Source organism: Brienomyrus brachyistius, chromosome 8 (genome assembly GCF_023856365.1).
Source record: "Brienomyrus brachyistius isolate T26 chromosome 8, BBRACH_0.4, whole genome shotgun sequence".
NCBI lineage: Eukaryota > Metazoa > Chordata > Actinopteri > Osteoglossiformes > Mormyridae > Brienomyrus > Brienomyrus brachyistius.
The window spans coordinates 2,190,300-2,309,247 of NC_064540.1; the positions used below are offsets into that span (position 1 = coordinate 2,190,300).

At 46.1% G+C, this 118,948-nt stretch overlaps 6 protein-coding genes across 11 annotated transcripts; 3 read left to right on the plus strand and 3 right to left on the minus strand.

Annotated features, from left to right (window-relative positions):
• Positions 1–2,039: 2,039 nt before the first annotated feature.
• arhgap9 (Rho GTPase activating protein 9) lies at positions 2,040–36,068 on the minus strand. 3 transcript variants are annotated; one of them, XM_049022240.1, is made up of 19 exons: positions 35,923–36,068; positions 22,899–23,385; positions 21,924–22,267; positions 19,022–19,243; positions 18,827–18,898; positions 13,376–13,522; positions 13,177–13,281; positions 12,975–13,036; positions 12,051–12,138; positions 11,212–11,307; positions 10,420–10,518; positions 10,217–10,334; positions 8,927–9,046; positions 8,673–8,771; positions 7,484–7,561; positions 7,302–7,355; positions 5,992–6,126; positions 5,227–5,332; positions 2,040–3,198 (listed from the first exon to the last, which is right to left on the minus strand). In XM_049022240.1, exons 2-19 carry the CDS (start codon positions 23,272–23,274, stop codon positions 3,006–3,008), a joined length of 2,514 nt encoding a protein of 837 aa, XP_048878197.1. In that variant the 5' UTR covers positions 23,275–23,385; positions 35,923–36,068; the 3' UTR covers positions 2,040–3,005. The 3 variants fall into 3 exon arrangements, with proteins under 3 accessions (XP_048878197.1, XP_048878198.1, XP_048878199.1); XM_049022241.1 differs by lacking the exon at positions 7,302–7,355; XM_049022242.1 differs by lacking the exons at positions 21,924–22,267; positions 22,899–23,385; positions 35,923–36,068 and adding an exon at positions 19,332–21,825.
• Positions 36,069–36,340: 272 nt separating this feature from the next.
• mars1 (methionyl-tRNA synthetase 1) lies at positions 36,341–52,370 on the plus strand. Of its 2 annotated transcripts, XM_049022760.1 has the most exons (22): positions 36,341–36,578; positions 37,400–37,490; positions 38,346–38,424; positions 38,670–38,801; positions 39,022–39,097; positions 39,181–39,359; positions 39,440–39,549; positions 39,650–39,766; positions 40,657–40,860; positions 42,924–43,125; positions 46,171–46,245; positions 46,394–46,564; positions 47,069–47,164; positions 48,108–48,225; positions 48,665–48,878; positions 49,097–49,228; positions 50,499–50,603; positions 50,687–50,882; positions 51,261–51,332; positions 51,496–51,522; positions 51,750–51,860; positions 51,941–52,370. In XM_049022760.1, the coding sequence occupies exons 1-22, from the start codon at positions 36,476–36,478 to the stop codon at positions 52,088–52,090; spliced, it is 2,760 nt and encodes a 919-aa protein (XP_048878717.1). In that variant the 5' UTR covers positions 36,341–36,475; the 3' UTR covers positions 52,091–52,370. The 2 variants fall into 2 exon arrangements, with proteins under 2 accessions (XP_048878717.1, XP_048878718.1); XM_049022761.1 differs by lacking the exon at positions 51,496–51,522.
• Positions 52,371–52,552: 182 nt separating this feature from the next.
• Positions 52,553–56,948, minus strand: ddit3 (DNA-damage-inducible transcript 3). The gene is made up of 4 exons (XM_049022775.1): positions 56,793–56,948; positions 54,989–55,057; positions 54,473–54,682; positions 52,553–54,363 (listed from the first exon to the last, which is right to left on the minus strand). The coding sequence occupies exons 3-4, from the start codon at positions 54,626–54,628 to the stop codon at positions 53,650–53,652; spliced, it is 870 nt and encodes a 289-aa protein (XP_048878732.1). The 5' UTR covers positions 54,629–54,682; positions 54,989–55,057; positions 56,793–56,948; the 3' UTR covers positions 52,553–53,649.
• Positions 56,949–61,884: 4,936 nt separating this feature from the next.
• Positions 61,885–78,154, plus strand: mbd6 (methyl-CpG binding domain protein 6). 2 transcript variants are annotated; one of them, XM_049022757.1, is made up of 13 exons: positions 61,885–62,332; positions 64,036–64,228; positions 64,577–64,710; positions 65,307–65,409; positions 65,912–66,137; positions 66,620–68,590; positions 70,425–71,278; positions 72,357–72,525; positions 73,044–73,195; positions 73,979–74,680; positions 74,798–74,850; positions 75,072–75,138; positions 77,164–78,154. In XM_049022757.1, the coding sequence occupies exons 3-13, from the start codon at positions 64,601–64,603 to the stop codon at positions 77,221–77,223; spliced, it is 4,467 nt and encodes a 1,488-aa protein (XP_048878714.1). In that variant the 5' UTR covers positions 61,885–62,332; positions 64,036–64,228; positions 64,577–64,600; the 3' UTR covers positions 77,224–78,154. The 2 variants fall into 2 exon arrangements, with proteins under 2 accessions (XP_048878714.1, XP_048878715.1); XM_049022758.1 differs by having other exon boundaries at positions 65,912–66,080.
• A 63-nt stretch (positions 78,155–78,217) lies between these two features.
• On the minus strand, positions 78,218–94,749 carry dctn2 (dynactin 2 (p50)). 2 transcript variants are annotated; one of them, XM_049022773.1, is made up of 14 exons: positions 94,632–94,749; positions 88,949–89,017; positions 83,605–83,701; positions 83,411–83,472; positions 81,661–81,759; positions 81,261–81,421; positions 81,026–81,176; positions 80,847–80,912; positions 80,699–80,737; positions 80,516–80,593; positions 79,971–80,042; positions 79,348–79,450; positions 79,132–79,223; positions 78,218–78,997 (listed from the first exon to the last, which is right to left on the minus strand). In XM_049022773.1, the coding sequence occupies exons 1-14, from the start codon at positions 94,632–94,634 to the stop codon at positions 78,911–78,913; spliced, it is 1,179 nt and encodes a 392-aa protein (XP_048878730.1). In that variant the 5' UTR covers positions 94,635–94,749; the 3' UTR covers positions 78,218–78,910. The 2 variants fall into 2 exon arrangements, with proteins under 2 accessions (XP_048878730.1, XP_048878729.1); XM_049022772.1 differs by lacking the exon at positions 94,632–94,749 and adding an exon at positions 90,397–90,683.
• On the plus strand, positions 92,681–118,162 carry kif5ab (kinesin family member 5A, b). The gene is made up of 30 exons (XM_049022759.1): positions 92,681–92,973; positions 93,271–93,427; positions 103,537–103,624; positions 103,895–103,968; positions 104,116–104,220; positions 104,636–104,684; positions 104,955–105,010; positions 105,242–105,329; positions 105,434–105,558; positions 105,967–106,071; positions 106,500–106,648; positions 106,803–106,951; positions 107,226–107,398; positions 107,744–107,812; positions 107,950–108,156; positions 108,372–108,518; positions 108,605–108,793; positions 109,527–109,644; positions 110,161–110,225; positions 110,311–110,402; positions 110,805–110,906; positions 111,632–111,692; positions 111,984–112,055; positions 112,253–112,357; positions 113,563–113,776; positions 114,124–114,283; positions 114,495–114,601; positions 115,615–115,642; positions 115,856–115,947; positions 116,118–118,162. Exons 2-29 carry the CDS (start codon positions 93,299–93,301, stop codon positions 115,932–115,934), a joined length of 3,105 nt encoding a protein of 1,034 aa, XP_048878716.1. The 5' UTR covers positions 92,681–92,973; positions 93,271–93,298; the 3' UTR covers positions 115,935–115,947; positions 116,118–118,162.
• Positions 118,163–118,948: the final 786 nt, after the last annotated feature.

Consider the following 118,948-nt stretch of genomic DNA (forward strand, 5'->3'; position numbering starts at 1 on the left):
ACTGGTAGTTTGATGCGCGCCTTCCTTGAAGCACTGCGTGTGGAACGACGGACAAGTCACAGAGAGTAACGAGCTAAAGGAGAACATTAGTACAATGATTTGCACCACAGAAGCATGTGTTGGCCAAAATCCCCATACGGCCAAAACACTGCTGATGGTGACAATAAATGACAAAAACATACTGAGAGTAATTAAAGTCTGTTGCCTTTCACTGTCCTCGAGAGTGACATAAAGCATTTGGCCTTTCAGCAAACGAAGTTAAGCATATATTTAAATCACTTTAAACGTGCAAAGCCTCTGTTATAAAGGTGAATATATAATTTATTTATTAATCGGAATCTCTCTCTCTCTCTCACACACACACACAAGCACGGAGCTACATATACACACATACATATGTACACACGCAGGCCTACATATATAATGTGACCTTTGGTTTTCACTACCCCGCTTATTTTAAACCAGTGTAACATGAGCATGTAGTGTGGAAATTTAAGACGAAACTAAAATGAATCAGATCGAATGCCGTAGAAATCAATTTTCAGAGAAAAGCAATTTTCAGTAGATACATGACAACACTAGGAAGGCGATCTAATATCACCTATTGTTTTGTAGGTCTGTCATTTTTAAATGTATCAAAGCTGTCCATAATATGTAAAGATAAACATTAAATGACGGTGCCAAATAAAATAAGCAGAACGTTAATTCAGATCGTTAACACAGGACCAGTTTGAGGAACCAGATGATCAGTACCATGACGGTGGTGCAAAACGGGTAAAACTAAAAAAAAAGTCATTATTTTAGGAAGAAAGGAGCATTACCGTATTTTTTCCCCAATAAAAAAACAATGTGTTTTATTTTTGCTCAGATTAAGTTTTTATAAAATAATAACATTTTAACCTTTAACCACGCCGATAAAACGTCACATCCTTCATGATTAAATTATGGTGTTTTTAGTTTCAGTGCATCGATGCACATTCATCTAATCAAAGGAAAAAATAAGTGTCAGCGGGTAGGTTTTTTTTTTTTTTTTTACACTGAACGCAATCATAATATATGCGCAACATATTTACGGTACAGCTCAAAACACACAGGCCTATCGCTGATTACTTCTGAAAAATCAGCAGTGAGATTCTGGGCGATTGCGCGATGGCTCCAAACCAGAATCGTTCTGGCGTTTGCAAACAACACTGCAATAATACGAAAGTAAAAATAAATAAATATATATCTAAAAGCATTCAGATCCTTGTACATTTTTCTTCTTTCTTGCGCTTTCTTGTCTCCTGCCAAAACCACAGTCAATGTAAAATGACCGAAGCCACAGAATAAGTGGGGGGGGGGGGGGGGGGATTCCGCATTTTTTAAAAACATATGTATTTCTATTTTGCCTTTTGTTCTGTTATTAAAAGCAGAAATGACGCCAATCATATGGGTGCGCGCTCTCTCTCTGCACATACCTTCGCACTGCACGTGGCCCTCACGCAAAAAAGACATCAAAGCAAAACAACAAAACACTGAAATCGGCCCCCGTTCAGGAGATTTCGAAAGTAAAATCGCTCTATGATGTGTTATTAGACACGATTTATATGCACGATGTTGTGCATTATAGCACGATGATAGTAATTAATATGAGCTTGTGGTTTCGTTGAGTAAAACTTTAACTTCAAAAGCGTTTCTTTTCGACATGTTGTCGTGCATTCTGACATTCGTAGACGGCTTCCAGCTGCGAGGGTTACAACACAACTCCTTTTAAAATTCAGACTATCGTACCGACAAAAAAAAATGTCACTTGGAAATTAATAAAGTTACCCATGCTTGGGGTGGGGGGTGGTAGAGCCCCAGCATTTTGGATGAGACCACGAGGGTCTAGAGGAAGGGGGTATGTATTAGGTATGTATCAAATGTCCCCACAGTGTTATGAAAACCTGTTAGACGTTGTGTGTGTGTGTGTGTGTGGGGGGGGGGGGGGGGGGGGGCATACAAGCAGAAACTCAAATTTTGCAAAAAACTGTTACTGTAATAAAAAAAAACTACAAATGTTATAAGTCTCGTATTTTATTTGGTTATTTGTGGTTAAGGTTAGGACTGGGTAGGGGGTAAGGTTGTCATAGTTGGGATTAGGATTTTGCCCATAGAAATGAATGGCTGGTCCAGACAATGTTATGAATACAATTGTGTGTGTGTGTGTGTGTGTCCATAGGAGGCCATTTTGTCCATAAAACATTTTCATTCAAAGGCTCATAACTGAGGTCATTTTCGTGTAAACAAAATGAAGCTCATTAGAATGGATCAGCTCGCTTCCAACATGCTGTAACTGAACATTAGTGCTTCCTACAGAGTACAAACATAAACACAGATGGGCGACTTGCAATGACAAAAAAAGCAAAAGTTTGACTGCGAGTTTATATGTTGCCTCAGAGACGTTTTTAACACCTGTCGGTAAGAGCTGGTAGCCTGGAAGACTGCATCATGTCACCCCGCCCCACCCTACCCCACCGATACCAACATCACCAGCACAATCACAAGAAAAAGAGAAAAACAGCAGGACACACCCTCTCCTCTTCATGGTCCCAGGCACCCCTGCAAGTCCCTGAGTGAATGAATGGTGCCATCAGTTCACAGAGTGTTCAGTGACACTTAAGCTATCCGTCTGTCAGACTCCCCGTGAGCCGAGAGCTAAAACGCACTGGCTGTTTCATTTATTTATATTGCATGTTAATTCTATTGCTTAGTCTTTTGTCATCATTCTTGACTTGGCACGCTGAAAATCCGCTGTAGGTGCATACCGGCGATAAGCCCCGCACCTCTCAGCATGGGTCCCTGGCTCGCTTCCTCGTATGTTATTACCGATTCAGATCTTCAGGTCCTTCCCTTGAATTCAGTCCTATCTTCTCCTTTACTTCACCACATTTCCTTCATATTCTTCTTCCTTCGGTTTCGGCAGGACTGGACAGTTTGGAAGAAATGCAGGGGACAATTCTTCTGGCTAAAGGCGAGGGGCCCCTTCACTGGGCTCCATTGTCTTCGGGTCCGAACACCTGACTGAACTCGCTGAGAATGAGCTCCACAGCCTGGTTCTGGTAGACCATGTTGACGGCCATGTTGACGGTGTCTCGTTCCGGCCGCATCAGCGTGGGCCCAAAGACGATGCCGATGTTCTGGGTCGTCATGCGGTTCGTGTCTGAATGCTTCATCACTCTGAGCAACAGAGAGGATGAACGAGAAAGACAAGCAAAGCACAGAAAGGTTAAAAGAGACACTGTTACCACCAGCTTCTCAATAAGCAAGATGTCCACGGATCTGTAGTTATTTGTTGCTTTTGACCAAACTGACTTGTAATAACAGGCTCTGTGTTTCACGCAAGTATTCTGGGAACAACAGCAGGTCACCACATTCAATATGAACTGGTCACACATTGTTAACCAGTACGCCCCCTTCTGGCCATTCTTAGATAGTGAGGAAATTGTAATGTTTGTAAAGAGCGTAGCAGTCAGGGGTCTTCAGTGGTGTCAGGACCTTAACGTACTAGGATTCTAGTTGCTGTATTCATAGGCGAAGGAATATGTGAACCAGGGATCGCACACAGTTTCAGCCTAAAAGCTCGCGTGCATCGTGAAGTCACACCCTCTGTGACCGTCCCGTTCCCTACAGGTCCGCAAACGGCCGTGCTGGCCAGGCCCGTTTCTCATTCCGCATTTTTTTTCCCTCTCTTTTTTTTCGTGGGACCAGCGATGGCTCAAAGTGAGGGGATGAGGCACTCGGCTAAAAATGCCATTCCCACAGAGCCGCAGAGGCAGCCAGCCGCGGTTCAAAACTTCCACATTAAAAAAAAAAAAAAGAGGAGAGCGGGGGAAAAAATGAAGAGGAAAAGGAAGAAAGGAGAGCGGGAGAGAAGGTTCCAGCAGTGGCGGCGGCGGGGTGCTGCAGCTTCCAGCAGACGAGCCGCAGCCGTCCCATGGGGCGGGAGAGAGGGAGAGGGAGAGAGAGAGAGAGAGGGAGAGAGAGAGAGAGAGAGGAGGGGTGCTCCGGCATGGGGAGACCCAGGGGTAGAGATGGGAAAATGAGAAACAGAGAGGCAGAGGCACCAACGCAGAGGAGAACAAGGCAGACATGCTCTCTACCGCAAACCGCGTAAAGGCGCAACTCGTTGCCGCTCTGCTTGTTTTTTGTTTCCTGAAGTCACTGTGGCAGGTTTAATCTTGTGATCTGTTTCTTCCTCTCTTTCTTAAGTCCTGTATTCATTCACCTGCGCGACTCCGCGCCCTGTCGTCCCGCTCTTGGCTAATCCAGCACATGTAGAATTTCTCATCCCGCGCAGCACCGGTGGTTTGACGAAACACTTCCCTCTTGTGGACACTCCGGGTATTGCAATTTAGAATAACCTAGTAGTTGATCATGTTTCCAAAGCGCAGCGACGCTTCACCCATTTTGGCGGCATCTACTACCCCGCCCCCACCCGTCTTAAGTTTATGTACGATACACAAGTGACTTCAAATAAGGGTTTCAGAATAACAGCTGGTGATTAAGATTTATTCATATAATGCATAGTTACGAGTGTAAACTCCTTAATATTCTCCCACAGCCTGCATTTCTTCAGTGATTTATGACCGATGCAAAAATGCTTAAGTTTCTCATCCAACCCAATAGCTGCTCAGACTGCAAATGCAAAAACTGGCTGTAACCGCAAAACAGGGGCAGCATATGATGCTATGCATCGTTTCAACCACGGATGATAGAGTCGGCCTACGATTGAAATATTGGGTCTAAGGTTAAAATGCACAATTTGAAATAATTCTCTATATAATATGCCAAAACCAAAACCATAACCCAATTTACAAAACAAAGGTGAGCTGCCCTTCCCTACATGTTCTCCATAGATGACGCACTTCGGAGCCTGCAACTCATACGTTATTTCATTATGCAAACAGCAATCCCTCCAGCAGCGCTCGGCGACTTCCAACTCTACAGTTCCAAGATCACTCAAAACAAAAGGCAAAATCACATGGATTTTCTTCTCCTCCAGGCCAAGTTTTTGTTTTATGACGTGCTGCTTTCTCATACAGATTTATGGCCTGGAAACGAAATAACCTTTATCTCTGTCCGCGGTTAAATGGAAACGCCTGCCTTCAAATTCAAACCTTAAGAAAATCCTTTGCAGGCAGCTTTCTTGCTCTACATTATACAGTAACCCCCCCCCCCCTGCACAGCCCACCCCCTTGGTCCTACCGTCTCAGGTGCTGGAACATGAAGTGCATAGTGTTGTGGTTGACAGTCGGCATGCTGTAAACCAGGCATTTCAAACGATCCACTTTCTCCTGGTAGTCTGGTATCTCTAAAGCACAGGGAGGAGATTAAAGTCAGCTTTCCCTCAACACCCAAGGTCTTTCAAGAACAGGGGTGTCAAACTCCAGTCCTGGGGGGCCGGAGCCCGTCACATTTTTGGGTTTCCCATCATTTGACACACCTGATTCAACTTCTTGCAACTCCTTGTGCTAATTACCACACAGCTCTTGAGCTGAATCATTTGTGATGGAACAGGGAAAGAACTAAGCTACACAGGGCTCCGGCCCCCCAGCACTGGAGTTTGACACTCATGTTCTAGAATGTTCTTCCTAACACAAGGGATGTTTGACGCCGGACCTCTAGCCTGCTGACTAGCTGTGTTTTTTGTCCTCTAGCAAAGCACTTGGCTAATTATTCTTCTTGTTCTCTGGCTGTCACATTTGCAACTGTAACTCCATTCAGTACTTCACTGTCATCCCCAGTACACCACCTCAGCAGCGGAGGTGGAAATTTCAGGTCCAGAAAGTATAAATCCAGACCGTGATTTAGTTTCGACCAACCAGTTGAGTATAAAGAGTCACAGTCACAGAATACAAAACTGGTTGGTCGAAACAAAATCCTGGTCTGGATTTGTACTTTCTGGACCTGAAATCTCCACCTCTGCTCAGCACTGTCCCCGATCCACTGCATCATGGCCCTCTCACTCACTGACTGCCTCAACGAAGTCCGTAAAGAGGCTGTAGGGGACCAAAGGTTCCGGAAGCTCCCGAAAGAAGAGCTTAAGGGCACCAGTGATGACATGAATGTCCTCCCACTGGATGTGGTCCAGGTTCAGCTTCTCCTCTGCAGCGGAGGGGTAGTGTGGCACAGGAGGGGATAAGGGGGCATGGAGAGGGGGTGATGAAAGGCGAGAGAATAAATCAGAGCGATAAAGAATTTTAGGGTCTCTCATACCAAGGTGGTGTGGAGAAGAGAACAGAGTCAACATGGTGACGGATAAAACAATGCAGACAGCAGGACACACAGAACGGCCACAAACACACAAAGCAGCAATGCAGGCAGACACAAAGGGAGCATGCAGGCCTTCTTGGTGATTCTCCGTCTCCGTCTGGCTAAAGCACATCAGCTCTACAGTTCTAGAATACACAAAGCCCCCCCCCCCCCCCCCCCATCATATAGAGGGGATACCCCCACCCTCCGACATTACAAGAATTTACGCAGACAGCAAAAAGTACCAGTCTGTGCACATGCCCCTTGAAGAGTTTTAAACCTTGAGCCACATCAGCCATCATGTTGCTGGATAAATTAGCTTGATAGTTCAGTCCAGTGCTCAGTTACATTTACGATGCTGCATAGCTGCTCCTGTCGTAACCATTTGCTATTTCTTTGCTCCCCCTGGCAAATCCTGAGGAGTACTTCTGTTAAGCGCGTGCAGTACTACTCATGGCCACAAGATGCCCCCAGAGTAACGTACAAAACGATTTCGCAAACGGTGTGGAACAAGTCATGTGGTCGCCATAGTATTACGACCTCGGATTCAATTCACGCTTGAATAAATGTACATAAAATACAATTACGTGCAGAAATTGCTTTAACTGTTTGCTTATCATTTCAATTATGTTGTAAAATTACTTAATTGCTATTAAGAATCTACGGTTTATATGTCACTTATGTTTGATAAGAGACAGACCTATTTCATCATTTACGATCCCACAAGTTAACTGAGCAATTCCGTTGCAATTCTTCCGATGTATGAATGGCTCCTTCGAAAATGTTTTAACAAATCTGAGCATTAACAAGCGCACACTGAACAACCGTAAGGCATAAAACGTTTTCCAACACAATTAGCTAAATAATATTATTTTTGCGAAACAAGTAAATGCCGGGCGGATTGAGCGGGTAGCGTTAGCGAGCGCTAAGCGGCATGCGCGGGACAGCGTGCGCGCGGCACGTGCGGCAGTGCAGCGAAGCTAAATGCTCCTTGCTCTCTCGCTCTTGCTTAGGCTTTCTGCCGCTACCTTGCACCAACCCCTCTGGGAACAGAAATCGTCCATCGGTGCTCACTGCCCGCTCTGCAAGGACCAACAGGCGTTATGAAGGGTTGCAATGTCTGTTGGACTCCCCACTGGGAGTCAACATGGGGACAAACAGAATGTAACCCCTCAACTGACCCCCTGCCATTCTCTCTGTCCCCCCTCACCATGATTCACAGTGAACCGCAGCTTCTGAATGACTGCTAAGTTCCCACTGACTCTGTAGATTCCATCCGTCTCCAGCCCTAAAACACACAAACGAAAAATCATGAAGGACACACATCAAACGAAATATCGGTTTGAGTCACAAACCGTCCATGTTGATCTCACTCAAAACCGATCACCAATCTCTCACCACCACCAGAGACGTAACTGACTCAGTTCCGTACTCCCGCAGACCACTCATTTTGTGAATTACCTATTTGAGTTAGAGTGGCAGGCAAAATGAACATTTAAAAATACTGCTGTATCATCTAAGGACCTGTATTTACCAGTCAAAAACTGATTCAGCAGTTTCACGAAATGTTTAATATCATTCATTCATCTTCTGTACCACTTGTGCCAGTTAAAATATCTGTAAATATGTATCTTACTCAAAAGTGCACTTCAAAGCATGAACACAACGGCTGCGTTCTTGACAACAACATTTTTGCTAACTTGTCTTCCAAAAATGAACTTGGGATGCAATGAATCATAGGATTGTTCTCACTGGTAAGAGTCTAGGCAAGAATGACATTCACGGATATTCACCACCTTCCATACTTCTGTTGATGACGTCACATGCATATTGCATATGCATAGTATGCATATTGATAAATACCCAACGTTAAATTAAGATTCTTAAGTGTATGATATGGAATGTATCGCAGAACATCATTGTTACTGTTAATATCTTCTATGCATTTCTGCATATTTATGAATAAATTGAAGGTGTCTGTTAGTGCATTGTGTGTTTAAGAACAGTTGAAGATGCCTTAAACTCATCTGCACACAAAATACCTGCAAATACTGGACATATGTTACAAATGCATAAGTATATATTATCTTGATTTATAGACAAGCAGAGTTGGGCTGGCCATCTGGCACACTGGGCATTTTTCCAGTGGATCGATTTGCATGTGGGCTGGCAAAACTAGGAGGGGGATCCCTGGTCAGCAAAGGCAGATGTTACCATGGGGAATCAGGGTCCCCAGCCCAACCCAACCCAGCTCAATCCCAGCCCAACCCAACAGACAGTACATGTTAGCATATCTGTTGTAGGTTTAGCCAAATTGCTAATGATCCTGGGGTATTGGGTGTTAGCTTGTGGCTCATTGTACCAAATTCTAGCGGCTTATGGGCCAAAGGAGAACCCACCTCTCCTCTCCACGGCCTCCGTGCACATTTTGACGAAGCGGGGCACTGCGGTCTTCTCTCTCTCACACAGCGTCTCCAGGCGGCACCCAAACACCTGATCTGTGTACAGCGACAGGGGGACACCAGGTGTGTTGGCGTGAACGTATTAGCGAGAACGCATTAGCGTGTTAGCGAGAACGCATTAGCGTGTTAGCGAGAACGCATTAGCGTGAGTGTGTTAGCTTGACGATTAGCAAGGCATCTGCCTGCCTCACCCTTAATGAGCCCCTTCTCCTGGAGACTCTGTAGGGGGGGCCTCTTCTGGATGAACTTCCTCAGCCGGCTCTTCACCCGCTTTTTCTCGGAGGTCTCCAGGTTGGACACCGAGCGAGGCACTGTGTGGGTGGGGGGGAGAGGGCATCAAAGAGAAGGCTTCTGCCGTGAGTGGTCTACAGGAAGGAAGACACTAAAAGATGCTAGGACCACCTCGGGCAGCAGCAGCGGGAGGGCGGTGGCTGCACCCCTTCTGATTTCCCAAACCGCATACAAGCAGTATTTCGAAATTTGGAGAAAATGATGAAATAGATGAGATGTAATAATACGATGTAGATAACCTATCAGTGACACTGATCCAGCCTTCACTGAAGAACATTCTCACCTGCCATTGGACTGTTCTGTACTACTTGCTCACATACAAAGTACACATATAAGTATCTTCTTGCGAGTTCCATCCTGAGGACCTAAGACAAAGCATTTATCTGTCCATCCATCTACCAACTTTGTATCCAGGGATGAGCCTGGAGCCCGTCTTTGGTGCACAAGGCTAAGGAACACTACGGATGGAATAATGGTTCAGCAGAGGGCATACACACATGCTCACACTGTGAACAATTTCGAGATGCCTAATCTCAAAACTAGAGGTCTTTGGACTGCAGAAGGAAACCCTAGTTGGATCTCATGGAGATCACATGGAGCAAGAGTGGGATTAGAAAATCACATGGGGAGTGGGATTAGAACCCGTGACCATTGTAATCAGAGTTGTTACAGCACAAGTAATGCTATAATGCATTATTCCGTCGGTCCCTGGGACTGGAACTTAAAAACACTGATCAACAACATCCTCAAATTTTAGAATCAGCTACCCTAATATAACGAAACTTCTAGTGGTTTGAGTAAAAGGGACATTGCAATGCTGGCTGCTGTTGGAGTTGTCAGTGTGGATGGGACAATATGAGTGTATAACCAGGGTGTCCTGAAGTACTGGCCCGCAAGCCGGAGACTGTTCTATCCAGCCTGCAATGTGCTTTTTAATCATTGTTAAATCCGGTCCAATGATGGGTGTAATATCAATGCAGTCGGCAATGGCGATAAAATGGTACTGATTTTTGACAAGTTTTAATGTCAAATCATTATAAATATATATATATAAAAAAAAAAAAAAATCCTCAACCCCCACTTGAACCAAAGATCTCATAGGCAGTGTCCCTGGGGGGGTTTTGAGGTTGTGACCCCTGCCGCAGGTGGTGATGGTAGGACAGTATTATGGGTGGGGCGGCGGGGCTTACAGGAGGGCTTATGCCCGGATCGGCCTTCGTCCTCGTCGCCGCTCTGGTCCAGCATGTCCACGCTGCTGGACCTCCGCAGAGAGAAGAGCAGCACATTGTCCAGGGGATTCTCACGGTCCTGCAATGAACAGCCAGCCAAGCAGTTTAGACACTCATGTGCACACGCGCGCGCTCCCCAGTGCCAGAATCGACCGCCGACTCACCAGCCGCTCGATAACACCGCGCAGGGTGTTAAACCACTCCATGATCACGGAGTCCGTCTCTGACTGCAGCAGGAATTCATTTCCAGTGACTGTCCTTAGCTGGAGGGAGGGGTTTGGGATTTTCTGTGAGCGTCAGTGCCAAAAACCAAAAACCACCACCCCACCCCCCCCCTGCACAGACAGAGCCATGTACAACAACCCGCTTACTCACTGCTGGTAGCATGAGGAGGAAGTGGTCAAGAATCGCTAAAGAAGTGATGAAACACCAAACGGAGAAGGAAGACGAGATGCAGAGCGATGCAACAATGTGCGCCAGCCAGCGAATGCAACGCAAACTTTTCAATGCACAGACTGCCATCGGATCGTAAAGCACACAGAGCGTGCAGCAGATAGGGGGCGCCATCCCCACACAGCGCCACTCCCGGCTCATCCCTTGAACCCAGGCTGAGCCCTCGTTATCGAGGGGGTCTATTTTGCTGTTGGGCTCCCCCCACCATTCAAAGGAACTCCAAGTCATTTTCTAATTCTCGCTATGTATACAATAAACATCACGCTAGGAACCCCCCCTCCTTTGGGAGAAACCCCTTGTGTTCTGCACACTCATCCTTTCAAGTTATTTTCCACAGCCCTGCCTGGCACCTGACCTGCCCGAATCACCAAATCAGTTTGTCTGGTTCCTCGGCATACCAGGCCACATTTACTGTAACAGCCAAGTATGTTTGGTGCCCCACAGCTTCCTCCTTCTCTCTCTCTCTATCGCTCCCACCCTTCTTCCTTCCCGCTTGCTCTTACCCGGAAGACATTCTTCTTGCTGGAGAGCTCGTTGGCCCAGTGCAGCTGGGCCCCACGCAGGTCCACGCTGCTCTCCGGCTTGCTATTCCCAGGCCTCTGCGAGAAAATCACCCCGCAAAGGTCACAGGAATCCCCAGCACCCGCAAAGTCTCAAACACCGAAACACTGGGATTTTTCAGAATGACTCCGCTGTGGAAATGCAAAATCTGGCAGAACGTGCCGGGTCAAAGTCTATAACCGGTCCTGAACACAGATGGAGGGACCGGAATTAAATCATATGAAATATAAAGGGTTTTGTTCACACCCACACCTCGTGCCCGGGGCCATCGGCGGAAGCACAGCTGATATTTACATATCTGTGCTGTCTGTAAGTAGTGGCACAGGGAAACGCCTGCGTGCACTAAAGGACAGGCCCCGACAATGACAGTTAATTCATTTCCCTGGCTGCCCCCAGGGCAGAAGCTAGGATGATTTTACCGAAACAGGGCTGGTTCTGAGCCACCTGGGACGGGGGAGGCGGGGTTGTTAGCTCGGCGGTTTTTAGTACGCTGTGTTTATGATCAGCCCGGCAATTCAAATCCCATAGTCACCAGCATGATTTCACCACTGGGCCCTTCATCAACTCCCTTAAACCTTTTACTTTTATCTCCAGGGTCTGTCTAATATAGATGCCAATTGAATGTGAATAGCTTCAGAGTATTGGTGAGTATTGATCAGTATCTGTGAATATAGTCTGGTATGATGTGTATGAGTTTGATGATACACTGCCTTCCTGTGAGTGAGTCTGGGTCACTGCAGCGATGATTGGTAGCGAGTATGAAAAGATTATGTCAACCTACCCAGCTGGAGGGTGTCTGTGACTTGGGGTCCTTGAAGAAGACTAGGCTGTTGCCCACCAGAACCACCCAAGAGGGGCTCCAGTTCTTCCTGGGAAGAGAGACAAATAGGCAATAAAAGACTGATCTGTTACACACATGTACACACAGACATACAAGAGCACTGGAGGACATGCTGACAAACAGTGACACACAAGGACACAGAGACAGACAAGGACACACTGACAAACAGTGACACCCAGGAACAAAACGGGGATACACTGACAGACGGGGACGCACTAACAGACAGGGACGCACTGACAGACGGGGACGCACTAACAGACAGGGACACACTGACAGACGGGGACACACTGACAGACAGGGACACACTGACAGACGGGGACACACTGACAGACGGGGACACACTGACAGACGGGGACACACTGACGGAGCGAGCCCTGGACGAACCGTCTCTCAGTGCAAATCAGTTACCTCACTGGGTTTAATGGTTGGACTGACTTTTATTCAGAGCCGTTTTAAAACCAGTTTTCTGGGATGAAACTGACAACCCTACAAAATCACTCTTTGAATGTTTCTCACACCAATTCCGTGTGCACATTTGGCAGTGGGAAGCACAGATGCATTTCTTATCCTTAGAGTTTTTTTTTAAACTCCTGAAACTCCTGGGTCACAACTTAATTTAAATGCAATAATCTGTGTTCTTGGGATGTACAAATGAAACCTAATTAAATATTGGGGGTGGGGGGGGGTGCACATCCCCCCCATCCTCCCTAGTTCCTACTACCTCTTTTCACTAATTTTACACCCACGATACATCACAACATAATATACGGCATCGAAACACCAATAAACAAGCAGACATGAGCCGTCGGCACCAATGGAGTCCCGTTGCGAGGAATGCACCGATTCCGGTGTGTGGAGGCTCACCTCAGCTTCCTGCCACCTTCCGCGATCTTCGTCTTATTCAGCATCCCTGCCTTCTCCAGCTCCTGTAAGGATCAGAGGGCAGGGAGGTGCAGAGAGTCACCGCACAGCACGGGTCTGCCTGCTTTCATCTCTGCCAAAACGCAGGACGGAAAGGCAGTTGACTTTGAAGCAGGTTATTGTTGAAGATGAATGCGAGCCTCACTGGGGTGATGATGCTCTCAGAACCATCCACACAGCTGTCCGTGGAGGGCTGATCTGTGTCCCCGCTGGTCACATGACCGGTCACATGATCTACACAGAACTGGCCCTGCAGGGAGGGGAGAGTGGGGTCGTGAAAGGGAGGGACCACGCAGGGCGACTCTCTGTGAGTGACCTGGTGCCAGTTTGGGACGAGCGACTACCTTTGCATCCTGCAGCGAGGGCAGCGCCAACAGGCGGCTACCGCTGGGCTGTCCTGTCCTCCCTGACAGGGCGTAGGGGTGTTGGGTGTCATCTGAGTTCAGGGAGGTGTCACTGAGGCCGTCCGAGGAGGTGGCCTGATTCATGTCCTGTGTGAAGAGGTGTGATGGGGGCCGTATTACACACAACAGGCACTTTCAGTATTTCAGTTACTTTAGGTTTGCCTGTTGGTCCATTTAGAATCTGCTGCCTGGCATTTCCTTTGGGGGGGGGTGTTGGATTCCACATGTTTGCTTAAAATGGATGCTCGTATGTACTGCTTTTCAACTTCTGTCATGGTAAAGATTATAAAACCCAAACACTAAGGTTCTTCATTCCATCCCAAGAGCTTTTGTGCTTTCAGTCCTGCGTTCTTTGGACTTTCCAATGATGCTTCCAGACATTATATGACCTCTACCGTTACAGCGCCCCACCAAAGGACCAAGGCATGTCGTCATCTCCCTACATTAGTGTGTCTCAACCAAGTCCTTGGGGACCCCCAGACAGTCCACATTTTTGCTCCCTCCCAGCTCTCAGCCAATCAAGAACACTGAATAGCTGGTACAGGTGTGTTGGGAGCTGGGAAGCAGGAAAAGTGTGCACTCTCTGTGAGTTCCTGAGGACTGAGTGAAGAAGCACTGTGCTAGTGAAAGCATTTCCCTGCAGTCCATCAGACCAGGATTTTATCATGATGTAACTAACAGAACTCACATCTTGGACAACATCGACAAAATTCGGCCCAACAGGTGACACTCAACAAATGTTAATATCCCCGGCCCACCTGCCAGCGCAGGAACAGCAGCCCCTACAGACCCCCAGGGTCGGCCGGCCACCCGATCCGGAACAAGCAGATACGAATGGGGTTATGGAAAAACATCTGGCTGTTCCGGAATCACAGAAACAAACTGCTTAGTACAACGCACGTGTGAAAAAGCGCTTCTGGGACAAGTCTGGACATTTCTTGCAGTGATTAAGTTTGTCATTTTTACGAGGGTTTAAGTCCTTTAGGAAGGTCGTTAGCACACCATGACGTCACGACTTCCTTTTGACCTTCTGGTAAAATCAGCTCAAGTCCAGACCTGAAATTCGCAATTCAGTTACGGATGCAATATATTCACATCCATCTCTCACCCCTTCGATTATCCGTTGAAGACAGCAGTCGCGATTTTCCTGTCTGTTTTGAAAACAACCATAGTGACTGACAGATAAAGTCATCTAGTTTTTGTCGAGGGAAGCATCAATCCGATACTAATATCAGATATTGGTATTGGGTATCAGTGACAATGGGGCCGATTTATGGGACCGATCTATTAAGTTCTATGTCATTGTACATTGATGTCCACCTGCACATATGCCCTCTGCAGTGTCCAGCAGAGCAGTACATTTTGCCAGTAGGAGCTGTACAGTCAGCAATTTGGAAGTATTTCATATGTGAACTTTTAGGCCAACATGTTCTACAGCTGCTTGCAGTATCTGCAAAGTCAGTGTTTCAGCGGGTGGCGGTAACACTGCCAGTTATAACGCAGCTGAATTACAGTGGCTTTGGTCACATACAATTAAAATATTTAATAGCAGTTGGCTTGAGTGATACCTAAGTTTTTTATACTGTCCAGACATTACACCATAGCATAGTATTTTGAAATACATATTTGGATAGAGCAGAAAGGAAATACCGCAATATGCTATTACTGTTGCACCGTCGAAGCCTGAGCAGCAGCCCTACAGCACTAATAAGTGTTTCTGGTTTGTCTTTGTGAAAATAATGTCTTCAGTTACAAAGGTATAAGCCAAATGTGCGGTATCCATGGTATAAGTGGACCGATGTATGCCAAACTTTGCATTAATGGGATGCCCAGACGTCACTGCAGGATATCTTTGTACCAGATCGAAACACAATGACTCCTGCCAAGTGTATTAAAATATGACAAAGCAGGTCAGATAATGCGACAGGATTTAGGGGGGTTGCTTAGATGTGCCAATGAGGTGATGCGCTTGTTGGAAATAACTCTGATGTACCCCCCCCCCCCTTTTGTTTCTCCAGAAAACAGTTATCTGCTAGTAGGAAACCACTCTGCTGACTGATAGTCAGCATTAATCACCTGATTAGTGGATGAAACTGCCACTTTAAAATCAGATCGTTCTACATTCTACGACTATAATTTAAACACAGTTTTGTGGAAGACAAACATTTTGATAGTTGACACTGAGCACTTTTTCACAGAAGCTGATACTCAAAGTCCAGGTATCAGTAATCGCTATTGGATCGGTGCAGCCCTAGGTGATAATGTAGTATATATATAGAGAGAAAAACACACAATTTAACATTAGAATTCGTACAAATGAATGATAAAACATTTTAAAATAAGAACTTCTGTTCTCCAAAAAGTTAAGCTACATCTTGTGGGATGGCTTCAATTCCAAACCTCATTTCAGAGGCATCTCAACCATTCCAAGTATCTGTTGATTAACTGAACTGGTGGCGAAATTAAAGTGGTTAATTTGATGACGTACTGATTAGCCAAACAAGGTGTGCTAGTGGTTGAGTCAACAAACACAATGGGTATTTTGGCTGGTTACTGTAAGTACTGGAGTGAATTTCAGAAAGGTTTTGAAATGACCGACACACTTTGATACAAAACCATCATTTCTCACCAACACGATCATTTAAATATAAATTTCACTGCCAGCCTGAGACTTTTGCACTATGTATGTTCAGCCCACATGGGCGACCAAGTGTGAATGAATGTGAATGGTGAGTGAGTACATCCTGTGATGGGTTCGCATCCCATCCTGGGTTATTCCCTGCCTTGCACCGTAGTGTCTTGGATCGGCTCTAGACCTCCACAATCCTGCATTGGACAGGCGGGGACGGGAAAGGCATGTTAATGCGCGATTCCTGTACGGGAATGCCAGACTTTCCCTGGACGATACTGGATCTGAAGGCAAAAAAAGCCTGCAGGAGACAGAACGATGTGACGGAAAACCGATCTGCGCTCGCGCACCTCAAATAATGAAGCTCTGCCCCTGTAAAGACTCTCCAACACAGGGCACCCCTGACTCATTGCCCTCCACCCAAAAGAGAGAAGGAGGAGACTCCACCTGAAAGCACTGGATGTGGCAGGAGGAAGAGCCCAGCAAAGAATGAGAAAGGAAACAAGAGTCGACCACGCACTCTCGCTTACCTCGGGACTCTCGTTGGTGGGGGAAATATCCATTCAAATCTACTTTCCTCCTCTTGAGACAATATCTTCCTGTTTAACAGATGCACGAGTGAGCGAGCTTAAAATTTCCATCAGATGCAGTGGCATTTCCGCCACTGCACAGTCATCGAAACAGCGCTGCTTCTCCCTCCAGAAATACACAAATTACCACCAGCTAAAGTCAAACAAACAGCAGCTAAATTTGAAAGAAATTTAGATCTAGGGTTTAATCCCTTCCAAGCGCCATACCATCTCGTTGCTGTAAACTGCTGAGAAACACGCACCACATCCTACACACCGGGGATCATTTCAGTTACACGTGAAAGAGTTTAGTCACTTACAATCTGTTACACCACATTTACACACTGAAACTGAGCCTCTCGTATGCCGACACAGTCGGGACTGAGTGCTGAAGTTTGACACAATCTGTCACACACGGGTACAGCTGAGGAACTTTCACCAGAGTCATTTTTAAACAAGGTGCCTTTTTCTGCCTCTAACAACCCTGAGTGGGATAAGGACAAAAATCACGTCAAGGTAATTTATACACAGAGACACACATGGCCGTACGCAAATACACTCACCCAGGACTTGTGTCTCGACAGATCACCGAAGCCTGATTGCAGTCCAGGAAACAAACAAATCAGCTGTAAGCTACTCCTTACGCACAGCGGCAGCACAAGCGCACGTGTGTGTGTGTGTGTGTGTGTGCACCAGCATTGAGGAGGATGTGTGCGGCAGAGCCCCAGGCTGAAGAGCAGGACACACACACACCCGCACACCCACGCACCCGCACACACACGATCCCCTGTCGACACCCGTCCTCCCTCTCTCCGCTGGCATCCACTTCCTCATTCTACGCGGAAATGACGCGAAGTTGAATGGTGTAAAAACACCACTCTTCACTGCAGGGTGAGTGAGTGGCCTTCTGGAGGTGTGAACCACAACATGCTGAACGAGGCCTAGAAGACCTGGGGGGCCCAATGGGCCGGCGTCATGCCGAGATGGGGGCCAGCGGTGATAGACTGCTAATTCATCGCTGCCACTTTAAACTTCAGCACCATGTCCTACCTGTATGATATCATATTGCTTGTCTATTGTATGATCCATCCATCCATGCACTAATTTTCTGTGCCCACTTATCCAATGCAGGACCGGAGGAGTGTGAAGCCAGTGAAGCCAGTGAAGCCAGTGCATGAAGCTACAGGTGCAAGGCAGTGAATAACCCGGGATGGGGCACCAGCTCAACATAGCACAGTGCACAGTGCAATCTTACACACAAAGGGCCGCTGTGTATGCGGGTTCTCACTGTAACTCCCTAATTAAGTTACCAATTAGAGGACTGATTGGCTGAAGAGTCCTCACACCTGGGTTTGAACAGCTGACCTAAAAGTTATCACAACACCTGCAAACACACCGGCCCTTTGCGGATATGATTGGCCACCTTGCTATACTGTAAGATTGTGTTCATTATTCTGTTATTTGATAATTATTCCTCATCGTTGTACGAGGTACACTGCACGAGGTACCCTGCATGAAGCACACTGGACGAGGTACACTGCACGAGGTATGCAAACCAGTACTTGAACAAACGGAAATAAAAGCTTCTGAATCCTTGACTGTAGGAAGAATGTCACAGCTGAGGGGGTCGTTTATCAAGATTAACCTAAACAAAGCACCGGATCTGGATAATAACACCGAGGAAAAAGCAGGGAATAACAACAATAATAATGCCATTTGCATTTTTCACGTTGACATCCGCAAAATGTGCATCCTCCATTTATCTGTGTCATGGAGCTCAACCTAAATATGAACATTTGCATTTAAATATTCTTCACAGCAGCATGGAGGCAGACAATATAAGGCTCATAATTAGTATACAGATGGAAACGAGTTTACAGGAAACACGCACAGGCCTCGTTTAAAAGGAACAGGGTGTCAAATGTGCCATCTGCCTGGCGCAAACGTCGCTAAATTAATTAATGTAAACGATGACAATTATCCAGGCATTAGCATTCTCATTTCGGCATTTCCGATACATTGTACAAGACGCACAGACATCTGCGTGTGGAATTCGCCTGGATGGGTCCGGCCAGACATTCGTAAACGGAGCCAGAGGGCGATCAGAGTCTGCATCCCGACCAGGAAGGGCCAGATGAGGAGAGAAAGGCTGCAAAGACGCACACACATACACACACACACACACTCACGCACCCTGGTGCCTTTTCCAGCCGGCGACAGGTGGTTGGAGTTTTGGCTGGAGGTTCCTGCTTCCATGAGACTCGCCTGAAATGAACAGAGGAGGTTTGTAAAACCCCTGCAGGAACAGCGGCTTCCCCGTAGGCTCCCGTCCTCGTCTCTCGCTCGCCCACGTTGCCAACGGCAACAAAAACACAGGGATGCCGTTACCTGGCTGCGGCCTCGCCGGGGTGGTTTCCAGGAACGCTCGCCGCTCACACTGTTGACGTAGAAGCAGCGGCCAGAAGCTGGATCCCGGTACTGCTCCCACAGGTCCAGCACCTGCAGGGGGCGCTGGCCCTGGGCTGGGCTGGGAGGGCATGGCTGATACTTCATCCCCTGCTGGTTACCATAGGACAGCGAGTCCTGGGAGATGGGGCGCGGTCCAGCTGGCTGTGAAGTCAGAGCAAGTGCCATTAGGAGACCCGGGGAACAGCCCAGGAACCATGAAGAACAGCCCAGGAACCATGAAGGTACAGACCGGCATCTATGTCCCTCAGAAATCACCTCGACCTGGATCACCGCTCACTGGTCTTTACATCGGGTCACCGGGGGACCAACCAAGCCTCTGAGAAAACCTCCCCACTTTTAAGTTCATCTGTAATCCTATTACAACTTCAAGGTTTTCCTGTAGTTCGTTTATAGCTTGCTGTAGATAAAGTAACAAGGGCACCACATCAAAAGAGTGAATTCAGTAAAAGTGAGGGGGTTTGCAGAGTGTACATAGGTACGAGGCACGGGGAAACAGGATGTCAGCGAAAGCGAGAGTATGAATTCAGGAGGAACCCAACAAAAAATAAACCTCTAAAAAACCTCCAAAAAAAGGACCTTTAAAAAATGGCCGATGCTTTGTCTAAGCTGTGTCAGTATTAAGTGTGACTGAGGATCCTGTCGGGGTCAAACTGAATTTGTTAAACCGTTAAACCGCAGAGTTCGGTTTCAGTCTTGCCAATGCACGGGTCCGTTTTACGCGTCCGCTAAGCATCAGTACAGGTTTGCTGCAGAAAGCGGCGTTTCGCCTCGGGGGCTGGGAGTGTGTGAAGAGCGATCGTATCAAGCACTAACGCAAACAGCCAAGTCGTACAGTTTGGAATAAGATACCCTTATGCTAACATAAGTTTATCGAAGCACGTAATTAACCATAAGATGTGCATGTGTAAGCACACGCTGCACACGAGGATAACATGTGTTTTCCTAAACGAACGATGTCCGGCGTTCATATGGGGGGTATCTGATGCTTAGGGGGTACTTAAGGTGCCTTTTGTTACCATCGTTTTAACCATGCAGACTAAAAGTCATTAAATGTGTACTGAGCCAGACTGGCTCAGATCACCAAGCCGCCAGAGATCTGTGTCAAAACCCCGCACAACTGTTTCAAATTCTCTATACAATCCGTCTGACCAGCTTTCTAAAACGACACTCCTACGTTAAATTACGTTTTAACTGCAACAAAATAATTTTTTGGCTCATAATCGTTAGCTTTGTAGATGCAAAGAGTTCAAACAGTTGAAAAGATGCCATTTTTTTCTTTATAGTTTGAAAACTAATTGCCATGTCCTGAAATGCATCATGAACTAAAAAACGCCGGGTAGATTTCCCACGAATACCACATCAGCATTGATAATGCATCCGCAGGTCAGTAAACACACGCGAAAACCCCCTCCACCCCCCTCGCCTCAGCATCGTTCGGCTGTGCTTCACATAGCCACCAGAGGGCAGCATAAACAAATCCCTCAATAACGTCTCCGGCTTTTCGTAAGGTTACAAAGATTGCAGCTAAAATGCCTTTAACGTCCTCGAAACCATTGTTCAACGGCTTTTAAAGCACGCCCCCGGTTTACCCGACTCTTTCTTAGGCGATGCAGCTGTGCGATACTAGGCACGTAACCTACAAGGCTTCAAGAGGAAATGGTGGTGGGTTCGTTGTATTTTGTACTGCATGCTTTCCGGCTTGTTTGGACTGCTTATGTCAGTTCCTCTCTTACCGCAAAGCTGCCTGCACATTCATCTTCACCCCCGGAGCCGCTAAAACTGTGCTTTCTTATGCAGTTAGGAGCCTAATTTGGAAGGGATGACGGGTGGTACACGAGGGCTTGAGTCACGATGTTCCAGCTGTAAAATCAGCAGTATTAAGTTCAGCATAAAACATCTAAAAATAAGATCCTGTAAAAATAAAATCAAGACGAGTGTAGCTGAACGTTTAAGTGTAATTAGCCATTAGTGGCGAATTCCAGCCAGGAACCTTTAAACATAAAATAAACAGTGACAAGGAGCATCCACTCTCATCGTAGCCGAGTCCTAGCAAGATCGAAGCACACACCGTCTTGTGGGATAGGAGCTTCTGACCCGAATTTGGCTCTAATCCCCTCTTACCAGGCTTAGGGATGGGGAGGGGGGTGTTTATTGTTGAATCCATTAAGAAAGCGGGGGCTGTTTCAGTCTGCAGCACATGACCAGGCACACCTGACGGCCAACACCTCCCTCACTGGCAGCACTGCACTTGTGCGTCCATCCCCACCTGTTCCCCAAGGTGGTGGATCCATGGTGAGACCTCAGTACCACAGTCGCATTTGAGGCTACGGCGTCGTCCCCCCAAATGTAGAACCCAAGCACAGCATACCTCAACTGCATCTCCTAGTAAAGAAACTGCACTCAATCACCCTTATTTACCCAAATATATACCACTCTTCACACAGCACACACCTTAATGGAAGGATGGTTGTCGGTTCGAATCCCAGCCAAGGCAAAATAGGCACATGTCCGTTGCACCCTTGAGCAAGGCCCCTAACCCCCCAAAAAATGCTAGAGGGGTACCAGATAAATGGCTGACGCTCTGTGTGCGTGTGTGTGTGTGCGTGTGTGATTCCAATGTACCTGTACTTCTGCAAATGCAAATTATATTTTTCATTTAAATAGCACCAGGGAGTGTGTGAGTCAGATTCCTCTCCTACAGGCACAACTTGAACCAGCTACTAGCTTAAAAGAATGAAGGGCAGAACTCCGCCCCCCCCCCCCTTCCCCCCCCCGCTTACCCTGTGTAGCTGATGGGCCCACGAGTCTCCGAGGGGCTCACCTGTGTGCAGGCCCGGCTCGCCATGTCCCACTGGCTGTAGAATTTGGTGGGCCTGGATCCTGGTGTGCTCCCGGCGGCCATTCCGGGGCCCTCCTGGTTGTAGGGGTTCTGGGGCAGGTTGCTGGAGCTCTTGCTGCGGGGCATGGCGGCGGCACACGCCAGCCCGCGGGGGACCAGCAGGTGGCCTGTCGAGGAGCTGGCGGGGTTGCCGGGTCGGGGGAGGGGCAGCGTCGTGTAGCGCTCGTCCCCCAGGTTGGGCCCCGCCTCGGGGACCCTGTAGGCACTACTGGAGTTCAGGTCCTCCATAGAGCGACAGAAGGTTTTGATCACAGTTTTAAAGGTCCCTGTGTATGGAGGGGGGGGGGGGGCGAAAAATCACTGTTAGACTTTTCTGCCACTGATATATAACCATTATGGAGGCAGGATACAGGACCATGAAGTTCTTAAGTGGCAAGACAAGGCCAGTCTACTCTTACTTGTTCAGCAAAATTGGCACTTAAAATGACAGGTCCTCGCATGCCTAATTATGGTGATGTCATTTACAGGTCAGCTTGTACAGAAGCCTGATGGTCTTTACCATTCTGCTACACAATTTCTTATAAATGCTCCTTGCAAAACTCATCACCGTACGCTTTGTCCTTCTGTAAACTGGCCTTCACACACACACGTCGAAATATACATTGGTTCATGTTCATCTACAAAACACTTCTAGGTTTGTCTCCTCCGTATTTGCCTTTTGCCGGGACATCGATGTAAATAAGATATTGTTCTTAGTGACTTGCCTGGAAAAATAAAGGTTAAATCAATAAAAATGAAAAACATTAATGGGTGATAATTAAGCTACAAAAGGGCCATGAGTGGAGCCAGTCGCAGAGGGGGGGCTGCCGTCGTACAATGAACCAGAACTGCACCTGAGGGCTGATTAGAGCTACTTGCTGAAACTGGCGCGGCGGTGGGATGTGGGACGGGACGTACCTGAGCCGTGAGTGGGCATGCAAGGTGTGAGGGAGACCCGGGAAAGCAACTTCGTGTTGCCTGGGAATGGGGTCACCGTGGGAGGAGGGCCGGACGGAGCCGTGCCTGGGACCACCACCACGTAGGTGGCCGGGACGTAGATGGGTCGGGCCTTGCTGGGGGCCCCGAGGCGGCGCACCTGCCACCAGTCGGAATTGGACTTTCGGAGCAGCAGGAAACGTTCGCCCTCCCGCATGCTGACCTGCCGGCCGTCCGCGCCGCGATACGAGTAGTCGTACTGGGCCTCCACGACCACCGTACCGCTGGGCCTGCTGCTACCACCCCCACCGCCAGCAGAGGCGGGGGCCGCCGAGCGCCGCCAGCTGCCCGACAGCATAGCTTCCTTCTACACCCCCACCCCCCTCCCGGCTCCTCAGAAGACAGCCGGGCTGTATTTGCTGGGGTCAGAAGGGCGGGTCTGTGCAGGCCGACCAATGAACACCATCCTCTGAAACAGAAACATAGGAAGGAGCCGGTCACAGGCAAACGCCTACGGGACAACTGCAGCAGACCAAAAAACACAGGCATAAAATATCAAAAACACAGCGAGAAACGGGGAGAAAGAGAGACACAGAGATGCACAGGGAGACACACAGAGACCCAGAGAGAGAGATACAGACGCACACAGACAAAGGGAGAGAGAGGCAAACACAGAGAAACAGGGAGAGACACAGAGAGAGACAGAGAGAGACACACACAGAGACACAGAGGGAGACGCAGAGTGACACAGTCAGAAAGAGACATACAAATTCACAGAGAGAGATGCAGAGAGACACACAGAGATGCAGAGAGACACACAGAGATGCAGAGAGACACACAGAGATGCACCGAGAGACACACAGAGATGCAGAGAGACAGACAGAGACGCAGACAGATGTAGAGAGACAGAGAGACGTAGAGAGCGGGCGACGCTGTGCGTGCTGGCTACACCAACCCAAAAAGAGGTTGAAAGAAAAGTATCGGGAGGGCAGAGACTGCAATGTGCTGGTGTTTCCCTTCACCATACTTTATGCAACGTGCCTGGAGCCATCACAGAAGAAGGAGCTTAATTAAATTTCTATCGCTGCTGTAAGTTCCTTTCAGAATTAATTTATAAACACTGTCCAATCCAGTAATTCTGCCACATGCAATAAAACAGTCCATGCTCCCGAGTCTCTGCGTGAAGCAGGCCTTCTCCTACAAGCAGGTGACATTACTGAAGGCAGGCCAGTTCACTGATACCCACAAGCCCCTAGAAAATATGCAGAAACCCCACCCCCGCCGCCCGTCCCCGCTCCAAAAACCCTGGGCTGAACTCCCCAGCTCCACTTATGTAACACACAGCTGGTGCCGGGATAGCGTGGGGGGGCAACTCGGACATAAATTTACAAACGGCCGTTGTCTCCACTGGACGATTAACCCCCGAAGACCCCGGTGACACGACGATGGCGACGTGGAGACGTGAAGCCAAGAAATGGATGTCGATGGTGAGGGAAGGTGGGGGGGAGAGACTTTGGTAATCTGGAGCGCCGTATTGGGGCACAAGGAATGCGTTACCCCCTCCTCGCCAATCAGAATTACTGCAAAGCCCTCCAGCTCGGCATATGGGCATCGCGGCAGGACGCCGTGTGCTCTGGGAGGCTGCTAATCCAAACCTGGCACAAACAAACTTGGAGGGGGGGCAGCCATCATGGACTGAGCCCCAGAACACGTGCTCGGATCCTCGAAGCAGCGCTTGCTTGTCCGTATCAGATACGTGAAGCCCTGAACCAAAACAACGAAGTCTGCTCTCATCCTAACATGTCGTACTGATCCAAGACCTTCCCGAGATCTATTAAAACCCAACGACCATAAATCTGGTGAAGCTGCTTGCCTGATATTCAGCCCAGCACCTTAATAGGAGGGAGCAGGTATGAAGATCTGAAACAACTTCGATATTCATTTTTTTGGCTGTTCAATTCATTCTCCAGACAGGCTTACGAGGCAGAAAACCCAGTGATAACAGATACAGGGAAGGTGGTTTCAGGATCGTACCCTGGGAAGGAAAATAACAGTACTGCTGGGAAAGTACTGATGGAAAGTCTGTCGATCGCGTCTGTCATTGGCTGCGATCCGGCGGCCGGGGTCAGCCGATCGGGGGCGGGCTGGCCACTGGGATGGGCAGGCCGGCCGCAGAAGGTGTTAGAGAGAGCGTCACGCTTGCTCTCTGCGCCACCCGTCAGAGGAGACTGCGCAGCATCAAAGGGCCCAAGCCGACCGCCCTGCACCCCCCCACGCCACCTGCAGGCGGAGGAAAAACCGACGGAAACGTCCGGCTATGTGGGCTGCGCGACATTCCCGTAAACAAAGGGGTCTTTCAGCCGTCAATGCAAAAAATCTGCCTATTTAAGTCGGCATGCATGCAGGCTACACCCCACCGACAGTGCCACTCTGCCGCAGGACCGAACAAGGACCTTTAGCGTTCTTTGCCTTTCAGCTGCCAGCTGACCCCTTTAACCAAAACGACATTTACATTTATACCCCTGTATAATACCTAGGTGCTTTACGAGAGCAGTTTGATTAAGGTGCCTTTCAAGGGTACAACCACATGAAAAGAAACCTTCAAGTTGCATAAACAGGTCCAGAACCAACTGAGGTCCATCTCCTACCTCTGTGACATTTTTCTATGTGGAAATCAAGCTTTGAAGTCCACGGTGAGTGGGATTAAACGGAGCATACTTCCCCTTGGTTACTTCCCAATGGATAACACAGGAACCATTCTGATTGGCTAACCTGGTGGGACGTGACCAATGGGAAACAGGTTGCATCAGCGATGACAATATGATAATCCTGCCAAGTGTGGGTCTCGAAGCCTCATTTGTCCAATCACTGCCTTCCTAACACTATCTCCATGACATGAAATATTTAATGGTAATGATGCACCCAGGTACACTGGGAACCTTCAGAAAATGCGTCATATGACAGATCTTCGGTCAGATCCGCATCTGGGCATCCTTCTGGATGCAGGTTTGAGGCCAAATCCTGGACTGCCCCTCTTCCAAGTGCCACTTCCTTTGAGTTGAGGAAACGAGAAAAGCTTTACAAAGATTAACTAAACAAAAGGAGTATCTCTATCACTGTTTCTGGATCAAATCCCAGTAGGAGGCCAGTTGCTGTACCAATGAGGAAGCTGCCTAACCTAATTTACATAATGGAGAATAACTTTGGAGTAGTAACCGAAAAATATTAATAGTATTAATATTAATAAATCACTGGGCCACAGCTACAGACACCAGGTGATAAAATCACAGACACCCCCCCCCCCCCCCCGTCAGATTGCACCCACGCCGCACCAGCGAGTGAGAGCACCTATCCCAGATCAGCTGGTGTTGACAATGGGCAGCAGGGAGTGACTGGGGACTGGAGCTTGATGTGACCATTGTCTTCCAGCAGACAGACGGTCTTTCTCTGCCAAACCCGTCGCTGCAGTGCGGCCCCCATCAGGTCGCTGTTTATTCCCAGTGCACAAGAGATCTGTCCGCAGATTCGCATTTGCATAGATTACAGCGCAGTGCTGCCATGCTTTCTGTGTGTGTGTGTGTATGTGTGAAAACAGATGATAAGATGGATTTGTCTCAGGGACTAAATCACAGGGGCTTCTCCTCCCCCGCCCCCTTCCCTGACAACCCAGACGAGATGCCCTTTGGACCGTGACACCCCAGGCAGATGGGTCTGCATGAGGCCATATAACTGTTTAGTAGACACGAGAGCTCCTGCACATGGACGACGGGGCCCAGAGCACTGCAACTTTGAGTTGTGGACAGAGCCACGCTTCAGCAAACACGACGTGTCAGCACTGGATGCAAAAGCCACAGGTGCATCCGTCAGAAAGACAGTGAGGTGATGGCATCAAAACTGGCCAGCTCTTCCTCACCTTAACATACAGCACCCCTTACGATTCAGGATAAACTGACATAACATCTCTATGATTAAGCCCCCACCCCCTCCAACCGGAGCGGTCAGCTGTGCCCCTGGCCTCATCAGCCTGCCTCATCAACCAGCCTCTCATCTCTGTTCCGAACGGTACAGCCACTCAGTATAATCCCAGCTAGCAGATGAAGCCCCACAGTCCAACAATGCCCTTTACCCCAAACCTATTCATTGATTTTACATTGCTTACTGTTTTGTGTTATCTATGGTTCTGTTAATTATTTTTGTCTCCATAATGTCTGGTGCTACTCCGGCATTCCAGAATGTACTGTCAGTCTGTGGGATGCTTGTGAGTAGCTCGTTGTACAAAAGCACGTGTGATAAACGTGAATTCCATAAACAAATCTGCTTTTCACGCTTATATTACCCATTATGAATGTTTCAGAAATTACTTTCAGCTGTGTGCTTCGACATTTGTGAAACATTTTTATAATTGTTAAATATAAAAAATTTGAATGGACTGAGAAAAAATTGGCACATATCTGTTAGAACAATGCGTCTTGGTTGTTAGCCTGTCACCATACTGCTAAGTACCTAGAGTAAACCATTTCCTGTAGACTTCCCTTTGATTTCCTGTTATCTCATGCATCTAACCTGCTACATCTTCTTGTGCTGGTAGTACTCTTTATTCAGTAAATCACAATTAAAAACTGAGAAGACCATTTTCAACTCTTTGAATATATATAACAAACAGCATAAATTAAAAATATAAAGAACAGCAAATTGGAAAATCAAAATGGCCGCACTTCAAATGCTGTGGTGAGGTGTAAAATGTGCTCATATTCATTTTGCACGCGTGAATATATAAACCCACACAAACACTTCCTTAAGGTGTAACCTCAAGCAGGGTCATTCTACAAAGCATATACTTACAATTCTTGTGAGGAAATATTTATGTCGTACAATTTTATGGCATTTAAAATTTTGTATGTATATGTCTTAATTACATACACAATGTAACACGCTTAAAAGTATTTTTACTCAGCCTTCTTAGGTGTATAAAAAAAGCAAAAAAGAGATTGAACCAGTGATTGCTAAAAAAAAATGTGCAAATAATATACTTACTGAAGGAAAAAATAATCTGCAGGAAAACAAATCTGTTTTGTTCCAGTTCTGAGATATGAGGGAGATTAGTATGGAGAGAGGGGGAGAGAGAGAGAGAAAGAGAGAGAGAGAGAGAGAGAGGAAAGGAGACTAAACAGAGTGAGGGAATTTCGGGCCTGTTTTCTGGGTCTCGGCTACCAGTCATCCAGCAGGAGGGCAAAGAAGACATCAGGCTATATAAACACTCTTCAGCTCATGTAAACACATTAACCCACAGCTGTGAAACGTGGGCCAGAGAGGTTACAAGTTACCAAACCAAAATTCCAGCTACACAAATTCATCTCTAGGAATGTAGATGCTAGTTAATTAATCGTGGAAATACACAAGAGACGCGGCGCTTTTATAGAACTTTGTTTTTATTTTTGTGAATAAAAACAGCCACACTGCATCAGCCCCAAGAGATCTTCTGGTCCCTGGAGTTATACCTGCAGAAATGTAAAACGGTCGTCTGGCCGTTTGTACAAAAACAAAACACTGACATCTCACCCCCCCCCACCCCCCCATACTGCTGTCCGTCCAGTGGACAGAGGATCCAAACGGATTTGCGTTCCCCTCGCCGTGGGAGGACAGCGCTTTACAAAGAAGGGCTACAACCAGCTGCTTCTGCACAGTGTAGAGCCAGAGATACACTTGGGTGGAGGATGAGCTTTGGAGAGCAGAAATAGCAGAATACCCAGCTGCACAAACAGGTAAAAGAATCTGAGCGAGTCAGTCAAGTTTGGTTCTAAACCTGCATTTAGCACCATTAGCTTCCGCCCTACTGTTGCCCAAATCCATTCTGGAACTAGGAATTATTAGTAAAGCAGTAAGGGTCTGGGAAGCCTATGCAAGATGCGAATCTCCCACAGGTACCATGGGAGTAAAATGTATTCATCACACAGGTGGCCAAGGTTTCGTCAAGGTGGCGCATTTAACTGACTCCTCACGTGCCACTCATGCAGCAAGAGGGAAACGCCTTTCGATACGCCGGGCTTAGCAGAGAGAGAATCGGCAAAGCGAACTCAACCTCCCCGCATCCGCGAGCGGTTTCCGTCACCACTGGGGCATGATCACTCTGCGGGAGGACGTGAGACCGGGACCCGGACCGGGCAGCACAAGGGGCGGCCTTGTCAAAGTGCCCATCACAGACTTACGGCCCACTTTTACAACATTGCACACATCACGTTAAATCTGGTCCAAACAAATTCTCATCTGCTACCTGGAGACTGCACAGCTACCGGTTAAGACATGGGGGCGGGGGGATTTGTCCGTTTACCACTTCTGAGGATCTGGTGCTTCAAGCAATGGTTGTGTTTAAAGTTAAGAAGACTGGTTCCGTTAGGGTAGCTATGAAGCAGCCTCTGTCTGTATTTGGCATGTGTGGTGTCAGACATCAAGGTCAGTGGGTGTCTCCCATGTTGCACACGATATTCAAATTAAGCTACCTGGTTCTACCAGAGATCTAAATCAGTAATATGAGGCAGTGGACATGACAGGGACAACCAGTTCCTACAAACAGCGTGGCTGGTCATTCTGGTCTGGCTGGTCTCCCTCCCTTTCTTCTCCCTACTCCTAACACCGTCCTGATTCTGCGAGCATGAAATCTACCTCCAGCATATTTTGATTTATTAGTTTGTGCAAAATGTGATTTTAATTAAAAAAGCCTCAAAAAAAAAAAATTACAAATGTCATGTCCAATAAGCGCCGAAAATGTGACCCAAAAACAAGTTAGTATTTAAACAAGTGTGATAAAAGAAGAGTTTATTTTAAAAACAAACTCTAGCACTGTTATTACAATACAAAACATACTTGGTAACACAAACAATGATCTGACCTGTTCTATAAATGTTCCATTTTATTTTTTTTTGTGAGGATAAGAGGGCAAAAAAAAAAATCATGTGAAGTAAAAATGCTTCTGGAAAAAAATGAGCTCCCCCAAACACTCTCCTGCCCATTAAACAAGGCAGCACCCTCATAGCCCCACGCCTCTCTGTATGCAGCCAGTGCCTACAGCCAAAAAATGGGTTTTCATCTTTTCCACTGGATGAATTATTGATGTACAGACAAAAACAAAACGTTGAAGCCCACCGCCTGTCCCCACTATAGTCCGGGCACCCGGATCCAGGGCTGGGATATTGAATTGGGAAGGGTGGAATCAGTGGGATTGGCTTTTCACCTTTATTGTCATAATGTGTCTGGGTAAAAATAGCCAATCACAGAGGAGGATGGTTCACTGGGAGGAACGTAATTGGTGGAGCCAAGCAACTGCCACCATAGCAACAGGAATTCCTAAGAAGTTGTATAAAATGTACAAAACAATGGTATACTAGACTGTAGATTTATTGAGGTCAAGTTGGTGGTAAAAATTACATCATATCTAGCCATTTTGACAGTCTAGACATAAGCACTGCAGTGTGTCATACATCAGACATGCTATTTTGTGAAAGGGTTATTTCTTCATTCTGAACTGATATTTACAGAAACACCACGATTACTCATGAAAGCTAATTTTAATCACATTTGAAAATTTCCAGTTCTTAGACGCTGCACAAAGATACACGACATGTCGCAAAAACTATACACACATTGCACACACACACCATAAAATAATGTTTTTATTTGACCTGTTGAAGTGAACTTGTGATTTATTGCATCTTCACCGTCATAATTGCCTCCAATTCATGTATGACGAATTAAGGATGAATTTGACGGTAACTTTTTTCCGAACTTTAGATACCCGAGTAGCGAAATTAAGGATGATTATTACACAGTAACGTGCTTTATCAGATTTTTCAGTTATGTGGTCTGCGTTGATCGTCTACAAAACATTTTAGTTAGGTAATGTCGTATACATCTATACAACAGAGAAATCATAAAAACATTGATCGCGAACAAGAGGATCGCAAATGATGGCTGAGCGACCTTGACAGTGAAAATGATCATTTGTGCTTTATTGGGTGTGTTTTCCTCAAAGTAATATATATTAAAGATTTTGAACTTTTTACTTTGTCCGATGGGGACCGACTCGGGCCTCACAAACAACCGGCTGAGAATTTAACTTGCATTTACGTGTTAATGCGCTTCGTTACCCTCCGTATAAGCAAAAGCACTTTGAGTTGTACCTAAAATCCGGGCTTAAGAATAAAACAGTGCAAACAACAAACTGGCTCTTTTTTTCTTTCGCGTGGGCTGCACTTCCTTTGACACTGGCCTGTACTTAAAACAGAATAAAAAAGGCTCGTGGTTCATTCCCTCTAGCGCAAATCAATAACAAAAAGGATCTGGACGTAGGACATGAATCCGCGACGCCATCACTTTGACTGCATCATTTGCAGGCCTCCTGCGCTTCTCTGAAATCATCGTTGATGTCAGTGGTGGCGGTGATGGTGAGGGGGGGGGGGAGTCACACACGGCAGATAATATTACACCTGTTGTTTGGTCGGAAACAGACACGGGTGCCGTTCTGGACGCGGGAAAGAGCAGCGCATTGAGGTCTGTTAAACATCCCCAAATGCGACGGATTCCAATCAGCAACAACTAGCCTGACGGAAGACACAGAACGACGAACAAATTTAACCACCCATCTAAGCTACGGAATTTCAAATATAGATTTATAGTTTCTATAGTCAGTCTTTTTAAATGGCATATGCCTGCTTTCGTTTGCATTTACCAGTTTCCTTTTAAGGTTTTCCAGATTTCATCTGCGATGCAGTCATCTTTTATACAAGTGCTGATTTTTTTCCTTTTGATTTTCTACCCCGTCATTACTTTGGGTATAAGTGTCATAAGAGGTATTCCGTTCATTTACAAAGGCGACAGTAATGTCCTCTTCAAAGAACAGCTCATTTTGAGATGGAAAATGTCCTTTGCATGAGGATGCAGTTTTTCCTTTTGCTATCAGGAAATGCAATTTCGGTTTCCAACTATCACTACCCAGGTTGCACTCATATGTGTTGAAATGACATTGATTCCATTTCAGACAAAAAGACTGAAACAACGTTGATCTTCAATCTCTCACTTCATATCAACATTGAATCAAGGTTTTGCCACCATCAGTTTTTCAATATTGAAAATCTGACCAAAATTCAATCCAGTTTCACCGTTGATTATTTAACACGAACCATAATTCAACGTTGAAACAATAACATTATGATATCTGGGTATAGTAGGAATGGCAGTATTTAGAGTTGGGGTGGAAATAAATCGACTCATAGTTTCCGTACTTTCCAAGCTCATACTGCACTATACACTTTTATTTTTAGTCTGCAAGTAACTATGATATTCACTTGTGTTGCGTAGAATCTCCGACTGTTCAATGTTATATATTTTTTTCTTAATAACAGTACTTGTACAACCCTATAATAACGAGAAGTTTTAACAAATATATAAGCCTTACTTTTACATTGAACAACCTTGGCCGATTGGGTTTCAGTTATTTTCTCAATCGCAGTGCAATAATTACACTTAGTTGCATATCTTTGTGCTCGCGCGGGTTCAGCTGATGACTCAACCTTAACACATTCACACTGAGGATGTACTGACACGAAGCCCAGAATGGGGTGTATTTGGGAATATCATGGCAGGATAACCCCACAAGACACATCAGCCCCGCAGCATGTCGATGGCTCTGTCTGCAATCGGAGACCAAATGCGTGGAGTGGCGGCGGGAGCAGCGTGCGCCTGTCCCGGAGTCCCGACCCGACCCAACGGCGTGGGGACAGGGGTTCTGGTATATATAGTCCACCAGGGAAGAAAGCGGTCATTAAAGTTAAGCTTCAGACCAAATGTCCAGGGTGCCAAACGAAAAAAATAAATAAGAAAAAGCTGCCAATTGTTCGTGCACTAGATGTAAATAAATACAATGCATTCCCACTGAGTTCATTATTGCTGGTAAATAGGAAGTCGAGCTGCAGTCATTTTTACAAAAGTGAGGCTGCAGAGGCATCAGCCTGACCAAACCCATCATTTGTTAGACGGTTAGTGGCAGGAGATCCCGCAGGTCGCTGCAGTTGTACCTTTACTTCAGGAAAATTGTATACAGTTGTATAACGGTTGAAGCTTGTGCTGTCAAGTGTAACATCCTGCACATCCACAAAACGCCTTAATGTGCATGAATGCAAACTGCAGGTCATCCGACATCGCAGACATAACTCCCGAGGCGAAGCGGAAACGTCGTTCCTCCCCCCCCCCCTTCAAGGATGTTAAATAAGGGTTATTTACCACCGGTCTGTTTGTACAGGACACGCTGACTAATTCATGAAAACGATTTTTTTTACCAAGATGGGGTCGATAAGTGCTTAGTTGGTTATGAGGATGAAACCATCTTTGCTTAGGCGATTTCAAGTCTGTACAAAAAAACAACACGTGAAACGAAACCGGCCTGCAAATCGGGAGCAGTTCAGAGATTCGAGAGCATCGGCGGCCGCACAGGACACCCTGCTAACCAGGGAGCGCAGTCTAACGGCGGCCAAACAGGACCAGAGAATAAAACCGTTCAAAAACGCACCAGTGCACACATGTCAGGACGAGGGTTCAGACAGAACTGGCTGATAGCTTGATGATAGACGGGGCAGTAATTGAGTTACTGGACCGTGATCGTTTCAGTGAAATCGCTCCAAAATGTCAGCCGTGTAAGGATAGATTGCAGCAATATTTATGACATCGTATTGTTCTGCTTTTATCTATTGCATATAAATTCTGAAGTCTTTTTTCCATTTAAACATCTTCGCTATGTGGACTAGGATATTCATTTTGTTCATATATACAGCTTCGCAGTTCCGGTATAGGTCATAGCAATGTGGCCCCGTGTGTGTGTGTGTGTGTGTGTGTGTGCGTGTGCGCGCGCGTGTGTGTGTGATGTCAATGAAAAACTCATTTTGAAACTTGTGAAAAGAAAAAATATATATAAGAAAAATCCCCATTTATAAACTGTCAGAATGATTTCTTTCTGGTGTTTGTCATTTCACTTCAATGTCTAGTTCATATACGAGACATTTTACACATAATTAGACGTACAACTGACAAATGAGGCAGAATTAAACACTTTCCAGATCTAGACAGAGAGTATGACCAAAGAAACAAGTAGTAGCTACATTGATTACGTTATCAATAAACATTGCATTCTTTTTCCAGTTGTACAACATTTGCCAAACACCCTGGGCTGCATGGTCTTAACCAATTCACAAGCTGCCGATGATCCCGAGCCTGAAAATGCATGGGATTATCTCGCCCTTCATGCTGCTTAATTACCATTACAGACCGGACACTTCAGCTACAGATCAATTTAATGATAAAGTCCAATGATGGTTTCATAAAGACAATTCATACCCTAACTGCAGGCCTGTAATACGGCAGCTTAAAAGTGAGAAGGACGCCACAAAAAAAAAAAAAAAAAACATTTAGTCGATTACACAAAAATTAAAGCGATTTTACTAATCCCACCAAGGAGGACACTTGAACACACGCTGTAGGTTACTTAAAATTGAAAACGATAGTGTTTGTCAGGCTGTTCTCTCACAAGATGACTGTTAAGCACACTCTTCAAGTGAGGAAACAACCAAAAACTTCAAAAACATGCATTTTTCACTCCCACCATCTACGACACACGTAGTTACACTGTCCATTACGTACACTGGCTTAGTGCTTATACAACACGCGATCGGGCACTCACGCTTAATTTCTTACAGTAAATTATATAAGAAATAAGTATAAACAGTCCAAATGCACAACTGACATTCTCCATAAAAACCTATAAATAAAATAAAAGAATGCAATCTCTCTTGATTAAATTCATACACCCACAGCATACAAAGAGTATGCATAAAATGGCCAAACAGCAGGTGAATTGTTCAACAATCTCCTTAACAACATGCACTTGAGCATCGGGGCGCAGTTACCGGAATGTTGGATTGGGAATATAAAAACGATTGTGAAACTTTCATATTGTTGCACGTACGACGTTTGGCAGCAGATCCCTCGTAAATTCGTAATGTACAGCGAATCAACAGTTTGCGATCTTTTTGGGGAAATACGGAAGGGAATGTTGGAGAAACGCTGTAATTAATGTTGAATCGCCTAGACGATGTCGACATCAGCTTTGCTCTTCAGCTTGGGCTTTGTCTGTTGCCCACACTTTCGACATTCACTGCTAGATAGTCCTTAATAACGGGCTAATCTGGATCACATTAGAGGACCACTTTCTAGGACTCAAACTTCTGTAACCAATGGATGCGAGACGAAAGGCGACGGTAGAAAAGTAACGTAGCAGAAACGGCAACATTTACGAATTCATTTTTGAATAATGGAGAACTTTACAGAATAACAAGATCTCCGCACAGAGAGACTTTTCCTGAGTATAATCAGAGTCATGATTATATACGTCTTTTCAATACGATACATATCAGTGTTAACGCAGGTATATAAAACAAGTAACATTACGGGAGATTGTCACGACATAATGCGCTATGACTGCTGGATACAGGGAAATAACTGAAACATACTCGATTCAGTGGTATTCGTAAAATATCAAAAACGGGATTATAAATCCTGGGTTCTATTGGGCCTGTATCAATGAAATACTTTTCCTAATTTAGATTACGGTGAATAATACTTTTAATCATATGGGTCCTATACATATATCTTACAGTTTTTAATAAGACAGAAAATATAACTTCACGAACTGTCGTGTCTATTATTTTGCAAATCACGGACTTTACATGGATTCCTTTTTAAAACTTATCTTGAAAAACACATTAGTTTGCATTGCATCAAATTCCATAGCGTAGTGGAAACAGGCTTGAAACATTATACACGAATTTCGGTTTCTTTAGGCGGAAAAGTTAACTTTAATAACAGTGAACTGAAATTTCATTTAAACCAGCACAAAAAGCGTCAATGTATAAATTAAATTACAATTAAAGCTCACACAAGATAATAATTAAATAATTACACTCACCATAATAAGCTTAACTGTCTCAGTGATTTTTTTTTTTCAAAATTAACGTAAACGATTTAAACTAACGGTGACCATCCTGCACCTTGCAATCTAACAGTAGTTGAAATGTCTCGTTTCATAGCTTGAGAGGTTCAAAACGTCACCTGTTTGACGTGTCACGTGACAGTGGTTTAACGCTGACTTCATGAATTTTTACCGAACATTAAAACTTCCCTACGAATTCGACGTTTATCGCTCAACCATCTCCATGTGATCTATATGAACCAATCAGAGTCAAAGTTTTAAGGAGGCGGTGAATGATTCTGCCAATAGTGGCACAGTAAGTTTAAGCGTGTGTGCATGTTCTTGGGAAGTGTAGTTTACAGAGAACTCTTACCCCCCTTCTGTGGCAAGCAACGCTACATGTGTAAAACTACAATATTCGCCATTAGGTATTATGTCGTAGTTGCATCAGACTCACAATATTACTTTGCCGGCGAGGTAGGTTTCTGAGTATAAGTAGTTCGAACGAGAAGGGTTTTTATTTACTCAACTCTAGAGCACCACCGGTAAAATGAAGCTTTTTGTGAGCGAAGGTAATCCACAGTGTATGAAGGTTTTGGCGGCAGTGGAACTGACTGGAGTGAAATGTGACATCCATCATGCCAATCCGGAGGGTGAGTGAACATTTACCACTACACAATTAAAAGAGCAGGCATAATTCCATCAGTGACAAATCTATGGGAGTGTTTCCCGTGGCAATCGGTGTTCGGCCAAAAGCTACTGCTTAGTGTTATGTGAGTTAAAATGATAGTTGCTGCATTTGAAATGCAGTGTTTCAGTCGAACACTTTCACTTCAAATGCACAGATAAGGGTTTAAGTGATTTCAGTTCTTTTTTCGTACTTATTTAGTGTGACCCTTAATTCTAGTCTTGATATCATCCACATTGGGTGTGAATCACGCCGTTCTGAAATGATGTGACGTTAAATCATTGCAACTAAAGAGTTGGATTTGCTTCCTCAAATGTGAAAATAAAACTGGATTTTTTTCCTCCACTTTGACTTTAACTGACAAACCGGTTGTCCTGCAGGGTTGGGTGACAGTCCCAGAATGACAGAAATGCCAAACAATTTCACCTATAATGTGATGCAGTGTGAAGATACGTCAACATAAAGGATGAGAATTTTGAATGAGTTTGAATACAGTAACTGAACATGCAGAAACCCATATTCATTTTATATGGTCTGCACTGGTGGTCATGTAGTATTCTGATTCTGTTTCGTGGTGTAAGACACATGTTCCTCTCTAGCACTTAGAAGCAGAAATGTGAACCACATGAACCTTGCCCAGTGGCCTGCACTATGAAGCGGGATTGCTGGCTTAAATCCGACAAGTTACCCCAGTAAGCCAGTAACCCAGCTCCATAGTACAGGCCACAGGTTTGATGCCTTGTTGATTTCCAGCATTTGGACTTAATCCCCTCTTTCTCTGTGCAGAGCGAATCGTGCCCACGCTGAGCCACCCTGTGTTGCCTGTGCTCCAGTCATCCTCGGGAGACTATCTCTTCATGCCCAATGCCATCTGCAGGTCGGTGGCTCCCACAGCAGGACGGAAAGTTTTGCAGGCTCCTTAGAACTCCATGGTGAAAGTTTACTCCCATTCTCCCAGTGTCGTCTCCTTGGTTGACATGCTTCTGGTTACTCCAAGGTCCCACTGGTGCATCCTTAGATCTGATCATCCAGGTTCACCTTCTCTCTTGGCTCCTCACAGTTAAGCGTTTCTCTATAAAACTCCCATCAGTGGTGGCAATTTCTCATGCATGCACACTGGTACCGAAATGGAGTTATTAGCTTCACATGAGTGTTTCACAGAAGCTTTGAGGTGAGGCGTATTTCAGGCTCAGTAGCACTAGTGGTATTGGCACTGAAATATGATCTGTTTCGCCTGGGGAATGTTGACATGACTCTCTCTTAAGCCCGAGTACGGGATGGTACAGATAGCTGCATCCTTCCACGAAGATGGACTACGTTGCTCTTTCAGATCTGCATTCGAAACTAGTGATATTTCAGTAGAACCCTCATCCAGAATTGTTGATTAATCATCATGGTAATCACTTCTTCACTGTGTGGCTATGGGGTATATTGGTATAGATCAAAGGGTCACAGTGAACTTTGCTTCATGTTTATTTACATAATTTATTGTACAGCACCCATATGTAGTGTGATTTCCACAGCTATCAGTCTTAAACATGAAGGTTTCCTTTCTGGTAATTTCTGTAATTTGGTCATTTCAGTTGTGGCCATTCCAGTTTGGAAAGGAATTTCGAATCCTGATTTCAAGTCAGGGGTTCCGCCACTCAAGGTCCCTTCAACATAGTGTGACCAAGAGCAGAGGGAAAATTCATGGGGTTTTCCCTGCATGTGTCTCGTTTCCTCTTCACAGATACCTGTTTGAACTTAGTGGACAGGAAGCCAGCAGTCAGACGGACCAGTGGCTGGAATGGGAGGCAACAGAACTTCAGGTGAGACCATCAGTTTAATGTTCATTTTTGTTCACTTGGCTGCTCTCTTGGCCTGAAGCACATCGTGTAGGTTCTAGGTGACTGGAAGCCACTCCAGGGAACACTGATGAGAGGTGATGGTCCCTCAGGTCGGAGGTGGGGCTCCTCTGCCACTGCTCCACCCGGAGGCCATGAGTCGAAGTGCTGCCCTGCTCTCTCCCCGAGCCGTGGCTGTTATTTCATGGTCTGTCTTGTGTTTCTTTCAGCCTGCTCTGATGCAAGCGCTCCACCTGTCAGTGCTGCAGGCGAAGAGGACGGAAGCGGCAGGAGCCCTGGAAGGACCCCTCAGGTTCCTGGAGCAAAGCCTGAGCAAAAAACCTACCACTTTCCTCACAGCGGTATGCTGGGTAACCACTTAAAGGGGCTTCGATATTCTGATCGTCGTCTTAGTGTTATAACTTTTCTGTTGATTCTGACTGGCATTAATTTGCCAAACGAGATTTGCGTCTGTCAAAAACATAACCTCTTTCTTTTGTCTTTGTGCCCAGTTGAAAGGAAACGACATGTGACCTCAGGTTCTTCACAACATAATGTAGCTATTTTTTTTTTTTTTAATAGGAGACAGCGACAGTGGCTGACACCGTCCTGTGGGGGGCGCTGTACCCCTTCCTTTCCGACGCCAGTTTCCTGCCAGGTGAGCGTGCGTGCCTGTATTCTCCGCTGCCTCGTCCGCTGCCTCGTCCGCTGCCTCCTCGCTTTACCCTGTGTGTCTCCCAGGTGACTCTCGGCACGTGGCAGCATGGTTCGAGCGTGTCACCGCGCTGCCGGCCTGTCAGGCAGCCGCCCGGAGCATCCTAAATGAGAAGGGCGGCAAGGCGGCACTCAGGAACTTCGTGCAGAGGCAGCCGATGCCTCATACTCAGCGGCGGGACACTCAGTCCTGCAGCCAGCCAGAGGTGAGAGGGGTGGTGGGGTGATTCTCCCGTGGGACGGCGCCTAGCCAGCTTGCCGAACGTCTCACCTTTCTGACATCCAGGAGAACAGCAGCGAGCGTGAGATGACCGAGGAGGAGATCCAGGCTGCCGAGGAGACGTGGAGACGACAGGTAGCTGACTTCCCCGCCCCGGCAGATAGGCAGCACCCCATGTGAGTCGGTCACGCCGCACACAGGCACTTCCCACCATAGCGCCCACATGCCGACGCACACAAACGTAAGCTAATGCCTTTCCCTGCGACTCTTTGCCAGCTTGCCACAGGAGGGTCGCCGGAATTTGCTCATCACCAGCGCGCTTCCCTATGTCAACAATGTGCCGCATCTGGGCAACATCATCGGCTGCGTACTCAGTGCCGACGTCTTCGCTAGGTGACCGCTGCCCCCTTCCTCGTCACTCACACTCCTAACCGTCTTACTTGGCACTACTTCTGGGCATAAACGTTATTGTACCAGAATGTTAAGAGCGCTTTTCACGCAGCGTCAGGTACCGTACTTTCGGTACTTTCGGTACTTTCCATTTTCCATTGACTTCCAGTGGAGTAGCTGTGCCAAAAGTTTCAGTACTGAAAGTGCCAATCCAGCTGGGGTACTACTTTGGTACTTTGGGTGGGACTTGAATCGCTTTCTTTGTCGATTGGTTACGCAAATAGTCTGCCGTTGACACACAATACAAAGGGCGCGAAAAAAATAATGTGATTTGGTCATAAGAGCATGTACAACAAACATATCTGGATTTCATGACAAGAAATTTTATAGTATTTTGTTGAATATACTAATACAGCAGGCATGTAACGTGCTGTCCTAGCAATGTCATTTTGTTGTAATAAATGTTGGGGTATTTATAAAACTGAAAAGGAGTTCATCAATTTCTCACAAACCCGATGGATTTATGTAAACGGCAAGGATGAAAATGATTATGATTGTCAGAGAAAAGCAGTAGAGGTTTAGACTTTTTAGGTTTAAACAGTTTTAACTTTAAACTGATTTTTTTAAAAAGATATATTAGATAATAAATATGCAAGACCAAGCCCCCCACATGGACTTGAATCTCCAGGGCAACTCTAGGATAATTTTAAGGTGAAGGCCTAACTCCAGAGGCAAAAGCAATTTGTGTGTGCGGGGGGGGGGGGGGGGGGGCAGTGGGGGTGTTCTGCTATTCCTGTAAATCTGCCCTAGGAGGTGTCCAGAGATAATCCTGTGTGTGTGTGTGTGTGTGTGTGTGTGTGTGTGTGTGTGTGTGTGTGTGTGTGCGCTTGCAGGTACGGCCGCCTACGTGGCTGGAACGTGCTGTTTGTGTGTGGCACCGACGAGTACGGCACAGCCACGGAGAACAAAGCCCGCGAGGAGGGCTTGACCCCCCGCCAGATCTGCGACAAGTACCACAAAGTACACGCCGACATCTATAGCTGGTTCCAGATTGATTTCGACTTCTTTGGCCGCACCACGACCGACCAGCAGACGGAGTAAGGAAGGCCCCATGGGCACGCGTGTGCGTCCCTGTGTTTGTGTCAGTGTAGAGGCATGTGTGTGTTTAAAGGAAACCGTTAACCTCCAAGCAGCAGTGTGTTCACACCTGCAGGACTATGATTCACCTCTGTGTGTGTGTGTGTGTGTGTGTGTGTGTGTGTGTGTGTTTGCCTTTCATTGTCCCCACAATGTGATAAAATCCTGTTGTTTTGACGTTGTGGGGACCACCTTTTCATTTCCCACAAGAGGAAATTCAATAGAATCTGTGTCTGCAATCAAAAAAAATTTTTAAATGCTAAAAGATTTGCATTTTGTTTGGTTACTTAAGGTTAGGGCTGGGTGGGGGCTAAGGTTAGGGCTGGGTGGGGGCTAAGGTTAGGGCTGGGTGGGGGTTAAGGTTAGGGCTGGGTGGGGGTTAAGGTCGTCATCGTTGGGATTAGGGCTTTGCTCATAGAAACGAATGGAGAGTCCCCACAAAGGAATGAGTACAGGTGTGTGTGTCTGTGTGCTCACGCATGCGATATGTGTTCTTCCCGTGTTTGCATGTGTTTTCTCACTTTATTTTGGATTCCTCCTGTGGACAAGAACCAGATGCAGTCTAGTTTTAGTCGACTAAAACTACAGTTGATTTAGCCGACTAAAATTAAAAGTGCAGAGTATAATGTTTAAAGTTTCCCTCCAATTTATAAAAGTCATTATGTTCACGAAGATGAAATGAAACCAATGTTAAGGAATGGTGTTAAGGTCTGACTGTGCAGGACACAAATACACAGATTTCACTCCTATTTGAAGCAAACATATGTTTGTTTGCCCAGAAACTGAGTACTGTAAAATCAGAAAAAATAAAATCACTTCAGAGAAAATATGCATAGGCTATAATGCCACCAGGCCTGCTCTCTATGAATATTAAAGTAAAAATATTAAAATAAATATTAGTAATATTTTTATTTGGTATTGTTCACTGTTAAACGTTTCACCTGAAATTTTCAAATATGTTCAAAGAAAAAGACCAATAATGGTTTCAGGGATTTATACCCATTATCAACAAAAAAAAATTCCAAACATTGAAAACACACTTCTCAACCGCTATTAGTAGCAGGAAGTGCAACCATTCTATTTGAGCATTTTCAACATCAAAATAATTACCCAAAGGCTACAATTCTGTTAGTGAATAGAGCCAAAAATCCGCTCTTTCAGGTAATTTCATCTTCGTTGAAGTTTCCACTTTTTAACAAGCGTATAAAGTAACGTTATTTCTTATGTCAACTCGGGTGAAACAAAAAACTGTACGTTTTCAGGGTTGCCAAATGTCAAGCGTCTGGCATGATACGCTCGTGACGCTCGTGTTTATTTAAACATGCACAATTTTCACAATTTTATCTTATTTTGAAATGCAGCCCTACTTTTATAATGTCCTTTTAAAACTAGTAAATGAGAAAACATGCATATCGGCAGTCATACGTATATATTCAGCTCCATGTCGCGTGACGATAAATAAAAGTTTCCGAATTGTACTGAAGTTATTTGATTTGACAGTCAAATATTGATTACATGCAATGTTAATACAACTAATAGGCTACTTAAATATATATCACACTAAATAGTTAGACAGTACGATGTTCCGGACCTTTGCTTCAAGAAATTTTCTCTAACAGGACCTCTTCAAATTTTAGTTGAATACTAAAATTATGCGAACTACAAATTACGTCTGACGTCTGATTGTATCTCGTCTCTGGCAAACGTTTTCGTGTCAATACCCTTCGTCATAGTCTTAGGTCTCACGAAATCATTTTTATTTAGTTATCTCATTTTAATCTGAAAATAAAGGTCGTTGACGATAACGATGATGAAAAAATTTTCGTTATCAAAGTTAACACTGCTCTGTTCTGGGTACGTGGTTGTGGAAGATGGATGAATTTGACTAGGCCTATATAGGCCTTTAAATTGCATGAAGGGAATTCGAAGCCTTTGCGTTAAGGATTTGGTGTTGAAGGTATTTAGGCGCGGTTCTGAAGCCATGCGGCTAGTCTGATGTCGGTGCCCCGCCCCTCTGCCCCAGGATCGCTCAGGACATCTTTTGGCGGCTTCACCAGCACGGCTTCCTGGTGTCGGACATGGTAGACCAGCTGCGCTGCGAGAGCTGTGAGCGCTTCCTAGCCGACCGCTTTGTGGAGGGGGTCTGCCCTCACTGCCGCTACCCTGAGGCCCGTGGAGACCAGTGTGACAAGTGCGGCCGCCTGATCAACGCCGTGGAGCTCAAGGTCAGCTGGCCGAGACGGCCTGGTTTGCAGGATCTTGTGGTGGTTAGTGGGTTGTTACAGCAGTTTTTCCCCAACCCAGTCCTCAGGCAGGATGGCCAAGCGTAAGAGCGAGATTTATTCGCTGCTTAATGAGACACAATAAGAAACCAAACTAAAGATCAAATATTCCGAAATTTCTTGAATGTGTCCCAACAACTCATGTGAGCACCTAGATAATGGTAAATCAATCGAAAATAAATGTAACAGGATTTATAACAAACTCAAAGATTTGCATTTCTGTTACTTAATTGACAAAACTGCTTCCAATTTTGCATCACAGATGCAAATAACCCAAAACAACAAAATCTTTAAAAGAAAAATGGCAAGAGCTACACTCTGCAACATCTTAAAAACACAAATAGGTCAGAGTGGAGTTTGTGTCTCGATTCAACACAAGTGATCAACTATTGGCTCTAATGAACATTCATTGAAATGTCTGAAAATACTGAACTTCCTGTCAGTGTTTGCGCACGAAACGTCACACGTACATTATGGGGAAGGTATGTCCTATGTTTTCCTGTACGAAAATACTGAGCGTCAAAGTAAAAATTATATAATCGGTTAGTAAAATACAAATTGCAGAATGCAATTTTGTATATGAAATAAGTATTTTTAACACGCATATCAGAATTTCCACCCATCACTGCCTGTACCAGGTGTTTGGTGTTCTTGATTGGCTGGAGGGTGGAAGGGAACAAAAATGTGGACAGTCAGAGTCCGAGGCCTGGGTTGAGAAACACTGATATACAGCGTCACATCTCTGGGGTTATGGGTTTGACTTCCAATATGGCTGTGTTTAAGGTAGCAGCAGGTAAGTGCATTTGCTGGAGAGAGAGAGAGTGTAGAAACACCCAAAATGTTACAGATTCAGCTTATCTCTCTCCAAACATCCATTAAAATTATTTTTACTCTTTTTGCCAACCTGTACTTTATCTTTTTTTTTTTTGCTAAAAACACCGCACTGAAATGATCTTTTTTTTTTTTTCCAGTGCTTACACCAAAATATTTCATTTTTCTCCTTGAAGTCTACCAAAAAATCACTAATCTAGGTACCAAAATAAAGTTTATTGGGAGATTCTAGCAAAATCCCACATTTATCAGCAGAAATCCACCATGGAAATGAAAGTGAGGTGCCACTCGTCCCATCAGGAGCTTCCCCACCAGGCAAATCGCAAAAACCATTCAAGATAATTACTTGAATTTTTTTGTGTCTTTATTTAGTGGCAAAATGAAGCGTTCTGATTTAATAAATGTAAACCTTGGCCAATTTTCAGTCTTTACCTGCTGGTACCTAGTATATGCTCTGTCATTACATGGGTGGATGCATGGAAATGTGAGTATTTTACTGTAGCCTTCCAGACTCGCATATCCTCACATGTAGTGATTCCACATTTTTAATAAACAATCATTTACTGAAAACGGCTGCATAATAATCAGTTTTGTGATCAATAATTAAGCGAATTTATTTTTGCAGTTTGCTAATATCATAACAATATACGTGGTCTCCAGATCACCATTGAATGCAGAACTGTCACAAGGAACAGAAAGGTCTTTAATCTGTAGATATTTTTAAATTTCTTAAGTATTTTATGCTTTGCCTTTCTTTTCAGGAAGCTCCCATGTTTGCCTCATAGCCATACACATCCTTTTTCATGTTTTCTTGTAGAGATCTATAAATCATTCAGTTATCTTTGAATCATTTACGGATGCCTTCAAATTTTTACATATAAATCATTTCAGGATGCATGCTGATTGTTTTATGCATATGTTTTATTGGTTTAATGTATATGTGGGGGACAGCATGGTGGTGCAGTAGTTAGCACTGTTGCCTCAGACCTCTGGGACCCGGGTTCGAGTCTCTGCCTGGGTCACATGGGTGTGGAGTTTGCATGTTCTCCCCATGTCGTCGTGGGGTTTCCTCCGGGTACTCCGGTTTCCCCCCACAGTCCAAAAACATGCTGAGGCTGATTGGACTTGCTAAATAGCCCGTAGGTGTGAATGTGTGCGTGAATGGTGTGTGAGTGTGCCCTGTGATGGGCTGGCCCCCCATCCTGGGTTGTTCCCTGCCTCGTGCCTATTGTTTCCGGGATAGACTTCGGACCCCCCGCAACCCAGTAGGATAAGCGGTTTGGAAAATGGATGGATGTATATGTGTATCTATATAATTGATATGTTATTTAAATGGCACGTTTGTATGTCATTATAAGAAATTGTTGGAAATTGAAAGGGTATTTAACGCTATATTTTCTAATGATTTGCTGAAATTCATTTCTAGGTTTGTTGAATTTTCACTTAATTGAAAATACATTTAAGATTGCCTTTCAAGGCAAGTATTAAGGATTTTGAGATCAATGATGCAGAGTGTTTCTGAAAGTCAGTTTGGGCCAGATCATTCCCTTAGTTCATGGCATGAGCCATGCTCATTGCAGCTCTCATCTTTCTTTCTCACTGAAGTATACTACACAGGTATTTACAGTTTGTTCCATCTTTACTCTGATATCCTTATTGGGGCTGTTTTGAGGTGGTATTATCCTGAATCGTGACTTTTGCACGGCTATCACAGTTTCCACAAGCCGCTAAATGGTGGGAAGTTGTTTACTTGTACGGTGTACGTAGCGTTTCACGTGACCGTGTAACGAAGATACTAGTCCAATCGAATATTTCAGCTGGTAGGTGAGCAACTGGGCTGATGGCTGTTAGCATAAAAGCTAGCTAGAGGTGTTCAAAAAGCAAAAAAACCAAAGCTTAGTTAATGTCGCTAAGGCTCCATTCTTCACGGTAGGAGGATCTGTCATGGTTTAGTTGTGGACGGCTCAGGTCACCCTACCGACACAGCAGGAGGGCGTCATGAGCGGCAAGGATCGGCTGCAGTGACAGCAGATCCACCTCCTCGCACACTGATGTCATCGGCTGAATGGTCACGTGACACTGCTGTTGCATGGAAACGCTTCAGAGCTACGATTAAGGTCTGACTTTGTCTCTCTCCCCCCCCCTCTCATTTCCCAGGACCCCCAGTGTAAGGTGTGCAGACAGACCCCCGTGGTTCGCTCCTCAAAGCACCTGTTCCTAGATCTGCCCAAGGTAATCATGGGAACCGCGGAGGGGTGGCGGGAAGGGGCACAGTTATTAATACTACGTCACTGGATTATCGGTATATAATACTCATATTTAGAGTATTAGTCTTTTCCATGAGCCCCGCTCTGCCCCTCGCATAACCTCTGCCTCCCAGTTGGAATCCCAGCTGGACCAGTGGCTGGAGCAGTCGATGAGCTCGGGGAACTGGACCAGCAATGCTCGGCACATCACTCGCTCCTGGCTGCGGGACGGCCTGAAGCCACGTTGTATCACCAGGGACCTTCAGTGGGGGACGCCGGTGCCCCACCCCGACTTCTCCGGCAAGGTGAGTGAAGGTCGCCCCCCCCCATCACACCTGAGCTCACAGGGTATGATTCTTTGCCGGAGGGACGGCAGGACCTCTCTGCTGCTCCCATTTACATTTCGCCTCCATAGTTAGCGGCAGAAATTCCCTCCTCTACATCCTCTCTGCACGCATCAAAGAGCGGGATTATGGGCCTCCTGAAACTACCAAACCGTGACTCTGTTGAGCGGGAGAGATGAGCGGCTTTCATTCTTATTGAACAGCAGGTGGTGTTTTAAATGGTGTGGGCTCTGAACCTGAAGGTTGTGGGTTCAAGTCCTGGTAGGAGCATTGTTCAAGTACCCTAGAGTCTTAACCTTGAAAGATGTACGTGAAGTTGCAGGAAATGGTGGTTAAGCATCAACTGCACAGTGGAACAAGAATGAGTTTACAGGCAGTGTGTGATTTCTTCAAACCATGGGCGGGTCATTGTTTCAACCCGAACGCAAGATCTTTCTGATTGGCTCGCCTTGCCCCCCACTTCAGGTGTTCTACGTGTGGTTTGATGCTCCCATTGGCTATCTGTCCATCACCGCTAACTACACTGACCAGTGGGAGAAATGGTGGAAGAATCCAAAACAGGTAATTGGTTGAGCATTAAATTAAGAATTCATGTTAAAATGCCCCTAGCCAGTCGCACAGTAGACTCGGTCTTCAGGGTTGCCTTGTGTTTCTTTTATGTTAATTTATGCCTTCCGTGTGTTTTACTTGAGAAGAGTTGCACTGGCTCCATGCTTCAATAGTATTGAATCGATAGAAAAATGTTGACTTCAATACCGGCTTTGGTACCTCATCGATACTGTGAAACATTCCTATTTAAATATCATGTTGTTTTGAAATGAACTGGCCTATATATGCATTATCCCATCAGCAATCACCTCTACAAGTGTTTCCCCATCCGGTCCTCAGGGACCCAGTCAGTTCATGTTTTTGCTTCCTCCGAGCTCCCTGCCAGACAGTCCACTGGGAGGGAGCAAAAAAATGTGTATCGTCTGTGGGTCCTCAAGGACCAAATTGGGAAACACTGGCCAGTGCTGTAGTTTTTAATATTATTAGCGAAATATGCATAGATTAAACAAACTCCATGCATCGGTTTTGTTATTTATTTATCCTATTACCAAACGTCATCGACGACTACACTCACATTGGATTTATATTACGCTCTGTCTACCCTTTAGCCTAGCCTCCATCACTGGGGAATGATGGAACCCACATGTAGAATAAACACGACTTTAAACAGAAACACAGATCGCAATAACGGATAGATCCCATCGCTATCGTGTCTCACGTCGGTTATTATGCACACCTGAAACTCCCTAAATAAATCAGGCTAAGCGATAGATGGAGGATTCAGCAGTTTAGACGTGTTGTCTCCATGGAGTTTTGTTTACCTACTGGGGCTGTATACTGATTCAGGGGACCCAGCATCCAGAACGTTGCGGGATCCCATAACTTCCAGGTACATCTCTGTTTGCAACACTAGTGTTCAGTATGTCCCCCCCCCCACCCCCCCTTTGCTGCTCAGGTTGAGCTGTACAACTTCATGGCCAAGGATAACGTTCCATTCCACAGCGTGGTGTTCCCCTGCTCGCTGCTGGGTGCCCAGGACAACTACACACTCGTCAACAACCTCATCGCCACAGGTAACCACGGAAACGCCCAACATGGGATGCAGGCACCGTAGGCTGTCCGAATGCGAATGTCGGGAGTTGCTTTGAGTCACTGGAACTCAACCCACATGAGGACACATATATGGCGTGAGCACACAATCCACCCCACCCCCCGGGCCAACCAGTACGCCTGCCATGCTGTCCCCAGCATGGTTCACCAGTCATGGAGAGCATCCTATTTGTATTTGTTATATTGGGTTTAGTTTCTGGGGAAAGGTAAGGTAAATGGGTGGTGTGCAGCGCTACAGGATAGAGGTCTGTGCCCATATCCAGAAGGTTGTTGGTTCAAATCTCACGTGCAACAGAACAATCATATCACCCTCGATCTGGGGGCTGACTTCTGTACCCCCAGCCCCATGAGATACCTGTGACCTTTTACCAAAGCAAGAGTCTCCTCTCCTCTCTCACTCAGAGTACCTGAACTACGAGGACACAAAGTTCTCTAAGAGTCGCGGAGTGGGTGTCTTCGGGGACATGGCGAAGGACACGGGCATCCCCGCCGACGTGTGGCGCTTCTACTTGCTCTACCTCAGGCCCGAGGGCCAGGACTCTGCTTTCTCCTGGAGCGACATGGCGCTGAAGAACAACTCGGAGCTGCTCAACAACCTAGGAAACTTTGTCAACAGGTCAGGCTGGGGGGCACGTGCCGTTTTGGCAACCGAAAACCGGGGCTAGAATTCTCTGGTTGATGCTTCATCCATTTCTGTTTTTTGCTTGGAGTGTAACCTGAACTTTGCCGATTCACTGAAGATGCAGCACCGCTTGGACAAATGAACGACTCTGAGCTCTTTAAGAAGCCCTGGTGCAGGCCTTGCTAACCTCAGGCTTAAACCCTCCTACACAGGGCTGGCATGTTTGTCACCAAGTTCTTCAACGGCTGTGTCCCGGAGATGGTGCTGCAGCAGGAGGACAGGCGCCTGCTGGCTCAAGTGGGCTGGGAGCTGAGGCAGTACATCCAGCTCTTGGACAGGGTTAGGTGAGGATGCAGCCTGAAGCTCGCTTAACCAACCCCGGCCTCGTTCACTGGTCAGGGAGGATGATGGGTTTGGTTCCTGGGGGGAAATTGGTGGTGTGAATCTCAGCAGGATAGGGATGCATTCCCATGCCCTGAAGGTCGTTGGTTCAAATCTCATGACCAACATAATAATCATATCACCATTAGGCCCTTGTGCAAGGCCCTGCATGAGGGGTGCAGGCTGACCTGCTGTCTGGCCCCAATCCTTTCTTCACTTATATTTTTGGACAAAAAAAAACTGGCAAATATATAATTGAGACATGATTCCCATTAATCGGCACTGAATAATTTTTACTGTAATAGGGGTGTAACTGTACACAAAATTCATGGCTTGGTACAAACCTCATTTCTGGTTTCACGTTCGGTGTAATTTCAGTATAGCAGGGAAACGATTTGTTTTGAAGTTATTAAAACTTTAAACAGAATTAGGAACAGCTGTAAACGAAAGGCAATGCGTCTGTGTCTGACAAAACCTAAGAGAAGCTTATTTGCACGTGAAGATAAATACGTACAATAAATAAGTAAAAAAAAAAATATTATTTTTTATATATATATATATATATATATATATATATATATATATATATATATATATATATATATATATATATAAATGTCATAATGAACTAAATGTGTTTTTCAGCTGCAGGGTTTAAGGCATTTCTGTATATATTTTTTTTTTTTTAAATCCGGGTCTGATTGTCACAGGGAGATTAATTTACAGAGGTAGTTTCTGTCTTGCTCCAGTCATACACACACTGGCATGAAGTCATCACGAATGAGTTAGTATATTTGCTTATGTTTTCAGCAAAATATCCGAGTTTGGTATGACGGCGACGACAGATGGTCTTGGTCTTATCAGCTACTCTTCCTCCGCTGTTGGTGTAATTTACTGGGAAACCAAAATGTCGATAAACTGCAGATTCTCTCTGACTGTATCCAACATTAGCCGTAACCAGCTCACAACCACAATTAGCATGCGTTTTATGTTGAAAATCTGTTTTAGGTTTTGCCGTTAAGTTCCACCTGTGTGCGCGTCAAGAAATGCGTTCGTTTGTTTCTCTGTGCTTTCCGAACCGAAAATGATGCAAGTGAACGGTACGCGTAGTTGTGTATGCCGTAGGTTAATTCGGAATGTTCAGATTAAGTCTGAGATGTGAAATTATGTATATTTTTAAAGTAACTGATTTAGCTTCAAAGCCAATTCTGCTGACCGCTTTGTTTCTTCCAGGATACGAGACGCTCTGAAGTGCATCCTCAACATCTCCCGGCATGGTAACCAGTACATCCAGATGAATGAGCCTTGGAAGAAAATCAAAGGAGAGAGCCAAGACAGGTATGTTCCCCTCCCCCCCCGTGGTCGACAGGCCCTGGGCGCATGCAGCGGGATTGCTAACGTGACCCTGTCGCCGTCTCCAGGCAGCGGGCAAGCACGGTGACGGGCGTCTCCGTGAACGTGGCCTGCCTGCTCTCGGCCATGCTGCAGCCCTATATGCCCGCTGTGAGCGCCACCATCTGCGCGCAGCTGCGCGCGCCGCCCAGCTGCGCAGACACCATGCTCAGGGGCGCCGGTGCCTTCCTCTGCGTGCTGCCCTGCGGACACCGCATCGGCACGGTGAGCGGGGCGTTGCACTTTCGCCGCATGTTCCCCAGCCTCACTTTCAAGACGGCACCTTCTTTTAATGAGCCCTTTGTTTGCACAGGACAAATATTTCGTTTTCTTTAAAGCCAGTTCTGTGAGCAGTTGGAGCATTGAGCCATTGATCTGAAGGTCACTGGTTCAAATCCCATGGCTGGATGATTGGTTCCCCCATTAAGCCTTTCAGCTAGGCCCTTAATCCCAGTTGCTCACCCTCCTGTCCAACCCTCACTTGTTCGGTTTTTTATTTAAAATTTTTTTTGGACGAAACAGCCTGCTAAATAAATGTAATGTGATGCACATGTTTACTCGTTACGGGTCTCCCTGATTCCTTTCACACCGCTTTGCATCCAGATCAGTCCGCTGTTCCAGAAGCTAGAAGCCGACCAGATTGAAGCACTGAGGAAGAAATTTGGGGGTCTGCAGGTGAGTGCTCTAGGACCTTGTCAATTGCTAGCTTTCCTGTTCTTCAGGCAAAATTGACTGGGGCTGGAAATTATTATTAGACGAAAGAAAGGGCAACGCAATTTAATTTCCTGCATAACACCCGACCAGTTGCCAAATTCTCCACTCTCACTTTCTCGACCAGCCCGAGGACGAGGAGCCCAAAAATCAGGTATTTGGGGCTGTGAATTGTTTTTGTCATTGTTTGTCGTCATCGCCCACGGCTACGTCTTGTCGCTAACGCTACACCACCTCCTGACACCGGTGCATGTTTCCTGTAGCATGACCGCATGAACATCACATGTATGACCATGGCTGCGGTGGGATCGGTCGTTTGATAGATTTAAGGCAGACTCCAGATTCCAAAAAAATTTTTGCCGTCTCCATTACTTTTCTCAGGCACAGGCTCCGCCCAAAGCCAGCGACCCATCACCTGCTCCCACGGGTTCCGTGGGGAACGGCGCCGATCCTGAACGGGCAAAGCAGCTGGAGAAGGAACTGGCAGAACAGGTAAGATCTACAGAACGTCGGTCTGTGACGGCCCGGTAACTGACAGTGCCGCGTGGCTGAACCACTGCCCGTGCGGACAGGGGGACAAAGTCCGTGCCCTGAAGGCCCAGAAGGCTGAGAAGAACGTGATCACGGTGGAGGTGACCAAGCTACTGGAGCTGAAGAAGCAGCTGGCGGTGGCCGAGGGAAGAGACCCGGAGCCGGTCCCACAGAAAGGCAAGAAGAAATGAGGACAGGAGACCGGGGGGGGGGAGGGGGCACGAACGGAGAGATATGAGAAGCAGGGCGGTGGAACACGCAGCTGGTCGCAAGAGCTGCCATGAGCGAGCGGTCCGGAGGGAACCAGCGCTCGGAACCACTACGTGATGAACATCTCGGACATTATCAGGTTTCCAAGAGCACAAGATTACCGGCTAAACCTAGACCGTCGCAGGGACTGGTTACCAGATCGATTTACCCTCTAAATTCTCTTTGCTGCCAACGTGTTTTCATTAAAGACGAATAAATAAATTTGCACCCGTGGAATTCTTCCAGGTCGAGGCACATGGGAATAAATCACAGGAAGAGATGCGGTTGGCAGCACGACGCCTCTCGTCAAGTTCCGTCCCAATTACTGCTCCCTGCTCTCGTTCCTCCCGCAGTTACACACTGTAGCTGCTTACTGCCAATGGTGAAATAAAATTCACAATCTGTTTGAAATAAAATGAAATTTTAATATTAAATGCACAGGTACAGTACAAGTCAGAACTTGAAATGAATATGCTTCCAAAGAGTAGCATTTTCATTTAGTAATTTGCATGCAGCTCATTTGTTAGATATACAATTTTAATAATGAAAATACTGAATTGAGTGGATTCATGATATATAACAGGATACTATAAAAATAAGTACAGAGCCATCAGTGGCAAAAAAAAACGGTTAGTGTCCAGTTAACCCTAAACAAAATAACGGAGGCAATTTGTACCAAACTATACTGGTACTGAAACCCCGTCAGTATTTTCCCCCACCTCAGCCCGACCCAAACCCAAAAGCACACATCAGGCAAAGTGGTCACAATGCCAGAATATTTTTTATTTTTTTAAATCCAATCAACCACACAGCAAACGGCTGGAAAACAGTTTAACCATTCGATCGTGCCCGTCGTAGACCTCGACCGACATCGAAACAAGGAGGTCTGAAGTAGAAGCCCTTTAAGATTACAAGTGATATAAGGTTTTCGGTGAATACACACTCGCACTACGGCTGCACACACCATACACACTCCTTTTGTGTTTCTTTCTTCAAAGTTACATTCGATCCGCTTTCAACCCTGCCATCCTTTAGCCACGACACTTTCCCGGGAAGTAACACCGTATACATCCCCACCGAACAGACCTTTCGGAGGACACTTCCGTACCAAACTTCGAATACAACGCTCTCCGGTCACCGCCACTCCAATTGCTTTCAACCCAGATCGCTTTTCCCAATACTGGCCCTTCACCTATCCTGTCCGCCTTTAAATTTTCACCTTCCGTTTCTCAATGGTTTTCTCGCCCAATTCGGCAACGGACGAAAAAGTCGCTCTGCTTGGCCATCTCCCCATTCGTCTCTAAAGATGGGTGGAGACAACAGCACATAAAATTCCATTCTTGACCTTCTGTATCTGTCTATTCGTCCATCTTTTCTCATTCATCAGTCCTATCCCTGCCATTATGCCTGGCCTGCATCCCCCCCCCCCATCTTAAAGAAAGAAAGAAAAAAAAAAAGCCCCACCCCCTCTTCCTTCAGCATGGCTCCCCCTAATTCCACATCACTTGCAGGTGTTGACTAGCCTCTCAATAAGAGCCCGTCTGGTTCTTTGCACCTCCTCCGCCAGCCTCTCGATCTCCGCCTTCAGGCGTTCGTTCTGCTCCGTCAGCTCCTGCACCTTCCGCTCGTTCTCCTGCTCCCGCTCCCGCCGGCTCTTCTTGGCGGACGAGGAGGACCTAGGGGCTGGGGGGCCCGGGGAGGCTGCGCAGCCCCTCTCCGCACCCCTCTTGCGCTTCCCCAGCCGCGGCAGAACTGCGGCGGGTGGGGAGGAGGGGGAAGAAGGAGGAGAGCTGTTTACTAACGCGGGGGATTGAGAGGCTGAAGTGGTGGTGGAGGAGCAGGAGTCGTCCTCGTGGCCGGAGGGCGGCTCGTCCTCGCTGACCGCGGGGGAAGGGGGCTGCTGGCTGGGGTGGTAGCAGTGGCTCACCTCGGCACCCCCTGCTTCCACCAATCCCACCCCTCCCTCGCTCAGCAGCTCAAAGAACTCCGGGGGCAACAGGTCTCCCCCCGCCTCCCCACCGCCATCTGCCGCAGGAGGACTCAACCCCGAGGAGGAGGAGGAGGAGGAAGATGAAGAGGACGAGGAGGATCTGTGGCTGGGCAGCTGCTGTGGTTCCTCCTCCACAACCTGTTGGACCCCTTCGCCCCACACCTGGCCATCTGTCAGCCAGGTGAGGGAGCAGCTTTCGAGGACATCCAGGAACTCCGGCTCCTTCTGGGGGGGGGGAGAAGTAGGAGAATCAGCATGTTAATGGCACACTTCATGTGGAGCGATGCAGTGCGGTAGCGCAAATCGAGATAACTGGCAGGAATGAATCGTTTACCTCAGGACCGGGTGGGGCGCGGGCATGTTTGGCCCCACCTGTATCAGAGCCCAGGATATCCTGCAGGTCTTCGTACCACGCCTCCAGCTCCGCGCCACACAGCGGCCCCACACCTGGGGGATACGGTGGGGGCAAGTGCAGCCACTCCGCAGTCATCTCACCAAACAGTCGCAACGTACAGATATGCTTCCACACAGGTACACACTGGACCTGGAGTATCAACAACAATCAGCTTTCCCCCCACATATAACACCAATAGATATGTGGAGTCATGGCTAATAAGTGTTACTAAAATGCATAATTAGCGCTGGTAAATTGCTGCTCCCCGTCTATCACGTGAGAATGCGGCACCAAGCGGCCGATCGCTACACTGCATTAATTCAAAGTGGCACAGTATAAAAACAATGCTGTTACGAAAGACCCAATTATTCTGCCTACGATTTTTTTTTCCTTAATTGTGATACTTGCCGACGTACAAAGTACAGAAAGGCTCTACATTTGATTAAGCGCACTTACCTTTTTTAAAAAATATCCCGTTAATCAAGTCTGCCTGTGTGTTGTCGGTGATATCTCGTCCCAAAATGTCTACGGGAGGAGAGAGGGTGGAAACCAAAATCACGTTATTACCAATATACCCACCCCCCATGCTTCTTAAATGTTTGCTTGCAACAAAGCATTCGGCAAAACATCCTTTTTTCTTTTATTAGGGGGGGCTTAAGGACCCATTTAAAAAGAAATGCATCACCTTAACATGAGAAGTGCCTGCACCATAATGGATAAATGAGCGCCGGGATTGATTCGTGTCACCTCCAACCGTAGGATACGAATCATGCCAACGTGTTACTTCTTCAGTCTTAGGGAAATTATACCGTCGTGTCCAACATATGCTGCATTTATAATGGTTACAATTATCTAGTGTATAAATGATTAACGGGACTGGGGTGGGAAAGTGACTGACAGCCGAGTACGCTGCACTCTCGCGTCGGTCCCGGGCTGCGGAATTTGGGTCACTGGTTTTCATGTAAACAGAGAGCCGGCTGGTGCTCCGTAGCGCCCCCCTGCGCCAGTCTGGGGTCTCCGCCGCTGCAGCAGGAGCCCTCGCGCAACCCCAGACCAAAATGCAACGTAAAGCACAAAAACATGGCTCACGGCATTAAATATTCCCGGCATTAAATAATCGTAAAACAACACGCCCCGACACGGGACGGTGTCCGTTCGGGAAAGGTTGGGCGCAGACTAGACCAACTCCATTTCAACATTAATGATCAAAGATGGTTACTGCGTCGCCACTCCTTCTACTAAAAAATACTTCAACTTATATTCAATGATTTCAAGTGAACCGAATGCCCGCGCATCAAATGACTCATTAAAATGAATCAGGTCGGAAAACTTAAAAAAATAATAATTAGAAAGAGTAAGTAACCTCCTTACAGTTGTTACCGATCTAATTACTGCACGCCTGCCAAGTGTCAAAATAAAGCCAGCAAACAAAAACAAACGGACGAAGGTGGGGGTCGGACGGGTGGGCGGATGATAGGGGAACCCCGACGCGGCGGCTCGCCGTCAGCCCGGTCGCCCGAAGCACGGCTCGGCTCGGCTGTCCAGAGACAGAGGCGAGGGTCCGCCGGCCAGATGCGCGTCCGGAACCCCCGCCCCCTCCGGAGTCGCCAATTAATAAACCAGCACCAAATACTTAAAGAACTTCGGAAAAAAATAATGAGAAGCTTTTCACATGCCACTATCTATGCATTAAGAAAATCCCCAGGCAACAAGTTAAGGCATATTCAGATTTAGAAATCTCACCCTACAGTGATTGGAAAACGTTAAAGCAGCTGGTTAGTGTTTAACGAAGAGGCAACATTTAGAGATCTTGGTTTAAAAAAAACAAACATTTTATTTGTGATATCAAGTCAGTGTCACATAAAACAAAGAAAATCTTAAACTGACACAATGCGATGTCAAAACTTATAAAGTGAAACGGCTCCTTAAAGGGACGTTTTAAGGAAATGTCTATTAAAAGACATGCCAAATTTAAAATGGCAACTCTACTCCCAAAACAGACATGGGAAAGTTGCCAGAACAGAACACTTTTCTTTTTCTCGGAAAGTTAAAAGATATATCTTTACGTAGAGAAAAAGATTTCCCCACTTAATCCATGTCAGGGTAGTTATGTCAGTTTTTAAATTTATATATATAGTTACTTTTTCATGCAAGAGAAAGATAACGTCGTTCAGCCATAGAAAACAGAATTAAGACATTTTGCTACGAATATACAAATTAACCAATGAGAATCTAACAATGACGGAAATATATTACTTACCCTTTTCTTTTTATTATTTCGCTTTTTCGATTGTCTAGGGTTTGGAGTATGTATGTATTTTAGTTGAGATTGCTGATAGCTCATGTTAACCATTGTTCAGTATAAGTCACTGAATGTGAATTTTAGGAAACTCCCGGCGATCTTTATATATATAGTAGGCCAACCTAACCCTGAGAGGGAAGGGAAAGAATTCTCAACCGAACTCTGATTAGCATTAAGCAATGATGGACATCTGCTTGGACTAATCGTTGGCTCGGAGTAACGTTCTTTTGCTTGGTGACACACACTGTATGGATGTGTGACCAGCGAGGGGGCGGGCTTTGTGTTACTTGCTAGCTGTCCCGGCCTCGATAGTTTGTGTGTTAAGAAAAGATGTGATGCAGTCATAAGACGGCCAGGACGAATTTGGGGCGTATGGGAGTCACATGAAACGAATGATGCAATCGTTGGCAACCAATTTCCATCCGGAGATAAGACTGGCAAAAACGGAGCATGTTTTATTTAACAGTTTTTCGTTAAAACATAAAAAACTATGCAAGGATATTCGAAAGTTTCCAATCTGTTTTTGCTTGCGTGTGCATTAAACGAATTTCGCATCATTTTAAAGTGTGGTGTTAATTGTTTTCTTCTACCGAATATCGATTTAACAATATATGAATAGCGTTGACACGTATACGTGTGGGCTTTCGGTTTTCTGCGTATGTTTTAGATGGGCTAAACAGTGTCCGATCGACGTATAAGTACATTTTATCTTGCATTAAATTGTATTTCAGCTAATGTAAAGGATTGGCGAATGACCTTCGTATCGAAATCTCTTATCTAGGTATAAGGGAAATGGTTATCTGAGAACTACCTCCTTATTTTCTTTTACTTCCGGTGTGTGTGGGTTATGCGTGAGCGGACACATTTGTAGCCAATTTAAACTGATACTCAGTTAAGGACAGTTTATCAAGATATCGTTTCGTCCAGTTAGTATTTCCCCCGTCACTGGTTTACAGCACCTGCTACGGTACCCCTTTTCAATGGGCACGGCATCCATTTTAACCAATATATATTTTTTTGTCACGTTTAAAGAAGGTTTCTTACGCAGCCGCTACGAAACGAAGCAAAATATTGTTTCAAAGAATGTATCCACTATTACAATGGTAGTAAAGAAACAAAAAAACATTAAATTGCAAAAGAAACCACCCACTGTAGCATGTTTGCCCCACATCGGTGCAGTTCAGTCTAAATAACATCTCTTGCCTGTATCAAACCAGACAAATACGGTCTGAATAGTACAGGCTAAAATGGCAATATAAAGTTATTTTCTTTCTAAACGTTGTGTTGTAAAAAGTAGTGGTTGCTGACCAATAAAAACGGACTTAATTGTGATGTACTCGTGCATTGCACCTGGCATGCAACGGTTATTAACAGTCTTGAGACAATATTTAATATAATAAAAGATTATCTGGATTATTGTATTTTTTTATTAGCGCACGTCAAGCTGTCAACTGAAAAATGACATAGTATGGCAAAGAATATATATCTCTACATATTTATATATAATATACATACATTAAAATATTATTTTGACCTAAAACTGAAACAGGTTGTGATCATAAATAAAACAATATACAGTCCCTAATTTAAATTTAGCAATAACAAGTTAATCAAAACTCTCCAGTCTCCAGCATAGTACTGCAAAATGCATGGTGCAAAGCGCAGTGTTTATAGCCTAGCAACAGCACAAGAGGGATGTACGCAAGGATAGCGAATAGAAAAGCAAAATACTGTCTCCAGGACATCGGCTAGCGTGCGAGAGGATACGCTGGCGATACGTCACGGAACCGGTGGCTGTTGCCGAGTAGGCTAATAGCCCGTGTTCCCCACCTTCAAGTTTAGCTTTTCGCGAAAAGAAAATTCTTGGCGTTGTTTTTAATCTGAAACGTCGGTCGAAAATTTTATTTTCGAAATTCATTTCGAACATTTAGTGGTGGTCCACAAGCATTCTCTTCATTAAATATGTAACTATTTGTTTACCGAGAATTTCCATATATTTTGACTTTTTGTGCTCGCAAGTATGTATTTATTATTTCTAGGATATAACGGAGTGATTCAGAGTGAAACTGGGTGTCATACATGTGGGAAAGAGGCATAAGATGTTTTAATATATAATGTAATTCTTCAATTAAGAATTGAATTATATTACTTTAATAGTGGTAAATAATTTGAGGAAAATGCAGTGGTTGTCAGCAGGCACATGTATCGTGTTATCAATAAGATACATTTAGAGAGATCAGCGAACACCACGTTTAGTCACAAAGTGTCCCTTTTTCTGAACTGAAAACAGAGGGTCCTTACACACCAAACAAACGGAAGGACTAAATATACCAATTAATATTTGTTTATAAGTTAGACATGCAATTTAAAATACAGGTCTCAATAATACTGAAATTTGAGTAGACCGTTGTGCAACGCTAGAATGGTGCAGTAAGATAGAATCTTTTTCCATTACGATCAGGAACCTAAACATAGTTTTTAAAAGACTGCCAGTAACGGGCGCATGCTAGTCAAAGCAGCTGATTGCTGTAGCACTTAATTTACCTTCAAATTATCCACAGTAAAAACAGCAATCAACAATTGATTATACAAAATCAGATGTACATGGAAACAGTTGCCATATAAAAAAAAAGCCAAAAATAGCTTTTACCCTAAGCTTACTTTAGAAGATAACTTTTGTGTTTTTATTTTTCAAATTATGTAGCACTGTTGGCTGTTGAAGTGTAGAATATTTAAGCCACATTAAACACATTTTTTGGGGCTGAGTACTATTTATTTGCACTAGACAAATTGCAGGCAAAATAGAGAAAAGGAATAAGGCATTTAGTTAATACTCCATTATTTCACATTCACAATATTGACTAAAGCAGCTGTTTCTGAGGGGGGAAATTTATAAACAGCATCGTGCAAAAAATATTATTTTGGACTCATGGGGACAGTATGTGACAACAGACTGTCATGGAATTCAGTGTCAAAACAGGGTTGCTGAATACACTCTCTGGCCCTGATGGTTCCTGGTGAGAAGGAGATCTGAAGCCTTCACAGATTCTCCTGGCTTTTTCCACACAGATGATAGCCATTAAAAAGCAAAGCCTTCATCGTGCTCAACAGCAAGATAAACAACAATGGGAATAGGCTGTTAAAAATAACAGGACAATGCATTCAGATGCACTCAAAATATTGCAAATTCTATAATTTTCTATTTGAAAAAATATAATATTGAATAGTGCACCTAAAAATAATTTAAGGGCTGACACAGAAAACTATACATTCATAATTTTCTACAGGCCTATTGTACTCTAAAACATCTCATCACCAAGAATGAGACAAAGTAGTGTGAGGAAAAACGAAAATAAAAATGCAGTCCAGACTCTTAATATTGTTTTTCTGTCAGTTTGAGTAATTGTGTTCAGTTTCAATGCTATTGTGCTTCTACTGATGGCCGAGTGTTAATTGGATGGAAATCACTGCAACATACTGAAGAAACAGCTGGGCTGATGGCACCTGACGTTTCCGGGGATGTTAGAAGGAGCCTGCAGCATGGAGGTCAAACGTACATTATGGGCTTAACAAGCTGAGCTGCAGCTGACATGTATCCAGATGGACAAAGTCAGTAAGTGTGCCAACAGTTGTTGGACAAATAGGACAGCGTGCTTACATTAAATTAAATAAGCATAGAGGAGAATTAGGTTGCTGTATCAGAGACAACACAGAATGCTGTTCCGGCAGAACATCTGGCCTTGAACACCAATTAGTGTTAGTGGAGGAATTTGCTCTCAGAATGAAAAAGTTAAACTGCATGTTCAAAATTCTTTGAAAGGGGGAAAGATATCGGACAGTGATTTTCAACAGTGCTGGAGGTGTGGTCCGAATCAGGGAAGGTAGCAAGACTGAAAAACAGTCCAGTAGTTGGTTGAGAAGATAGACGATTAATGGAGACAGAAAATATTTCAGATTGCAGTGGAAAATAAAATAATATTCTACAAATGCAGCTGGAAAATGCTCAGCTGTAGGTGTTGCATTTTATGAAGGTCAGAACAAGTTGATTAGCAGCACATGCTCCAGCTTTAACAAATGCGTCAGGGAGTGAAACTGGTGTTTCAAGAACCATGAAGATGGATCAAGGTGTTTATGCTCCCAAGAGGTTTCAGCAGCCGAGGCATGAGGAGTGATACATGGTTTGGTGATGACCTTGGAGTGGAAAGAGAAAAGAGGTGTGAGTTTGGATGGAGTCTGCTCTTATACCACCAAGCAGCAGTTTTGGGAACCTGCAGTGAACCCGGTAAAAGGAAAGCATGAGAGTGTGTGTTTTGTTTATCAAGCTGTACTCATTTTGCACCACGTTTTGCTAAAAAATTCGCAATATCTTCTTCAGAAATCAACATATGCAATTGCATCTTGAAAAGGGTCATTTTTGGAATTTCTCAAATATATTACAAAGGTACCCTGCTGACTTAAACATAATTATAAGGAAATTACTTCCAGTATACAATAAATAATTACCCCTTAGTATTTTTAAATTAAAATTCTATATTTCGGCGATTGGATTTACCAATAAAGTACTAACAGCTAATTGTTCACTTGACCAAGTTTAGTGTCACTGTATAAAACACTTGTGATCTGCCCGCAGCGTAAGATTAATAGAGGGAGGGGATGGTATTTGCATCAGAAATTATTGCAGAATTTACTCCTCCAGCCTACATAATTTAAGTGAAGAATATATTAATTTATCAAACGTTTTGAAAAAGGGGGCAAATAAAATATTTAGGTGGGGTGGAAAACATGCGGCACAGTCCCTTGTAATGTAAACGTTTCGCCTCAGTAGACCGCAAACATTTTAGACGTGTAAAACTATTTCGCATCCACATGCATCCACGGGGCATTTTTAGGGGGCTACTCAAGCGGCTACAACGCAGACCGGGACTGCGACCGGAACGCATGCATTCCGCGAAGCTCCCTTTCCCTTATATTTTCAAATGTTCCTTTTCACGCGCCCGGTGCATTGTGGGTATGGAATTCCCAGGGCTGTCCCTCTCTAAGTGCGCATGCTCTGGGGGGAAACTCCATGATTTTTTTGGCACGGAATCCAAAGGAAAAAATAGGGAACTTGGAAACGGGAATGGTCTAAAAGGCGCACCAGAGAGTCAAAAAATCCGTACAGAACACATCCCTGTGCGGCCAAAACGCTTTCGAGGCAGCAGCAGCGAGGTTGCACGAAGGCGATCGTCTCTTGCTTGTGGACTGTGGGGACCTTCCCGAATTTAAAGTCATTTGCGACAATGCAACGGGCGCAATAAAAAACCCCTGCGTTATTGCCCTTTGTTTTTTAAGAGGACTAGTAGACGGAGATAAGAGAGAGGAGGAGGGAGGAGAAGAAAAGAAAAGCAAGAAAGGGAAACATCCACGTCTAGCATATAACAATCGCAAAAGTGTCAAATAACCCGTCGGCTATCTCTGTCTGCATCGCAGGGAAGAAGCAGGAAACTTCGTAAACAGAGGTACGTTGCTGCCTATATTTAGCTGGGTAGTTAGCAGGCTAGCCGGCTAGCTGTGTGTGTGTATCCGTGAGAGTGAGAGTGTGTGGCGAGCCGGGACGCAGGATTTTTTTTTTAAACAGTTATTTAAGATGTTTTGCCACATGCAGCTGTTGGTACTTAGTTGCATGTTTGTTTGTCACCATCACTTCTACCCCCGGCAGAGTCATTGCATTTGGGACCTGTCCACTTTACGATTCGCTAACGGAGCAATGGTGCATACGTTTGCTGGCGAAATAAGGTGCATGTGTCAAATTTATACTCCGTACTACACCCAGCAAGCAAAATGGGCGTTTTGACAGAGTAGAAAAGAGCGCACTCGCCATCTGTTTGCATTCGCTATAAATAACGACCGATTTCGCTAAACACCGCACTTTATCTTTAATACATGTTTAGGGTCTGGATAAAAGGCAAGCTGTTTTACTTAGTCGGTAAAATTTGCTGCTTGTCATTTTAATTCTGAATTTGCACATAATTGTATTGAGACTTGTATTTCTTTATAGATTATAACATTATGATTATTTTGTTGGTGGCTATCGCTGTCATATATTATGAAATCACCTTTAATAGTGTATCTTAATGTTACAATAGTCAAATATGACAGATTAGTATGCCTGTTGTTGCCATACATTTAAGCTGACAATTTTATAGTTTTTTTTTCTTAATGGCCGCTTTAATATAGTGTATTTTATGTCATGGGGTAGCATAATGGGGCATTTTACCGAGTAGTATACTAGTTTTCCTTATTGCCCTGTCCATTCCATTAAGTTGACAGTGAGTTATGCGAGTTAACCATTTTTGTAGGTTCGGCTTGATGCCTGAATTTCCAAAACATGCCTTCTGGCATCAGAGCTCTGCAAAAGAACTTTCACCTCTCATCCAGCATGTTCCTTTTGCCTCAGTTACCTGCGATCCCTCCTGTCCAGAGTGGCTATTGAGTGCTTGAGGTGTATGTGCAGAACATCAAACCAGCCTCAGCCTTTAAGTGTTCATATGTAGGTCCGAGTACAGTCACACGTCTGTTCATTTCAGCTGTTGTCACTTCTGGATGGTTATTTTTTTTGTAATGTTTTTTTTGTGTGTTTGAGGGATCACTGGGCCTGTCGGCTCCCAGTTTATGCTCCCAGTTTATGCTCCCTCTCGGAGCGGCTCCTTCTCGGAGCATCTCCTCGCTCTGCTCCATTTCTGTACGAGTCTAACTTCTGCTTCTTTTATCTTTACCACCCTCCACTGTCTTTGCTGCTCTCTCTCCTCTTGTTTTTCTTGCTTTGATTAGTCGGTTTTGCCACCTCCCCCTTTCTGTGCCTGTTCTCCCCCCCCCCCCCTTTCCCCCTCTCCTGGTCACTTCTGTCGTGCATCTTGAGGGGGAGAAAAAAAAAAAAAAAGCAACTGTCAAGACTTCAAACGCAGGAGACCCTGCGCCAGTTTTCACACCTCGGGATCTTCTTCTTCCCCTTGTGTCTCCCTCTGTGTTTGCCCTCCGGTGTAAGCAGAGTTCACACTTGGCTATTTACAGACCTGTTTCGACTGCTGGTCCTAAAAAAAAAGATGAAGAGGGAGCTTGTCCCACGCCATTCCTCTCGCTTGCTGTCACCTCACAGCCGCTGGCACAGAGTGAATCCTGTGGACGTGCTCTTGGTTTAGACCAAACCTCTTCTGTGTTGCAGCTTTGTGACACCGAGGCGGGGGGTGGCGATCGCGGACGGCGGTACCGGTTTCAGGTCTGAGGGGGGCGCCGTCGGCTTGTCCTGGGTCCTGGCCTGCCCCGGGGTCCCGCTGAGTCTCGTCCGTCGGAAACCATGTGCTTTGAAGGGTGGATTCCATGGACGGCTCCAGTCGAGGTTTTGTGAAGATGAAAAGGTAAGATCGGTGCCCTTTCAGGTTGCCAAGAGGAATTCGTTGCTTTTCTGTCGCATTTATTGCCATGTGCACATTGGCCTGGGGTGTGAAATTAGTGTGTGTGTTGAAATTAAAACCTGTGCGGATTTTTCTGTTGGCCAGAAGTTTTAAATGGAAAAAGTTAAACTGTAGTCGTGAGAGTTCTCTTGCCATCCTTTTTTTTTTTGTATTGAATCTCTTTCATCGCTTAATCTAAAGAGTGGCAGGTGGGGAGGGAATCGTGTTTCTCCATCCTCATTTCCACACCTGGTTACTTTTTCATCTACCCTCTACCTGCCCCTCTCCCCATCCTGATTATTCCGTGATTAGGTTCTGGAAGCCTGAGGAGAGAAAATGACAGGTGGCAGTGAGTGTGATGCCAGGGATGACGTGCCTACTTTGGCGGTGCAGGTTCCTGTCGGCTGGCAGCGGAAAGTGGAGGGGGGGTCGGTGACCTATATCAGGTAAGCGCACCTTAATTATTTAATTGCTTAATTATTGAGGGCTGGGCTATAAGTTGCATGTGTGTTCCTACTTCTACAGGATTAATCCTGTTTACTTCTGCGAATATTATTATTCATTTATATTATTTTTATTATGTGGGTGGAGTGGTGGCTCTGACCCTAGGGATCTGTATCAGCAATCGAAGGGTTGCTGGTTTGAATCCCGTGAAGGCTAGGGATGATCCTACTCCGTTGGGCCCTTGAGCAAAGGCCCCTAACCTGCAATTGCTCCATCCTGGGTATGACGTTAATCTACATCCAGCCCTATAAGGAGGTCCTCCAACTTGCAGGGAAAATTTGGGGGTTGGTGGCAGGATTGGCACTCCAGCCACTGGAAAGAACTCACACTGTTCCTTTTGGGCTAGTGTGGTGCTGAGGTGTCACCCACCACGTGGCTGCACTCAGGTTCTCGTCCCTGAGGTGATTTGTCATGGGTGGGTGCAGGAATATGCTGTAATCAGTGCACTCTCCTTACTTCCTCTATTATTATTATTATTATTATTATTATTATTGCTTCTTTATTTTTTCTCCCGGCTCTCTCTGCTCCTTCCTTCTAGCCCCAGCGGCACGGTCCTGTCTTCACTGGAGGAAGTGAAACTGTATTTGCTGACAGACAGCACCTGTAAGTGCGGGCTGGAGTGTCCGCTCGTCTTGCACAAGGTGAGGGCACCTCCTGCACTTTGCGTCTCGTGGGGAGTAGCTCAGCGGGCTGAGCCTCTGTGCCTGTGACTGGAAGGTTGTTGTGTTGGAACCCCGGCCTCAGCCGCATCGTCACACGCCTGTAGGTTCTTGAACTTGGCTCTCAACCCCCAGCTTAAGGGGCGCCGCACACTGGGTGACCTCTTCCCCCCGCAAGCTTGCTCTCACCAGCATGTGTGTCTCATGGAGAGCAAGGTGGGGTAAGGGGGAAGGAGAATTTTCCTACTGGGATTAATAGGGGATTAATAGAATTCTGTTCTATTCTGTTCATCTCTATCTGCTTTCTTACCTGGAGGGAGACGGTTTTAGGTGTGGAAATTCATGCACAGGGATGTCGGGGCTATGGCCAGACATGCTGAATGCAGACCGTGGGATTTGATTTGGTTACTATGCCGGATATTGCACGTGTTTTGACCTCTTGACCCCACAATGACCCACCCACTGCCCCCCCCTTTCCTGGCAGGTGTTTAACTTCGACCCAGCGGCAGTGGTCCGGCAGCGCTGCCAGCAGCCCGGGAAGGCCGAGGAGGACATGACCAAGCTGTGCAACCACCGGCGGAAAGTGGTCGCTATGGCGGCGCTCTGCCGCAGCATGCAGGCCCCCCCGATGCTCCCCTCCACCTGCGGCGCAGGTATGGCTGGCCCCCACGCCTCGCTTGTGCATGGTATGGATCGGTGCCTGCTGTCAGGTGCGTCGCCGTTCAGATTTACAGCCAGACTCAGGGAACTGGGCAAACTTCCTCGCCGCTTGTTCAGTGTGCTCTGCGATAAAGCAAGCTGTTTAAGGATTTTTAGGTTCATGCATCTCCTGTGTAATGTTAATGATTTGCATGTAGCAGTTTTTATTGACTGGGTCGGCTGAATGAAGACAGGATGGATATATAGCATTTCAGAGCCTGGTTAACGCAAAGGAGACAGTGTAGAGGCACAAGTTATAGCAAAGAGGTCTGAGGACGATGGATGATTTTTAGGTCTAGTTTCTGGCTGGTGGACCCAGGTGCCTGTTGCATGTGCAGGTCACGTTTCCTCCATAGATCGATTCTTACCGCCCGCATCCTTTCGGACACCACTGTTTCTGCTTTGCGTGTGGCGGTTGCCCGTTGAGCACCAAGGTGGACAAGGTCTGTTTATTTGCCAATCGAGGGCTTTGTCCTCTGTCTCTTTCTCACAGGGGGTAGTTCTGGCACCATGGACGTCAGGGACCCAAGAGCAGGGTCCTCAGGGGGCTTTGAAGATGGGAGCCACTGCACTTACTCCCCTCGACCTTGCCTGTCCACTCAGCGCAAGTCCAGTGATGGTGCCGGTCCTGGTCCACCAGGGAACAACTCCAGCTCGACCCAGCTCCCCTCTGCCCTTTTCCCTTACAACGGCTCCTTAGTCCTCCCTCAGTCAGGCTCTCGAGTGCAACTTTCCCCCGAGCTGGTGTCACTTTCCCGGAAACTGACTCCCGTGTCACCTGGGTGTCCCCCATTCCCAGGATACGGGGCCCCTCCGAAGTACCCCCACCCTTCCCAGAATGCAGTGCGTGCCCTGGATGCCCCTGGTTCCTGCAGTCCTGGCGCTCACGCCAGCGTTCATCCCCTGGATGCGTCTCGGTCTTCCCCCTCCCCTGCAATGAGGACCAGTCAGGGCGGCCCCTCAGGTTGCCCCTCTCCTTCTGGGAGCCTGGACCGTTCATCTCCTCAGCAGCGGTCCCGCCACTCCTCGACCTCATCCTCCTCTCTGTCCGAGGGTGGAGCCTCTGGGATGGCGGCGACCACTTATCTGCCCGGGAGCAAGCTGCCCTTAACTCCGCTTGGGGGGTCTCCCAAAGCCTTCCCCCCCATCAGTCCCAAAAGCCGGCTCGAGGGCAGGCTGCAGCAGATTAAGGACTGTGGGAAAGGCGGTGCCCCCCCAGTTGCCCAGACCCCCCCCACGCAAACCAACCAAAGCAACTTTCAGACTCCTTCGCCTCTCACGACACCCCAGTTTGCCTCTGACAGGAAGGGTGGGCCGCCAGCTGCCAGTGCCGGCATGGTGGGGCTCCTCGGCCTCCCACTGGGTCAACTCCTCAACCAACAGAAGCACCAGCAGCATTCCACCTCCTTCCCGGCCAGCAGCCTCCTGTCCGCTGCGGCCAAGGCTCAGATGGCCAGCCAGAGGAGTCTGAGCCAGACCTCAGCCAGCACTGCCAGCCTTGGTGGCCCCGCCCCTTCCACAGGTGCTGGCTTGGAGTCTCAGCCGCCCAAGGCACCGGTCAGCACTTTACACGGCTCTGTCCGCCCCGCTGTCCAGCCCCCCGCAGCCGCTCTCCTTGTGCCCCACCCCTCTGTGTCCCGTGCGCCTCGTGCGCTCTCCATCGCTCTCCTGGACAAGGCGACAAGACGGAGACGTCAAAGGCGCTCACCCACGGTGCTCAGCATGCTCAAGGAGTCTCAGCTGAGGAGCCTGAGGGCGCCGGGGGACTCTGCCGCACTCCTTGCCTCATCCCCGCCTTCCCCTGCTCCGGTTCTGCTCCCCTCCCACCCAGATGCTCGCCACCTCCTGCAGTCCCCCCGCTCCTTAGCCAACTCGCACATCCTGCCCAAGCAGCCAGACTTGCCGGAAGACAGAAAAGTGGGTGCCCCGCCCTCCCAGCCCCCAGCCCAGCCTCTCTCGGCCCTCCTACACCTGCTGAGCATCCAGAACTCCCAAATGGTTCCCAGCCTGGGCCTGACTGTTCCGGTCCCCAAGCAAGAGCACAGCCTCTCCTCTTCCCCCAGCACCGCCCTTGTCCATCCAGTACAATACCAGGGTCCTGTTGTACCCCAAATGCAAGCTGCTCACCAGCAAACCCAAAGTCTTGCACCTTCAGCGGAGGAAGCAGCCCCATCGTCCTCCTCCCAGCAACCCTTCCCCCTGGTCACCGTAGCTCAAGAGATGGACGGTGGCCTCCGGACCGGCCCAAACCCTGCGCTCGCTTTCAACCCACCGAGTGCCGCCACTTTACCTCTGTCTCAAGATTTTGGTGCCCATGTTCTCAGCATGCTGGGCCAGCTGCCCCCTTCTTCAGTGCTGCCGTCTGTGACCTTGGAGGAGAAGAACTCCGGGCTGAAAGAGGGGGAAAGTGGTTCTATCGAAACCAATGGCACGTCCACCCAGAGCCAGGCGGACTGCACTGGAGGTTGGTCTCACGTTACACCACCTGTTCTGATTCATTCGTTTGCAAGCTTGAGAACGCTGAACACCTTTTAGTAAGATCCGTTTGCAGAATGGTCCTGTTGAATGTTAAAAGTAAAAGTGTTTTTCATGCCATGGACAATAACGTATGAGTACAGCTGTAATGAGGATGTCTGTTAGACTGACCACGCCCCCCTTCCCAGGTATGGAAAAAAAAAATGTGGTTTTGTACTTGGATGACTCATTCACATCAGAGTAATGTATCATTTGAAGTTGTGCAGCCTCCACCTGGCTCAGTGGTATTAGTGGTGTACCTCAGGGCTCTGTCCTGGGGTCAGTAAAACAGTCTATTCTGCAATACGATGCCATAACCTGCGTAACTGAGACATTCTGGCACGTTAAAGGAATTGGGTAAATTTGAAAATAGCACTAAATTTGGTGGCATGGCAGACTGCATGTTGAGTGGTTGCCAGGCGACGCTTCAGAAGTAAACCGACACCTGGAAGCTGAAACGTAGCAAAAGATTTGAACGAGGCAATTGATGTGCTGTTTGTTATGGTATGGAAGGCGTGGATATAACAGCAACTGCGTTTGAGAAAAATCTTGAAAATTTGCATTGATGTCGAACTACTCTGTGGAAGGTATCAAGAAAGATAGATGTGGGTGTCAGTGGTCCTATAGAGGCTTCAGCAGGGTCTCACCTTCGAACTGTCTGCACGGCTTCGGTCGATTTTGCTCAGAGGGATATTTGGGTGCGAGAGTGAGTCCAGTATAGAACTATGAAACGGTTCCTGCTTTCAGAAGTTGGCCATACAAGGGCAGGTCTGAACAGCTGAATCTCCTAAGCCTTAAGTAACGGCTGTGTTGTGTGGAAGTAGATAAGGATAGACAAAGTCAATGTCTAGATTTAAGGACATGTGGCCTCAAGTGGAAAGTTGGTGAGCATCTATTAATCTCAGAACAATGCTATAATAATAATAATAATAATAATAATAATATTAGTGGTAGTAATAGTATTGTTGTCGTCATAATCATCACTGTAATTATTTTATTACTATTAGTGTAAGTAAAGTGTTTTATGTATTTAAGATTCCTGTTAATATAGTAGATATGCAGTCCTTTAAGTCACAAAATTTGGATACCACTCAGATGACATTTAATTGAGCAAGGCAGGTAGAACGTCTCCCCTTGTTTGTAATATTTATGCTAGAAAGACAGCTAAAGTAAATCGAAATCGCTTTTGCTGTACTTAAAGCTCCCCCTGAGGTAAATTTTTGTTGAACTCTTTGGAGGTTCAGTCCAGATTAAAGATTACCCATACTTCTGAAGCCTGGGGGGGGGGTCTGTTTTAACCTCTATATGTAGGACTAGTCGACTTCTAAGGTCTGGTACATTCTAAACCAGTCAAGTTTTTCTGCCAGTTTCAGTGACGTCACTGTTTTTGACATTTGAAAAACGTTACGGCTTAATTATCAATCCATTATCAGCATTTTAAAATATGGAATCACACATTGTGTCTGAACAGCGCGTACCGTCTGGGTAGGTCTTCCACACATTTGGTTTTCTCAGTGTTTAGTACTAGTATGCTTTTTTTGTTGTATATGTTATTAATATCACACAAAAGTGTCTGAGGTATTTGAGAACACATTCCCTGAAACGTACTGCAGAATTAGTCCCCGGGGTCTTGTTTGGGTTCTGGGGAATAGTGTTCTAGTTATGCAGCTCCATAGAAACCAGGCACTCGCGCTGCCCGTATGTTTACACGGTAAAACATTAAGCTGGTTTTATGAGCTCCCGGATGGTTTAGTAAACCCGGTGCACTCGTCTGTCTCCCGCAGCCTCCCTCGTCCCGCTGGAGTCTCAGGAAGCCCCGAACGCTCGGCTGCCGCCTGCCTGTAGCCCCGGTCCGGGTCCCGTGGGGACGCCGACTCCCCCCGGCGCGGCAGGGGACCCCACCGGCCCCCTGCAACTGGCCGACACCTTCCCCTTCATGAATCAGGACCAGCTCCTGCAGCTCCTCTCCGCTAACACCGGGCTGCCCTCCCTGCTGGGCCCGCCTTTCCTGAGCACCCCACCCATCGGCCTGTGGATGGGCGCCCAGCAACCCCCCACCCCGTCCCAGCAGCAGCCCGGCCAGCTCGGCCCCGCCTCCCAGCTCAACCTTCTGCCTTCCATACCGGGCGCTCAGGGAGACTTGCCCGTGAACCTCCTGAGTCTTTTGAACCCGCCCCCCTCTCCGGCCGCCTCGCCCTCCCCAGGCCAGACGGGGGACATGGGTGAGAAGCCAGGGCTGCAGGCTCTGCTCATGGCCTCATTGTTGCTCAGTCAGCAGCAGGTGGCGGCCATGTTGCCCCTGGCTGGTCTGGGCCAGCTCAACCTGGATTTCCTCCTCCAGCAGCAGCAGCAACAGCAGCCGTTCCCTCCGCTCCAGGACAACCTAACCCTAGAAAAAACTCCAGCCCTCCTGGACGCCCTGCTCTCTGGGCCAGGGCTCCAGGAAGCCCTGCAGGGCGCATCCCCCCCACCAGAGGGCGCTCTCCAGGCCCTCCAGTCGCTACTTGTCCCCGCCCTCCTCCCGCCGTCAGCCTTGCTCTCCTTGAACCCTGCCCTGCTGGCTGCTGCCCTGGGTCCCACCGATCCCCCGCCGGCCCCCCAGAACTCATCCCCAAGTCCCCAGCAGCCTCATTCTCAGGTGGGCCTGTAGATTGCTTCCTGTTGACTTTTCCAAAGACTTCTACTGCCTAGTAGAACATGGATTCTAATATGTGGGCATCCCTGTTAATTGGTTGATGTTCTTCCTTAAACCTTAGTATTTCTGCATATCTCATCATGCTCTCCTTTCAAACATATGCAGGGGTCTGAGTGCAGGGTCAGCTATTTATCTGGAGCCTTTGGGGAGGGGGTTAGGGTTAAGGGTCTTGCTCAAGAGCCATTAGAGATTCCAGCAATATTCCGAGCTCAGGCCTGAGGTGGCAGCGGGGCCCCGAGTATCGCTGTAGCTCCATATAAGCAGGGTTGGGGGTTCGAGTCCTGCCTCCTAATCCGTGTCTCTATATGGAGTTTGTAGCTTCTCAGTGTTTTTGCGAGTTTCCTCTGGATATTCTGGCTTCCTTTTGCGGTCAAAAATATGCGATCTGGTAAACTTCTGTCTCCGAATCACCACATAGTATGTGAGTGTGTGCTTTGTGATGGACTGGCTTCCCGTTTGAGGTGTCCTTGTGGTTCCTGGGACAGACTTCAGAGTTTTTGTGACCCTGAATTGGATCAATTATGAAGGACTGATGGACGGACGGACGGACAGTATTATGGGGAGTTGCGAATGGCTTTGGTTAGGACACGGTGCCTGAGATTAGAAGGTCGCTTGTTCACTTCTCAGAGTCAGCAGAGTTATCTCACCACTGGGTCCCTGGGTGAGGCCCCTAACCTCCAATTGTTCCAGGAACTGGCTAACCCTGCTTTATCTCAATATATGTATGTTGAAAGAGGATATATTTTTCTTGGGTTAAAGCATCTGCTAAACCAGTGTTTCCCAGTTCGGTCCTCGGGGATCCACAGTCGGTTCATGTTTTTGCTCCCTCCGAGCTCCCTGCCAGACAGTCTGCTGGGAGGGAGTAAAAATGTGGAATGTCTGAGTTCCTGAGAACTGGATTGGGAAACAATGTACAAAACAAAGAATAATGATAAATATCAGTTGTAAAGCAGCCTAACCCTGACTGTTCTCTGCGTTGTGGAGGCTTGGAGGAGCTGACGGTCTCTGCGTACCTGTGCAGGTACACCTCTCCAGTCCGTCTGTGGGCTCCTCTATGGCGGCCTGCTCAGCACTGACACCCGGAGCCGCTCCGGACGGCGTGGATGCCGCCGCCCCCGCGTCGGGCCACGGGAAGAACGGCTCCTCACCCCCGCAGCTCCTTCCCCCCCTACTGCCCCCCGGAGTCCTCGGTAAGTGGGACTTAACGGCATGTTGCGTTCATTCAAAGAAGGCATTCGATCATGTGGCCAATGAAAAATGCCTAATGGCAGGTTCAAGTCTACGCTCAACTGTAAATGCTAATTTGAGCATATTTTTGCTTTTCCAAACAAAAATAGCTTCTGTTGCCACCCAAAAAAACTTCTTAAATGAGCATAACCTACATTGGCATAAAATGCAAATTTTGCTGACTGGCTATATTTACATGCTTTTTATTTTATATTTATATTACTGTGGCAAAGTAGTTACTTTGTTGTTTTGCTGACATTTTTACAAACTTTATCCTTTAACATTAACTTTTATATCCGTTTCCTCACTGGGACAATTCGGCTTAAGCAGGTTACCCAAAGGTACAACAGGAAACACCTGTGACACACTCTAAGGTCTAACACTCAATACTTATAATAACACAAATGTGCCTTTCAAGGTGAAGAAACAGAGAAGCGGTTATTTCTGGCTGGATGTGTTATGGGGTAATTTGTGTTTGCAGGTGACCTGGCAGCACTGGGAAGCCTAAACAGCCTGCTGGGCCCCGGGCCCCTGCTGCTGTCCCCTATGCAAACACCTGCACTTGGGCTGCCCCTCCTCCAGGGGGCAGCACCTGGGCTCAGCCCACTGGCCTGCCTCCTCAACAACCTCCAGGTAGGCCAGCCTTCTATCTGCTCCTTTACAGTCTGGCTTGGCTGGTGACAGTCACAATAACCATAATGATGATGGAATCCTTAGCCTGCAGTTTGATTTATCCATCCATCCATCCATCCATCCATCCATCATCGGGGGTCTGGTTGCGGGGGCTGCAGTCTAAGAAGGGATGCCCAGACCTCCCTCTGACCAGCCACCTCCTCCGGGGAGGATACTGAGGCGTTCCCAGGCCAGCCCAGAGATATAATATCTCCAGTGTGTCCTGGGTCTGCCCCGGGGCCTCCTCCTGGTTGGACATGCCTGAAACACCTCCCCAGGGAGCCGTCCAGGAGGCAGCCTAACCAGATTCCCAAACCACCTCATCTGATTGCTTTCAAATGGCTAATTCTGACTGTGCTCGTATGAGACAGATCATATTGTAATATTTTGTTGATCATGTATGTCAGCTATATGGAATTAATGCATTTTTTACAGACCACAAGATTTGACCACATTTACAAAATGTCTTGCTAGTGCCTGTTGTTTAAGGCACTGATGGTGGACGTTGAAATCCACAGACAGCAAGATTACACTGCGCTGATTTAACCCACTTTACAAAGGTTTCCATTGGTTTTATGCAGCCAGTGATTGACAGCGCATGGTACTTCCACCCAATATGGACTTAAAAGCCTATTTTTTTTTATTTTTTTTTAACCAGCGGTAGTTAAGCAGTTGCTACTATTTTTATATTCTCTGATTTTTAAGCTGTTTGGATAAAACCCTGTTCTACTTTTCTTCCTTCAGCTTAATTTGGGTCCTGCCCTTACTGTGGGAGGGGAAAAGCCAATCAGCATGCAGGACACAATTAGCCCCACCCCTCAAGAAGAAGTCCCAGCCAATCAGTTGGAGCCTGTGCCTAGCCCCAGCCTCTCCCTGGAATCTTCGCAGCAGAGGGAGACACCAGCAGGGGGTCTGCTGGACCCCTACAGCTCCTTCATGGACACCATCTACACGTCTTTCCTCCAGGTCAGCAGCAAGTGTCCCGAAGGGCTTCCTTGCCAGACTGAGGAAGGCACCCATAGTCCGCCTTCGTACCCAGGGGACCCCCTGGGCGCTCTCCCGCAGCCAAGCTCACCCCCGTCCCTGAGTCCCCGACGAGCCTGCTCTCTGCGCAACCCTGACCTGTCCAGGCTCAGCATGGAGGTCGCCCAGTCTCCTGCTCGTGGTACGCCCAAACTGAGCGAGGACAGCACCTCCTCGCCCCCCCCGAGCAAGCAGGGTGTCGCCGAGGGTCTCGGCGAGCCTCCCCTGCCTCCCGCCTTCCCCGAAGAGGCCAAGACGGACTGCTCCTCCGTCTGCCTGTACAGCAACGGGCTGCCCTCGGGCCCCGGAGACGATGCACAGGCGGATTTGCAGCCACAGCCTCTGGGGTACCTGGGACCCCGGGAGGGAGCGGGAGGAGCGGGGCAGGACGGTGTGGCACACGGGGATTCGGTGCGTGAAAGGGTGAGTCCGGCCTCGCTCAAGGCTCCTTTGCGCTGCACTCAGGCATGCCAAATGCGACGCGTGTTTTGTTTGTTACCATTGTATCCTTGTACAACCCTCCTCGTCATTCTACTCCAGGGGCCAGCAGTGCAGATAACAGGCGCCCGGAGAGGTCGGAAAAGGAAGCAGACGTAAGTGAAGTGCCAGGCACAATGGAAGACATTAATTAATTAAAAGATCCCAGTCATCTAGACTACGTACCTTTCGCGCTGCTTCAGCCGGATTCAGGCTCATTTTCTATGAGTCCTGTGAATAATTGGCTCTGAAGCCTCTGGTTAAACCTCTTAAAAAGCTGGCTGTGACCTTTTACTGAGTGGTAGTGATGAGCATGAGTCTCGTCTGTTTTTATCAGGCTGCAAAGGATTCTGGGAAATCCGAGGGACTTGGACAGTGGAATCGCAGAAGAACAGAGGGCAACGGTGAGGCTCACCTAGAGCAAACACGAATATAAAATATGCTAAATATGATCATGATATCCGCTGGTTGTCCGTTAACGCTAGAGGCGTGCCGATCCGATGTTCCGGATCGGTGGTGGCAGTGATCCATACCTATTTGGCGGATCGGGTATCGGCTATATGTGACCAATACACATCTGATACTTACTCATTTAGTTTTTGACAGTCTTTAAAAAGATAGCTCTTATTTCGTGTTAAATCTATTTGTACAATCAATCGCACGGCAGTTCTTTCCTATTTTAGACTTGCTTTTGCAGAATTCAAGCTGAATGCTACCTCTGCCACTCAGTGGGTGTGAGCGCAGTGACGTGCGCCTGCTGTGATGTCATGCGCACACCCTTCACAATACGAGGAGCGTAAGAACATCAGATAAGAGGGTGGTGATCTGGGTATATTTTACGCTTTTAACAACAGCTAGTAGCACAGCGATTTGCAGTCTTTGTTAAAACAGTTTTGAGAGGTGGGAGTAGCGTGTCATGGAAAATCCTAAACTAATCCTAAACTAAACGAAGCTCACGAAATTGTGCGAGTCAGCGTGAGTAATATGGGGGGAAAAAAGCAGTGTGTGATTTGGGACTCACTGGCTGGGGCTGTTTTGCACACACTGCAGCTTGTATGTTATGAATGTTTCTAATACGAGTAGCCTAATTAACAAAGCTCTGGCATCAGACCGGTACTCATATTGACTGATACCCTCCGTTCAGGTATCGGAATCGTAGCAGCACCGAAAAAGTGGCATCGGTGCACTCTGATGATTACTATTAAAGTAAAAAGAGCTCTTGTATCGGAAATTGTTTCGGCTTCAGCAGTAGTGTATCGGAGTTGAATTGAATAGAAAAAAATTGGATCGACCCGTCCCTAATTTATTTTCAAGGTTGGTTTCTACAAAGTTCTTTTATATCCTGACAGAGGAAACTCACAAGTGAAAGTAAAAATTTAGATAATTCATCCAATAAAAAAAATCCCTAAATAGCATATGAAAGCTATATAAGGTCTGTAGTCATTCATAAGTCAGAGTAGTGACTAAACATGACCTTAGGCAGCAAGTGTTTCTTCAGATGACACAATGGTGCAACTGCATGTTAATTTTTGGGAATGCCACTTATTTTGCTATTGTTATTTAAGGGCTGATTGAAATGAGTAACGCCAGGTCAGGGAGTTCTGGGTAATTGGACAGGTCTAGATGGTTCACGAACTATGATGCTGAGTGAAATCTGCAGAACTTGTCCTGCAAAGTAACGTCCTCATAAACCTGCTCAGAAAAAATGCCCCCGGAGCCAAGCTGCAGTCTGTGGTCCCGCACTGTGCGGCTGGGGAAGAAGAACGTGCTCGGGTAGCCCCCGCCCGACAACCCAACTGGGAGCAAAGCGTGCCTCGGAGGGCAGTCAGCCAGGAAGTGCTGCTTCCTGCATATAGGTGTTTTTGAACAGCATGGTCTGTACTGATGTAGGAACTTGGAAGATCTGTTCACTGCTGAAGCTACATTACTTTCGGGTCTTTCTGATGTTCTCCTGCATACAATGACACGAACCATCTCAAAGGCCAACAATTGACCTCATTATTTATTATAAATAATTATTTAGCTGTAAACATAAACAGTATATTGTTAATGGGTTGTATGTTCTGTATTTACCAGTATAAAGGTATGAACGGGTCTACAATCTCTACTAACTGGGCACTACTGCTACTCCCCACTTGGCAAATTTTATCAGGAGCTCCCCCCACTGCCCGTTGTACCGGTCCGTAAAATTTTAATATGACGTAAACCGGCCTGGGAACATCAAAAGGTTCAGAAGCTCTATGCTAGAGGATCAAAGCCCTGTGGAGTTTGCGGGCCTACACTATAATGTCAGGTGAACTGCTAACACGTGTCCTACTCAAGGTGCAACTCATCACTGTGATACATAGTGCGGGGACGAGATCCAGATAACTAGTCACAAAAAGGAAACCATCCAGCAGGATCTAAAGGTTGTGACCTTGCGTTTGCAGACGCTGCAGCCGAAACCAGAGAGGGCTGTGAAGAGCAAGAGGAGGAGGGTTTTCAGGTAGCGGCGGTGGGACCGATCCAGGGCAGTCCGGCACCACCACGCGGCCGCTGGCATCTGCTCCCGGCGTTCCCACAAGCTTGCCTGCCCCACAGCGCCACCGGCTGGTCCTCGAGCAAACAAGGGTCACATTGCAGTGGGAGGGATGGTGTGTGAGTGAACACAAGGTGGTGTGGTTGGAGTGGGAAGGGAGAAAAATAGCAATTTGCCCCTAACCCTTCAACTCTGTGTGTGTTTTTCTATGTTTATATAGCAGTCGCATATTAGAGATGTCTGTGGAAAAGCGTGCTTGCGTGTGTTTGTACGCGTGTGTAACTACATCAGGGTTCCAGGAGTTGACTTGAAACGCCAGACTACCAGATTGTTGCTGTGAAGGCGTCAGGCCCCCGGTGCCTTCTGGGCCTGTGCTGCCATTGGTCGCTTCCATCACACACAAAAGGGATTGGCTGCTACACTCCCTCACACAGCAAAACCTTTTTTTTTTTTTTTTTTAATTCTAAGTCTGTGATCAGACCCTTTGCTGGGCAATTAGGAAGACAGGCACTAACTATGACGACCTGCCCACGGGCCGTAGGCGGCCTCCGTTTCCCACGTAGGAATAAACACTGACTCGTAGCTGTAGTGGGTCTTCAAGCTGGTCACCGGTCCCTTATCCATACGGGCACCAGTTACTTATTGTATTTAAATAATGAAAAGTTATAATTAAGCAGATTATGCAATTTTTACCATTGGATTTTTGTACATATGTACAGCTTTAGTATTTTATTTTGTACTTTTTAGAACATTCTCCCCTCCCCCCCTTTCATATTCTCCTTTGCTTTCATTTTGTACAGAGTCAAAAAAAAAAAAAAAAAAAAAAAAAATCGGTAGTTTTTTTTTTTTTTTTAATGGGACTTAATTTTTTTATTTAACAGATTAAAATGTTTACCAAAAGATTCTTGTGCTGCTTTGTGTGTGTGTGTGTGTAATATATATGTAAATGACATCAAAACACGTGGTCACTGGAGGACGTTTAATGGTGCGTGTCCAACGCCACAGTCCGACATACAATACGACCTATTTGAGGCCATGGAAAAGCAGTTTAACGCAGCCTGTGGTTTTCAGTATCAGTCATAATACAGTGACAGTCACAAGCAAAAAAGGTGCAGGAACATGTTTTAAAAGGTACACAGGCATATGTACAAACGTCCCTTAAGGTTATTCCCCGACAGCCAGCCGAGCCGGAAATAAGGCTGGTGCCCAGCTAGGCAAACCAGCTCCACTCCACATGGGCATCTCGGCTGTCCTGACTGGCAGCCATAACACCTCATTATAAGTACAGTATTTAACCAACTAAACATTTAGTGTCCGACACTGAGGAATTCTATACCACCTCGCCTTTTGCAGGGAGGATGCAAATCTATAAATAGTTTGAGGTGTCTGGATAATGTCGCGTTTCGCACGTCATTATGTTTCCTGAAATTCGTCCGCCTCAAGGGCCCGTGGGGTGCTCCCACCTTCGGTCAGTTCCAGAGACGACGCAGACGAGGGAAGATGCACGTGGGCGGGTGAAAGGCTAATGCAGCATGGAAGCGTTTGGTCTTGGAAATATTTTTGACTTTTTTGCAAAAAATAAAAATAAAGGCAGATGGAGAAAGGAAGAGAGAGAGAGAGGAAGGAACATCGTCATCTTTCTCTTTACGGAAGGGGGATTATTTGGTGAGGTTCTTCATTCTCTGGTCCAGGGTGGCAAAGTTCTCCTCCACGGCCTTCAGGTTATCCTTCATAGTCTGCTGTACCTGAGAAAGAACATTGACCTGGTTTGTGTGGAGGCAGGAGCATGCATGGTGGTAAAATGGGCAGTACAGACGCAGGAAACTAATGACAGACAAACGTTGGAGGTGGCAGGCAGGGGGCGGGGGGCACACCACACCTGCGAGAGGAGCGAGCTGTTGTCCTTCAGAGAGTTGTTGATCATTTGCTGGGTTGTGTCCAGGTGAGTCAACAGCTGTCCAAACTGCATGGCTGAGAGAGCAGAGGAGCAATTCGGCATTTCAGCGACTTACGGGGGAGGTGGAAAGTCGACTAATGAAAGCGTCATGGACGCTAATGCTGATGACACAGCTGCGGGCGGCGCAGGGGATGCTACCTTGCTCATGCAGATCCTTCACGGCTACCAGCCGCTGCACCACCTGGGGAAGCGAGGTCGCCATGGCGTCCCACTTCTGGATGACGTCGTATAGCTGTGACACCTGGAAGTTAAATGCAATTAGTTGGCATTAATGGAACAAAAACAAGGAGAGGTTTATCGCTCCAGGAATATTAAATCTCAGGCAATTTATGGCTTTAATTTAAAAAAAATAAGTCAACTGGAATCACAATGACAACAAACAGGTCTTAACAAATGGTTGTAATCTCCTAACAGCTTTAATACACCAAGATCTTTTAATTAAAAGCCAACAACATGCAATTACAAAGAAAAACATTCTTTAATATATTCTTTAATAAACACACTTATTAAATGGGGAACACTGACAGCACACCTGCCTTGTCTCCATACAGTACAGTGCTATGTTTAATTTTTCATAGGAAACATTTGAATAGTCTATAATTTGACAGAATCCTTCATGGTGCAAAGATGCATTTCTGACACCTCGTGCCCGGTAATAGCCTGCATTGCGCCGGAAGAACACTTCACACAGCTGTAATGCTGACAGCACTGGTACACAAGCTTATGCTTCACACAAACGGCTTTAGCACACGCCCGCCCACCTTGTTCTGGGTGTCAGCGTCCTCGATGGCTGCCTTGTGCTTGGCGATCTCGTTCATCTTGCCCAAGACACTCTGGAGGTGGGGGCATGGGGGAAAGTATAACAGGGGTGTATACAGGGTCAGGGCCCCAAGCTGAAAGCTGACTGATGCTAATAGTACCCCATCCCCTGTCACTCACCAATATCGAAACATGTTATTGGCTAATGATAAAGCTGGCCCTTTTGAATGAATTACGGTCCCACGTATGCATCCTACCATTACAAATCTGCCCCTACACCAACCACATATAACCAGTAACCACTTGTGGGAGTTTTACTTACACAAAAACGTTCTGAGGGCAGAACTTAAAAAAAAAAAACTGATCTGAACCAATCAGACTGTAGAGGAGGCGGGACCAAGATATCTGACTGGTTGTTTCTGCCTCCTCCAGTTACTTGAATCCACTTCACCTACAATCTTTTTTGTTCTACTTTCAGAACATTTTTTTGTACATACAACCATGAGTCCAGTAACCCTCCACCACGTCCCCAGGAGATCGGCAATACCTGCAGCCGGGCCTCCACCTGGTCGAGCGTGGCGGAGTCCAGTGCGTTTACACGTGCCTGCAGCACTTCCAGGTTGTCCTGTGCCGACGCAGACAACAAAACAAACATCAGAGGGTGGAACACCAGCCGGAAGGCCACCCCACAGACCCCTGCACCCAGCAAGGAGGAAAACACTCCACTCACCACGATGCTGGCTCCCTGTACCCAAGCAGTCAGAGGACCCTGGCAGCAGAAAGAGGGACAGTTTGAGTTTGGTCTCGGTGCTTCACCCCACCTCGGCCCTGGTGAACGGCGGGGTGAGGGGTGTGTCTGGGGGGGGAGGGTCAAGTACCTGTTTGTTTGACCCCGTCCCCATGGCCGTCTCCAGCTGAGCCAGCCTCTTCTCCAGCTCGGCCACCTGAGAGAAAACACCATGTTACCAAGTCTAACTCTCACCAGCACCATCGCGTGTTTATTAGTGTTTATTAGACTTTATTCTTTAGAATCACGCGTGCAGACGGCCGCAGTGACCTTGGCCGACTCCGTAAACTTCTCCTGCTCCGGCCTGCTATGCAACTCGTACAGCACCACGCCGTCGGGGGCCTTTGCTGCCCCAGGCTTGCTGTCGACCGCCGCTCCCCCACGGCCTCCTCTCGCTGCCTCCAGCTGGATGAGCAGGCGTCTGCCGGAGGAGATAAGAGACGGAGAGGCAACGCGTCAGAACAGGGATCGTGACGCCCCAGCGCCGGTCGCCCCTGACACTGACCGGGCCAGTGCTCCATCCGGATCGGACAGGTCGATATGGGCGTGTGGGCCCAGCAGGGAGTCCAGGTGTGCCGAGACGAGCTGCTGCTTCAGCTGAGCGGCCTGCTGGGCCAGCAGCACCGGCGTGAGCCTCTCCTCCGCGCTGCTCTCCTTGGCAGTGGCCTGGAGAAAAGCAGCAGCTCTGTCAGTCAGGCCGGGCGGGTACCGTGTATTTTTAAACGGTGCACTGCTGAGTCTCCAATATGTTCTGATGAATTACCAGAAAATAACAAAATACTAAAAGCTCCAAAACTAAAAATCACAGAAGTTAAATACTCTGGGTAGAGAATGAAAATTAATATACTTTCTTTTTTTAATGATGTAATATTGAGTCACAGCTAAGGAGGATTCTAGATATTCACCTGGATGCCCTCAACCTCCTGGGTCAGTTCCTGGATCTCATTCACCAAGCGCTGGTACTTCTGCTGAGGGGTTTCCTTCAGCCCGCAGCACTCAGCCAACTAGGAGAGACAGACAAAGGATTTATCTGGACACCTAAGACAAGCTCACCTCTGATCAGGGCATCATTACAGTCGAGGCTTAAGAATTCCCTGTGACCATTATGGCATCATGTGCACCAGGATTACAGCGTTTCCACTTCCCATTCACTGGAAGATTGATAAACGGCTGAAAAAGATTACAGTGCCTCCGATGATGTCAGTCCCATGGCACAAGGATGTTGTTTTAATACGGGCAGATAATCTGGATGACAGAAGACAAGCAGGATACCCCCAGTGGCTGTTGGTTCACTTTTCTAATTTTTTTTATTTGAATATACAAACCATTTTGATCAATACCACTCAGTGCATACATTCAACAGAAAAACGCACGACTTTTCAGGAAACAAACAGGCAATCTGTTTATCTGTATAGCATGTAAGTAATAAAGTTTATAATGTCAGACAAAGAAGAACCTCCTTTGGGCAGGATGTCTGTGAAATAACGAGGACACAGACTAACAGCCAGGAATGAATGCACTTAGTGTGTGTGAGTATTACTCATTTTCACAGTTCCACTGCATGTATTTCAATTATTTTATTATGTTTATAAACAATCTTAATCCTGTTGTCTTTGTACTGGGTGGGGCTGAATGTGTAAGCCTCCCCAGGCACTCACTGCACATGGCCGGTAAAACATCATGAATCTTGTACATACATCTATACAACTGAAAACAAAACCCAAATGGCAGTAAAAGATACTAGATGTACTAGTCGATTACATTTACATTTTATTTGTTTAGCAGATGCTTTTATCCACAGTGACATTGAATTGAGAAGATATGGACAGTCTCTGGGGAGAACAGGGGTTAGGGGCCTTACTCAAGTGTTCGACAGTAAAATCATTCTGCCAGCCCTGGGATTTGAACTGATGACCTTCCGATCACAGGCACTGCATAATAACATGCTGAGCCACAGGCCATTCTACATAACTTTGTATGCTAAAGGACATAAGATATTAAATGCAACTCTGAAAACCAGATTAACTGGACCATTAAACTTCAGCAGATGTTCTTTGCAAATCTATTACTGTTGGAAAAACTGAGTATCAGTATAGGGTAGTGTTTCTTAGGGGACCGTACTGGGAGCTGGGAGCGAGCAAAAATGTGGACTGCCTGGCAGGGAGCAAAAACATGGGCCGACTGTGGGTCCCCAAGGACCGGATTGGGAAACACTGGTATGGGGTATAAATCAAAATTTCAGAGAATAAGAGCAAAAAAAGGGGATTAGAGTAGAAGAAAGAACTGGAAAAAAACAGTATCCTCATTAATAAAGGTCATTTCCAACTTCAATGGATAATTAAAGGTATAATTAAAAGCTGGTATGCTGAAGAACCCGTCCGTTAGAAGAACTGGAAACATCCAAGATTACAAAGGACAAGAAAGAGTCCTCATGAGGAAAGTTCATCCGAAATATCAGCGTGAACTACAGCTCATTGGAGGAATTCAGCAGCGTCTCCCAGTGTGTGAGTGACGCTTAGACAGCAAACCCACATATATCCTTACTGGGAGGCTCCCAGCAGGGTCCCCTAATTCTTACCTGAACAGAGAGCAGAAGCAGCACCCAAAGAAGCGATGCAGTCATTTATATTATGAACGTGAGTAAGGGGTACTTACAATCTCAAACTCCCCCGATTCATAGCCAACTCTCCTGGTCTTACTGATGCGGTCAGAGAAGTCTGAGATACAGGGAGATAGAAGGAATGTTCAAGCACGTCTGAGGGCAGAGGTGGGAAGGTTCAATGCACTGAAAAATGTCATCACTGGTCCGTGGAGGAAGCCCAGTCATTGGCCATTACTGACAGACTGACCCAGGCCTCTGGTGCCGACTCGCTTGTCCTTGAACTTATCGTAGGCGGCGTTGGGGTTCACCACGATGCGCTCCACACTGTCGCTGCAGAGCTCCTCCTGGAAAACAGCGGGCAGAGGTCTCAGGCAGCCTGGCACAGAGTGCGTCTCACACACACCCTCCCCATCATGAGTTCCAGAGCCACTTCGAGTGATTCCATTCCCCCAAAGCGACACTACGTATGCTATTAATGGAGTCACGAGATGAGGCACATGCAGAATGATTTCCTTTTAAAAATAAATAAATAAAACAAAGTCAAAGGGGAAAAGCTACAGACTCTGGGATGGAATAGACCCAGGTGGATTCAGTGAAGGCAGCACGGGCTTGGTTTGCCGATTTACTGATGCGCGTCACGGCTGGCCAATCACGTTTGGCGAGGTCAGCTTTCCGGTGACCACTACGAGCTCGCACATGCAAAGAAATATTTAAATATGCAGTGATGCCCAAATCAGATTCATTTCCAAGAAGGAAACAGCACATGCATGGACAGAAATGCATCTCCCCCCCCCCAAACACACACAGAGCTCTACACACTGTCCATGCAGCCACTGACATGCAATAATTGAGGGTTTTCTGGCTGGAAAAAAAAAACTCTGCACCACAGTCACCCAATTAAGTACAAGATCATTAGGATTAATTTTGTGATTTGAAATGCTGAATAAAGATTTTGTAAAGCTTCCACATAAATCCCATTTCATGGAAAATGCTAGACAAATACTGCCCCCTACTGCAGAGCTGTCTGAATTGCACCCGTTGGCTACAAACTCAAAGAACATCAAGCTAATATATAAAAGGGCTCCAATTGTGTCCCAGGAAAGCCTGCTGTTGCCACTGTCCAATAAGATGCTTATTCTGAATGACTCTAGCTAAGTATCCAACAAAAATGGCACAATTGGAAGTTCTCCATGGATAAATGCAACAGTGCAAACAGCATAACAACAACAACAATGGATTGTAAGAATGAGGAACAGCTCTTGAAGAAAGACAAACTACAAGAGACAGAAACAGGAAGTATTAAGGTAAGTTTCAGAGTTAAGACACAAAAGGGTGAACACGTCATTGTACAAAGCTGATTTCTAAATCAGGGGAGCTTGTAACCTAAACTCCAAGCAGGAACATTTGTTCTGTAAACTACTGTGAAAATGACACAGATGCTGAATCTGCACCCCCCCCCCCCCACCCCCAGGAAGGCTAGATGCCAGACATATGTGCCTCAGACAGCTGTGCAAAACTGCTAGGGGTCAGACCCCTTCTCTGCATCACCTATCTTCACACAGACAGAGACACAGGAGGAGGGCAGGGATTAAACACAGATCTGTTAGCAGCAGAACAGGGGGGCCAGGCAGACTCTTACCAGCTCCTTGGGTTCCCAAAGAGAATTAGAGGAAAGAAAAAAAAAAGAAAGAGAAGAGAGAGATTAACATGGTTATCACATGCCATGCACAACAGGAGCTGCCAGCAGACAGCAGAGCCAGTGTTCCCAACGCCACTCAAAATAAAAGTCACCTCTGGTCAGATACTCTTTCATACTCCTCTGAAGCATTAGGAGCCGTCTTTACAGGCTCCGATTCTGAATGGCCAGCAAGAGATTAGCCGCAATGGGGCAGCGTGGCCAGCAGAGGGTGGTGTTAGATGCCGATGACACAGCTGGTATGACAGAGGGCATTAGTGGAATTGCTAGAAGCACTCAAAATCGCTCCCTTGCTTGCACTCACACACACACACACACACACACACACACACACACACACACACACACACACACACACTGCCAGGTGTTCCCTCAGCAGGGCTTGGACAAACATTTGAAGTTTTATCGTACGAGTCTAGATGAGAAGGACGGATGATGCAAGATGCAAAAGTAGTATTTTTTAGATCAGGATCTATCATCTAGTCATCTAATTACATGACACAATCATTATTCAATCAGAAAGGGGGGGAAAGGAATGGACAGAAGTAACTGCATCATGGCAGAAAACATACAAGATAAAATCCAACAGGAGGGAGGAAAAAAAGCACTAGCACAGGAAAGCAGGGGGTGGCTTTTGCAAGTCAAGGATCACAGAGATGAGGTATCGCCAGGTGATGGGGCAGATCTGCCTGACTGAGTGTCATTACAGCCCATGCAAGCGATTTTTAGTAGCATTGAACAAAAAAAAAAGAGCTCTTACTTGCACAAACTAGCATCCCGGGTGGGGGTGGGACAGAGCCAAAAACAAGTGGAGGGTGAAGGGTGGGGTTTGGGGGTGTGAGACACAGGAGGGGAGAATGCTATTAGGTTTAGTGCCTGTCAGTCCAACACAAGTTACACAACAAACACTGCATCCCAGGACCATGCTGTGGGGGACACGGATTCACTGATTCAACAATACATTGCAATTCAGACCAGGCCCCTTAAAAACAGAGAGGGGAATTAGTACTGATGGGAGATTCAAGACTTTGAATCCTCGGTGTGAAGGCTGGCTATCAAACAAATAGCTAAATTCACTTACTTCCTGATTATTTTGTTATTTCCTAATGGGTAAAACCAGATAGCAACAGAAAGAATACGAACCCACCCACTGTAGAATTCAAAGTCCCATCTCTCCCATAATAGGGATTAGTCCTTATCAAAAATCAATACTGGTTCAGAGACAAATAGAAGTTAAACGGTAAATGCTAATTGAAATGCACGTAGAATAGTATCGTATTTTCACCTTCACAGTTTATGAAATGCTTTTTTCTAATAGTAAAACACTTTTTAAAATGGCAGCAAATTATATTTTTGTAACACCTTGAAAACACACACATCAGCAAAGATTTAACTATATGTTCGAATGCTTATAAATCATTTTACAGAACATTAGCTGGTATTAAACAATTATAGACAAAAAGCGTTTATATTGCATGCTGCTGACTAGGCTTTTGCCATCTACATTTTTTTACCAGCCACTGTTAAGGGATGAAAGTAATGAGGAGGTGGGGAATCAGGGGACCAGTTTGGTTTTATGATTTGAGACGAGCACCAAAATGCAAAGGAAGACAGATGTGGAGCGGCTGAGTCATGACCCTCGTCCGCTCTGCTCAGAACACAGATGCAACATGAACAGACACCGAACCCAGCAATGCTTCAACAAGAGCCCCTGTTGCAAACAAACACAATCAAGACAGTACCGGAGGCCTAAGGAGGGAGAAAAATCACAAATCGGGCTTGTGTATTTATGCCAGAAACAAAGGCCTTCATTTGTAGTCACTGCCATGTTGAAAATGCAGTGAAGCAGAGATACAGCAGGCCTCCCCATTCCAAGATGGAGTGGGGAGAGAAGGCGCTTTAACAGCCAAGTGCCAATGGGTTATTAAATTAACCACATATACCACATTTTCTCAGCAGAGGCAACAGAAACGGTTATGATGAGGTTGCAGTAGCTTCTTCCATTTAATGTCTTACCCGAGTCCACTGCAATTCTCCGGAAGAACACAATACTTCGACCCAACAGCCGACTTAGAGCCCATGTGGTCGGCCGGTCGGTCGGACAAGACAAAGACAGACTCCCACACCCACCAGCCTCAGGGCAGAGAGCGATCAGACCCATCAGACCCATCCTTCAGCCCAACTTCAAAACTAAAAAGATTCTCGGTGTCAAACATTTCACTAAAACGGACAATGAAGGCTTACGCATTTCAAGAATAGGCTGGTGTGTCATCTCAAACTCTGGTTCAGAAGAAAAGCAAAACAGTGCTGCACTAAAATGCACTTTCCAGATCATAAGTTTGCTGCTCTAAGGACTCTAAAGGGTGGGGGGGGTGGGTGGGGGTGAAGGGATGGCAGAAGCCAGATGCAGCAGTACGATAAAAAAAAAATTCACAGATGTACAGAGGTAGGTTCCATGTACTGCTTTACACAGCAAAAATACACATATTTTGGGGTCAGGACATAGAAATCCTTCATTATATAAATACTGCTAGACTCCCAAAAACATCCCCAAAGGGTATTCAAAGCCCATTAGCAAGGAAATTGGAGGTGATGCTGATGCACTGTATTTACTAAACACACATGATGTATCGGTACCATATCGGTCAATAGTCGTTTAAAAAAAAAAAAAAAAAAAGACATTGGCATCTGTTCAACGCATCAGTCCTGGCCAATATTGCCATTTGGCATCTCTACTTTAGTCAAAATTTAAAGTTAGCAGTACCTGAGATAAAGACTAAAATAATGGACGACCGTCTAATGCAATCATCTCCATTTTCCATAAAGTAGGACGAACGATTTTGTCAAGTCATCCGCCACTTAAAACCTCTCTACAGTCTCCCAAGTCGGCCCATCTTTGCTGATGTCTCACATCATGCATTATATGATACGGTTACACATACGATCAGAAGAAGCAACGTCACCATATCTGCCATGTTTAAAACTAGCTTCACTACAGATTGGTGGAGGTTAGAGGTTACCTGACTATTATCCTAAGGAATATTCATGAAAAATGTCAGCAGAGGCCAAAATGTACGCAAAGGTCCCCCTTAGTACTTACCACCATTTGAAAGATGGACATAAACAGCAAGTGCGACAGATCATCATGCACTACATGACTGCACATTTGGAGCAGAACTCCAAGGGGGTCTCCTTGCACAGGTCTGAATCCTGCCGATTACACCATTGGGTCTGTGCACATTTGTAGCCAGCGGTCCTCTCAGTAGTACCTCCTGTGACGTAAACCTGCCTCGCGTTGTACATCGCTTTGGACGACGCATCCGCTCAACAACGTGAATGTGCAGTTGCATAAATTACTTTGCGTACGGCTGGAATTTTCTTCTTGTTATTGATTATGGACTGTCACTACAAATTGTCTGAGCCTCTCTTTTGTTTTAAATGATTAAGGTAAAAAAAAATGTTAAAATCATTCACTGAGTGGTTTTGTTCAAACATTGTAACAGGAATTGTGACCTTATTATAATCCAGGACAAAATAAAAAACCATAAAAGGTAAAATGGAAAACATTACTACTGATGGAATTTTACACATCACTGCCGTATATATTGAAGGATAAAACAACAGACGTTTTACATGCGTATTATCTTTGGCTCATTATGGTCAAACACATTACAGTAACCCACTCTGTCACTGGCAAAGACCTGTAAAGATGATCTATTAAATAATATCCTTGCCATGTGTGATATCAAAACCCATCCACTGATTTTTTTTACTGGGCATATCTTCAGGACCAAAGTTTTAGGATGTGGAAATGGCAACGTGGGGGGGGGGGGGGGTGGGCACACTTTCAGCCTAGGATGCCTGGAATGAACAAACACGGTCATCTTTCACTTACCGACTCAAACTGTGCTTGGTCATCTTCTGGAAGGTCGCTAGTCTCATAAACGTCTGGCTCATTAGATGCCTGTGGGGGGGGGGGGGGGTACAAAAATAACACTTTAAACTTCCATTCTGGCAGAACAGTTTATTCTCGGCCATTTAATTTAATTTTAAACTCTGAGTTACATAAGTAAAACAGTCCGATCACATGCAGAAAGTTTGCCCTCAGAGGAGACAATCACGCAAGTGGAAAATAACACTGAAAAGAACCATAACAGCAGCACTGAGTTCTAGTCCAATTTATGACGGACTTTGGGCAAGTTAATCTCTAAGAATCTCTAAAGACGCAAATAACACTTTCAGATCCATGTTTACAAACGTTTAAAGACTGTAAAGTCATACCCGTATAGGTATTTTCTATCAACTATACCGAGAAATAGCAGAGGACCAAAGCGCAAATGTAATGTTAGGGTATTAAACTCCGACATTAGGGAATACAGCGGCATATCACAATAATTACTTTGTAGAGCGTATTTGCATTCAGGGAGCGGCCAACGCCCAGACTCACTGGGCGTCTTTCCAGCCAAGAGATGCTTTAAACATTCTGGCCTTTAGTGTTAAACTTATTTCAACCAAATCCTGGGTGAAACACCATTTACGTTTTAATTTTCCCCACGATGCCCGTCACGTCGAAGGACACTTCGGAGAGAAGGTCAACGTGGACGATTCGATGGCGTCAGTCGATTTATATGATAAAGCCACTTAGGCCAGCTAACTAGCCTGCGCCGACAACTACTAAACGTTATATAAAGAGCGTTATCTGAAAACAATACAAATAAAACCTTAATAAACGCCAGCTATCGACTGAGTTAAATTGTACATATATCTCCGATTAGCGCCACTGTAAGCATGTCAACCAGTAAACCTCCACAGACGCCCTATCAAAAGAAATACCCAACTGATTCATTTACCGTTTGCCGGGGATAACTATTTACCTAGAATTACTTATTGATACGCTGTTTAGTTAAATATATTTCATTAAAAAATTGTTAATATTTTAGTGTTTATGGACCGGGACTGTTAGCCCAGTTGGCTAATCGATTCGCTAACGCCCCTGACTACGGCGAGCCAGCGACAATTTCGGAAAGGTGGGATCACTGCCGCAAACTGCACGGCCTCGCAATACAAGTTATAAAGAAACTGGTATTCGCGATGGGACTACGGTGGTTTAGGTTAAAATAAAACTAATAAATATAAGGCATTGTCGCGTTTTCAGTTAGACGACCGTTTAGCATGATGACATAAGTAACAAGCCTCATCTAGCGTCACCAGCTAATAGCTTTGTAACGTGAAGCTCATGTTATCATACATTGCAGAAACCATTGTCGCTAAAGAAGCTAGGATGAAAGGCATTAAAGTCTATAGTAGCATCATAAGTGGCAAGCAATGCCGTATTTCACTTACAATGCCGGGCAAATTGGCGTATTTGGGATCCGCCATTGTTGTGGAAGCTGAAAACGGATAGATTACGGAACGCAACTGGCGATGGCAACGCGACTATGTTTTGCCTACGATTAAGATGACAAAACAGACTGCAAAGTAAAAATTTGTCTCCTTAATTTTCTGATTTTTGCAAGTTGCAATTTAGCGTCTCAAATCCAGTGCTATGTATTCAGTTTTTGACAGCTCTATTGAACAGCAGGGCGAGTAACGCGCGATCTCGCGTTATCCTTCGCGTCCCTCGTAAATATGACGTAAAAAGGATATTAGAAGTTGTCGGTAATTGGAGTTTTATATATAAAAACTACAATTACCGACAACGTTTAGCTGAAAGGCCTGGTTGAAAGGATCCTGATAAACAAGAAACAAACATGTAAAAAATCCACTTATATAACAAATACACAAGTCTTCGTTTAATATTACCAGTATATTCTAACATTGAATATTTCTCAATTTACTCTTTCTGGAGAGCAGATTACCGTGACATGGTGAGTTAAACTGTATGAGGCCTGTGTGTTTATTCCAGTAGCAAAACTGACGTTAAACGAAAAGGATAGAACATACTTTCCCCCACTTTGAAGTTGCACCAGTGAATTTCTATTTAGATGTTTTTGGAAGAGATACAAAATTAAAAACAAATAGTTTTTTTACTTATGCAGTCATGCCAGTTTTACTGTTCTAGGGCTTCTAGTTTGTTTGTTCATATTCTCCTTGTTGCTAAATCTAGATCATTTATTAACAGACCAACAGAGCGTCACTAATTGACAGCTTGGTTGGTTAATGCCAAGAGAGTATGTTTTACTTGCAGATGAATTAACGGCACGGAATTTTTGCATATAGCGGTAGTGAAATGCTAAATAAACACACCACTGAAATAATACCTGCACATCATATGCAAGGTTGATTCTAAAATGGCTGGCAAAATAAAAAATAGATGATACATTTTTTTTTTTGTTAAGGAACAAGGCTGGTTTCATTAAAGACTGAAGCTCCGTGAGAACTGAGGAACATGTGGCAAGTGAAAAGTAATAGTGCGTGCTATAATAATATCAGCAGTCGTAATTCAAAATTTCACCGCTACCTTTGACGTGCAGGCACAAAAATTACCAGATTTTTTTTAGTAGTAGGCTTGGAAGTATTTATATAATATATATAAAGTGAGTTGCTATTAAAGTTGGAAAACAATCTATGCAAAATCGATATTACGATCAGAATAGTCAGACTTTTAACGAATATGCAGTCTTGTTGCGAATAGATAAAATGTGAAACCTTTTAAGTGTTACGATACACAGTACTTTTTTGGATGATTATGTCATTGATACAGATTTTAGTTTGATTCTATGTGGAAGTGCGGAAACTTTTTCACCACCACAGTTATATTAAATGATCGAGATTCTGAAATGTGTACTTTTGAATCACATAATATAACTGATTTATAAATAATAAAGCAATAGCGAACAAAACTGAACATATATCTAAGCTGTTTGAATGACTTGAAACTTGGCGTCTTTACATGGTCTCACAACCTAGCGGCACATTTGCTTATATATTAGACATTGCCTTGTTTATTAGTTTACAGCTTGAATATTTACGAGTGGGGAGGGGGGATATGATTTATTATTATTCTCCCTTCTCACTAAGTCAATACTCTTCTCTTTCCAGCAAGCATGCGCGATGGATTCCGAGAACAAAGTCCCCAAGGGAGAAACGTAACTAGATAGGAAGCATAGTTCGTACCCCTCTATCTAATTCTGACAACCAAATTGATGATACCCACACGTTTCCTAGTAAATCATTCCTAGTGAATAACATGTTGCCATTGCCCTATTTTGTAAATTCTCCATCCATTGTCTATTCGACTGTTTCAGGGATGCTTTAAATTTTCTGGATAATTTGACGACCAACATTTGCGTTTGTTCCAGCGTGAATAACTGCGCATTTACTTCTGCAATACAGAGCGGCATAACGAACACTGAAGACATGTTGTATTACTACGTAGGTAATCAAAATACTGCGCGGCTTGCAAGCAGCATAGTTTCCACCCCTCCACACCCGGCCTCATATCGCCCTATCCACCCCCCATCCTGTTGTCTCATTCAGCTCAGGATATCTTTCTGTCTTTAACAACTGATTTGGGATCGGATTTCCCTTCCTCTACAACCAGTTCTTAGTCGTTAGGAGTCGGACGATCGCGATGATCTAGGATCAGCGGTCACACCAGTCACGGACATACATCGTCATTGTCAGTGGTGCTGATGCGAGGCTCCCCTTTTAAGCGCATAGACCACGCCCCACGCCTGCTAAAAAGCAGCCATCCGCCAGCGCCGCAAAGGCTGCCCGCCCGCCCGTCCGTCCCTGCTGCCTCTCACCTTCAGCTGGACCTTACCCTCGGAGTACTTCGACATTAAAAAAACAACCTATTTAAAAGATATCTATATATATTTCAGCTGCCTGGAACGCTAAGTTAATTGAATATATATACACAGTAGTTCAGGGGAGTATCAAGCAAAAATAGCATATTATTAACGCTTATTTCTATTGGTATGTTGTTGGTTGTTTTTAACATTTCATTTAATTTCATTTGCGTGCGTCTAGTAAAACGATATATAATATTTTCATTTCAGTTTCATTACATATTCGCTTGGCTGGTGTAACTATTCCTGCACAATTGCTCTATGCAGCAGCATTAGCTTTTACGCAGAGATCGATATACTGTGTATATTTTATATATTTGTGGAAAATTAGCGCTCCTCTAGGACAGAGCCTTGTAAACGGTGGCTTGTAACCTTTGGTTTATCTGAAATACAGTTGCAGACATTTTTTTAAATATTATTTTAGGTTGATTTTGAAGAGGAAAAAAAACACAATGGCCGATGCTACCGCAGAATGCAACATCAAAGTGCTGTGTCGCTTTCGTCCTCTAAATCAATCCGAAATTATCCGTGGGGACAAGTTCATCCCTAAATTTCAGGCAGACGACACCGTAATCGTTGGGGTAAGTCAATTTATTTTTACTATTGACAAATTATGATTCTCATTATTATGCTATTATTATTTATTTCATGAGCCAAATGCACCAAAGGTCCTACACTTGCAATAATGAACAAATCTAGCAATACTAATAATATAGATAATTGGCTTAAGGCTAGTATACATCGTTATCTGTGTTGTTATTGTTATTATTATTATTATTATTTTCCCAACAACAATTGCGCTACCTAATCGTGATGTCACGATGCGTCTTAATTTTTAGGCCCCGTTATAATGAGCAAGTGGGAAAGGGGGGAATTGGTGAAATCTACACCGTTTAATAAAAAAAACACATTTTCGAGTGGAACAAGACAAAATAAACAAGTGTCTGTCCGCTTTGCGGAGTCCACACCCCGCACAATAGTTAGGCCGCAGTATTTGCTAGTCCGATTAGACTAGTTACCGATCACTGAGGAAAGATGCGGTTACGTGCTACTTGTAGTCTCCAGATTGGGATTTTCACGATCCGGAGACCCGTGCTGTTGGTTTTTACAGTGATCGCTTGTTTGTCTTATCCAATCCACTCACGTAACATTAATAGTAGTTGGGATGACAGACAGATTTCTTAATAGTACGTTTAGAAATAATTTTAAAGGTAAATGTGGACTCAAGCTGTTTACTTCTATGATCCTGCTGCATGTAAATCGAAATGAGTGACAACATACATTAATCGGCAGAATTAAATGTATTTGGCATAAATAAATTGAATTTTATTCTTACTGTACGATTATGTATTTGATTATGATATTGCTGCCGAAAAGCTTATAGATTACTGGCTGCATAATATATTTACTTTGCTGTACGGTAGATAAGTCGGCATTTAGATCAGCTGAGGCACAACCGTGCATGCTTATTAATTCTAGCGATATTTGCCATCGTTCTTGCCTGTCATAAGAATGATAACAGGTTTGATAATGTCAAAACAGGCCTTATTTTTGCTTTTCAAGTAGACGAAATGTAGAGTAGAAGTTGGAGAGGAAAAACGCAGAAATTCACACACAAACGCACATTTGTATTATTGAACAAACTACATTAGAGATTGCAAAGCCATGTCCGGAATTTGTTAAAATTTCATGTAGGCCTGTTTATTGATCTAGTCATCAGTTTGTTAAACACTAATTTCATATTTCGGTAACTACAGTGATCCAATGAGGCAATTGGATTCTTACCATAGGTGGTCATTTCAGGCTACTTGATTTAATATAGAAAACTGAAGGACGTTCCCCTTTACAAGGCAGTTTGCATTTCTTGGTCTGGAGCTCAAGTGTACAGCATTGCAGTAAGATGGAGTCTCAAAGTTTGGCTGATTCACATGTAAACACAAGCCAGATTGATCCCCAAGAGGACCTTGCTGTTGTGCCCAGGATTCATGGAATAGTACAGCGAAGAGCGTCTCATCTGCTTACTATAGATGAGTGATGTCATGATGGTAAAACCCTGAATAGAGAGCCCACTGTTTTCCTGCCGGCAAAGACCAGCTGCAAGGATGAATAATAATTAATTTCATGCATTTATTAAAGAATTACACGAATGCATGTGTTAGGGAGGTATCTGTTGACTTTGAAGACGTGTTTTTGCACATCGTTTTGATTTTTTAAATTTTTTTCTTGCACATTTTGAGAGCCCAGATGCACATATGTTTACGCATTCGCAAAACAAAGCAGACAATGCAGGCTTTGTGGCAGCACAGGCCCCACTCCAAGCATTTCTTTCAAGGAATCAGCCAACTTGTTTCTGGATTCTGGTTGCCTCCACGTCGTCGTTGCTTAGCAAAAGCAATGATTTTTATAAGCAGATCAAGAGGAGCCATGCTGATTCTTGTTGCTGTGGGTATTTTCTTTGCCTGGACGTGGGCCTCTCCAGTCGCAGACAAAATGGATGGACCTTTGGCCAACAGCTGACAAGGTTCTCGCAGTGCTGGCCGTTTGCGCAGGATGAAGCTCCCGCTTTCATTTCAGGTGTATTATGTGGCGAAAAGGTAGTTTTACGGTGTTTTTGGTGAAGCCACTTGCCCATCCGCGTCGCGTGATGTTTGCATGTCACACCCAGTCTGTTGTAGAAATAGCGTTTCCAGTCGCCGTAGATACAGGTTCGATAGCAGAATTTGTATTGTAATATTAAAAAGTGTTTTGAGAGTAAGTTGCCGTGTCCATGCTGCCTCTTATGAAACATGTCTTCTCCTCTGCTGTGAGATATAAGAATGCAAAATGCTCACACAGGAATCAGGTACGACGTCCGCCATTCTCAAAAACAGCACTGGAAATCAGAAAAGAATCCTTTATTTGTAAACTGTATTTTACCTCAAAATTACCCAAATTTTAGAGAGGAAAAGAGAGTTTAAGAGTTCCCCTGACTGGAAATTCCCAAATACCCACCTTCTTGGCAGTGGATACAGGAAACGTGGTGGTGGGGGGGGGGGTTGCCATGGGGAATAGGGGTCATGGATACCACACTAATGCCTTTATCTCATTGGCTTCCTTTGTCTCATACGGTCAGCCCTTTTGACCACTGTTAAAGTTTTAAAGGTATTGGCAGTAGATGATGGTGCAGTTTCGTGTCCATCCTCAATCGCTTGGATTCCGGTTTAAACATTGCTGGTGTCAGATGTGGTAGTTCCAGCGTCTCAGAAACAGACACTGGTTTGGGATCTTCCCAGTGTCTAAAGTTTATGGAGAATGGTGCATTAAATAAAAACACATCCGCTCAATTACATTTTCTGTGGCTGAAAAGATTTTGTGAATATAGGGAGAATGGCCAGACTCATTAACACCAACATGAAAGCCACAGATACACAAATAACAGCGGAGTATAACTGTGATCTGCAGAATGGACGGCTGTGGAGGGTCATTTGCCCTTGAAATAGTTCTGGAGACAAAAGGAGGTCTAGCCTGGCGTTACATTGGGGCACCTGTTAAATTGACCACTTAGTGTATAGTCTAAATATATTCTGTTTATAGCTGAATTATTAATGCAGCTCAGAAACAATTGATTTTTAAAGAACCGAAGGAACCCTGTTTACATGTGGTTGTGCTGACATTTAAGTGACTCTAAAGTATTGAGTTTTGCCATTATTTGTTGCCATTTCAGGTTCGTTGTGATGAATTTAAGGGGTTTATGCAAGATGAAACCTCATTAACTTAGTGCAAAGGGTCTGTTCCCTCTACTCATATATCTGAATAGACTGCAAAAATTCAATTTAGTTAAATCTGATATAAAACTATTACTTGATTTAAAAAAAATGATCAGTTAAACACATCCCGCACTTCTTACAAATCATCTCACTTCATATGTTTTGTAAGGCGTTCATTTAAGCTCTGCCGAGTTTAGAGAGACTGGTGACACCATAGTAGAAGAGACAGAAGAAGGATGAAGGTTCCGGTCTCTCATTTTGTAACTCTGGCATATTCCTGGTGACACGCATCTCCACGTCTCTCTGGTCTGATTCCGCCATCATTATGAAGGCATGAGTTGATTTGCTCCCAGTTTCGGTTTTGAGTCTTCAGTAATTAATTTTCTCTGAATTAATGTATTGGTTTTGGTAGTTATTAATCTTGTAAAACACTTATCGTTTGTATTCTGGGGCTGGATTTAATCAATATGTCCTTCATGCCATAAGCTCAGTCCTTTACACTGTAGTGTGATTGGCACTGTAGCAACATCTGTTTCCAGTAAAATTGGAGATGACATTTTAATAGGTGTTACATTAATATGACTTTGTATCTTCCCCTTCATGGACTGGTATCCCATACAGGTGAAACTGTGCAAATGACCGTGTGATTGATAAATGGATGGATGGATGTTTCTACTGTAAAGTTTGTTAGAAGCAAAGCGAAAGACATACAGAAAGTGCAGCACCGAGTGGCGTGAAGCGGCGTCTTTGACGAGCTGATCTTTTGAGTTTTTAAAGTGCCTCTGGACTCGGGCCAAGTGCTAATAATCTATCCGTGTATCAGTTATTCAGACAAGGTCACGGTGATCTCAGGTCTGTGCTGTCAAGGTAGGATGCCAGGTTGTAGCTGACACACACACTCACTCATTCATCTGGTCCCCACAATGCCAAAATAACAGGTTTTGGTCATTTGGTCCCCACAATGTAATATATACATGACCCCCCAATACACACACACTTTGTAAAGATGATATAGGGCTCAACTGACCAACATATCTTTTTATGGTTAAATCATGTTCAAATCTAGAACCACAGAATGCCACTTTTCTTAAAACTTAATAAGGCAATTAAAAAAAATCTGGGCATTGTTTTTTTATGAGTTGTGCTTTGTATTATGTAATTTTTTTTTTGTATTTAGCAAGAATGAAGGTGTAAGTAAAGTAGACCATCAGAAGGTGTGGGGCATTGCAGTCTTAGGAGAGAGAGTCACGAGACAATGGTCTGCATGCTGATTACTACCCCTTGTTTTCTTTGGGCCTTTAGTAACTTAGAAGATGATTCATCGTGGACAGTCGCTGCTCCACACATCTGAGCCAGCTAGAGTCTCCCTGTTCTCACTCGTCCGCTCGGTTTACTTTACAGTCGCTGCCCAAAGCTGAAGTTTGTTTCGTTTTCTGCTCTTCATTCGTCCCATCCCTGCCCAACCTCATTTTTTTCTGAAAAGGACACTGTTTCCCCAAATAAAGATCCTGATCCATCTCCCAGCGCCTTGTCACATGTCTTTGTCCGCTGTCCCGGCCAGACACCGGTTCTCGATGGTGCCTGCAAAGTGTCTTGCAGATTTCTGTCAGGGACATAGCGCTACAAATGGTGGCGATATTGGTAAGCATGGACGTTTATCCAAGGACACGATGAACGTCACGCACAGCAGCCACGACGGGCTAATACTCACTGCGGAAGTACGACGACTCCTCCGCCCTGCGTTGTCTGTCACCCCATTAATTTAATTCCCTAACAAACTGTCTTAATTACATTTTTATCTCCTTGAGCGATGAAGCAAATTAACTCTCTGCTGTTTCCTCAGCGTCTTGCCACAGTTGAACTACATGGAATCTTTGTTTATTAATTTGTCTGTGATCATCGACCTCTACTGAAGATAAACGCCATCCCTTCCTAATCATCTCCAGCCCTCTTTAGAAAATCGCTAATAATTGATTATGTTGCTTAACGTTTCTTTTCATTCTGAATTTATTCTGCTTCCTGTCTGTGGGATGATAGCTCTACTTTCATACATGGTCTCTGACAGAGGTTCTAAACTGATTTAGCCACAGAGCCCAAATCATCCCTTGGTCAGTAAGTCACAACACAAATTCACTATAACAGTTTCTGACTGGTGGGGATTAAACCAGGCTCTCTGTCACTTAATTTTGGGTCACCAGTTGAGAAACACCTGTCTGGGAGATGCACTGGCTGGAAATCCTGTCCCAAATATTACCAAATTGTCCTGTTTTGAACGGACACGGGAAGCGATATGTCCTGTGTATCCGTGCATATTTCAACCCCCCCCTCCTCCACCTCTCTTTCCCCTGATTGAAGGTGGGTGTTTTATTATAACCCCCCTCTGTCAGTCCCACATCAGTCTTGCACCCATTCCTGAAGAGGCACTACAGTATGAGCGCTGGCCAGTTAGCATGGAGAAATGAAGAAGTGCATGATCGTGCATGTGGGAGACATTCCAGCAGCTGGTCTGTCTCGGCCTGGAGACGGGCTGGAGGTAAAGCCCCACTTTGGCAAACCAGAAACTACTTGAATAATTTAATGATCGACCGAGTGCTGCCTGTACCGCAGGAGATAACGTCGGTCTGCTGGTCACTCTCCACTGAATATTATTCAAATCAGTTTATCTTTGTTCGCCTTTTTCCCCTGGTCTACTCACTCCGCAGGGATCTGCTTTGCTAACCGGGTTATCGAAAGAATCAATAGCTCCCGCATATATCACAAGGTGATACCATTGGTATTGGTCCTGGTTTTTCTGATAATGGGTCTAGCTTATGTACTTATGTATATTAAAAGAAACCTTTAGATGCTTTTATGCAAAGTGACTTTTACCCTTTCGTACAGCTGGAAGATTTAAGGCTGATTAGCATCGCAGAAAGATCCTACAACTAAGCTCCTCTTGAGATTTAAACCGGCAGTCCTTGGATTAGTTTCCATTACCGGCATGCTACACATTGTAATATATACTGAGAATAAACAATACCATGGACGTCGTTAGGTCCGATCACTCGGGGCTAATATCCGAGTATTTTCTTTTAAAAAACAATTTAAAAAAATCAGTCAAAGTAACTTAACCCCTGATTTTTTCCCAATAGCTAGAAACACCCCTGAACAATACAGTAGTGATATTCTTTGTGACTGGTAACTGGGCACCTTTTCCTTAAATACTCGCGATGCATCGTTGTCATGAGGTGGGTCCCTAGGGGTGCCGTTTCTGCCTGTGGACCGCAGGTTCTCTGGCCCGGTGTAAAAGCGCGATTGGCCGGAGCACCAAAATATGGGGGAGGACATTGCACTGGCATCCCCCTCCCACCATCTAACAGATGGACCTCTCCACCCTACACAGTGTGTGTATGTCTGGCTTTGTAGACAGATTATCTCTCCTGTTAGTCACATTGCAGTTTCTGCATCACACATTTTGTGTTTTATTTGAAATTCCCTGTGTTGTACTTCATCCTGTTTTAGAGACCTTTGATAATAAACACTAGTCACTTTTAAATTTTTATTTTCTTTTTTTTTAGCTGCGAGTGAGTGATTAGGGCCTCAACGTTGCCCCCTACTGCACAGCAAGACAACATGTTATTTTTACAGAAGGGCGTTTAGCCTATCCTAAGTGCTTTTAGCCAATACTAGTCACAGCCATAGAGCTGCTGAAAGCAGATTGTTATTCCCATATTACAGCTTTCTGGGGTTAGAATGGATTGGCAGAGAAGCGAAACTGAAAAAAATGTCAAAGGAGGCAAAAGTGGACATTAACTATTGAAGCATTATTTGTGTGTTGTGAGTGTCGGACACACCCAGCCTTAACTAACATGTATTTCTGAAATGCTTAATGGGCAAACAGCCAAGTACCTACTAACATCAGGCTGTTTTATTTCATCTGCCAGAGAAATATGCATAAGTGCCACACTGGGCCTTGTTAAAAATCCATAGAACTAATGAATCAGGGCCTGGTTAAGAAATGAATAGTCTTGTGGAGGAAATGCTTAGAAATGACTTACCACTGTAATATGAAAGCTGTCACCCATACATATAAGCAGGATGAATGTAATATTTGTTTTTCCTAATGTTCCTAATCCAATGCTATGGCAAATGCCCTTTTTTCAGTTCGCTAATGAGCCCCTTATTCCGCGGCTGAATTCGGTGCCTGCAGGGGTGCTCTGCTCGAGACGCAGAAGGAAGGAGCCGGGGGTGTCCTCGGGTGCTGCGGACAGGAAGTGGGCCGCCTGACGTCCCATGGGGGCAGCCTTGCGGTTCCCCAGAGAGAAACCTTAGGGGGATCCGGGGCAGAAGCTCAGCTTCAGTAATCTTCCCATGTAGTTATGATTTCACACGTTTAGCTGTTCGTCTTTCCGTGCATTTTCAAGTATTTACCACTGAAAGGTGCTGAGGCCTGGACTTGGAAAGCGATAGATGGTTCCAGAAGCTCAATGCGGAGGGCGGCGGGCGGAGGGAGGAGGGCGGAGAACCAAAGCTTTCTGCCCACCCACTCGCCTATAGGGTCTTAGCTCTGATATGGAGTGGGCAGTTAAAGCGTCCTCCTCCTCGTTTTAAATGCAGCAGTCGCTCTCTCACTGTCTTCTTCCTTATCCTTCTCCCCTTTGTCTGCCTACCTCACCACCACCCCCCCCCTCCCTCCCCCACCACCCTTTTACCCTTAAGCGTTTTCTATTCGCTTGCTAATGATTGCCTGGGCTTGGAAGGCTGGCAGGGGCGGTGGACGGTAGTGAGGGGGGGTTCATTAGACACACACACAGACACCCGCACACTCACCGCTGTCGCGTCTGCAGATGAGCGCTGCACAGCCGCCACATTGCCTCAGATTAGTCACGTGACACCACCTGATTTTGATGATGATTGGCTGATAGCATATCCGCTGAATTTCAGTCTCAGTAGGAGATTCTCTGTCTGATTTATCAGTGAAACAATTTAGCTTTAAAGCCCCGAACAGTTCATTAATTATATGTCGCTTTTTTTTTTTTGAATCGGTTGATTGGATGCATGTTTTTTTAAGGCATTGATTGATAGACATGAATTTTACAGGCATAAAACAGTCATGATGTATGTGCTCCACTAGAGGAGCAGTTTTTGTTCAGGTGTTTTAAACCATCCAGCAGCACTGATTTCATAATGAGTGTCTGCCGCTGCATCCGCGGGTTATTTGCTGGATACCTCCGGTGCCGGGCATGAAAGGAAAGGCTCACATGAAAGACTAGATGGGCTAATTAATGAATTTCTGCATGGCAGAAGCGGGGTGGCTGGGTGGAGGGGAGCTGGCAGTTTAACTGCAGTGTCTCCTTGTCTTGGGCTGATGGATGCCTCACTGAATCAGGAGTCCGGGCTGCTGCAGAAAAGGCCATTAACCACCCCCCCCACCCCCCCCCACCGCCGCAGTTTCTCCTTTCCCTGGGTGGATGAGAGTCATGCCTCCCACTCTCTGTAATGGGATCACATGAGAGTCGATCCGTCGCCGCAGTCACAGGGAAAATGCTCGACACGTACAGCCGCTCTTCCCGCAAGTCATAAATAGAGGCGCCCAGAGCCAGTCCGAAATCGTGCGACGGTGCGGTTCTCCTGTCCCAAAAAAATGTGAAATCTCTGACTGGCATCTCTCACACTGAAGCCTCATACTTTGACCACTTTGTGTCTCTTACATTTTTCCAGGAAACGGACGTTTTTCGATAATCTCCCTGAAAGCTCAGCTGGATATTAAAAATAGGTCTGAGCAGGAACTTAGGGAAGCCTTGTTTTATTTTTGCTCCCCTTGCACGTGTCCCATGACAACTGGAAATGAGATCACTGTGAAATCGGCTGGTTCCCGGCTGCTGCTTCATAGTCCCTGGTGATGCCACGTCTAAAGCTGAAATCTTAGTACCTAATCATGACTCAACGGTGACTCATGCGTAAGATATTTATTATTCTGGAGTAACATTTAGGGCACTTTTCTGCCATCCAGGTCCCGTACGGTATGATTCTTTCAGTAGTTTCCCTTTTCCATTGACTTCTGGTCAAGTACCAGCACTAAAAGATGCACAGTACGGAAAGTGCCAAGCTAGTACTCTGGGGTGGGACTTGAAACGCTTTCTTTGTAGATTGGTTATGCGGATAGTCTGCCTCTGAAACACAACTGCCTTTCGGTAAGAGGCTGCAAACACAGAAAACAAAGATAAAAGAAGCAAAAAATAAAAGTAATAATAATGGATGCATGGACAAATGAAGAGACTCAAGCTACAAATTGAGATCTAGTCATAAGAGTGGATACAACAAGATCTAGGAGATGTCTGGGAGAAATTATAGTGCATTTTAACCTTTGTATGCTAATTCATACTTCATTTGCGGTATGGAGGTTACGATGCACAATAATTTCTTATCATATCGGTGCAAATGCACATGAACTGCATGTTGTACGCATTCACGCTGTTACAACAACCGATTGCCGCATAGATCGCTTTTAAAGGTGAATGTGTACTTGCGTACCGGTTATGTCAATCCCTGGCTACAATGTATATAAAGTATGAAGGTATGAAAAAGTCTGATGCCAGTATTGATCTTTAGTTATGGAAGATTTGCACTTGATTCTGGTATTAATAACACACAGTGTCCTCCCCTACAATATACTGCCGCCATTTTGTACTGATTTTCCAAATCAGTACAAAATACCCTGCCTCAGATTGTGACGTCATTTATCACGGTGCCAGTTTTAACGAGTGGAACACCTTGAAGTACCGAAAGTACAGTAGCTGGCGCAGTGGAAAAGGACCCTTGGTGTAATCATTCGGGCTTCAATAATGCTGTAATTATACTGGGATAACCAATGTTTCTTCACAGATATGTCAGCAGGTGGCAGCACTGAGTGTCTTCAGAATGCTGCGGTAACGTACAGCAACCTTCCTGTTTGCTTTTCACAGGGAAAGCCCTACGTGTTTGACCGGGTGTTTCCGTGCAACACCACGCAGGAACAGGTGTACAACACCTGCGCCAAGCAGATTGTCAAAGGTGAGCCCGGGTTTCATCACACATGTGCGGAGTGGAGGAAATGAAGGGAATTAGAAAGATGGCGATGTCAGCTGGGCAGGGTGCAGGGTGGGATCCTTGTAACCTGCACATTGGGGCATCTCCTGCATGCTGATTGCATGTATTCATCAATGGATTTAATATTAAAAGTGTTGAGGAAAATGGAGATAGAGCTCAGGTCTCAGGTTCACATTTCATGATGTTGGTTTCGATGGTCTTCTGGGACTTCATTAGCTGTCTGTTTTGGTACAGATGTCCTGGGAGGGTATAATGGCACGATCTTTGCTTATGGACAGACTTCTTCAGGAAAGACCCACACTATGGAGGTAAAAATACTAATGAGCGTACATCTTATAATTCCGGATTGGTAAAAGAATTCTTCTGATCCATTGTCGTGGTTGACGGATGGATGGGTTAAGCCAATAGCTCAAGTTGTGCTTGTTCCTTCACTGGTTTTTGTTTTTCTTTTCCAGGGAAAACTGCATGACCAGCAAGAAATGGGAATCATTCCTCGGATCGCTGAGGACATTTTCAATCATATCTTTACCATGGATGAAAACCTGGAATTCCACATCAAGGTGAGGATACGCAATAATAAACGCTGAGTCATGGCAAATTCAGGTCACTTTGATGTTTGAAACTCCCAGCTTCTTCTCTTTGGCAGCCCTTAGAACCCTGAGCAGGCCTTTTACATTCGTCTTTGGCGTTTATGTCCATATGCCATGTGATTTTTGAACCGACCAAAGTCAGTGATCCCTCAGCACAAGCCAATGCCTGCTTAAAACCTTGTCTAACTAAATGTTGGACTAAAACATCCTCTTTTGGCCTGCAGCATTATGTAGTATAATTCTGGGCAATGGGATTTGTAAATGCTGTGGTTATAATCACATTCAAATGGACCTCATTTTGTAACTTACTGTTTTTTTCTGAAATTGTATTGGGTAACAGTCCTTCGTAAGCTCTCTGTTGTTATGTCCGCTATCATCTTTCTAGGTCTCTTATTTTGAAATCTACATGGACAAAATCCGTGACCTTCTGGATGGTGAGTTTCCAGTAGGAATAAATCGGCGTCATACTGCTTTAAGAAAAACAAACTGCTGTACTATTGAACTGCAGGAGACTGACTCAGGAGACTGTTTTGTCACCAGACAGGTTCTTTGAGACCAAAGAGCCATACATGCGATTAATAAAATGAGTCAAAGTAGCCTTTAATTGCTGACTTGTAGCATGTGTGACATTGACCGCTTTCTGCCTGCTTTCATGGTTCAGGTACAGAGTAATGTGGCCTGTTATGTTTCTCTTTATTTATCAGTAACCAAGACCAACCTGGCTGTTCATGAGGATAAGAACAGGGTTCCCTTTGTTAAGGTCAGTCCGGTCATTATGGGGGAGAATGCATGCAAGTCCCTGTGACCTTGCTCAGGACCATGGTTGGGGGGGGTGGATGAAAGTATCCATTTGTTTATATATTCATGCCCTGCGCAGATTTAGCTTTTGCAATATACATATACTGTATCATATGGCTAAATTGCTTAAAATTTACCTTCATTTTTTAACAGTTTTGGCTTCATCTTTGTGTCATTCCTGTCTTCTCTGTAGGGCTGTACTGAGCGGTTTGTGTCCAGCCCAGAGGAAGTAATGGATGTGATTGATGAGGGGAAGGCCAATCGGCATGTGGCTGTCACCAGTGAGTCCCGCCCCTTCCCCCCTCCTCCAATCCGGCCATTTTCACTCCCTGCCGCACGGCCATTTGTACTGATGGGTGCCAACCCGCCTTCTCCCCTCCCACAGACATGAATGAGCACAGCTCCCGCAGTCACAGCATCTTCCTGATCAACATCAAGCAGGAGCACATCGAGACGGAGCAGAAGCTCAGCGGCAAGCTGTACCTGGTGGACCTGGCTGGCAGTGAGAAGGCGAGTCCTGCAGAGGCCTCATTTGTTCATCGGCGGAGCAACTGAGGGCCTGAAGGGCAGACATGTGACTCATATCCTTGGCCTGAAAGTGACCCTGTGGCTTTGCCTCGTGTCTCATCCTATATGGAAGGGAAAGCCTCTAAAAATACATTTACAAACTTTCCAAAATGAATCCATAGTATACATGGAATATGAAACAGCATATTGCAATATTATGTCAAGATATATGTCATATTTTAGGCCCATGCAGAGATGTTGACCTGTACATTTTTATACTTTCAGCCCAGTCTCCAACACCGCAGTATGTTTATAAATGTGCTTAATATATAAATATGTCTGCGCCCACCCCCCCACGTGAAGCGTCCGACTTTAGTGTGTCCTCCACCTCTCCCTGTGCTTGCATTTCAGGTCAGTAAGACGGGTGCCGAGGGGGCTGTCCTGGATGAAGCCAAAAACATTAACAAGTCCCTGTCTGCTTTGGGTAACGTCATCTCTGCCCTGGCTGAGGGGACGGTGAGTTGGGTGCCCCCCGCCCCCCCACACGTGTTACATACAGGGGCCAAAACAGAACACATGGGTCTGCTTGGGCATCATCAGGGCAACAGTTGGTGTAATAGTTAAGCATATGGGCCCATAACCTGATGGTTGCTAGTTCTCTGCAGGGGACCAGCTGTTGTACCCTTGATCAATATACATTACTCTAAAATAGCTTAATTTTTTTTTGTAAAAAGGAGCTTTAGGTAAAAACATATCACTTGTTTTAAGATGCATCCTAAATGCAACTTTCTATATGCAACAGCCTTTTGTTATTTTTTAAATCTTTCTTTGTACTTGTGCTTCTGTACATATGAAATGACGAATGAAGTTTTAGTCCAGTTTGGGAAAAAGCCGTAAGTTTGGAAGTTCTTGTCTGAGTTCTTTCGGACTTCTCGGTCACGCAGAAGAGCCATGTGCCGTACCGCGACAGCAAGATGACGCGGATCCTGCAGGATTCGCTGGGCGGTAACTGCCGCACCACCATGTTCATCTGCTGCTCGCCGTCCAGCTTCAACGACGCCGAGACCAAGTCCACCCTCATGTTCGGCCAGCGGTAACACGTCAACATGTCCTCCTCCGTTTCGCTCATGCCGTCCCTGACTTCCATTTTCGCTGTCGTACCGCGAAGCCCAGCATCACAACACGTATCCCCTTCTTTGGTTTGTGCGGTTCCCCCGAATGCCGAATTTCTGTGCCCCGCTCTCCAGCGCCAAGACCATCAGGAACACGGCGTCTGTGAACCTGGAGCTGACGGCTGAGCAGTGGAAGAGGAAGTACGAGAAGGAGAAGGAGAAGAACAAGACTATGAAGGAGACCATCCAGAAACTGGAGGCTGAGCTGAACCGCTGGCGCAATGGTGGGTACTGGGGAAGCTCATCTTCATCTTCATCTTCATCTTATCTTATCTTATCTTATCTAATCTTATCTATTATAGAGAATGTCTAACAAATCAGGAGCATCTAATTGTAATTCTTCTTGACTTTCCGTTTTAATGCTGTGAACTGTGCTGCCAATCAGTGACTAGCTGATCGAGCCTCTAGTCATTTCCTGGGCTTTTCATTGGGTGGTGGTCCACAGTGCACAGTAGTTACAGCAGAGTTGTTCGGCGAACTGACTGCATCCATCTCTAGGTGAGAATGTTCCGGAAACGGAGCAGCTGACCCCAGGGACGGTGAGGCTGGAGCCCGCCGAGGAGCCCCCCCTGGACAATGGCACCTCCTCCATCGTGGTCCGCATCTCTGCCGAGGAGCGTCAGAAGTATGAAGAGGAGATACGGAAGCTCTACAAGCAGCTCGATGACAAAGTGAGAACCTGAAACACACACAGACACCATACAGTGATTTTTAAAAGCATGAACCCCCCCCCCCAAAATGATTAATGCCCTTGGAAATTTACTGTGAGAGACTATGAGTTTGCAGTAATAATGCTGAGAGGAAGAATGTGTGTATCATTTATAAGCTGATCATTGTAATCCGATCAATACTTTGGCTCTATACATACAAAGCTGTTCCACATAGATGTATACAATGAGCCATGCATGTATTAATGACATTCTACATTAATTAAGAGAGCTGTTAAAAGCAGGGTTCAGGCACAAAGTCAGCCTCAAGTTTGCTGTTTGAGACTGAGTGTGTTCACCTGTGTGCAGGACGATGAGATCAACCAGCAGAGTCAGCTCATCGAGAAACTGAAGGAGCAGATGCTGGACCAAGAAGAGGTACAAACGTGGAGAGTTTTACACATCGCTGGCAGTGCAGAGAAGCTAATTTTCCCAGCCTTTTGGTGTAGTCTAAATGAGTCCAGCGGAGCGTTAAGTGCGTGTGTGTGTGTACGTGTGTGTGTGGCTCTCTGCAGCTCCTGGCCTCCACGCGTGGCGATAGCGAGAAGGTCCAGACGGAGCTGGGCCGCCTGCAGATGGAGAGCGACTGCGCCAAGGCGGAGGTGAAGGAGGTGCTGCAGGCCCTGGAGGAGCTGGCCGTCAACTATGACCAAAAGAGCCAGGAGGTGGAAGACAAGAGCCTGCAGAACAAGCTACTGGCTGAAGAGCTGTCCCAGAAAATGGTCAGCACCGTACCCACCCCCCTGCCTGCCTTTCCTTCCCTCCACCTCCACACCCACCCTGTTTCCATGGTTTTTCATTAGTGCAATGTTCCGGTCTTTGGGTCTAGGGAGCGCTGAGTTTTTTTTATAGAAGTCTGGGCAGGTTGATGACCGCCGGGGCCTCCGCATGGCTGCTCGTTAACCCCCCCCCTCGGCCTCCCTCCCCCCCCCTACAGTCCCACCTGATGACGATCGAGTCCGAGCTGGCACGCATGCAGGAGGTGAGCGGGCAGCAGCGCAAGCGCATCGCCGAGGTGCTCAACGGCCTTATGCGTGACCTCAGCGAGTTCAGCACCATTGTGGGCAACGGCGAAATCAAGCTGGTAGGTATATCGCACGTAATACACACACGTGTGAACGGTCACTCTCGGACAGCAGTGCAAGATTCGATTCATCCTCTCCCTTCCAGCCTGTGGAGATCAGCGGTGCTATCGAGGAGGAGTTCACGGTGGCCCGGCTCTACATCAGCAAGATCAAGTCGGAGGTGAAGTCCATGGTGAAGCGCTGCCGGCAGCTGGAGAGCTTACAGCTGGAGTGCCACCGCAAGATGGAGGAGACTGGCCGGGAGCTCTCCTCCTGTCAGCTGCTCATCTCGCAGGTGAACTCTGCTGGCCAGAGGGCAGAACCTGTTAGCAGCTTAGCGTGGGTGCGATGGGTTAGTGTGAGAGGCAGCGAAAAGGAAAAAGAGAGCAGGAGGTTGAGGGGAGAAGTGAGAGAGCGGCAGACCGGGAAGGAAAAAGGGAGTGACAGGAAGAGGTGGCACTAAGGAACATGCTGGTGAAGTAGAATTGTTTAAATAATTTGCATTGTCTTAGGGAGTTAGCCTGGGTTAAATTGGTTGGTCTGTGAGGAGTGTCTTAGGGAGTTAGCCTGGGTTAAATTGGTTGGTCTGTGAGGAGTGTCTTAGGGAGTTAGCCTGGGTTAAATTGGTTGGTCTGTGAGGAGTGTCTTAGGGAGTTAGCCTGGGTTAAATTGGTTGGTCTGTGAGGAGTGTCTTAGGGAGTTAGCCTGGGTTAAATTGGTTGGTCTGTGAGGAGTGTCTTAGGGAGTTAGCCTGGGTTAAATTGGTTGGTCTGTGAGGAGTGTCTTTGCGAGTTACTATGGGTTTGACTGAAGCAGCTCGGCCATGGACGCTTACGGAGGGCACCGACAGAGAACTTTGGCCGAGGCTGAAGTGCAGATGGTGTGTGAGGCGGGTGGGTATGTGAGGCAGCTGTCACAGCGAGGTTCACGTGGATCGCTCTGAGGCGGAAGAATCAGCCCAGAAACATGTGGCACGTGAATCGGGGCAGTGCACCTGCCTTTTTCTGAGTCCTGTGTCATTGTTGCAGCATGAGGCGAAGATCCGCTCATTGACGGAGTACATGCAGAACGTGGAGCTGAAGAAGAGGCAGTTGGAGGACAACTACGACAGCCTGAGTGAAGAGCTGGCCAAGCTGCAGGCCCAGGGTAAAGTCCAAACAAGGCCTAACCACATAGCACCATGCTCCCTCAATGAAGGTGTGTGTGGCCTGTGATGGACTGTTATTCCATCCAGGGTGGTCTACTGTCTGTTGCTATGTTACCTGGGACAGGAACCAGATTCCCTTATATTTCACCCTGTAAGTGGTTACTGGGTGGATAGAGGGAGGAAGAATCTTTCAGGATTTATATTCATCCATCCTTTCATTAATATCCACTTTTCCAGTTAGGATTCCGGCAGTCTGGAGTCTACGCAAGCATGGGGCTAAGGAAGGGTACTGGACTGAGTGACAGCCTGTGTAAATTTATATGATAGAGATATTCCAAATGTCCTTGGGTCCATCATGTTCTCATTAAGTATCTGAAGACACTAATGCATTTACCAGGAAAGCTAATCCGAGTATCCTTTAAGCTGTCGTGGGCAATTTGCTGTGAGATATTCGTGAAACAGAGCCGGAGCTGGGAGATATTTTCACCGAAGGTTCCTTTGATGTGCTTTTCCAGAGTCTGTGCAGGAGGTGATGCTGAAGGAGAACGACAGATCTGTGGAGGAGCCTGCCGATGTCAAGGTAACCATGGTGACGCTCGGGGAGTGCCACTAAAATGGATGCTCCATCTCTGTGTACAAAACCGTCTACCTCTGTTGTGTCTCAGATGGAGTCACACCGCGAATCGCACCACAAGCAGTTGGGCCGCCTGCGGGACGAGATCAACGAGAAGCAGAAGATCATCGACGACCTCACCGAGTCAGTGTCTCCACGGCGACCCCTCTCTAAGCTAAAAATAAAAGCAACCATATGCTGTTATGCAACAGGCTTGGGATGCAAATATTTTAAAATTTAGACGTTTAAGTTGTAGCTTGATTATGCTGTACAATTTTTACTGGAGTAACACTGGAACAGTCATCCTAAACATGGCTGTGCCTCAGTGATATTCAGAGTTTCTTAATTCATGAAAATGGTATTTAAGCATCTCTAAATTCTGCTAACCATTAATAATAGTTGACTTCAAAATGAGAATGAAATGAAATCTCTCTGTCTTTTAATATTGCCAGTTTTTTTTGATGAGCGCATAATTCCCCCTTCCTGGATTTGAGGTGTATCTCCGCGAACCCCCAACTCACCCTCGATGTCATGTCTGTCCTGCAGCCGCAACCAGAAGCTGCAGCTGGAGCTCGAACAGCTGCGTGCCGAATTTGACCGGCTGAAGAGCCGGGAACAGCACAAGAGTGTGCAGCTGGAGGAGCTGACGTGAGCGAAATGCTAGTGCTGAGCCTGAACACTGCCACTGAGATTAATACTTATGCTGACCCTGAGTTTAATACTGCTAAGCCTGAATCTTGACTCAGAGCTTAATACTTCAGAGCTCGAACACTGTCCCTGAGCTTAATACTTATGCTGAGCCTTAACACTGACCCTGAGCTACTGCTGCTGAGCTTCAGCACTGAGCCTGAGCTTAATTCTGCTACTGAGCCTCAGCACTGACCCTTAGCTTAATTCTGCTATTGAGCCTCAGCACTGACCCTTAGCTTAATTCTGCTATTGAGCCTCAGCACTGACCCTTAGCTTAATACTGCCAGTGAGCCTGAATGCTGAACCTGAACTTAATACTGCCATTGAGGCTGAACACTGACACTGAGCTTAATACTTATGCTGAGCCTTAACACTGACCCTGAGCTACTGCTGCTGAGCTTCAGCACTGAGCCTGAGCTTAATTCTGCTACTGAGCCTCAGCACTGACCCTTAGCTTAATTCTGCTATTGAGCCTCAGCACTGACCCTTAGCTTAATTCTGCTATTGAGCCTCAGCACTGACCCTTAGCTTAATACTGCCAGTGAGCCTGAATGCTGAACCTGAACTTAATACTGCCATTGAGGCTGAACACTGACACTGAGCTTAATACTGCTGCTGAGCCTCAGGACTGAGAAAAACGCCTAAAAAAAGAAATAATTTTTTTTCAATTTCTGCATTGTCAGATTTCTTCACGAGCGCCATGAGCAATCCAGGCAGGATCTTAAAGGGCTCGAGGAGACAGTGGTGAGTCACATTGATATTGCTGCCCCTACTTCTCTCTCTGTCTCTCTCTCCTTTGCTCTCCTTTTTCTCTCCCTCTCATTTTCTCTCCTTCTTCCCCTCATCCCCCCTCTTCTCTCCCCTCCTCTTTCTCCCTCTGGTTCTCCTTCCCTTTTTGTTTCTCTCTCTCTCTCCCTCTTTTTCCTTCCCTTTCCCCTTCCTCCTCTCCCTCTCCTTTTCTCTCTTTCTTACTCCCGTTTTTCTCTCATCCTCCCTCTTTGATCGACGCCTCGTCGCTCTTTTTCGTTCCTCCAGGCCCGTGAACTCCAGACCCTCCACAACCTGCGCAAGCTTTTTGTTCAAGACCTTACGACTCGAGTCAAAAGAGTGAGTTTGGGGAGCGATCAGTTAGTCCCTTCATTTTTATTTATGTCTGTGCTGCTACAAGGTGCTTTTTGCAGTGGGTTTCTGGAAGAAAAACGGAAAAAATAAGTAGTTCATTCATATGAGGAAAAGAGGTAGAGGTTAGCTTCCCTCCCAGTCCTGCTCCGGTTTGTACTTCTGGTCTCCACTTGTCCCACCAGAGTTCAGAGATGGAACCTGATGATAGTGGCGGGTCTACCACCCAGAAGCAGAAGATTTCCTTTCTTGAGAACAACCTGGACCAGCTTACAAAGGTTCACAAACAGGTCAGTGCATGGATACAGGTGTGGACACTCTTGGTTCCGGTCTTCTGCTGTCCAGCCTTTCACCTGCCCAGTGGGTAGTATATACCTTTAGCCCTACACACCAAAGAGAGCTTTATTTTTGAAAGGCCAGCAGGATCCCATCTCCAGTGGGTTTAGCCTCACTGAAAAACAGCGCCACCTATCGTCGAGCTGATGAGCACGCCAGGTGTAGTGCCCAATGTAGTGTATATCTATTTAGCATGCATAGCTTCCTGACCTGCCTCTACACACTTAGCTGCAGTGCAGCATATCTGTATGTATGCATGTCTGTGTATGTATGTTGAGATGAGTATCACTGGAAGAACTGCATGAAGAGACTGCATGCTCTTCAGCCTGCGTCACTATAATTATATTTGTGCAAAATGCAGACAAATCAAACAGGCACTAGTTTCCTCTTCATATTGCGGTGCCTGATCTTCCGCTTGGGAGGTGCCTCTCATTTTCTTTAATATTTTCACTCATTGCCCCATCCGTAACCTCTGTCTTCTGCCTTAATGTTGTTTTTGTTTCCGGTGACTGTTCTCCGTAGGTTAGGCAGCTTTACTTTTTCAGCTACAGACTCTTTCTCCCCCGTTCATCACCCGTCTGTCGTCATGCTGTTTGTTTGTGCCGCATAGCAGGATGACGATCAAACAGAATAGGGAATATGGCAACACAGACATCTGTAGGGCGGCAGTGTCCTTTTACGTATGCAGGGTTGATCAAACGGCTTTTCTTCCAGTGTGCATGCGTGCATGTTTTTCCACCCTTGAGAATTTTCGTTGATTTCTAACCCTTCTCTTTTTTTTTTTCTTTGCCTTTCACGTTTTTGCTTCTCCTTAAGTACTGATCTGATTCTTAAAACTCAGCAAAATTTAATTTGATATCGATCACGTTGGACTGCAGCTGCAGCAGAAAATTTGATATGGTAGCTGTCAAGCTGCAAACGCACATAGGTGCACTCGAGCTGGGAAGTGAAGATGGCGGCGTGTTAGTGTCAGCTCAGAGCCAGTCACCGCGTCTGCTGAACTGCCCTTGTTTTCTCCCCGGAGATGGCTGGGCCAGGATACCGACTGGGCGGGGGGGTCTTATATACCCCCTCGCCTCCTCTTGCCGTAATGCGTCCTCGTGACTCAGAGTGTGTCCCTCGCCGCTGACCCTCCTCCCACTCCCCCCGCTTTCCACAGCTGGTACGTGACAATGCAGATCTGCGTTGTGAGCTTCCTAAACTGGAAAAACGTCTTCGGTCTACGGCTGAGAGGGTTAAGGCCCTGGAGGGAGCACTGAAGGAGGCCAAGGAGGGCGCCATGAAGGACCGGCGCCGCTACCAGCAGGAGGTGGAGCGCATCAAGGACGTCATGCGGGCCAAGCACCCGCTGCGACGGCCCAACGTGCAGATCGGTAGGGGGCCCTGAGGACCACGAGCCTCCCCCAGAAAGCACATACAAACATGACTGTCTCACTACAGCCACTGCATACTAAAGAGTTGCTACTAACATAACTAGTCCATCCATTTCTGGTGCACATACATGTCCTCATGAAGGTTAACCAGAGAGTTGCTACTAACGTAACTTGCCCACCCATCCTGGAGCACTTACAGGCTCATGTAACCCAAACATAACCATACTCTTATAACCTCACTGTAACTACACAAGTTTTATTTTTTTTTTTGGGGGGGGGGGGCTTGTGCGGTCCGTGTGTTTGACAGTAACCCACCTCACCCCGTCTTGCTTGCGTTCCCCCCCCAGCCAAACCCATCCGGCCTGGGCATTATCCGGCCTCCTCCCCAACCAACCCGATGTTCATGCGCAGCAGTGACCATCCCATCACCTTCAGCAACGTGCTCTTCCAGAGCCAAACCCAGCCCGCGGCCCCCCACTGCAGCCCCCCTCCGGCCCAGAACACCATGTGAGTCACAGACACGCCGCTGTGTTACATGACTGAGCCGCATGTACTCTGTAGGGCACACGTTTGACTTCCACTCTTGTCTTACTGATGTAACATTGCACAGATTACTTACTATATACAGCGGTGTTAGTGTAAATGGATTCCTCACATGAATATTGTGCGATGCTGATAATGAGAACTTGGTGAGCGCTGGTGCTGGATCTTCTCGCAGGGACAGTGTCCCCGCTCCGCGTTTGCCCACACTGCCGGCGGAGGTGAGCCGCCCCATGCTGAATACCACAGAGGCTATCAGCTCCTACCAGCTCAACGTGGACAACGGTAAGTTTCCGAGCACAGCCCTGCCGCCATGTGACCGGCTGATGTACACCCTCTCTATAGTGACCTGTGCTGTGATTAAGCCCTCACAGTGCTCTCATTCTATACCGTACACGTATTTATATCTGGAGATGGGAGGGAGCAAAAATGTGGACTGTCTGGCAGGGAGCAAAAATGTGGACTGTCCTGGAGTCCCCAAGGACCAGGTTGGCAAACACTGGTGTATTGTATGTATAAATATGTTAATTGATGAATAATGTAAGTTCTATATAGATACATGCTGTATATATTAATATATAGGTGTGTGTATGTGTGTGTATATATTGCCCTTTCTCGGTCTTCTGTTAGTGATAAGCAGTATAAGCAAACCACAGGGGATGGAGAGCTGCTCCTGTTCGTCCAGCAGGGGGCAGGATGGGCGTGTGCTCTGTGCCCCTCTCTCCTTCCGCCTTGTTCACTGCTTGGTTCTTTGCCATTTCCCGGCACGACGCTTGCGATAAGGTGTGATTTCAACCCAGAATCAGTGCAGTCGGATGGCATTTATTATATGAACAGAATACAGTTAACCAAAGGGTGGGGGTTTCCCACGCAATGAAAACAACAAGAATGACATCATCAATGGAAATAATGGCAATAAAAATCCATCGATCTTCTTGCCGCTTCTCCTGTACAGGGCCAGTGGAGCTTATCGCAGGCTGCATATTGTAATAAAATCCCGCAGTTTCAGAGCAGAGGTGTGAGCCAGTTAATAGAGTGATTGATTGGTTGGTTAATAGGTGCATCCATAATATGTTTTTTTATCCAAAAAAAGAGACAAAAAGAGAGGCGATGGCTCATGCTAATTGTGTTGGGTCTTTGGTGCAGGTGAGAGATGAAAGTGGTGAACAGGTTTGTACTCAGTCTGGTTGACGGCTTGACAGCTCCACGAAAGCACAGCTTTGGCAGTTAGGTTCTTTCACGCTGCTGCGCGACGAATATAGGCCCCCCCCCTCACTTCTGCTCTCTTTCTTTGACAGGAAATACGACAGATATCAATGATAACAGGTGAGTCGGTCCTCATGCGTTTCCATAGTATTTAGGCATGATGTTTCTCTGAGGTTTAGCCAGAGGCTGGAGATCGATGATGAGCGTCATTAGAATAAATATTAATAATAATGAAGATGCATGGAGCTGCCGATTCCTTCAGCCACGTCGCTGTGAGCCGCCGGTGCTGACAGCACCCCCTAGAGGGCCCTCTAAGTATGTGTTTATATCCAGAAGCGAGGTACCCTGCGGGATTGAAGCTGAGGACCCGGCTAAGCTGTACGTCGTCCAGCAGGAGACCGCCGCCAGCTAATGGCGCGGAGCAGGTGAGTAGGGTCACCCCCTTTCGCCACTGCCTTAGGACCGCTGGGTGTAATGTGCGGAATCAGGCCGTGGGGGTGTCGGGGTTGCATGTGAAGAGCCGTGGTGTAGCGCTCTACACGTCATGTAACAGTCATCTCTCTCTCTCTCTCTCTCTCTCTTTCCTTCCCCACAGGCACCCATTCGTTCCAGAATTTTCCCATAATTCCGCATGCCGCTTATTTGCTTCCCCCCTGACCTTGACATTGGCAGACTCCCCCCCCCACCCCCCAGCACCCCAACCCTCAGACTCATTTTCTCTAGTCTCTGTCCTCGGTAACCTGTTCTTAGTGACTCCTCTTCCCTTCACACTTAATATTTAGTAGGAATCTTAATGTACGCTTAGGCGCTGTGGCGAACGCGGTAGGTTAGCGCAGGTTGCTAACCCGTGCTCCCGTCCTCCCCCCGGCAGGGTGGGGGGGGTGGGGTGGGGGTGTAAGTGTGTGGTGGTATTGAGTGCTATGCGCTGAGGGAGATGCCCTGACATGGACCTGTGGGATATCTCATGACCCCACCCTGTGTGAGGTTCCCTTTTCTGTTAAGTCTTCGTAGAACCGTGGCGTAGATGCCAAGAACTCGAGGAGCATGGCGACTGGGCCCAAAACGACAAACGCAAAAGGAACATTATTCATCATTAATGAGGAGGTGGGCTTTTCTATTTCAAGGATGTGGCTCTTTTTCTATCTGGATAGACATCATTGAGAGCAGGATGTAGCCCCGGCACTGGTACTGCTATGCCATCCTAATCACTGCGCCCCAGGTCTTTGAACGCACCTGCGGGCAGCCACTGGCTGTTTCCCGCCCCCCCCCCAATCCCGGGCCACTCACACACATGTCCGGGGCTCCATTACGCCTTAATGTACGACAGCTATTAACATCCTCTCAGTTACATGACGATGAACCTTACATATACATATATATGTACATATGTGTATATACATACTCATTTAAGGCTGTTAGTATCATTGCCTGACGCTTAAAACAATGACCTGATAGGTTCACTGCTGTCCTACTGCAGAACATGCATTGTCCTAGTCAACTGGGCACTGAGAGGCTACTTTTGCTTTTTTGTGATGAGTCTGACTTCAGCAGCAGTGAGGGACCCATCAGTGTCAGCAGCCCCCTTGTGGAGCAGTGTATCCCACCCTTGGTTGGCGTACTCCTCCTCTGGGGGCAGTTCGCCCTCCTACCTCCAGGGGGCAGTGTACCACAGGCTTGACTATTAATGCACACATGCTTCCAACAGAAACTGCTTTGCTTCCCGGGCTGATTTACAGTGACCGGCTGAAGCAGGGCTTGGCTGTAGGTGTTGCACTTAAATGAACACTCACGCCCACTCAATGCCTCTGCGTACTACTATGAATATATATCAGCCATGAATTGAAAGTACCACCATAGGAAGAATCGGCTCTGCTTTTTTTTTGGTTTGTGTATTTTAATACATATATACATATATAAATATTTCTGAATTGTAATATATATATATCTGGTTTGGGTTGGATGGTTCTGTGTTGGTGTCTTACTGCCCCCAGCTAGTGTGTCTGTCTTAAGCTGTTACTTTACTGATGTACACAGGAAGGACAAAAATTACAGTAATTATGTAGCAACTATTTTTATACACTTCACTGTATTTAAATATTGATTTATGTTTACGTGTCTTATGGTTTTGCTGTATTTATTATATTGTATTGCATCCGTTGCTTTTAGTCTGACAGAATTGTATATGTTTTATTTTATTTAACAAAATGGGATATTTATTTATAATATTACAAATGTTAAATTAAATAAATAGAATATTGCACTGCTAGATGGCAACAAAGACAGCAGTGAAGAGTAGCCCCCAAAGGAACAGGGAGAGCCCTAAATACTTTAAATAAAGATTGTGTGTGTGTGTGTGTGTGTGTGAGTGTATGTGCTTACAGTATAGAGACGTGCAAGAGCTGATCAAACCCTCGTCTGAAAGGGTGGGAATTGGATCTGGAATGTCACTTTGGTCTGGACCAGCTGCTGCCTGGATCTAGTTGCTCTTCCTAGCCAACCTTATCACTTCCCGCTATACCTTATCCACCCACAAAGCTCCACCCCCTGCAGACTCCACCGGCCTCCTGATCAGCCAATCGGGAAGAGAGTCTGCCAGGGAAGGCTTGAGGGTGGGGAGGGTGGGGCTCGGAGGCATCCACCTCTGGTACCCAGCTGCCCAGTCTACTTGAGCATCGTCGCATGGATTACGGTTACGCTGTGGACGGTTGACTGCTGTTTGTGTGTGTGTGTGTGTGTGTGTGTGTGTGTGTGTGTGTGTGTGTGTGTGTGTGTGTGTGTGTGTGTGTGCTTTCACACCTGGTCCTTTTACAGCTGCTTGCCATCCAGCACAGGGCCGCGAAAGGAAAACGAAAAACAATAGTGGGCTCATCACGAAGACTACACCCTCCCCCAATACTTGCAGCTCAGTCGCCCTTTTGTCAGTCCAAACACCATGGGGACTGTTAGGGGGCAGCAAATATGGTTCACGCAGATGTCATTGGTATGTTTTTATGGGACAAATCATGCCCACCCGTGTATCAGTCCACGTGTGCCGTCTGACCCGTTGAAATATATTCCCGCCGTGTTTTCGGCACAATATAGTAGTCCTATAAAAAAAAAAAGACAACATGAAACACAGGCGTAGACAGTGCCGACGAAGCAGTGAGGAATATAATTTTGTGTCTGTTTATTTGTGTATTTATTTATGAATTCTTTTTTTTTCCAAGTGTGTAAAATAGTGCATGCAGTGCGACAGAACTCTGTAGCTGCTGAGAATAAAAATCGAAACGATTACTGGAGAAACACTTTCATTAAAATGATCCTGTCTGCATAAAACGTGTGGAGTTCTGCTTCCATATTTTTTCACTTGTTTGTGGGGGGGGGGGGGGTAATTCTAAGATTAAAATAGGTAGGTGTGGTTGTGATTGGGTAAGGTTGGGGTCAGTG

What these genes read in the sequence shown, in the direction of transcription:
- arhgap9 (XM_049022240.1), bottom strand. Translation starts at nt 23,274, where the DNA reads ATGCTGTCGGGCAGCTGGCGGCGCTCGGCGGCCCCCGCCTCTGCTGGC. An exon ending in GCGGTTCACTGTGAATCATG is followed by an intron (nt 7,356 to 7,483) that starts GTGAGGGGGGAC and finishes TGGTCCTTGCAG; the next exon opens with AGCGGGCAGTGAGCACCGAT. An exon ending in CCCAGAGGGGTTGGTGCAAG is followed by an intron (nt 6,127 to 7,301) that starts GTAGCGGCAGAA and finishes CCTCCGCTGCAG; the next exon opens with AGGAGAAGCTGAACCTGGAC.
- ddit3 (XM_049022775.1), bottom strand. Translation starts at nt 54,628, where the DNA reads ATGACTGCGGAGTGGCTGCACTTGCCCCCACCGTATCCCCCAGGTGTG. An exon ending in GCGCCCCACCCGGTCCTGAG is followed by an intron (nt 54,364 to 54,472) that starts GTAAACGATTCA and finishes CCCCCCCCCCAG; the next exon opens with AAGGAGCCGGAGTTCCTGGA.
- mbd6 (XM_049022757.1), top strand. Translation starts at nt 64,601, where the DNA reads ATGACAGGTGGCAGTGAGTGTGATGCCAGGGATGACGTGCCTACTTTG. An exon ending in GGGTCGGTGACCTATATCAG is followed by an intron (nt 64,711 to 65,306) that starts GTAAGCGCACCT and finishes CCTTCCTTCTAG; the next exon opens with CCCCAGCGGCACGGTCCTGT. An exon ending in CCCAGCAGCCTCATTCTCAG is followed by an intron (nt 71,279 to 72,356) that starts GTGGGCCTGTAG and finishes GTACCTGTGCAG; the next exon opens with GTACACCTCTCCAGTCCGTC.
- kif5ab (XM_049022759.1), top strand. Translation starts at nt 93,299, where the DNA reads ATGGCCGATGCTACCGCAGAATGCAACATCAAAGTGCTGTGTCGCTTT. An exon ending in ACAGGGTTCCCTTTGTTAAG is followed by an intron (nt 105,011 to 105,241) that starts GTCAGTCCGGTC and finishes TCTTCTCTGTAG; the next exon opens with GGCTGTACTGAGCGGTTTGT. An exon ending in ACAAGCAGCTCGATGACAAA is followed by an intron (nt 107,399 to 107,743) that starts GTGAGAACCTGA and finishes ACCTGTGTGCAG; the next exon opens with GACGATGAGATCAACCAGCA.
- dctn2 (XM_049022772.1), bottom strand. Translation starts at nt 90,432, where the DNA reads ATGGCGGATCCCAAATACGCCAATTTGCCCGGCATT. An exon ending in TACAGGGAGCCAGCATCGTG is followed by an intron (nt 80,594 to 80,698) that starts GTGAGTGGAGTG and finishes GCGTCGGCACAG; the next exon opens with GACAACCTGGAAGTGCTGCA. An exon ending in ACAGCTCGCTCCTCTCGCAG is followed by an intron (nt 78,998 to 79,131) that starts GTGTGGTGTGCC and finishes GTTCTTTCTCAG; the next exon opens with GTACAGCAGACTATGAAGGA.
- mars1 (XM_049022760.1), top strand. Translation starts at nt 36,476, where the DNA reads ATGAAGCTTTTTGTGAGCGAAGGTAATCCACAGTGTATGAAGGTTTTG. An exon ending in ATGCCCAATGCCATCTGCAG is followed by an intron (nt 37,491 to 38,345) that starts GTCGGTGGCTCC and finishes TCCTCTTCACAG; the next exon opens with ATACCTGTTTGAACTTAGTG. An exon ending in GGGAGGCAACAGAACTTCAG is followed by an intron (nt 38,425 to 38,669) that starts GTGAGACCATCA and finishes TGTTTCTTTCAG; the next exon opens with CCTGCTCTGATGCAAGCGCT.